We start from the raw sequence: 144179 nt of genomic DNA, 5'->3' as shown, positions 1-144179 counted from the left end.
ACGTCGGGAAGTTTCTCAGATTTAATCATGGCTGGTGAGATGGTTGAACTGGCCATAAAACAAGTAAATATTGAAGGAGGTGACTCTAGTAGAAAGCCTCCCATGAAGAACAAGGACCGCGAGATCAACAATGTCAACACCTATAACGCTAGAAAAGGTGTTACGGTCTCAAGTTCAAAAACAGCTGCAGTTGTACCATCTGGTACTTCTAACCAATCTCAGAGAGAACCAATGAGGGAAAGGGAAAGGGAGCAGTTCGATCTCATTCCCATGACATATAAAGAGTTATATCAACAACTCTTCGACACTCACGCAGTATCACCCTACCCAATGGATCCGATAAAGCCCCCATATCCAAAATGGTTTGACGAGAACGCCCACTGTGAATATCATGGAGGTGTGCAGGGGTATTCAATTGAAAACCGTCTCGCATTTAAGAGACTGGTACAACGAATGCGGAATAAAAATTGGATTCATTTCAACTCCGGAGCACCGAACGTCGCCCAGAATCCCTTGCCTAATCATCAGGAGACAGAAATCAACGCAATTACCACTAAGAATGACAAGAAAATCAAAACTCGTGTTTCGGAGGTTAAAACTCCTTTGGCTTGGGTGTGGAGCCAAATGGTAAAGGCGGGGCTTCTTACACCCCAATCGTGTGCAACAAGGATTGAAGATGGTAACCATTGTTGTTACCACAACGAAGGAGGACATGAGATGCAAGATTGCCCAGAATTCAGGTCATTAGTCCAGCTCATGATGGACCGGAAAGAACTGGAATTTTACGAAGAAAATCAAGATTCTTTGGAAGCAGATGTTTGTGCTACCGGAGAATCATCTGACAGAAATACGGCAGGGGTAGTCCTTTGATAATTACCCCTATACAAAGATGACAATAACAACACCAGCCAAGGTGGTGATCACGACACATCGGTCTTTTCAATACAAGGAGAATCGGCAAGTGTCATGGAAGTATGAATGCCAAGTGAGTACTTCTAAAGGATGTGATGGCAAAGTGGGGCAGAGACCACTTGAACCTTTCAAAGAGGATGTACTAGCTGTCAACCAACCTATAAAGGAGGAAGAAGCTAAAGAGTTCCTCAAGATCTTGAAGCACAGCGAGTACAACATTGTAGAACAACTCCACAACTTACCTACGCGTACTTCAATGCTAGCACTATTTTTAAACTCAGAAGCACACCGAAAAGCATTGTTGAAGGTCCTTAATCAAACGTTCGTGCCACAAGATATACCAGTTAGCAAAATGGATCGACTGATGAACAATATTCAAGCCGATAATCTTATCTGGTTTTCAGATGATGAGATTCCATCCGGAGGAAGAGGCCGAACTAAGGTATTACACATCACTACCTACTGCAAGGGGCATGCCTTACCGAGTGTGAGCGACAACGGCTCGGCCTTGAACGTGATGCTTTGGTGACATTGAAGAGACTGCCAATAGATTCCTCTCATATGAGAGCCTGTCAGAACGTGGTTCGAGTATTCGACGGGACCAACAGAGAGGTTATTGGCAAGATCGAGGTGCCATTGACCATTGGACCTGCCGCCTATGATGTCGAGTTCCTTGTGATGGATATCATATCGTCCTATAGCTGTCTTTTAGGAAGGCTATGGATTCATCAAGCAGGTGCAGTACCCTCTACGCTGCACCAAAAAGTTAAATTTGTTATAGACGGGGCCCTAGTAATTATCAATGCTGAAGAAGATATCGTGGCAAGTGTGACCACGGAGGCCCCAGACATCGAAGTAGATAAGGAAACGATGGAGTGCTCATTTTGCTCTTTAGAATTCTTGAATGCCACATTCGTGGAATAGGGAATAAGGATTTCTAAACCCCAACTCTCCAGTGCACCAAAATGGAAATCAAGCAAACCTTGGGAAGAGGCGCAAAGATCGAAAGAAGGTTTGAGAAATCGCTATAAAGAATGATCAATTCAGTCCTTCCTGTTTTGAAGTTAGATCATTTTGGGCTCGGTTTTCAGCCCAGTTACCACGAAAAAATGAAGGAAGTCCAGAAGAATCGAGAAAGAAGACTAGCCAGGTTAACTGGAGGTGAACTTCAACAGGAACCCATGGCATTTCCGCCTCTTTACCACACATTCAAGTCAGGTGGTTATGTGTTCGAGACCACCTCATCCGATTTAGAAGCGGCTCTGGAAGATTTGAACATTAATGTCGTAACCACAGAAGATGTTGACAATGAAGACAGATCCGGGATATGCCCCCTGTCACCTGGGTTCGTGCCTAGCAGTTGGTCGGTGGAAGAACTACCTGTGGTTTACAAGAACCTTTCAGAGTAATATTTGAACTATCCCTATTTGCCTATACCCGGGGCAATAGGTGATCTTTTGTAAGGGTGAATAAACATTTTGTCTAAATTCAATAAAAGATGCATTTTTTCCTATGTCAATGGCAAACAAATTTTCTTTTATTTTTGAATTCATTGTCTATTTTCTATATTTCAGCACTTCATTTCCATTTCTCTGTCAAATTTAATTCTTTGACCGTTTCATGTGGGATATTTCCTCTCACACACCCATACCTTCTTTGTTCCTTCAGGACCCTAGATAACGATAATGTAGGCACTGATGATCTTGATCCGAAAGTGGATTTTGAATCAGCCATTTGCCTCGGGGAATTTGATGAATGTGACACTGAAGAGGAGTATAACTTGGCTACCGAATTGTTGAGGATGGTAGAAAGAGAGGAGAAGCAAATTCTACCACATGAGGAAGCGATAGAAATCTTGAATTTGGGCACTGAAGATGACAGAAAATAGGTTAAAATCGGCATAACTCTCTCGGCTGAAGGAAGACAAAGCATGATAGTCTTACTTTAAGAGTATAGAGATGTGTTCGCCTGGTCATATCAAGACATGCCGGGACTAGGCACAGATATGGTAGTTCATAAACTGCCAATTAAGCCAGAGTGCAAACCCGTGCAACAGAAACTGAGAAGGATGCGGCCTGAGATGCTCCTTAAAATTAAAGAAGAAGTCAAAAAGCAATTCGATGCCAGTTTCCTTCAAGTGGCCAAGTACCCAGAATGGGTGGCCAACATAGTGCCAGTTTCGAAAAAAGACGGGAAGGTTCGTATGTGCGTCGATTACCGGGACCTTAACAAGGCGAGCCCTAAAGACAATTTTCCTCTGCCTCACATTGACACGTTAGTAGACAATACAGCCGGGAATGCTTTCTTTTCATTCATGGATGGATTTTCGGGATATAACCATATCAAGATGCATCCTGAAGACATGGAGAAAACCACGTTCGTCACAATCTGGGGAACCATATGCTACAAGGTGATGCCCTTCGGACTAAAGAATGCAGGGGCAATATATCAAAGAGCTATAGTGACCCTGTTCCACGACATGACGCACAAAGAGATAGAAGTTTATGTCGACGACATGATTGTCAAGGCACAAACCGAGAATGAACATGTCGAGAATTTGAGGAAGCTCTTCCAGAGGTTGAGGAAGTTCCAGCTACGACTGAACCCTAACAAGTGCACTTTCAGGGTAACATCGGGAAACTATTAGGCTTTGTAGTCAGTAGGAAAGACATCGAGGTTGATCTTGATAAAGTTAAGGCTATCCAAAATATGCCTCCTCCATGAACACAGAAGGAGGTTCAAGGTTTTATGGGCAGATTGAACTACATAGCACGTTCATATCCCAGTTAACTGACAAGTGTGACACAATCTTTCGTCTTCTCCGAAAGAACAATCTAGGAGTATGGGATGAAAAATGTCAGATTGCATTCAAGAAAGTAAAGAAGTATTTATCTCACTCTCCTGTCCTGATGTCCCCTATCCCGGGCAAACCTCTGTTCTTGTATCTCTCTATATTCGAGAACTTCATAGGGTGTGTCCTAGGTCAACATGATGAATCCGAAACGAAGTAAAGAGCCATCTACTATTTAAGCAAGAAGTTCACTGATTGCAAGGTCAGGTATCCTCCTATCGAGAAGGTCTGTTGTGCTTTAGTCTGGGCTACAAAAAGACTCTGACAATACATGTTGTACCACACTACTTGGCTGATTTCCAAGTTAGATCCCCTGAAGTACATGATGGGTGTACCTGCTCTATCTGGAAAGTTAGTCCGATGGCAGATGCTCTTGTCTGAATTTGATATCGAGTACGTGAGCCTGAAAGTAATCAAAGGAAGTGTTATATCAGAGTTCTTGGCTAGTAGAATCGATGAGAGTTACGAGCCTTTGGACTTCGACTTCCCAGACGAAGACTTGATGGCTATCTCCTTAGAAGAAGCAGGGACTTAAACGGACAGTTCCTGGAGAATGCATTTCGATAGTGCGTCAAATGCATTAGGACATGGCATCGGGGCAATCCTAATTTCTCCAGAGGGGAGTCACTACCCATTTACTAGCAGACTCAACTTTGATTGCACCAACAATAGGGCGGAGTATGAAGCATGTGTCTTGGGAATCCGAGCTGCACCGGGGCAAAGCATAAAGACCTTGCGGATATATGGAGATTCAGCATTAGTAATCTATCAGCTACGCGGAGAGTGGGAAACCAAGGATGTAAAGTTGTTAGAGTACCGAAAACTAGTACTGAATCTGCTCGAAGAGTTCGACGAAGTCACCTTCCACTATGTGCCTAGAGAAGAAAATCAAATGGCTGACGCTTTAGCTACCTTGGCAGCCACATTCAAGGCTGGCGGGGAATCTGAAATGATGCCAATTAACATGCAGTCGTATGAGTGCCCGGCTCATTGTTACCAAATTGAAGAAGTGAAAGACACTAAACCTTGGTACTACGACATTCTGCAGTGTATTAAGCATCGGAGTTATCCAGAAGAAGCCACCGAATCGATAAGAGAACCCTTAGAAGGATGGCAGCTAGATACGTCCTTGACGGAGAGGTCTTATACAAGAAAAGCCATAATCAAGTCCTGCTAAGATGCGTCGATGCTGAAGAGGCAAAAATGATAGTGAAAGAAGTACATGATAGAGTTTGTGGAGCACATGCAAATGGACATATGATGTCAAGACAAATAATGAGATGCGGATACTTTTGGTCCACACTCGAAAGTAATTGCATTAACTATGCCAGAAGATGTCATAAATGTCAGATTTACGGAGATAAAATTAACGTTCCACCTCATCCACTTCATGTAATGACGTCGCCCTGGCCTTTCTCAGTGTGGGGCATGGACGTTATCAGACAAATCCATCCGAAGGCTTCGAATGATCATCATTTCATTCTTGTAACGATTGACTATTTCATGAAATGGGTAGAGGCTGCATCATATGCCAGTGTCACTCAGTCCACTATTTGCAAGTTTCTAAAGAAAGAGATTATATGTCGGTATGGTCTACCTGAAAGGATCATTACCGATATTGCTACGAACTTGAACAACCAAAATGATGAATGCTGCTTGTGAACAGTTCAACATAAAACATCACAATTCCACTGCTTACAGACCAAAGATGAACGGCGCAGTAGAAGCAGCAAACAAAAACATTAAGAAGATAGTGGAAAAACGACTGAAACTTACAAAGACTGGCATGAGAAGTTGTCTTTCGATTTGTTCGCCTATCGAACCTCGGTACGAACCTCGACTGGGGCAACTCCATTTTCACTAGCTTATGGAATGGAAGCAGTGCTACCCATTGAAGTAGAGATTCCGTCACTCCGGGTCTTGACAGAAGTCAAACTGGATGATGCAGAGTGGGTACAATCCATATATGATCAGCTTAATCTGATAGATGAAAAGAGACTGAAAGACATTCATCATGGTCAAATCTATCAGAAACGAATGATCCGAGAACATGACAAAAAGGTGCGCCCGAGAATATTCCGCAAGGGAGATCTGGTGCTAAAAAGAATTTGGCCAGTCCAAAAAGATTTTCGAGGAAAATGGACACCAAATTGGGAAGGACCTTATGTCGTGAAAAAGGCCTTCTCCGGAGGGGCTCTTGTCCTGGTTGAAATGGACGGACCTAAACTGCCATATCCCATCAACTCTGATGCAGTCAAGAAGTACTTCTCTTAGGATGAAAACCCGAAAGGGTGTCTTAAGTCGAAGAAATGAAAATAAAGAAAAAACATAAAGGAAAACATTTAGGGTAAAAACCCGAAAGGGCGCCCTAATTGAAAAAAGAAAAGGAAAAGAGAAAAAAAGAAAGAACAAAAGAAAAAAGAAAAGAAAAAATAAGGTGGGTTCAAGATGAAAACCCGCAAAGGGCGTCTTGCAACCAATGATGGGTCCAAGTTGAAAACCCGAAAGGGCGATTTGGATATCAGTTCAAGAAATCCAGACAGTGGAAGCATCTCGGCATATGAATCTTCTACAAACTCAATAAATCAGAGGAATGTTGCACTCCCCTGAACGTTGTTGCATTTTCAAAGATCCTTTAACAAAGGTTGCATTCAAGGTCACCAAACGGCTTTTCAGTTCAAAAGTGCCCACATTATCGAGATCTAAGACATTCATTTACACCTCAATATGTATTCATTTTTTCAGAATGTTTGTCGTATATTATTTGTTCTTTTTTCTTCCTTATGAATAAAGACAATCTTTTTCTCTAGATCAATTCCTTTTCGAGCATCTTCATTGAACTTAAACTCAATGATTTACCCACTTATGCAAAAGATAATCGCATATTACTGTACAAAGATTCATTGAAAAATACAGGTACCCGGAAGCCGATCAAGGCTCAGGCATATACTTGAGATGGTCGAGAAGTATTTCCCGGATCAAGGATCAAAAAACAAAATATGCACATCAGATTTCAACATTTGAAGAATTCAGGACCAGGGATCAGAATTTCAAGATTCCATAATCAAGATTCCAGACAAGCAACCAGAGATCGAGATTTCTCTTCAGAGCCCCAATATAACATATGTTGCATATGCATTTTAGGCACACCTAAGAGCATTGCACTCATAGCATCACATATATGCATAACTTTTTCAGGTTTTAGCTAGAGTCAATTTCAACTTTGCAGCGGAGGATATTGAACTCGAAGCGACACAATTTGCTCGAGAGTAGATTTCAACTCCAAGACGAAGGATATCTAACTCGAAGCCAAACTTCACAATAAAAGGGTCATCCACGTTTTCAACTTCATGGCGAAGGGAATCGTGTCCACCCGCAACATACAATACTTGGATTTCAACTTCACAACGAAGGATATTCAATTCAAGGCTCAACTTCACGACGAAAGGGCCACCCGCGATTTCAACTCCACGACGGAGGATATCGTGCCATTTGAGGCTCAACTTCACAACGAAGGGGCTTCCCAATTTCAGAGCCAATTTCAACTTCACAATGAAGGATATTGGACTCAAGACAACACAAGCTCAACTTCACAGCGAAGGGGCGGCTGACTGTCAACTTCCCAATCTCAGAGTCAATTTCAACTTCACAACGAAGGATATTAGACTCAAGACAACACAAGCTCAACTTCACAACGAAGGGGCGGCTAACTGTTAACAAACAATTTCCCAGTTCCAGAACCAATTTCAACTTCACGGCAGAGGATATTGGACTCAGAACAATACAACTTACTTGGATTTCAAACTTCACGACGAAGGGCCATATACAATTCCAACTTCACTAACAGATTGACCCAACTTCACGACGAATGAGTCATCTGTAACACAGTAACACCAAAGTCTTTAGGTCAAGTTTCATCTTCGTGACAAAGTATCTTGGGCTAGAAGACAATTCATGAGCTACTTCCAGTACTCTGAGTTCAATTTCAACTTCACAGCGAAGGATTCGGGCTCAGAATTTTCCAGTTTTGACTCAACCTCACGACGAGAGGGTCATTTCATATTGACAAACCAGTTTCAATATCGGATTTCAACTCTACGACAGAGGACATTCGATATAGTCGAAATTGGTGTCTTTTTATCTTTGCTCTATTTTCGTTACACGATAATGAGCAAAGAGGGGCAGCTGAAGACACCTAATTTCATCCGATGCATATTATTGTATTATATAATATTATATAATATATTATATAATACATATATGTATTCACAGTTTACTTTTGGTACACATGCCCGTTTTACAAATAAAAAATACATTTGCAGGCCCAACAAATCGCTCGAGTGTAGCCCACCACGTAAAGGAATAGGGTTTTTGTAAACCCTAGCTCGCCTCCCTCTTGTCCCAGCCACCAAGCGCCTCGACCGTTGGATCTAGATGAGATCCAACGGTCTATAGCAGACCCTACTTTAGGGTTTTAACCTTCACTCGCTCCAGCGCCGCACTTCACCCGTTGAAGACCCCTCGTGTACCATGCCTCCTCACGCCACACGCAGCCAAAAATCTCGGCACCCTCTAACAACTCCGCATCCTCCGGCGCAAGGAACCCAACGTCAACAAGAGTCACAGTTCGATTAGAACTCAAAAAACCCGAACTAAAAATAACATATCATCTTTATTATAAATAGCGTATGTAAAATCGACACAAGGACACACAATATCACGTACGAGGATATCAGAGAGCATGCTACATAAAGTACAAGTCTTGTAATCGTTCGACAACAGAAGAAAATAAAAGGCACGCTTTCAAATCAATCTAAGGTAAGTAATTGAGATCGTATTTTTACCTTTTAATTTTAAATTATAATTTTCTTAATTTAAGGCAACTGGAAATTGCGTAGTATCGAAAGGGCAGTTCAAGAGTACTAACCCTTTCTTGACTGTAACTGACTCCCAAATCCGACACATCTTTGGTAAGACGCAGATCATGTAAGAAATAGGGTATCCGATAACCTATTTGTTTTAAAATAAATGATCGGTGGCGACTCCTAAATTCATTTTCCTAAGTCGAAGCCCAATTTCGGGCCCAACCGAAAGACGGTTCCGACAATATGTATATAACATTTTTGTTTTGTAAAAATATTGGAATTAAATAGAATTTTGGTTGAGCCCTAAGATCAAGCTTTGGTCACCTGTCCACACAGTTGGGCACTTGAAAGTCAAATATTAAAAATTAAAAGTCGTAGCGTGAATCACGGCACGGGGTGTAGTGACTTCCTCCCATAGAACCAACTTTGGTCTCTCGTCCACACAGTTGGGCACTTTAAAATCTAAATATTAAATGTCTCTATGGCTTTTTATTGTTCATTGTCCAATTTTCCTCTTAACCACTAGGTGGACCGAGTCCATACTAAACCTGCTCAATTTAAGTCTTCAAGATAAATTTTCTCGAGTTACCTTCATTTCCACATGCGACTCTTCTGGTCAATAATATTATATGTTTATATTAGAGGGGTATATGGGCTAAGGCCCGCGGGCTACCAGATTAATCCGCGATCCGTGTGAGTTTTGGACATTAAAAATTGAAACTCATTTAAATTACGAGTTTTTTAGCCCGGACTGTTAAATCCGTGGGTTTAATGGGTATAACCGCGGATAGTCCGCGAAGCCCGCTTAATTTAAAATTTATAAAATTTTAGAAAAAATAAACTTAAAAAATTTTATAGAAAAAGAAAATAAATTACCTATAAATATGATGTTACTTATAACCATTGTAGTTCTTAAATTTATTAGAGTATTTGTCATAATTCTACCGCTGCTTGATAGTTTTTTCATTTACAATGTATCAAATTATTCTTCATTTTAAAAAATAAAAATTAATAGATTTATATAGTATTTTAGTCTTATAAAATTTACATCATTATTACTTTAATATTTAAAGATTTTTTTTATTTAATGTTGACCTTTATTTTTTTTATAAAGTATGTTATCAATTTTGTTCTTTAATTATAAAAAGTCACGTGATATTCTAATAATATATCACATGACACGTAATATTTGTATTAAAAATAAGAAAGAAAAGTAAAAGAAAAAATTGAAAGCATACTTTTAAACTTTTAAAGGCTTTTACAAAAGAAAATTTGTTAGATTTGTATAATGTTTGACTTTGTTGAATTTTTCTGTTTGAATTTCTGCTTCTAAACACTTATGTGTCTTCATACTATAACATTGAATAATCGTGTTTTATAAAAGTATAATGTGGTTATTGTTTTATTTGTTTTTCAATTTGGTGATATAAGTGAATATTGTTTTTTTTAATTTGAGTTTAAGTAATTATAACGTTATATATATATATATATATATATATATATATATATATATATATATATATATATATTAATGATTAAAAAATTTAAAAATATTATTTTATAATTATTTCCGACTATTTAAAATAAAATTTAAATATTTTTTTTGACGGTGTTACATTCCTTTTCAAGTTACTGAATCATTTTTAAAGGTGTAGCAAGTTAGAACATTTTTTTATTGCATTTAAAACATTTAAAATTATTTTTATTTAACGGGCCGCAGGTAAGCCCATTTAACCCGCGAGTTAAATGGATGGGTCGCGGACCTTAGAATTCAAAACCGTTTATAATTACGGGTTTTTTAAACCGCTCCTTTTAAGTCCGTACCGTTAAAACCTGCTAGCTAAACGGACGGGTAACCCGTATATCCACCTCTACTCTATGACTTTGTATTGTTCATTGTCCAGTCTTCCTCTTAACCACTAGGTGGACCGAGTCTATATACTAAACCTGCTCAATTTAAGTCTTCAAGATAAATTTTCTCGAGTTACCTTCATTTCCACATGCGACTCTTCTGGTCAATAATATATTATATGTTTATATTAAGTTTTATACAGTATTGGAAGATTTTCATTATGATTACAAAAATAAAATAAAATTTTCGGTGAACTTAACGAGCAACGAGGCAAGCAATGAGCTTAACGAGTAACGAGTCTAGTCGAACAATAAAATTTTTTAACGAGCACGAGTCGAACACTACCCAACTATCAATTGACTCGCTCGATAATCAGTCCTACTTCTTCCATTATTATCAACTTTGGTCTCTCATCCACACAGTTGGGCACTTAAAAGTCTAAATGTTAAAAATTGAAAGTCACTCGCCTGTGTGTCTACGGTTTTTTATTGTTCATTTTCCAATTTTTCTCTTAACCATTGGTTGGACCGAGTCTATACTATACTTGCTCAATTTAAGTCTTAAATTTTCTTGAGTTACCTTCGTGCGACTCTTCTGGTTTAGGGTGGGTTAGTTTAACATTATGTTTTTTAAAAAAATATACAGTTTGGATTCGATCACCATAGTATGGTTTTGGGGGAATCAAGCTCAAGCATATGAGTTGAGGTGATAACACTTCGCCACTAGACTAAACCATGTACTTTATTATGATTTAATAATATTATATAATTAATGATGCATCAAGGATATGAAAATGTTGCATACCTGAATTTCCCAAAATACGGAGGGAGTACGTAAATAAAATTGTATTAGGTTTTTTTTTGGCCCAATAGGGCAGCCCAAAAAAAATTGTAAAATAGGTCACAGACACTTTTATTTTGAGATCTACAGTATTTTCTACAGTGCATGGAACTTGTCACCTTGAGGTGTCGAGTTTGAATAAAAAATATTTTTATTCAAAATTTTTATCTCGTTGTAATAAATTTTAATTAAAAAATATATTTTATTAGAACTCGTCGTCTTGAGATGACGATTTTCAATTACACCGTAGCATTTGTTGTATTCTTCAAAGTAAAAAATCGAGTGTCCTTATAGGTTAAATAAAAAAACCCGGATACCAAATGGGCAAAAAAAAAAAAATTGTTATGAGGTATGGGCTGAAGCAGATTATTGGACTTTGGTTGGACCATTATTATTTCATTTTTATTTCTGTAAATAAGCCCACTTTTCTTAGGGGTTTCAGTTCAGTTGCCATGTACATAATTCAAAATATGATCCGATAAGAAAATGGGCAATAAATAACAGCACTATCTACAAAAGGTTAATGAAAAGCATTGGTTTCCTATGTTGTGGCTGTGGTTTGAGATGCCGATGCAACCGCACTGGACTGTAAAGTGAGCAATGTAGCGCCTCCTCTTTCATGGTACATGTTTTATTCACAACCACGGACCAACCCAAGATTTTATGTTAGATATACAAATTTAAACTTATAAAATTTCAGGGATAAAAATAAAATTTTAATAAAAAATATATGCTAATTTTAAATTTTGAGGGGATAACTACACCTATCTACTACCCTTGGTCCATCCATGTTCACAACTTTTATATATATATAATCACGGAAACGTAGATGTTTAAAAATTAATTTAGGATCTAGATCATTTGCTGCAATATTTTTGAAATACATCATGTCTTGGTGACAAGTTTCCTAAAGTTGGTACTTGTGATACTCTCATGACGAGTTTCATACTATTTTCATCAAGTTCACATGACGAATTACATATTTTTAATATATTTTATAAAACTTATCATGAAGGCATGACGAGTTACACGTGTACTATATAACAAATAGCATAGATCTTAAAATAAATCTTCAACACCTATATTTATTTTCAAATTAGGTTCGCAATTTTTTTTAATAATACATTTAAAAAAAATCAAAGTTAAATATTTCCTTTTCGTATAACGTACCTTATAATGCAACAAAGTTATTCATAACATATAACGTACATTTCTTTTATCAAAATACCTGTATAAGAGTTGAGGTGCATGTTCAGATCTTTGATTGAAATAATTTCAGTTCAGAATTAAGATGTAATAATAGAATTTTTTATTTTTAAAAATAAAAAAAAAATATGCGGTATTATTTTATATTTTTACTATTTCTAAATTAGTAAAACAAGCTTTCGAAATAGTTGGAATTCAATTCAAATCAAATTTGAAAAAAAAAATATTGACCCGACCCGGCCCAGGAAAGCTACGCCTTTGGTTCGCTATTGCAACAGGCATTCCATGCGGTTTCCACACGCCTTTTTCTTCAGCTTCACATCAAAACATCAACATGATCGTGCAAAGGTCCCACTTTAGAAAACGAATTCATCAAAATTCATATTTAAAATTTTTATATATATACTTATATATTAGTATCGGATCCATAAATTTAAAAATATGGTCTAATATTTTAATATTCTTTTTTTAAATAATTGGTATGTAATTTTTTTATTTTTTCTTAATATATTAAACTAAATTTCATATTTTTTCTTATATAATGGGATGCACTTAACCCCTAGAAGGCTTAATGCATCCGCCCCGGTTATATATTAAATTAAAATTTATAATATCTAAACTATTTATAATCTTATTTAATAAAAAAAACTATTTATAACCTTATTCTTTAAATCAGAGACAATTATATTTAAGTATACTTAAACCACAAATTTTTAAATGTTACATTAGCAACGAGATTAACTAAACTAATGCTCAATCAAAAAGATTTTGATATATTTTCATTAACATATTTGATAAAAAAAATATAAATACTATATTATACAATATTTAATTGAGTTGGCGTCATTAGTTAATTAAGTCTTAATTTAGTGGTAAAAAATAAAAATACAGTTATTTTAAATGAATACTATTCTAATACTTCCTCCGTCCCATTATTTATGTCCCGATATTAAATAATGACTATGCAAATAGTTTTAGGAGATATATTTGATCAGTAGAAATGACAAAATGATCCCTAAAAAGTAATTTATAGATTTAACAGATTTATTTTGATATGTATCAAATAATGGGATATAAGGATAAAAAATAAAATGTAAGTTTTGTTGTTTGTTGACTTTTTTAATATGACATTTTGAATAAAATAATTTTAAAAATTAAAAGAGACACATTTAGTGGGGCGAAGCGAGTAATATTTTTTTCATAATTTTATATAAATTTTTACAAAGGTTAAATATATTTCGACTCCTGAAATTGTACCTCGTTATTACATTGGTACTTGGAGAAATTTTTTATTCAGTTTAGTCCTTAAGTTATTCAACCGTAATGCATGTTAATCTAACTCAACATTTTGTAAAAATGTCATGTGACACACTGATATAATAATATATAAACAAATATCGGCAACCTACGAACAACACCAAAACAGAGCCACCGTAGTCAAAATGTTTTGGATTATAAACTAATTATAAGGAAGTAGTTAAAAATTAGATATAATTACAGTTAAAACGACATTTAATATAAAATATAAAAATAATCCTAACCTGATCTAATACGAGATGGTCGTAGCTGGCTTGAATAGAGTATTTAATTTCATTTAATTTATGCCGATATAAGTTTCAACGCCTTACCACATTCGATGGTAAAGCTTACCACTTGAACAGAAGAGTACCGGCGGCAGCTACACAAGCTAATACAATTCACCTCTACGATGAATTACCCAACCCGAGAGGAGGAGTCTTTGAAAGAAGAACCGGACAAGGACCAAGACACCACCGAGGAATCCGAATCCAAACGCCTCCTAGCATCCCAACCTCCTTCCTCCCCGTCGTTCGATGATGAAAACGAGGTCACATTCGAATCCCGAGAGAAAATCGTCATAGTCGACTTGGAAACCCCGGAATCCATCGGAAACGTCGATTACGTCCCTCCTTTTTCCTGGAAGAAGCTATGGATGTTTACTGGACCGGGTTTTTTTTATGAGTATAGCGTTTTTAGATCCGAGGAATTTGGAAGGTGATCTACAGGCTGGCGCAATTGCGGGTTACTCTCTGCTTTGGTTGTTGATGTGAGCTACCGTCATGGGCCTTCTGATCCAGTTGTTATCGACTCGGCTCGGGGTGGTTACTGGCAGGCATCTAGCGGAACTCTGCCGGGAGGAGTATCCGACTTGGGCTCGTTTTGTGCTGTGGTTCGTGGCGGAATTGGCGCTTATCGAGGCTGACATTCAAGAGGTTATTGGGAGTGCTATAGCTATCCAAATTTTAAGTAAAGGAGCTTTGCCGCTATGGGCAGGTGTCTTAATTACCGCATCGGATTGGTAAAAGCCTTTATCTGGAGTAATATAAATTTAGTTTATTCTGAATCTGAAGTTTGGGTTTCTGGTACTTAACTGGGGAAGGTCAAGTCAAATTCTATTTAAACTTGTACTAATTTATTTCACCTCTAACAAGTTTTACACCCTCTCTGTCTACAGTTTTATATTTTTATTCATGGAGAATTATGGAGTCAGGAAACTAGAAGCTGTTTTTGCTGTTTTAATAGCAACTATGGCTTTATCATTTGCTTGGATGTTTGGTGATACAAAACCCAGTGGGAAAGAATTACTAATAGGTTTGGCTTCTTTTTAAAAATAAAAACAATAATTGGTCCGTATCAAGCTAATATTTTTTTTTCAAGTATCATTTTATTTTTGCCATTGTTGTAGGTATTTTGGTTCCTAGAATTGGCTCAAAAACAATTCGGCAAGCTGTGGGAGTTGTGGGTTGTTTTATAATGCCTCATAACGTATTCTTGCATTCTGCATTGGTACAATCAAGAAAGATTGATCCGAAGAAGAGAGGCCGAGTCCAAGAGGCACTGAACTACTACTCAATTGAGTCATCCATTGCTCTTATGGTTTCCTTCATGATCAATTTGTTTGTGACAACGATCTTTGCCAAGGGTTTCTATGGTACAAAACAAGCTAATAGCATAGGACTAGTTAACGCAGGGCAGTATCTTGAGGAGAAGTATGGTGGAGGACTCTTTCCAATTCTCTACATATGGGGTATCGGTTTGCTAGCAGCTGGACAAAGCAGTACAATAACTGGGACCTATGCTGGCCAATTTATAATGGGAGGTTTTCTCAATCTTCGTTTGAAGAAGTGGTTGAGGGCATTGATTACACGAAGCTTTGCAATTGTGCCGAAAATTATTGTAGCAATTGTCTTTAATACATCTGAAGCCTCTTTGGATACCTTGAATGAATGGCTTAATGTACTTCAGTCAATTCAGATTCCTTTTGCACTCATACCACTTCTAACCTTGGTCTCCAAGGAGCTGGTCATGGGGGTCTTTAGGGTTGGGCTTATTCTTGAGGTACGCCTTCTGTTTCACTTGTCTTCAATTTTATCTATACTATATGTTGCTTCACATTAGTGACTATTGTTGGTAGTTTAGTTTGGCCTGCTAGTTATAATAACTAGAAGTATCTGCAGTTATCATGTTTGAAAACCGAGTCATTTTTTATATGTTAGCATAAATATTCTTGACATTTTGATTGTGAATAGATCATCATAACAAACATGGTCAACTGCCAGTAGTTTATGTTCCCATCTCCATAGTTGCTTGCCTCACTTTTATTGCTCTTCATATCTACCAGTGTCTTTTAAACACAAGTAATTTTAATTGATTTTCTACCATGGAAACCTATAGTTTATCAAGTTTTGATACAAGTAATGCAAAACTTGCAACCAAAGGACCCATCTAATATTTCCTTTCACTGATATTCTGTATCCATTTACTCATCTGGAAGGTCGTTGCCCTCATTTTGTCATCACTGTTACTGGCTAGGGCCTAGGCCTACACAGTGGAAAGGAATAAAGCTGGCTGATATTTGGTATGCTTGCGTATATGTAGAAAGCATATGTGATGGAGTATTCTTGACATTTGTTGGAGGGTTATCCTAAATTACCTTATGACATACATGTTCATTGCTATTCTTTAGGCACTTCCATTTAGTTGTATATTCATTTGCAAAGTATATTTTGCGATCATCAAATCTTAGACAGCTTTCCGATTTCCATGTTTCGGAAATGGAAACTTGTAGCTAGTTTTTGATGTCTACAGTTTTGCATCTGCTTGTGCTGCTGCGATTGATGGTACTTAAGTGAATTAATAGATATCCAAAGAATGCTTGCATGTATCATTAGGAAAAAAAACAGCTAAATTTGATGATTTTTATGTTATTTTGCAGAGACTTGCCTGGACTGTGGCTGCCCTTGTAATAGTAATCAACGGGTATCTTTTGTTTGATTTCTTTGTTTCCAAAGTGAAGGGGCTGTTGTTTGGACTACTGATCTCTATATGGACCGCTGCATATTTGGCATTCATTGTTTACCTTGTTATACGTGGCAATGCTCTCCCTCCCACTGGGTTCAGGATAGAACTATCCAAGCGTTGTTCGGTCACTGGAAGTTAGAGAAAAATGCAGTCACCGCGACGAATAACAACAGATTCTCTAATACGATGATGGGAACTGATCAATATTCTAAAAAATGAAGCACTCTCTTGTGCACTATGAAGACTTGCATTTAACCCATATACAGAACAACGGTGGAGACGCTGTGTACTGGGAGACTACAATCAATTCATTTCTCGAGGACTACATACCTGTTGAAGGAATAATGATTGCTCACTCGGGTCGCTGCATGGTGACCCTTTTCCGATTTGGAGATGCTGCAATGAGCCACACTCGGACCAGGATGGAAGAAGCATGGGTAATCGAAGAAGTGGCATTCAATGTTCCAGGCCTGTCCGCGTACTGTTTCATACCTCCTGATGAAATAAGATTGGCATGTGAATTCTCTCAGGGTCCAACGGTAAAATCATCTGTGGCTACTGCACCGTATCGAGCCAAAGTTGGCAAACTAGATAAAAGATCATCATGACCCATTGTATGTAGAAGAGGGCATTTGGCAAAGTTGAACACAACTTTTGACTGGATGTAATAGTTTTAGTTGGTTAACTGGTTTGAAGGTAAAGTCGAAAAGTGTAGTGTGTCTGATATTGGATAATGTGGCTTTTAATTTGTAAATACAGCATAAATGACTTCCTAATTTTCGTAGGATGAAAATGTATCATATATTTTTCTTTTATTGTTCGAATCTAATTCACCGGAAAAAAAATCAGTCCGTATTGATTACAGAAAAAAAAATGAACAAGAAATCATGCAGCTTCTGAAGACTGGTTAATGCATCAAAATCAGGTTAACACCGTCGCTGATCCGGTTGTTTTCTTCATAAGATTCCCTACAATTGAGCTGAAGATAAAGCCATGAACGTCTCAAATTTCATTATCTGTAGAAAATAGCTTGTGGAAAACACTGAGACATCATACCTTAGTATAAAGGTGAATCAGAATCACTCAGCTGCAGCCTCGGAACCGGTTTTTTCATATAAGCGATAAATCAGTGTAGACTTCGACGTTTGGGGCTCTCTTTCCAGAACAGCAATCACATCCTTAACAGAAATGGCACGGGCCACACTCGTATAGGTTGATATACCTTGGTTCCGGCCAGATTTCCTACTCGACCCTGATGCAAGAAAGTAGAGTGAAAAACAAAACAAATAGAGCAGGCAAGACAGAAACCATCCTCCCCTTGGGGAGGAATCTAGATAACAACTCGGTAACATAAGAAATCAGCAGAAAGTAATACTCACGTGATGATACAGTTGGAACACATGGGGCAGGAATGATTTATTTAAAAAGAAGAAGACGACACTCTGTACTTTTATTCTAAGCCAAGAATATCATAATCATAATATAGAGACACCAGAATTATATCTAGGAATCAGCGCCATTTTATACGAGTACATTTGCATTACACAGTTCAAAGCTGATATTAACATATAAAAAGTTTGTTCAGATCACAAACCAAATTCCAGGTTACTCAGCATATCTTAGCATATGATTCCTATTGCTGTCGGGTTTGCTGCACACATGGTTTTTATAGTTCGAGACTCGAATCAATTTCATGTAAATCACATTACTTACTAACTACCAATCAATATGATTAAACATAATGGCACCTGATTTCAACTTGTTGGGTCGTACACAAGCATTCATTCATGGCAGTGCCATCTAATGCAATGGTATGCATGATAAACTTTACAACCATATTCACAGTAAACCAAAAGATCTAGCCCTGAACCAAGCTTACCAGATGCAGGAGGACTGAGTGGACCCCTTTTCTCCGATTCTTGGTTGTCCCTTGTATGCTTTCCAGATGCAGACAGAGACTTGCTGTTCACATCTTTACCTGTTGCTGAATCAGTTCCCCCCTCGCGTTTCTGGCGGGCTTGCTCAGCCATAAGTTGCCATTTTGACAGCATGTCATCCCCTCCAACTGCAGCCCGTGCAGCAACATTTGCAGCAGTGGCCCTCATCTTGTCATCCTCCTCCTTGTTTACCTGGACATTACCTACTTATTTGGATGATCAAAGAACAAAAAATACTTCGGAAAATTACCCCTCAATAATACCTTTACCACTTTTACTCGACCATCATCTTTCTCCTTGTCCCCGTCAACTATAGTCTCAGCATCAGGCTGCATCCACGAATATTTGACAAATACAATCTTAAGCATAAATATACTATACCACAATCTTATGTCTATTGGTGCATTCATTCACATTATTGATCTCTCAGTACATTTTTTAATGCCTTAAAGATATATCTCTAAATAGAAACAGCACCCACATCATTAAGTTTCCGCAGCTTCTCTGCCTCAGCTTGCTTTTTCTCCCATTCTTCCCTAGCATTCTGGTTCATCATCATAATTTGCTGTCGAACATCTGATGTGATAATTGTCCGGTGTCTAGGCTTCTCAACATCAACCTGCTATGAGAGATTCATTCCGAATTAGAAAGATATAAAAGAAAATATGTGTTAATTCAGAGGAATTGAAGCTGACCTGTTTTGATAGTCTAATTAAATTGCATAGCAGCCCATGCATTCTTTCCTCCACACACTACAGATTCGGATGCATAAGGACATATATTAATGAATTATAAAGAAAAAGGGGTAAGAAGCTAGCCTCTTACCAGGGACAAGCATCGCTCAACATCATTGCTTATATTCTTCAAACCACTTTTGGCCACTTCATGAGGACAAGCATAAAAAATATGAAATAGCAAGAAAGATACAACTTATAATGAAAAACAGACTGTAAAAAAGGACCACTAAACCAGGTAGGTGTAAAGAAAATTAACTAATTTCAGCCAATTTCTTCTGCAAAGGGATTTTCTGCAAAATAACTCTTTCTTCTTCCTCTTGAACAATCCTTCTTGATGCCTCTGAAACTCGACTCTCATCCTTGGGGCCGGAAAATAGTTGCTCCTCCTCTTCCTATTTGATAGCAGAACGCCAAAAGGATGTGACTTATATTTTGGGGCTTATGTTTCTTTACATAACTACTTATGAGTTAATTTTAGAAAGATATGACCATAAAGTATTGTACCCTGAGATTCACTCCGCTGACAACAGTTACATCATTCAGTTGTTCAATGCTCTGATCTGAAAAGCCTCCAGATACTTTTGGCTTCTTACTGTTGGAAATAAAAATTTAAACAATAGAAAGGAATCAACTGATTGTAAATTGACCTTGATAATCATTGCAGGCTATAATGCAGCAACATATTTAACCTTGAAAGTGGTGGTGATGAACCAAGAGCTTCAAGCAACTTTTTCTGGCCAACACAGGGATTGTTTTGAGGTGCTCTTGCATTGACCCCAGCCATCGCAGGCACAGGTGGATTTTGAGAATCCAACTGAATATAGAAAGAATGTGAAAATTTGACAAAAGAAGCAAGGAGTCATAAGCATGCACTTCACTAGGGAAAACAATATACGAAGAAAAAAAATTAAATATGTGAACACAAGAGAAAGTAAATAAAATAAAAGAATAATATCATATATATATATATGACTGCATGTTTCAACCACCCGGTTATGTAGGACAGATTCGGGATGTTTTCCTAACAAATAAGGAATTTAATCAAACAAGTTAGCAAGAATGCCTCGTTATTCATTAACATATATCAAGGTAACTTGCCCTGTAAAAAACAAAAGGATAAAATAAATGGGAAATAAATCCACCAAGACTATCCACAAACAACTCAATCCTGACATCATATCGGTTATCCCTAGCAATTCAATCACATGCGAACTTCATAATTAAACAAAGTATCATTCTTAGATGGAAGATATTTAATGAATAAATTTTCATGTAAACATTTAGACAGGTGGTTCTAATAGGAATCAGCAAAAGCATCCACAACCATAGTTCAATATATCACAACAATAAAACACGGACTAAGATGAATTACTGGGACATTAGAATCCATTTGTGTCGGGATGGAAGGAGAAACCACACTAGTAGGCGTTGAGAAGCCAATTCTAGAAGACTGCTTCTCTAAAAACTCATCCTTGGGAGTAGCCGTAACTGCATTTCCCTCTTCAAGAATCGAGGTAAATGATCCTGAAGCTGCAGAATAATACGGTCCATGCTGGTCCCCCGCGCCTTGATCAACAGATTCCTGCTTCACGTATGTCTCAGTTGACAAAGGGCCCAGATTCAGCTCCTTACTTGATGGTTGCCAAGAAACTGAACTGCTAGAAAAGTGAGACATAGATCCACCCTGCAATCTATTTGGGTCATTAGTCGAGTTTTGCCTCTCAAGCTTAGGCCCACTCATCATGTTCATTGCCTGGGTTGGTCCTCCTACAGAATTTGATCCCAGGCTTTGATTATGTGCTATTTGACTAATTTGTGAATCATGAGGTTGCCGCTTTAAACAAGAACCTGAATTACTAACGTTTGACCCAGTGTATGTGTGATAATTACTACTCCCGTACATAGCAAAAGAAGTTTGTGTGAAATTCAAATGTTGTTGTTGTTGAGGCTGCTGCTGCTGCATGTTAATTCCTTGTACTGGAATTGAAGCACAATCTCTTTCTTGATTCACAGAGGTTGAACTGGAGGAAGGATTTTGGCTTCCTAACACACCAAAGCGAGAATCGGATTGCCGATCCATCTCCTGAGATTTTTGAACCTTGTTTTCAATGGATATATAACTTGAATTAGTCTGCATGAGGACCGCAAGAGGGGGAGGATGAGATGAATTGGCAGGAGAATTAGGGCCTTTTTGGTGCAGCTGAGCCAATGAATGTGGACCACCAAACTGTGTGGCGCCACCAACTGATGGCATGCGTGGAGTATTTGGCTGTGCTGTAACCTGGGACTGTAGTGGGACTTGGTTGGAGCTCATCTGGAAGTATGGATATGAATTTTAGGTTGTTATCAAAATTAACATACGATTAACTAAAGCATAAGATTTTACTCTAATACATAACACATTTGTACTCACCTTCACTTGCAACTTATTAACTGCCAACCTCAACGTCTGGTCCCCTACAATATCTCTCATGTGCCTGACAAATCCATCTTTCGCAATTTCATTTTTCTAACAGTTAAACACAACCGAAAATTCAGAATAAGAGACAAGGCAAAATCCATCCTGGCTATTGCATCCATTACTCAAGAAACAGTATAATTGTAGCAAATGGATTGAGGTTAGAAATCTACCTTTAGTTTACCATAAAGAGTGTGAAGCTGCATTGCTCTGTCTTTATCAAGTTGGGGCAGTAAGGAAGGCAACAGAACAGCAAATGGAACCTGTTTTCCTCGATTCACTTGATTATTTGGCTGCTCCGTGCCACTGGCCTGTTGATTACTCATCTTCTGTAATTTTGCATATTGTGATTCACTGTCTTGAATAGTGGCTCTCTCCTGTTCACGTGGGATAGAACTTCGTTCAGTAGTCTGAATCCCAGTTATTTGAGGAACCTGAGCAGAAATTTGTTCAGCTACTAGTTGGCGATGATCTTGGGGTTGTTTTTGTTGAGGTGTTAGATGATTTACTCCTTGCAGAGCATCATTTGGCTGTTGTAGACTCCCCATAACAAGAGCTCCCTGTTGCTTTTGCTCCATTTCAGACGAGCGCAGCTGTTGTTGCTGTGCCTTTTGAACAGCTTGTTGATTTTGAAAGTTGGTGTTCCCCTCTTGACCCATTATTGGCCATTGTGCAAGTGACTGACTGGAAGCTGGATTGCTTCCTTGAGACAAAACTGTTGCACTTTAAAAATCATCCGGGAATTTCCCAGTAAAAGCGATTCAACAATTAGAACTAACATAAAAGGAAAGCCAAATGACATTCTCAATTAGGATCTTTACACTCGAGGCATGGACACTTCTGTTAGAGGAGTATCCAAGTATCAAGTATGGCTCAAACACGAAAGAAAAAGTATCGGACATGCGAGGACACACAAAAAATATGATTGGAAACCAAATTTCAGGAAAACAAAAATTTGAAAATATACATGATTACTAAATTTAATTCTATTGTTACTATTTCTGAAACCAGATTCAGGTTCAGATTCACTGCCTTTCAAATTGGAAACAAAATTACTGCAACAGAAAAATGAAAACCAAAAAAAATATGATACCGGCATTTGAATCGGGTGGCTGAGAAGTGGATGCATCGCCTTCAATATCTCGGTTCAAGGCGGCCTGGAACGCCTCAACGTCGGCTCCAGAATGCATAGACTCGTCCTATTATCAGTTAAAAAATGAAAAGAAAACAGAAAATGCATAATGAATAACCTGAAGTTATTGCGAATTACATAAATATTGCAGAGAAAGAAAACAAAAAGAAAGAGAGACCTCATCTTCTTCAAAGAACTTTACTATGGAAGGGTCCATTACGGTTAGTATTCCGGTGATCAGCTTACAATGAAAAAGAAATAAAAAGAGATTTAAAAGGAAAATATGAGAGAGTGATTTTTGACAGTTGATCGAGAAAACAGGGAAGTGGTTTCATAGACCGGAATAAACTAATTTTCGGATCAACTGTTGAACCGGTTCGTAATGGGTCAAAGCCCATTAATAACTATCGGTTGAGGGTTTTTGCCCCCATTATCGTGGGCCCCAAATTTATTTAGGGAAAAAGGATGTCAGCTAATTATTTTGGGATTGCGACATTTTCTACGGGAACTCGTCATCTCGATATGATTAGTTCAATAAGATAAGATTTTAATATATAAACTATTGGATTGGTTTTTTTTTTTGTACTTAAATTTTTATTTGTTTTAAAATTATACTTAACATTTATTTTTTATTTCATTTTGGTACCTCATTATTAAAATTAAATTTAAAAGTTAAAGTGATTAAATTAGGAGAAATTTGAAAGTTATTAAATTTAATTTTTTATTTTAATTATATATTAATAAATTAATAATAAAAATATGATGTCACAAAATTAAACTTCAATGGCCAAAATAGAAGTGAGAAAATAGTTGAGTGATAAATGATTACCCATAAAAATGTCACGATTGTTTCGCTCAACTTTTAACAGCGAGGTACCAAAATAAATAAAAAGTAAACATTAGGTACAATTTTAAAATAAATAAAAATTTAGGTACCAAACGAAAACAAGACTAGTAGTTTATATATTAAACATGTAGTTTACCCCATATAAAAATTGATACGTTTTGAAATGTGTTAGACATTTCAAATATAAAAAAAAAACAAGTCTAATATTTTACATCAATGGAACTCATCTTCGAGGTGACGAGCTCCATTTTTTTAAAAATTAAATTTATAGTAAAAATAGAAAAAATTTAAATGAAACTCAATGCCTTGAAGTGGGAGTTTCATAAGAAATATTAAAATAATTGAATTCAAATATAAAAATAATATCACATGAAAATCATTACCTCAATATGACGAGTTTTTCCTATATTATAAAAAATATTATAAATCTCAAAATAATTTACTGACACTCCTTTTTCGCTAAATAATTTTGGAGCCGATTTAAGCTCAAAATATATGGTTGGTCTATTAGGATAAAAATCTAGATCTTTTAAGTAAATTTAAGGTTCGAAATCTTAACATTTACGAATGAAGCAATTCAGATTAGGAAAATTGCTCACATATTGAACATCTATAGTATTCGATCCGAATTAGTTAATTAATAAATTATATATATAATTTTTATAAAAAAATAAAAGAAAGAGAAAAAAATGTATTGATGAATAGCTAGCTTAATTCAATTATTATATTACATTGATTATTGATGAAATGGGTACAAAATAAATTCCATTGAAGAAGAAAGTATCAAAAGGTACCTCTAATTCGGATAGTTATGTTGTACGACAGCCTAATATACGACTAAAGAAAGACGCTACCGGAAATGTTAATATTTTTTAAAAATTTCTGGTAAAACGCTATCTAAAACATTATTTTTTCTACCAGAAATATTAATTTCGCTACCTAATTTCCGGTATAAGAAATAACATTTTAGGTAGCGTCCAATATTAACATTTCCGGTATAAAAAAATGTTTTAGGTAGCACTTTACAGAAAATGTTAAAAAAATATTAACATTTTCTGTAACGTTTTTCTTTAGTCGTATATTAGACTGCTTTTCCTTAAACATCCCCTCTAATCCTAATCAATTTCCCACATGAAAAGGGCAGTAAAAAACAAACAAACAAACTAACTAACTAACTAATAGCCTTTTGCTGGTTTTTATCGTAAATATTTCAAAAGTTCCGACATTTCTGTTGTAAATTGTTAGAAATTATGAACTGTAAAAAAGATGATTTTTATACGCTCAACGAGTACGATGAGTACTATTAATTTAATTTATAAAATTTAAAATTTTAAAGGGTTCAACGTATTATAAATTAGTTAAAAAATTAAAGGTAAATTATTTAAAATAAAAGGTAAACTATATAAGTGACAAGTTTTTATTTTGACCACCAGTTTTAAAATTTTATCAATCGGGTCACTCAACTAGTTAAATACATTCAATTAAGCCACTTGTCTTTAACATTTAACGGAAAAGCTCATGTGACAGTTAAAATATTTGGTATAATTACACATTTGGTCATTGTTTCTTATATATTCTATCAATTTGGTCCTAATTTTAATAAATTAAAACAAAAAAGAATTGATTTTATTCTATCACATATAATAATGATATATACATAGAGTATTATTTAGTCATCAACCTTGTCTTTGTCGTTATCAATTCAAGCACTATATCTTTCAACATATAAATATTGATTCAACAACAACTTTTATATTTACTTTAATGTAATATGTTCATTCTGTACTTTATAAAATTATTAGAAATCATACTCTCACAAAACAATGGATTATGATAATGATAAAGAAAGGAAGTATATAACAATAAAAAAGTTGTCATTATAAATCATTTTATTTTCTGGATTCTGGGATGCAGTCAAATGGTTAAGAGTTATCTTAGAATATATATCATCTTGTACTAACTCCAAATTAATATGAATTTTAAAATCTTTTTTATCACAAGTAGAGAAAGTTTCTCAATAAAAAAAGATTAATTATGTATTTAATCACTTAACTATCACTTTGGTTATATTAGGTTATCTAATTATTTGTTTTTCAAAATCTTCACTAATGTTAGGTTTTGATTTTATTTTGATCATCTACTGTTAAAAATCAACAAAATTTACCCTATATTTTATTTGACTTGAATTTTCACTGCAATTCTTTTTGTAAATTATATCTTAAAATCAATTTTTTAATTTTTTATACTTTAATCAATAATTTATTCTCAAAATATTTTTATAATTTTTTTAAATATATCTAATAATTTTATATAATATTTAATTTTTAATAAATTAAAATTAGTACAAAACATGTGGTAGGACTCTGTGGGATATGACGACAAACTCTGCTATTAGGATGTCCTTAGGGGTGGTGTCTGTTTCCGAAAAATTGAGGGAGGGAAGACTACGGTGGTTTGGGCATGTCCTTAGGCGACTACCGTCGGATGCGGTCAGGAGGGTAGAGTCGATTACAGTCGACGGTGCCAGAAGGAAAGGACGACCAAGGAGGAAGTGGGAAGACTGCTTGAGATCTGATTTGATGGATTTAGGCCTTACCGAAGACATGACCTATGATAGGAAATTATGGAGGCTTAAGACTAGGGTAGTCGAGTAGTGTGGGTCACATCTATAGGGTGTATCATCTTTGTCTTCTTTTAAATGCATTTGTAGTAATTTCCATGACTTTTACTTTTTATACTTTTCTGTTATTGGTATTTATGAAAGATTAGAACTGGGCTTGCTATAATTGTCTTCTGTGTATCATTCTCGTCATGTTTCCTCTGTTAAATTTAGCCGGTCTTATGTTTCTGTCTATATGCAGAGATTTATTTCGCAGGGATTATTTTGCAGGGATTACTCCCCATTACAGAAGCACATATGATATTAATGACTGCATATGAATACTGTTTAGCTATGTATTTATGTAATTATTTATACATGCATTGCATTTTATCTATATTTTTAATTTTCTGACTGCCGGGTCTTTCACGGAAGCTATCCTCAACCTGGCGTTGGGGGCAGCCTACTACCCTACCTCCCCCTTACCCCATACATATGGGAATTGGGTTTTGTTGTTGTTGTTGTTGTTGAATGACGAAATCTGTAATTATATCAAATATTTACCACGTCCGTTTCTCCATTAAATATTAATGGCAAGTGGCTTAATTGAATGTATTTAAATAGTTGAGTGATCTGATTGACAAAATTTTAAAATTGGTGGTCAAAATGAAAAGGGATAATAGTGGTGGTCACTGATATAATTTACCCTTTATTTTAAATAATTTACCTTTGATTTTTTTACTAATTTATAATTATATATGAGTCCTTTAGAATTTAAATTTTATAAATTAAATTAATTGTGCTCATCGTTAATGATTTTCATCGATACTCGTCGAGCGTTGTAGTATTTTTCGTTGACAACCATATCAAATTTTATTATACAAATTACTTCAAACATCGAGAACTACAAAACATTACCTCACTTCTCATGGCCATTACCTTTAAGTTGTGGGGTTGAGGGAGGAAGTTAGAAAACACTTCCATACGAATACTCTTATTCAATGTTTATTATTGTACGTATTTAATATTCTCTTATTTTGTTCGTATTGTCTATGAGAAATTAAAGTTGAAACATGATATATGAATCATGAAGATATATATATATATATATATATATATATATATATATATATATATATATATATATATTTGTTTGAATTTGAATAGTATTTTTCATATATTACGATATATTGTGTCTCAACGCTTTAGTCCATATTTCTTAATGAATAAATTCAATGTTTATTCCAAGACTAAACTCTATTGACCTTTCTCGAAATAATCATATGAATGTGTGTATAAATAAAATACTAGAAATATCAAACTTAATAAAGTTTCATTATGATTTTTTCTTATAATAAAAATTCAGGTAAATTACGCGTTTAGTACCTAAGTTATTAGTTTTGGTCCGTTTTAATACTTGAACATCCAATTTTTTTCTTCAAAATCATACCTATCATTTAGTTTTTGTTTCATTTCAGTACACCTCCGTTAAAAACTTAACGCACTTAATACTTAAACTATCGGTTTTGGTCCATTTTATTACCTAAACTTTCAAAAAAAAATCAAAACTTAATGTTAAGTTTTTAATGGGGTACTAAAATGAAATAAAAACTAAACGTTAGGTATAATTTTGAAGAAAAAAATTAAATGTTTAGGTATTAAAACGGACCAAAACTGATAGTTTAGTTACTAAACGTATAATTTTCCCTAAAAATTTATAAGGTGAAAAATATTTTTATAGTTACAACGTGGTCCTTAAATTTATGTGGTGCCATGTCTTTACTCAATAGATCGGCTAACATCCGCTAAATATTGATATGTTGAATGATCACTTTCTTTCTTTTAACATGTTCCCTTTTGACTACATACTTAATGCCGATATATCTATTTCGACATCTAATTTGGTTGCTCTTAATCATAAAGTCAATAGTTGAATTGTCACAATATATTACTAATAGCTTAAAAGAGTAATCTATAAGTCTTAGCCCATAAGTGAAACTTTTCAAGAATTCTTCATGTGAGATGGCCTCAAAACACGAAACAAGCTCAGTTTTCATAGTGGAAGTTTCAGAGATGCGTGATCCGTGTTCTTTTTGATCGGATTCAAGATAATTAGGGGGGAAATATCTTAAAACAAAGATTAAAATGAGGATATGTAGGTTTCGATCACTAGAGGGTCTAAAGTAGAAATAAATTAGCAATTGAAGAAATAACATCAGATTTAGCCTTGAAAAAATAAATCACATGCTGAAAGAGCATACGGAAAAGTATAAAATGTTGTTATTCTTAAAGGTTAAAAGATAACAACCATCCCTTATTTCAAGAGTATAAGACTACAAGTATTATATTTTATTAAAATTATAATGTAATTAAAATATAAAAATGACACGATATAATATTATATGTTAGGATCGAAGTGGCTCAATTGAACAACCGAAAAGTGTGCAAGAGGGGTGAACTGGCAAAAAATTGTTTAGGGAGTAAGGAGAAATAAAAGATGGAGAGTTTTGCACAGCGATTTATAGCGGTTCGACTTCTCAACTAAGTCTACCTCCACTACCTTAGCTTCTCACTAAGGATTTTCTAACAATCTACTAATTTGTTCTTTCTTTTTCAAGGATCAAGAGTAACCTTTACAAACTCCCTAGTTTTTCACTTGGCTAAACTAGAACCAATCCCCTTTATAAAGGTAAAAAAAGTAAACAAATAAACCTGTAGGGTGTTTACAAATTAAGCTCATAAGAACAAAATATTTACAAGAGAAAGTAAAATAGGAATGAAAAACTCTACTCTTGTGTTTGATTGCTTGGATAGGTGTTCTAACTCTTCTTCAAGTGTCTTGAACTTGTATTTATATGTTGGAATGAAGTTGTGGTCGTTTCTAGCCGTTGGGAGTCTTTTAAAGTTGTTGGGGATTTTTCTCTGCAAAATAAATTGCCCAGTATAAGAGTATCGTACTCTTATATCGTACTACCTTTGTTAATTTTAAATAAAACTAGCCATTGGGCCTGATGGTATCGATACTACTATGTAAAGTATCGGTACCCCTTTGGGTATTGATATCATTTTTGCATTCTGGAATTTGAGCAAAGCTGGTAGTATCGATACTACCTAATGAGTATCGATACTTCCCTTACCTTTGGTATCAGTACATGAACAGTCGGTACTGCTTATCCAGAAAAAATATTTTGTGCTCAATTCCAAGTTAATAGACTTTGAATTATTTTTTGAAAACTTTGAATAAATTCAATTCAAGTCCAAAACATTTTTCCATAAATTGTTATATCAAAATATAGTTCAACATTATATAATAAATATTTTAAGAGTATAAGTATTATTTTTATAAAAAGTATTATGTAATTAATAGATAAATGTCGAATTCTTAATTCAATAGTTATTCAAGATTAATAGTTTTATATAAAAAAGTATATATAAAAAAACAATAATCAATTGTTTAAATAGTTTTTAGTTATCTAGGGTTTGCTCAATTTTCTATTTTATCGTACTCGTTATTAGTTTCTTTTCTTTTCATTTTTTCCATTGATAATAATATCAGTTTTGGTGCTGATCATCGACGACCGATATTTATTGTTTTTCCTTTGTTTTATTATAACGTACTTTTTTTTTTTTATTTTTTTATTTTTAATAATTATCTTTATGGTATGTCTTCTTGCCTTTATGACAAATTTCTCTCACTTTATGGCAGATTTTCGATCATTGACCGTTATTTTGTTTATTCTTTTTCAGGGTTGGATTTGACATCACCACGACTGATCAAGATGACACTTTATTTGTTATCATGCTGATCTTCCATGCTTTGGATCCTCGGATTGGATTTGGATACATGATTTACGTTTGTGAATAACATTTTCAAGTGGCTCAATTCTGTTTGGATTTATCAGTGGTCTTTCATAGATTTATCCCCTTTTATGTCGTTTGCCGACAGTCGGATCTGTTTGTGTTTACATTTTATTCGAATTTATTTGGTTGAGTTTTTCAACCTTTACTTGTATGAACTTTATGATCTTAAGTGGCTAGTTTTCTCGTATTTACGAAATATCTTTATTATGTGTTTAGTTTATAATTGTGGTTACCTTCATTAAATTTAAATATTTTCTATTTTTAATAAATTATTTACTTCTTTAAAAAATGCTTCTGAGTTCATGCAGAAGTGTTTCTGTTTTAAATTTTTTGAGGTCCCATTCTTCATTATATTCGATTTTTTTCATACTTCCCATGAAATTGAATATATTTATATAGTTAATAATAAAAAGTTGACATTTTGTTTGTTTATTATTTTTTAACTATAATTGTATATGCATCTAAAAATAAAATTCGAGCATTGACCAAGTAGTTCAGAAACGACAAGCTTACGAGTATAAACACCATATTGAAAACTATAAACACCATATTCCTTGATTTATTGGCATTTTAAAAATACATGTCATTAGATATTTTAAAATATAAACACCGTATTGAAAAGTAATAAGTGTCGAGACGTTTCTTTTAAAATCTAATAGTCTCGAGTAAAAAATTAGGATGTTGTAAAAATGTTCGCCTCGAATAATATTTCTATAATTCATACAACTAAAGAAATCAAAACTATTTATTAAAAATCAAGTTTAAAAAAAATTAATTTAGTTAACTATCCATTTCTATCATTTATCAATATATGTAATACTTAGAAGTAAATGAACCGAGTTTGAACAAATAAAATTATGTCGTGTTCATTTATTAGTTTATTTTAAATGTGTTTGTTCGACTCATGTTCGTTTAAGATTTGAATATATTATTTATTTATTTTTAAATATAATCATTTTATCCGTTTAATGTTGGTAAACATTTGAACAATATTTGAAAACAGCTCTCCCTTTTCATTTATTATGTTGAGGACGAAAGCATAGTTTTACCAACCACGACGGCCCACATTAACATGGCGTTTCAAAAGTGATAATATTAATTAATCTTTTCACATTCTATATTGGTTGGAGCACGTGCAACTAATTATCTTTTAATTAAATAGTTAGGTAAAAAAGCATCATAGGTCCTTGTACTTTTGAAAAAATCAACGTGACTCTTTGACAACGTTTTTGTCATTGATCGTTACGGTACTGACGTGATAATTCACTGTACTATACGTGATGGTCTACGGTACTGACGCGATAATCCATGATGGTTGATAACGTGACGGATGACATGACAAATGAGCTAAATTGGTAAGTCAAATATGACAGATGGACTGTCATTTCAATACTGTGAATTGTCACGTCAGTATTGTAACGGTCAATAGCGGAAAAACATTGGTTAAAGGGTCACAATGAGTTTATTTTCTCAGTTAAAGGGCCGTATTGAGAGAAAAAAATAATACGATGGTCACATTAATTTTTAAAAGTACAGAAACCTTTAATGTCTTTTTTCAATAATTATGACATATAAAAAAATCAGTTAGCATTGCTTGCATGTATTGTAGGACCGAGTTCGAATATAATGGAAGAGTAACTAATGAGTGGAATAAGAAAGAAATAAGTGAGCCAATATGATCATTTGTAGTTTTATTTTGACTGATACATAATATAGAGACTAATGACAGAATTTCCCCTTTGAAAACTGAAATGAAAAGGTGTGATTTCTCAATGGATGAATAGTATAGAACAGCTAATAAGTCTAATTCAATGAAGAATAAATCAGATTTTAAGAAGTTAAAGTCCATCATTTGATAGTGCTCCTGTTATTTAAAAAAGTTTAAATCAGGATATACCGAGAGATAAGGAGACAGTCGTTCCTTTGAAAAATTTTAAATTATATATATTTTAAATATATATGTATTATTAAAATTCAATTTTTTTTATTATTAAATTTTATAAATTCAAATTCATTTTCTTAAAATTTAAAAATTTAAATTCATCGTCTTAACATAAAATCCTAAGTAAGCATGTAAGTAATGGGCGGTACTGGTCCCAAGAACATCAAAGACCTTGTTTAAAATACCTCAGAAATGGTCCATCTGACACGTACCTCAGGTTCCAACGAGGGTTTTGGCGGAATCGTAGGAACCAAAAGGTACAATCATTTGGTACGCCTCGACTCCGTTCAACTATATGAACATAATTAAAGATGCTTTGCTCTGAGTAAGTGCCATGGATAATGGGATTGTTTTTCTTTTTCTCAAATGAACTAATGGGTAAGATGCATGCTCCAGAATAAGTGGCCATGGGGGAATATACTCGATTTGCATTTTTATTGTAACTATTACACGTTAAACCTGAGTTGTAAAGAGATGGCATAATTACCGATGCCAAGTTAATAGGGTTTGAAGGAACAACTGTTAGGTTCTTGCCAGTTGCAATTTAGGACATGGAACAGTTTGGCAGATACCGTGTCGGGATTTCAAGTTCATTGTTAAATAATACCACCAAAAAACTCATTCCCCACGATCTGGCCGTCCTTTTTGGCTTTTGTTAATCTACTTAACATTCCTCATGCGTATTTTTTTAATGGAAAACTCTCACGTTCTCTCATTTCTAAATTCTAACTCGAAAGAACCCTTAGAGTGGTCCAAATTATTAAGGGTATTATTCTTTTTAGATGATTCAAATTTAAATAGTGTAATCTGCACGATAAAAAAAATATAGCGAAGGGAGAGTAGGCCCGTTTCATCTCATGTTGCCTTAAAGAGATGAATAAAACTGGATTCAACTTGAAAAAATTCGACTTGATTTAACTCGATTCGTAATTTCATAAATTTAACTCGAAAAAATCAAATAAAATTTGAGTTATAAACAAGACACAAATACTTGAATAACCCAAAGGTTTTAGCAATTAGTAGATTAGTTTTTAAGTTTGAGTTGAGTCTCTCAACCCACATGATATATATATCACTTGTAACAAAAATATGAAGAAATATTTGTATATCGTATATAGTTATAGAAAGTCGTTAAATTATAAATATTAATATCATATCATTAAATATTTACAATTTGATTTAGATAGAATCAAACAACTTAATTCGACTCACTATATAATAGAAATATCAATTGAATTAACTCAAATTATTTTACTTGAAACTCCATTTAATAATCCTCCTATTGCCTAGGCTACGTTTCATGTCTTATATTTTCATAAAGTAGTGATTCAATGATTATTCATGACTCATGAGTCATTCTTAATGAAGTCAAAGGTTTGTATTTGTTTAATCTCTATCATTGCATGAACTTGGCCAACCTAATGAGTTGTAATTGCCTGGTTTGGCCCCACACTGGACTCGCGGATTACTAAAACATTCCCTTTAGGATGCGTTTTCACGGAATGTAAGATTATCAGTGGGAATAAAAGATTATCAGGGAATAGATTACTGGTAATGTATTTGTGTTTGGTTGGTTTAACAGGAATGTAAGATTACCGTTTGGTTAAAGGAATAAAATTATTGGAATGTATATTTAACCAAATTGTCCTTATTATATTTATTTTTCTAACAAGTTGGAAAATATTTATATATTAAAAAAAAATTCATAAAATTTATATTTTTTTACAAAATTGAAAATATAAAAGGTTTAATGAAAGGGTAAAATTTATTTTAACCCCTAACTTCATATAAAATTTTTATAGATTTTTTTTGTAAATCTAAAATGTTTAAGGATAAATTTGTAATTTAACATTCGTAGAATTTTTATTATTCAATGACAAATAAGGATATTTTTGAAAGAATTTTTAAAGGACATTTTAGTCCAAAACGTTGTAATCCAACAATACCTAAGGAAAGGGAGGTAATGACATTCCTGGTAATATACCCAAAAAATCACTATTGGTAATGTAAGATTGGGAATGACATTTCTGGCCAACCAAACGGGGGAATGTGGATTTCATTCCATGGGAATCTCACATTCCCCCAACCAAACACACCCTAAAAGGGGCCGTTTGATTCACGGCATACAATACTGGAGAATGAAATCATTATTCTCCGGTTTAATTGGCGATAATTTTTATTACAACAGTTGATTTTTGGGGTATATTATCGAGAATGTGATTACCCTCTTCCCTTAGGTATGTTGAATTACCGGCGTTTTGGACTAAATGTCCTTAAATTTTTTTTCTTTCAAAATTATCATTCTTCTGTCGTTGAATAATAAAAATTCTACGAAGGTTAAATTATAAATTTATCCTTAATTATTTTAGATTTACAAAAAATCCAATTATAATTTATATGAAGTTAAGGGGTTAAATAAAATTTTACCCTTTCATTAAACCTATTTATCTTTTCAATTTTATAAAAAAATTATTTAAATTTTATGAATTTAAAATTTTTAAAGAAAAAATATAAATTAATTATAGGAGAATTAACTTCTTAAAAAAAATGAATATAATGACATTTGGTAAAATATACATTCTAATAATATTTATTCCTTTAACCAAACGATAATCTTACATTTCTACTAAACCAACCAAACATAATATACAACATTCTCAATAATCCTATTCCCTGATAATCTTTTATTGCCACGGTAATCTTACGTTCCGTGAACAAAACACACCCTTATGGTTTGGCCTATATATATATTTCTCCAGTTTCTGCTCCTACCTCAAGCACCATTAAGAGCTTCAAACAAAATAACCTCTTAATCTATCTCCACAGGCTTGAGTGTATAGGATCAGATGGAGTTGCTTTCAGCCTTTTCCGATGAAGAGTTTAATGCCTTCAACAGAATGTCCGCCATTGATGAATTCAACTTCACTCAGCAACTTCATTCTTCTCGTTTCCTTTAGAGAACGATGGGTTCAGGTTTATAAACCCGTCCAGTTTTTGTCATTTTCCTGGCGCTGAAAACGGTGGGTTAAGCCATAGAATTGTCGACTGGTCTTCCCCAACATTCCCAACCACTGCAATGGGTTACAGTAGTGTTAATGTCGTTCAAGATTCATCTGAAAACGTGAAGAAAAGACCTCTGGTTTTGAAAGATGTAAGAAAACAATGAATCCCAAGCCATTAATCCACTAACCATTTGAATGTGATCTTTCGTTTATACTGGTTTCTGATTCGTGGTTTGAAAATGCAGGCTCAAAGGGTTCATAAGAGAGCGCAGAACTCAAAGAATAACCGGAAGATTAGTTTGACGGAATGGTGGAGGGAGCAACACTGATGGGTTGGATGGTCTGATCAGTTGCAGTTCAGGAGATGACAATTCGGATTCCAATGCTTCTCAAGCTCTTAACTTGAATGCAAAAACAATATCCAGTAGAGGGGCAGCCACTGATCCCCAAAGCTTCTATGCAAGGTACGCAATATCATACTCAACATTATTTTAACTATTAGGGAATTTATAAAATTTTAGAGAACAAAATATATTATTAATAGATGACCGACCTATCAGCTCTCGATTCATCCATGATCATACCATCTTAGGGTTTATATTAATGATTCATTTAGAGATTTCAGTATATATTCTAAATCTTTCCCCTTGATTACCGCAGAAAGAAGAGAGAGGATTAACGAGAGGTTGAGAATTTACACACCTTGTCCCCAATGGAACCAAGGTAAATTATTAACCAATAATTTAGCTCCATGGTTGAATTGGTTGAGAAACTCATACGGTGATTAATGAAAAATGCAGGTTGATATCAGTACAATGCTTGAAGAAGCTGTTCATTATGTAAGTTTTTGCAGCTCCAAATTAAGGTAAGAGAAAAAGCAATAAGAAAACTCAAACAAATCATTAAGTCAAAGGTCTAATACTATACTGTTCTTTTTCCGCCATTGTTGCAGCTTTTAAGCTCTGATGATCTATGGATGTATGCTCCTATTGCCTACAATGGCATCGAGATCGATCTTGACAAGATCTCCAAATTTGTATAATATGAAGCATGGGAAGAAGCTACCCCAATCAAGAGTTGTTAGATTAACAATTTACTGAGAATATAATGATGTTAAATTTGCTGATTAATGTAGTATTGAAATTCTGAATGCAAATGAATTTCTTCTATTTGTCTATTATGTTTCAGGCTTATGTTATATACACACGCAAAATTCTATGTTAGGGTAAACTTCTAAAATTTTAAACGATAAATATAAAATTCTAAAGGACGAAAATATTTTCAACAGAAAACCATTAAATATCTAAATATTTGATGATTTAAATTTTTAAAGGGTAACAGTCCCCTCAATCTCTCTATATATTGATAAATTGGTTTAATATTATATACGACTCGTATTAATAAATTATGTTATGTATAATTCTTATTATATAGTCGTATTAAAAGACTTTCCTTACATTAATTTCGTGTTAAAAGGACCTTTAAAGATCCCGAAGAATATCGAATATCTAAATCTTGAAAAGCCCGATTTATGATATATTATGATAGATCACGTGATTTATGAGAATCAATTCATCATCAATTGGTCATATTTATTTAAATTGTTAGTTTTATGGGTAGTCATCATATCCCTATACTTAATTCAAGACTCACCGTAAAATCTCTCGACTGAATAAAGAGAAAGAATACCCTTCGATTGAACCACTTTAGACTTTATTATTTCTCTACCTTCTTATGAAGACAAAAAACATTTATTGACTAACATCTTTTAGCAAATGTATTCTTCTTCTAAATCAAAAAAAGGATAAAATGTTAACCATCTATTCGATAAAAATTGTAAATTGAATATTCAATCAGACCCGGAACCTTGTCAGAACATTAGCAAACATAGCTGCTTTGATTTCTTCTCTGGTACCCTTCTCTTCAAATGATCCTTAGCAGAATTAGAGAAAGTGACTCCCAAAATCATTTTAAGCTTCCCAACATTAATCTCCGAAACCGAGCAATCACGCTCTCCAACATATTTACAAAGAAATTGTACATTCCTCTGAAATTTACTGCTGTGTCCAAAAGTTGCCATTGATCATTCAGAAGAGCACGAATCATTTGTCTATTACTTAACAACCACCATAGAGTGAAAAGATTTAAAACTTTTCTCTCTCCCTCAAATCCACTGAACCCTCGCCTTTTGCTGCTGAAAACTCTCCTCAGCATTGGATAGTAACTGAACTTCCAATCTCGCCTCCCTTTCCCAAACTCGCAAATTACTGTCAAGAGGACTGACAATTGAAGCTATGCTCCAACTCATTATGAGATTTAGTGATCCGGGATCAAATAATTATTAAAAAAGAATTTAATTGTAGAGCAAGAATAAATAATAATTTGTTTGTAAATTATTTTTATTACGTTTAATAAACTATCTAATAAACAAAGCCGTCTCAGACATTTTCGAGGCCTTGAGCGAAACTAAAATGTAGAACCTTTAAAACGAACATATATTCTAATACTTGGAATAATTAATTTAATATTACGTTAGTAAATCGTAAAAATGATTAATTAGGGCTTAAACTATAAAGTAAAAAGTATGATTGAAAAATTAGAGACCTCAATATAAAGGTAAAAAGTGAGATTAAAAAATTAGGGGCTTCAATTTAAAGGTAAAGTGAGGTTGAAAAAATTAGGGGCCTAGATTATATAAGTAAAAAAATGAGATTTAAAAATTAAGGGCCTCAATTATAAAGGTAAAAAGTGATTGAAAAAATCAGGAGCTCAATTATAAAAGTACAAAGGGATTGAAAAACTTAAGATCATCAATTATAAATGTGGAAAAATGGGATTGAAAAATTAAGGGCCTCAATTATAAAGATAAAAAGTAGGATTACAAAATTAAGAACCTCAATTACAAAGAAAAAAAGTAAATTAAAGAAAATTAAAGGGTTAAATTAAAAATAAACATAATAGAAAAATTAATGGCTCCATAAAAATGAGAGGAATGAATATTGCTCGGGGTTCACCCTAATAACCAAAAAATAGAAAAAATAATTTAAAATATCATATCAACGTTGTTGCTTTTTTAATGATAGATAACCAAAAATTAAATGCAACATTAAATATAATTTTGAAAATAAATAATAATTAAATAACCAAACAAAATAAAATAACAGATGGTGACTAACAATAATTTGTTATTTTTAATTATATGAATTCCACAATTTTAGGCCCCAAACAAGAGGGGCCTAGGCAAGTGCTCTTACCCATGCTCAAATACGAGCCTGCAACTTAGTCATTGTAACAACCTTAACATGCATTCATACTCGAATACAAGTTAAGAATGTCACATTATTTCTGTATGACCTTACTGTTCAAAAGCCACAAAATTTTGTTTCTTTTAAAATCTTCAAACTTAACATTTATTATCAGACTACTTAATCACATAAAATCATAATATACTATTTATTTTCCAATTCATATCTTTTAGCAGCTACTAGGCAATTTAATATTGATTCATATCACAATTAAAACGACCTAATTTAAAGCTCAACCGATTAATTTTATAGCATAATTTATTACCACGTTCATACATAACCATTTAGCATCTTAATATATTTCACTTCACTTTATACATTTTCTCATACATATTATTCACATTTTATTACTCTCAAAATATCTTTTATCTCATCATATTTGTAATGTCTATTGTCGATCATTAAATCAACTTTTTTATTGTTGTCTGCCACAACTACCGCTGACAACTTTTTTTATTATCCTCATACACAACTATACACATCATTCATATGTAATTCAAACCAATAACTTTTTATCTATAAACCATTCCGTGAAATTTATACTATGTTTATAAAATTTTACTCTAAAATATAATTAAACTTGCACCGTTCCTTACCTATACTTGCTCTTTTTCCTGTATTGTTATATTACTATGTTGTATCTTTTGTTGTACTATCTTTTACTGTAATGTTACTTTTACTTATTGCACACATAATGCCAGGAGTACACGAATGTATTAGATCGCAATTGTACTAATATAGGAGTGTGCGTTCGCACAAATATATGAGTGTACAATTGTACTATACAGGAGTGCGTATTCACACTAATATAGGAGTGCACGGTTGTACTATACAAGAGTGCATATTCGCACTAACATAATAAATTCATATTCATATAAATATATTCAAAATGTCATTAGCTTATATTCGATACTAATTTCTTTTACTAAATGAAAACTAACTTTAATTCTATTAAATAAATCTTCCAATTTCCTTAAATAATTATTTTTTCACAACAATTTCCCTAACTTTTCAACATTCCACATTTAGCCACCAATAAACCCTTTTTTCAATCATAATCGCAATTGTTTAAAATATTCCAAAATAGTTCCTTAATATTCAATTTGAATCCATATTAATTATTTTCACATAATATCCAATTTAATGCATTAATTATCAGTGCACCACAAACTTTCCTAAAACTTACAAGTTGACATGTATCTTATAATTCCCACATTGATTTAAATTCTAATTTAACTACACAAGTCCCTCTAATACTTATTTAAACTTTACACTTCATCTCATACTCAAATTCTACTTTAATCCATAATTTCTCCATTTACAATTTAGTCCTTTAATAGATACATTCTTTCAAATTCAATTCTAAATCCATAATGTCATATTTTAATCATAGGGTAGATTATTTTAGAATTCATCTCAAATTTTCTATTTTATTTAATAGTCCTTTTGCCATTTAATCATAAATTCAAGCATCATAAAACAAATATTCCAACAACATGTTCAATTTCTACTCATACTTATACCATATCCATTTCAAACCTACAACTTATATAATTTATAATTTAATCCTCAATTTAACAATTTTACAAATTTAACTTCAATTCAAGCTTTAATTAATATAACCAAATTTCTAGCATTTTATAAAAAAATACCTCAATAATTTCACAATTTTCACTTAAGTCCCTACTTTAACCATAATTTATGATTTAGTTCCCAAACTTTATCAAATTTCCAAATTAGTCCAGTTTCACATTCTAACTCAAATTAAACATTATAACTTTTAATTTCTAGCATATTGCATCATCTATTAAATAATTTCACTTCAGTCCCTAACTTTTTCCATAAATTTCAAATAGGTCATTATAATTCACAAATTTTTAAATTAATCCAATCACCATCTAAACATCAAATTTTGCACTCCAACTTTAATTTCAACATAATACATCAATTATTAAACAAGTGCACATAAATCTCCATATTTCTCAATTTATACTATTAAGCCCATATACTTCACAATTTCCAATGGTCCAAATCATTCTAAGCATGTAGAATCACTCATACTTCATTTCTATAATTTGTATAAGTTTTTTCCATAATTTTTCTTCATTTATTTCCCTTTGGCTGAATTGATTAAACTTTCCCCAACATAGTTTCTATTTGATTCAAGCATGAATTCATCCTCTAAATAACATTTCCATGAAATTATCACAATTCCATCATATGATAAATGTCATAATTATCATGCTAAGATAATAAAGTTGGCTCATTTAAACCAATTAAGATAGCATATAACAAATATCATAAATGCATAATTTACCTCAATTTCATATTCTGGCAGTTTGCACTACCCTCAAAATATTATTGTGTTAATCTAGACACTTAAAATTATTCTGTTTGTACCATTAGAAACTAGACTCGAACAAAAATATAACCATATAAGGCAATTCTTCTAGTTCAACTCGTAAAATTTATGACAAATTTTCTAATCAAGCTTACAGATTCTGTTTTGAGCAGAATCGCTGCCCAAGTTTCTGACTTATCATCGGTTAAAAATTCATATCCTTTTATATACACTTCTAAATTAGTAGCCGTTTTTTAAACAAAACTATACTAATTTAAAAATCCAAAGGTATAAAAATCATCTTCTAATTATTCTTGTGGAATTTATGGTGGTTTATAAACTAACTGTTCATATTACCAAATTAGACAGATTTCACTAATTTGCATTTATTATCTTATTCACTAATTCTATTAGCTTATCAAATGAACACATGAAAACATATACAGAAATTAAGTTCCTATCATCATTTCAATGCAATCTCAATCAATTCCATAAACCCTAACCTTTACCAAATTCATCTTTAAACATTTCCAATTGATTTTAATCATTATTCAAGCTTAGAAACAACTTTGTAATATCAACAACACAACAATATATACTTAATCATTAAAATCTAATTAATTCATCATTCACTCTAACAATCAAACCAATGATTCAAGCATAGAAACAATGAAATATCACCAAATGAAAGATAATTTAATATTGATCATTTTTCTATTTCATAACATAATCCAAAATCAAAAGGACTAAAATGAAGAAAAAAGAAAGAAAATATACCTTACTTCCTTGTATCCATGGTGCACGAAATTTATAGAGAGAATGAGGAGTTTTCTTGATTTTTCTACAAAAATATCGATGTACACTTGTTAAAATTTTTTATAGAAAGTCGCTAGTTTTATTAAAATAGAAATATCCAAATTACAATGAAAATTTACAAGCATAACCGTAAACCTAAAATATTATGACATTTTCCTATTACCATTGAAACAAAAACTAGTCACCTAGATCACATAAGGACCAAGAAGGAAAATGTTAAAAAACCAAACCAAAAACTCGAGTAAAAAGATACGAAAAAATTTGACTGCATCGATAACAAACCACAAAGGGGATGAAACTACTAAAAGACCACCGACAAATCATAAATCAGTGTCAAGCGACATAAGACAACTATCCACGAACGCAATACGCTTATCCAAATCAATCTGAGGGCCCAAAGCAGGGAAGATCATCATGATAACAATAAACACTATATTTTTTTGGATAAGTAAGCTTTTTATTATCCAAATGAAGATTCATACAAAAACTCAAAAAAGGAAAGTATCAATGTACAACAAAATCAGCCTATGTTCCAATTGTTACAAATAAGCCTATTAACATTGTCAAGCCTATTAAAGTCTCTATTCCTATTATGAGCACCAACAATATCTTTAATAGAATCAAGCAAGTCTTCAACAGTTCTTGATTTCCCTTGAAATATGTGTCTATTTCTCTCCTCCCATATTTTGTAAATGAAAACATTCCATGCAGTCTTCATAATGGAGGTTAAGAGATTTACCTTTCCAAGTTGAATAAGCCCAAGTAAGCTTATTTTCCCAAGACATATGAGGCAAAGACAGTAGAGAAGATGTAAATACCATTCCAAAGAGAATTTGCCATAATGCAATCAGTAAATAAGTGGTTTCTCATTTCAAGAGCAGTATTGCATAAAACATTGACCATTGATGGTGAGTCCCATTCGTAAGAGTCTCTCCCTAGTTGGGAGTCGATCAAGGATAGCTAACCAAGCAATGACACTGAATTGAGGGATGTGAAGAGGAACCAATAAGCTTTTGCCAAGGGACTTTATCATGTTTGATTCGAACTTCTTCCCAAATCCCTTTAGCATTCGTAATTCCAGCGTCTAAAATGGGGATGTCCTCGGTTTTCAGTTTCAAGTTTTTTGAAGATGTAACTAGAGGTTGCACTAGAGGTCATAAGGCGAAAATCATTGAATTTAATTACATAAGAATGAGTCCATGCATTCCATAAAGAACCATGGCTAGCAAGAAGGTTTCGAACAAGCATTATCATGCAAACCTTATTCCAAGATTTTAAGTCTTTTAAGCCTAACCCTCATTCAGATTTTGGTTTACACAAATTTCCCCAACTTACCCTTGCTCCAGAGGCAGAAGTGTCTAAGCCTCTCCATAAGTATCTTGAGCAAAGTTGATTAATTCTATTGATAACAGAATGGGGGATCAGAAATTGACGGCACCATAAATTTGCAATATTTGTAAGACAGTTTTTATGAGTTCTAACCTTCCAGCATAGCTTAAGTGTCTCCCAGACCAATGGTGGATTCTGGTTCTGATCTTATCAATAAGAGGAGAACAATCCTTAATAGAGAGTTTCCTAGAAACAAGTAAAACCCCCAACTATCTTACTGCAGAAGACCAATCTTGAACCCAGTAGATATCTTGATGATTTCGATATTCCTTTGAGAAATACCTGCTACAAAAATTTCTGATTTGGTCACATTTAGTTGAAGCCTATATATTTCGTAGAATTTGTGAAGAACAAAAAACTCCAACAATAGACTCTATATTTCCTTTACAAAAAATTAGAAGGTCATAAGCAAAAGTAAGATGAGTGAGCCCAATTTTTTTTCATTTTGGATGATAACTAAATAAACCTCTGGTAGGAGCAAGATTAGGAGCTTAGAAAGAATGTTCATAGCTAGAACAAAAAGAATGGGTGAAAGTGGATCACCCTGCCTAAGACCTCTTTCACCTTTGAAGTAACCAATCAAGAACCATTGAAAAGAAATTGAATATCTTGCTCCAGAATAACAAGTTTCAATCCAAGTAATGAATTGAGGGGGCAAATCAATAGCTTTGAGAATGGAAGAGAGGAAACCCCAGTCCAAAGAATCAAAAGCTTTTTGGAGATTAATCTTAATAGCACACCTTGGAGAAATGGATTTTCTTCCATAGCCCTTAACAAGATCTTGTGCTAGGAGGGTATTTTCAATTATATTTCTCCCCTTAACAAGTTGTTTGATTAAGAGTAATCAAGTCAGGAAGAATGTTCTTCAGCCTATGAACAAGAATCTTAATTATAGCCTTATAGACCATAGAGCAACAAGAGATGGGTCTATAGTCTTTGACCTTGCTAGGATTATGATCTTAGGAACCAAAGCAATTATAGTGGAATTAAAAGCTGGTAATAAAGAGGTCTGAAAAAAATGTTTAACAGCTTTAATCACATCTTCACAAACCACAGACCAAGTAGATTTAAGAAGAATGAGTGCAACCATCCGGGCCAGGTGCCTTATCATTACCTTGGCTAAAAATAGCGTCCTTAATCTCCTCTTCAGTGATATTTTTTCCAAATCTGCTAGAGCCTCGGGAGACAGATTGAGATGGAGCAGATTTTTCATAACATTATGATCATGCTTTTAATATTCGAATCAACATTCCCCAACTGATTTTTAAAAAATTTGATAACTTCAGATGCCATATCATCAAAGTCCTCTAGTCTACTGCCCTGATCATTCAGAAGGACTCGAATTATTTCTCTTTTATTCTTAGAATCAATTACAGAGTGAAATACTTAGAGCATTTATCACCCTCATTGAGCCATTGGATTTTAGCCTTCTGTTTTAAAAACAGATTTTCAGCATGCTCAAGAAAAAGTTCTCTCTGAATAATAAGCTCGGATTCAATAGAAGATGTTCTGTTTAGGGTAGAGAGCTAAATTTGTTCAAGTTCTGATTTCTTTTGTTTGACTCTATCTGAGTTTGCTAAAGCATTCCTTGTTTAACTTCCTCAACAAGTCTTAAGATTATTAAGCTTATGAAAGAGAGACAGCATTGGATTTCCTTTCATTGGTTGCCAAATTTTGAACTTCAGTAAGGTTAGGGTTCTTAGTCCAGAAGTTAAAGAATTTAAAAAGTTTGGGTCTATTAGCATGCGAATCTTTGTTGAGCCAACCAATAGCCATACAATGGTCTGAGGGGCCCTGGAGCAAGAAATTCCACAAAGAAATTTTGAAAGGTGCTGACCCAATGAGAATTAACAAGAACTCTATCTAGTTCCCTAGCAAGGTAGGAATCTTTTTGTTTATTGCTCCAAGTGAAAGTTGGTCCAAAGAAAGGGTGATCCTGTAGGAAGAAGTTATGGTAGTGTCTTGGAAATCCTTCATTTCATTAAGTAAAAGGACCCAAGATGTCATGGTCAGAGCTTTCGAATGAGTGGAGAAGTATATTAAAGTCACCCTCTAAGATCCAAGGAGAAGGGCTAATACTAGAGTCAAGGTCTTTTAAGTGATTCCAAAGATACTTCCTTTGAGTACAATCGTTGCTGCCATATATGGCAGAGATAAAAAAAAGGAATACCATATCTAAGAACTTTAGCAGTTATGCTCTGGGCAGTAGATTGATATAGAGTTAAGTCCAAGCCCTTTTTCCAGAGGAACCAAATCCTACCATTTGATATATAGTCATAGTTTGTGAAACAGTTCCAAGAGTTGAACTTGGAGTTAATAATATCTTCAAATTTTTCAGATTTAACCATGGTCTCTAATAAAAAGAACATCACATTATAAAGAGTGGCCCTATGAAGAACCTTTCTGTTTTTGAGGATTATTCAACCCTCTAACATTCCAAAAAAAAATCATTGAGAAGATGAGGTTAAATCACCCCCAAATACTTTATGAGAGACACTTTTAGACTTGTCAAGGTGTTTCTTTTTTTTCAATTTGAGATCTTTAATTAGCAGTGCAACTCCCAGAGCAGACCTGGGCTTTTTCTTTTGATTCTCTAAGGAAGGAGATGATTCTTCTACAGAATTCAAGACCTCAAATATGTTAGAGGATGCTTTTAAAATGGTATTGTTTTTGGATTTAATAGGTCGGCCCCTTCCTCTTTTAGGAATTTAGAAATTTTGGAAGCATTTTCACTAGGGGAGATAATCTGTTCTTCGGTAGAAATAATGTGTAGAGTAGAAGCTTTTGAGGTATTACCATCCTCATTAGAAACATGAAGATGAGTGAAATTTGAGGCAGTAGGGTTAAGGACAGTATTGACATTTTGAGACAATGAAAGTAAAGGAGAACTGCAATCTTCATTTGAAACGGGAGGAGAGATAAGCTTGTTAACTTTAGCATCAGAATCAGTTGGGGTCATTGATGAAGTTTTAATGATCTCGTTAGAGTTAAGAACAGATTCATCCTGAACAACATTGGCAGCAATATCATAATTGGTCATTGAAGTGGTTGATGTTTCTTTATTTGGTTCTTTTTCTTTTGGTGGAATCTCAATAGTTTCGAATGAACCAGTAGAATGAGGAGCTTGGGAACTAGATATAAATGAAGGATTGGTTTGTACAGCAGGAGTTTCCTTTTTCTTCCAGATTTGTAATTAGCAGGAGCTGAGTCTTTGGATAATATACAAGCTTTATCAGAATGACCAAACTTGTTACATTTTAGACAACTATGAGGAAGGCAAGGAACTTCGACAAAAACTGTTGTAGTCTGCCCATTAGTAAGAATTACTTCTATAGTTTTAGGGATTACATCCTTTACTCCAATCTTGACACAGATTTTGGCAAATTCTAACCTAGATTTCGAGGCAGTAATCGAGTCCATAGTTAAAGGGTTCCCTATGACACTAGCTATGTAGCTAAGACCCTCTCTCAAAAACATTCGAGAGGAACATTGAAGAGATGAACCCACAGAGGGATTTTAGAAAGATAAAATTGAAGTCGTTTGGAGTTAGGCTCCCATTTCCTTAAGATTAAAGGTTTGTTCAGTATATGCCAAGGGACCGTTATGCAACACCCAATCTCTCGCAAATCATTATTGAATGAAAAAATGTAAAGATTGTTACCTGCGAAACTTACTTGGACACGAACGCCTTTTGACTGGTTATTCCACAAGCTTTCCACCATTCTTTGCATAGTTGCAAAATTGGAGCAGCCCCCAGGAATGGCCCACCAAGGAAGAACTCCATTGAGCAATCTCAGCATCGAAAAATTGCTTGTGGAGGTGTGAACAATAGGGCTCGGGTCACTGGATTTGGGGGGAAAGTATTGCAGCACTTGTCCAGGTTGAGAACCAAATAGCTTCCTCCAGTCCATAAGATTGTAGAATATCGACACGAAGACAAGGGAAAGCAGAAAGGATCAAGAAAATCACCAGAGACACCCCGTTCTCAAATAAACAAAACAACGAAAACAATGACAAAAAACCTTAAGCTACCAAAAGAAAGAGAAAAACATGCCACAAAGGCAGAGATAAACGTGCCATAAAGGAAGAGAACATGTCACAAAGACATAATTATTCTTATTAAAAAACTAAAACAAAGGAAAAAAAAAGATAACTGGAGGGGAAACCAGTATTAAAACCAGTGCCGCCGTTGGTTAAACAAAATTAAAGAAGAAAAAATTGGGTTGATCAATAAAACTGAAACAAGTTTGTTGAAACATTTAATATTTCGATATAACAAATTAAGTTAAATGGATTTTAAGATTTTCCAAATGATTTTCTAAGTATATTCGATATAACTATTCGAATATCAAAACATTACTCCAAATATTTCAAAAATCATTTTTGATCCTTACTTAAGTGTAAAATTAAGTTTTAATCATAAAACAATTTCAAAATAATTTTACAAAGTATTTCGAACCAATTCAAAGCCAAAAATTCCAGATTACTCAGAGGGAACTGATTCCCCCCCATAGGAGGAACCGATTCCCCCCTGAATGGTTTGGCTCCGAGATTTCCAGAATGCTCGGAGGGAACCGATTCCCCCCAAGGGGGTACCGATTCCCCCCTGTTCAACGTCGAAATATTTGAATTTTACACTTAGGGAACCGATTCCCTATGAGGGGGAACCGATTCCCCCCACGCTCCAAGCTGTTTATTAAATGTTTTCACACTAAAACGGCTATAATATCTTCTCTAATCATCCCCAACGTTCAGAAGTGATCCAAGGTGTATTTAAGCAAGCTTAGAAGCCATTGATCAAAGACAAGAAATATCAAGCAACTAGAATCAGAGAGAATCAAAGAGAAAGCATCAAACCTCAAGTTGAGCATTTCAAGCCTATTTTCATTCAATATTTTGCTTTCAAGAACACTTTCTGTGCTCAATTGTATTCATCTTTGAGTGTTCTTTTCTTTGTTCTAGAATTGTGCAACATCTTACCTCGTGAGGTTTTCTTGTAAGTTTGCAAATTTGTAATCTTCTCTTTGAGAAAGAGTGTTCTCAAGAGTTGGGTATACTCTTGAGGGAATTGTAAGGTTATCTCTTTGGCCTCAAAAGAAAGAACAAATTAGTGAATTTGTTGGAAAATCCTTAGTGTGGATAGCTAAGGTAGTGGATGTAGACTTTGTTTGAGAAAGTCGAACCACTGTAAATCGCTGTGCAATTACTTTCAATTTTCTGCAAAAGCTTCCCAAAAATTTTTATTGCCAATTCACCCCCCTCTTGGCCAAGTTCGTCATTCGATTAACTCAACAAAGTTGTAAAGAAGATAAAAGAAAGGGAAAAGAAAGGAAGAGGAAGAAAGCGGTTAGGGTTTATTAATTGTTAAAATATTAATTAAATGAATATAAATTCATTTAATACATAATTACAATTTTCCTTTAAAATCATGATAATTACCATTCACTTTCACCTTTTCCTTTTGTAATTTTCATAAATTACAATTTAATCACTAAAATTTACAATTTCAACTTATCATGGAAAATCCATCTAAATTCCAAGGATCCATGTCAAATTTTGCCAGTATAAAATATATAAATAATATTTCTAAGCTCTTTCCATTATCCTTCAAATTTTTGTAAATTTCCTATTCGATTTGATTATCCGAATACTTACTAAACTCTATTGTTTCATAACTTTGCATACAAATTTCAGATCAAAATATAAATTTCATAGAAAATCCATTCTTAAGGATAAACTATTAATTTGTGGAACAAAATTCTTATGGGCAAAACTACTACTTTGGTCCTTAAACTTTTCCCAAATTTCTACTTTGGGCACCAAACTTTCAAAATTTGCATTTTAGTCACTAGTCAAATTTTAGGGTATTACAGTCTTTTTATGCTTAAACTGGAAAGAGAGCTGCTGATAAGATTCATATTAGACATATATTCTATGATATTTTCCTCATATTTGAATAACTAAAATTGCTTAAATCATGGATTTTGATTATATTTCGTATTTTGTGGATTACGTTGAAGATTTGGATTAAACAAGTTCAAATCCAATGAATGGCATGATCTTCATGAGATCCCCAAATTAAGGAGGAAAAATCGATATTCAAGAAGTTGGCAAGACAAGAAGAGGTTTTCGCATAAGGTTTGAGAACGACTTAATCATCCTAAGCTAGAAAAAAGAGTTTAATGAAAACTGGAAGACTCTTTTGAATCATCCTTATCGTTAGAAAAGGATGAGGGTATTTAAAAGCCCTATTTTTGTGGGATTTTCTTTGGGGGAAACTTCCTTTTCAAGAATAGGATAATCCTTATAAAAGGGGAGCTAGAGTTTTCATAGGAGGCATTAAGTTTTTTTTAGGTTTAAGTTTTTCTCTAAGATTATTTTCAACTTCATCTTTATTTCTTCTGGTGTTCTTTCAATTATGAGTAGTTAAATACTTTTGTTCCAACTGAATGATAATTGAAGTTTTGGTTCTTCAAGAATTGTGAGATCTATAATTTTCATTGTTCTTTTACTTCTCCGCTATTTATATATATTTTGTTTTTATTAAGAATTATTGTCTTGATTGATTGTACAAAGGGCCCGTTGTTCAATTATCAGGTTGATAATTTTCCATTAGAACTTTAAATCCGTAATTGTTTAAACATTCTAATATTAGTGGTAAAGTAACATAGTTAATTTTTGATTATGTTATGAAGGTATATATCTAGTAAATAAATCGAGCTTGTGTATTTGTTGGCTAGAATTGGTGGTCTCTCTAGTGGTTAATGATGTTGGATTAAATCTTAAATGCTTGTCTAGGGTTGTTCGTTAACAAGGGAAATAATCAAGAGCTTCTCTTGATAATCAAGGCTTCTCTTGATAATCAAAAGCATACAAAATTTGGAGAATCAAATAAGTCAATTGGCATCCTCCGTGAGTCAGTTAGAATCTCGAGGTAAGTTACCTTCTCAAACTATTGTTAATCCAAAAAATATAGTGTAATCACATTGAGAAGTGGGAAGGAGTTGAAGGAACCAAGTCCATTGGCACGTGGGAGAGCCTTAGAGAAAGAAACTGAAAAAGAAGTTGTTGCTCCCCAGAATCAGAAAGACCAACCCAAAGACTCAAAAGCGAACAACCGAAGGCATTGGTCATAAATCCTCCTTTTCCCGCTAGATTCGCTAAGTCCAAGAAAGAAGCAAAGAGAAATAAAATCTGAGACATTTCGCAAGATCGAGGTAATATTCCTTTACTTGATGCAATTAAACAAGTGCCCTCAATATGCTAAATTTCTTAAAGAATTATGCACCAACAGAGAAAGCTCAAGGGTAATGAAAAGGTAAGTATGGGGGAGAATGTTTCAGCTGTCCTCCAGAAAAAACTACCCCCAAGTGTTGAGACCCAGGTATGTTTACTATCCTTGTAAACTCGGTAACGTTAGGATTGAGAGAGCAATTTTAGATCTAAGAGCCTCAATAAATGTCATTCCTCTTTCTATTTACTCATCTTGAATGTTGGTCCTTTGAAAGAGGAGTGATTATTCAACTTGCTGATAGATCTAATGTATCCTGAGGAGTTTTAGAGGATGTTTTGGTGCAAGTTAATGAACTGGTTTTTCCAGCAGATTTGTATGTGCTTGATATGCAAGAAGATTGATGTAAATGATGGTACACTCACCATTAATTTTGTTAGAAATTTCATTTTTGAAAACAACTAGGACAAAAATTGATGTAAATGATGGTACGCTCACCATGGAATTTGATGTTGAAATTATTAAATTTAATATTTATGATGCCATGAGATATCCTAGTGATGTATCCTCTGTTTTTGTCATGGATGTTATTGACTCTATAGCGTAGGAAATTTTTTATTTAAATGATGATGATAAGTTGAAATTTGCACTCAACATGAATTTCACTTCTGAAGGATTGCAGCGAATCATGAAAAAGTTTGTGTGTGATCTTGATTTGCAAGATGCAATCCAAGAACTAGAATCACTCAAACCCCTGCGGTATAATTTATCTTATATGAGTTGCCTCTTTCTCACACCAAACTTCTTCATTCTCTTGTGCAGGCAACAAAATTGGAAATGAAGCCTTTTCCAAATGATCTAAAGTATGCATATTAGGAGAAGAGGAAACTCTCCCGGTGATCATTTCCAACAAACTATCGCTTAGAAGAAGAAAAGTTGATTCAAATGCTTAGAGAGTACAAGGAAGCTATTGGGTGGAGGAAAATTTTCTCTATTGTTGAAATACAAAGTTTGGATACAGGTCAAATATTTAAGGTCAATGATCATCATCTGAAACCTTTTTATGAAGCTTCTCAGGTGCATACTGTTGGTCAAATCATTTTGGAGTACCCAACTTAGGATGATTGAGAAGCTACGACGTCTAGCCAAGGACATTAAAGAAAGACTCTTAGGAGGCAACCCATTTTTTGTTTTCAACTTCTATTTTCATTCTTTTATTTTTTTTTTATTTTTATTTGATTTTTGATTTTTCGGAGTATAATTATCTTGTTTATTCTTTAGGCCAGAAGATGATTTTTGTAATCCATGGGCATACCTTATAAAAGTAGAAATATTCCTAAAGTCTCTCACTATCTAGAAGATGTTTTTGTATAAGTTGTGCCCACGTCTAAACTCAAACAACTTCTGGTTTAAGAAGAAAGATTCGAAGAAACTTTTTAAAATATAATATGCCTTATATTTTCTTTATTTTCTCTGCTCCTTCAGAAGAATGCACGCCACCAACTGTCTTCCCCGCTCCACCCGACCCACGCTTCCGCTCAGTCCGAAAACTAACCCAGCCGACGAACAACAGCTTCACCCCCAACTCGTGACATATATCATGGTTGATGCTCAACATTTTCAGGGAGTTCTACTTTTATTCTTTTATGGTTTTGAGCATATACTTTTGATACATTAAGGACAATATATGAACTAAGTGGGGGGGAGTATTTCATATATGATTTTGCTTTGAACATAATTTTGCTTCAATTTTGAAAAAAACAAGTATGCTTTAGTTCTTCTTTGTGATTTTTCTCTTCGAAATTCTAGATTCTTTCGATGTTTGTCCTTACATGATTTGGATTGTTTTGAATTATCGAATTAAGTTGAAGCATAATAGGGGATTAGCTTTAGTAGTTGAATTCTTATTTTCTACACACTGTTTGATTACTCTTGATGACTGATTAAATGAAAATGTGTGGGATTTGATACATGTTTACCCTTTTTGCGAGTTTTTGGGTCAATGAGCACTCATTTTCAGCATGCTCCATTTCTTGATTGAGTGATTGCCAAACATAGTTAATTTTTCTAGAACTTGTTTTTCTATACATGTCGAAGACCACATTCTAGAATTGGATGTATCAAGAACGATAAGGTATTTAGGTGAAACCACTTTTAGCTTTCGTAAAGAGCCTACCCTAATTATCATCCTTAGAAAGCCAACTTTCAGCCTGGACCATTTATTCGAAATTAACCATGGTACAAGCAAATATCAAATCATTTTTGTTAATTTTCCCTCTTTTGAACCTTGAATTGGAGGATTGTATGAGCTTCTTCACATGAGAATTCAAATTATCTTGAGAAGAAAGGAAGATGGAATAAAGTAATTTGAGTTGCATCTCTTTCATTTAAAGAAAAAAGAAAAAAATATGCAAAGGAAAGGAAGAAAGAGAGATTGTGCAATGAAAAAAAAAGTTATGTGGCTTAAATATAACATTTGAGATTGAGTTCCATGTGGATAAGTTGTATGACTCCTTCGATAAAACAACTCAAATTCATTTCCTACCAAACCTCACGTAAGCCCCATTACACCCTGTTTAAGACTCTGAGGTTTTATGCCATACAATTCATTGATTAGTGGTGGGGATGTGATAGGTTAGCAAGCTTATGGTAAAAATCTTTCTATGTTTTGGCTTGAGAGTTTATTGACACCCTAAACACTTCGAGCGTATTGAGTGAATCCAATGTGAGGGTATTAGATCCCACTGCATTTTGATTTCGAAAAGATTGATGGAGTGATTATTCATGTGTGTTGGTTTATGAGAATTTCTTCTATGAATTACTTGTGTCTAGATTTGAGTCTTTAAGGCATACCAATTTTGATTGTGGAAGGATGAGTAAAGGAAGAAGAATGATTGATGTTGAGAAGTTAGAATTTGAACTATTGTATGCTTGAGGACAAGCATTGGTTTAAGTGTGGGGGAATTTGATAAGATGCATATTAGACATATTCTATTATATTTTCCTCATATTTGAATACTAAAATTGCTTAAATCATAGATTTTGATTATATTTTGTATTTTGTGGATTAGGTTGAAGATTTAAAGTAAACAAGTTCAAAATCCAATGAATAGCATGATCTTCACGAGATCCTCAAATTAAGAAGGAAAAATTGGAATTCAATAAGTTGGCAAGACAAGAAGAGGTTTTCGCATAAGGCGTGGGCACGACTTATTTCTTGAGCTATCGCAGAAGAAGTCTTCAGTTAAGGCGTGAGCACACCTTACTAGTCTGTATAACCCTAAATTAGGGTTACAAATTTCAAAGGAAAAAGAGTTTAATGACGGATGAAAGACTCTTTGAATCATCCTTATCGTTAGAAAAGGATGAGGGTATTTAAAACCCCTATTTTTGTGGGATTTTCTGTGAGGGAAACTTCCTTATCTAGAATAGGACAATCCTTATAAAAGGGGAGCTAGGGTTTTCATAGGAGGCATTAGGTTTTTTAGGTTAAGTTTTCTCTAAGATTATTTTCATACTCCATTTGTTTTTTTTGGTGTTTTTCATTATGAGTAGCTAATACTTTTGTTCCAACTAAAGGATAATTGAAGTTTTGGTTCTTCAAGGATTGTGAGATCTATAATTTTCATTGTTCTTTTACTTCTCCGTTTATATATTTCTGTTTTATTAAGAATTATTGTCTTGATTGATTGTGCAAGGGCCCGTTGTTCAATTATCAGGTTGATAAATTGTCATTTAGAATTTTAAATCCGTAATTGTTTAAACGTTCTAATATTAGTGGTAAGTAACATAGTTGATTTTTGATTATGTTATGAAGGTATATAATCTAGTCTAAATGAATCAAGCTTGTGTATTTGTTGGCTAGAATTGGTGGTCTCTCTAGTGGTTAATGATGTTGGTGGATTAAATCTTAAGCTTGTCTAGGGTTGTTCGTTAACAAGGGAAATAATCAAAGAACTTCTCTTGATTATAAAGAAACTAAGGAGAGACAGGTTGTTAGAGCTTGTCAATAACCATAACCAATTTAGTGAAAAGTAGAAGATTTTATCATTGCATCTATGATCAATTCTCTGAACCAATTTTGAAATTATACCTTTAGTTGGTTATTTGCTTAATATTAATTTCTCTAAATTTTTGGTTGATTATAATTGTTTTTTCTTTTGATTTTTCTCAATTTCAAAACCCCTTTATTTGTTTTAATTTTCATTAAAATAAATCTACTCAATCCCTGTGGATTCGACCTTGCTTATCACTACTACAATTTATATTTCTTAAAGCATGTATTATTATTTGTTGGATTTGACACCCAACCAGCTGCTCATACTTGACTGTAATAAAATTCCTTAACATTGGTTTTAATCTTTTCAGCTTGAGAAATTGAACTCGCATAGGATCAACAGTCAGTAAAGGCTCCACCCAACTCTCTTCCATCATCTTAAGAAAATCTGAATCATTGGTCCAAATATTAAAGAACTGAAAAGGTTTAGTTAATTAATTATGCATACTATCCATTCTAATCAAAGCTAGGCAATGATCGGAAAGACTTGAAACAAGAAATTCAACTTGAGCCTGAGGCTTGGGAAAGCCTCCATCAAAGAAGTAGAAACCATCACCCTATCAAAATTTCGAGTTAAAAAAGTGTCATCCTGACAGTTATAGGTAGGACCTCTAAAAGTGTGGTCCAACAACCCAATAGAACTAGTACACATATTAAGCGCATCCATATCGTGAACCAAGAACTGCTAATTATTTTTGAATCTCCTCATGAGAAGCCACAATTTGAAAATCTCCGGTCGCCAGCCAAGGGCTATCCCCAATAAGTCTCTTGAGATCCACAAGCTGCTTCCAAAGCCTCAGTCTATCCGAACCCAAATTACAATCATACACTCCAGAGACATAAAACTTAACCCCGCTAGCCTAAACCAAACAAGGCATTGGTCAGAAATATTCACTTCCTCCACAATGAAAGCGTTTTCGTAAAAAAAATAATCAGATTCTTCCAAGCTCCGAGAAGGCGTAATTATGAAACCATTTCCAATCAGGAAAGAATTTCCTCCAAACAACCTATTTATTGTACTCCCTAACTTGGTTCCAGCAAGCAAACAAGATCAACGTCCAAACAGTTAATTTTCTCTAAAACACCTAACTGCTTCTGAGGGTTATTAACCCTCTAGTATTCCAGGATAATAACTTCATGAAAAAATAGGAGAGGAAGTGCCATTACGCTGCATTTACTCCTTACGAGCATTCTTTTTATTTTTCTTTAACCCCTGCATTAAAATAGCAACACCCTTCGTAGCCTCCCTAATATGCTTAGCCTCAGTGGGAGAAGCAACTATCAAAACATACTTCCCTTTACTAGGAATAAGATTATCCACAACTGTTATCGAATCACCTTTGGCAGGAACATCTATTATGGCACCAACCAAACCTGCTCCATTCGTATCCAAAGTAGCTGTTTGATCAACAACTGCCCCACATCAATTCATAGTTCGATCTTGATTTAAATCAATAGCACCAGCCTTATCTGCATCATCCAAGACAACCTCCTCAGTTACAACTACAGCATAATCCTTGCTAACATAAAAAACAACATCTAAAACTATTGTGTCATCAAACACACTGGTTGAGACCCTCCAGACGAATTCTTAGGCACCCAAATTTGTTGACTAGCTTTCCTATGCACAACTCCTTTCATTATGATCAAAAACATGATCGTGAAAGCAATGAGGGAGAATCCATGAGATGACCACCTTAATCCAAGTTGTGGTTCCATCACGCAACTGTACATTAATGACCTTTGGGGCGCTGAAATCAACCTTCATTGTAACATCCCAAAATCCGGGTGAGTTGAATCGGGCTTATAATCGGGTAATTTCGGTGATTTATGATAAAATATTATTTTTTAATTTTGAAGTGGGAAATATTTCTAAAATATTTCCGAATGATTTTTGAATATTAATTGTGATATTTAATAAGTTCAATTGAATTATTTAAGTGACTACATTTAGACTATTTTTAAAATAAGACAAATTAAATGACTAATCGAATAATTTCAAAATCTTAAAAATCTATAAAGCAATTTCACCAAGGTTGTGATTGTTCTCTTTTTCTCTCAATTCCACTGCGTTTTCTTTCATCCTTATCTATGAATTATTTTATTAATTAAAAGTTAGTTTTAACTTCCACCTTTTTATCACGTTTTGTGCAACCCAAAAATTCTCTCTCTATTTCTTTGATTTTTCTTCACATGCCTAAAACTTCCTCTTTCAAATGCCCATCTCATTCGCTGATTTTATTCTCTTTTGATCATCTCTTTCTAAATTTTTAATCTTTTCTTCTTTAATTCTCATTTTTGGCTGATTATTCCTAGGGGTCTCTTTGGCTTCTTCTTCAACTTCATATTCATCTTTTCCATCTTATCTCCTTCCATTTCTAGCAAGGTAAGCTTTTTTGGCTTTCTTGAAGCTTTGCTGATTAAAAGATTTTTTATATCAATGAGTATTTCATGATTTCGTAAGTGATTAGAAATATTTCATTTTGGGTTGATTTTCGGAATAAATAAAAGGGATATTTTCTTGATCTTATTTCTATTGATTATTTATGGATTTAAGATGTTTAAAGGTTGATTATAATGATAACAGAAAGGTTTTCAATTGGATTTAATTTCCATTTTGATTTGAGCAAGAAAAGATGATTTTAGTGATTTTCGGAAATTTAGGAATGTTTGTGTTAGCTGCTAGTTTTGGGAGATTTATTGGGTTCTAAATCAAGTTTACGATTGTTTAGAATAAGCTTAAGTGTGAGGAAGCAAATATTCTGAAGTTAGAATGTTTAGATCGCGTGGATGGTAAGGTTTCGGTTCTTTGTTCAATTTTCGTTCTATTTTAGAAGCATAATTTTATTTTCTATTTTGGAGGTTTTTGTGACATGTTGAATTGATTTTAAGGTACCTAATGTGTCTATGTTTGAGGAAAAATGGTGCATCAATAGTGGGTGGTCATTTAGTTAGCGTTTGGGGTCGGATCGTGTTATTTCGCCATTGAGGTGAGTGGTTGTCCATTCACTCGTGATGAATGTGTTTAATGTTGAATGAAGGTTTAGTATGTGTGAACTTTAAATCTAAGGTTGTAAACTTTTTTACTTCTTGTTTAAAATTAATGATGTGAATCCATGATGTTTGATTTAAGTAAGTGATTATAATGAGCATGTATTTTATGACATGATTTGTGGCATTGAAAGAATATGATTTATGTAAGCATGTGTAATGTAACACCCCTATCTGTACCCGACCCAGATACGAGTCCGAGAAGTCACATTGACTTTTCAAAACTCCTTTCTTTACAAATCCACCAAAATTTTAAATTCATCATTTGAGAGTACTTTTCATAAATAAGTATAATCAAATTGTTTTACAAACCAATCAGAGCTATTCAACTCAATCAATTCGTACATGCCAACTATATTCAAAATAACCAAATACATCAAAATCATCTCTTTTCTGATCTGAAACATTGTAAGGAAGATACTGACTTGTCTTGCTCCTCATAGCTTCTCTCCTCGTTCTGTAACTTACATGTGAAACAATCACACATTAAGTCTATGACTTAGTGAGGCATATAAACATATAATAGAAAAAAATCTAACTTATAATCATGCATGAACAAGTACTACTATCATATCATGCACCAACATATTTTCAACAGGACAAGGAAATAATAGGAGGTAGGAACGAAGTGAGAGAAGCTCCAGCTTCTCTCTAACCAGGCGTTTTCAAATTTCAAATTTCAGGCGATTTCAAACTTCAAATTTCCATTCCTTGTAAACCACATCCACACTCCCCGGCATCTTTCCTCTCAAACCCAGTGGTCGGCCACCACTTCGCTGCCGCGACAGTCACCGTCAATAGTCTCCAACCGTCGCTCGGCGGCATCGGAAAAGGAAGAAAAATACACCTTTTGAATCCTCTCTTCACCCCAAGCATAGATCGGACGTTGGTTTTTTTCAAAATCGAAATAAATCGGAGTAGATCTAGAAGAAAAAATTCGCGTTCAGACGAAATTCTCCCGTCAGACAGGAAATTAAAAAGGTTCGTGGAGTTCGTCAAATGATGATTTCTCAGTGGCGGTGCTTGCTTCCGAATTGGGTATAGATCCCGTCCTTTCTTTTTCAACCACGACACTGAAATCGAAGACCAAGACCACTGGCTCGACTGTCCCCAGGATTTTTCCGACCTCGTTCTCCTCCAGTTCTTTTGCCATCAGTGACGCGATAAATTCGGTAACTATATCATCCGTATCATCGGAAAGTATTTCCCGTTGAACACAGGGACTTCCTGTTTTGCTCGCTTCGAAGTCATCATCAGGATATACTTCCACAATGAACATAAGCTGACTGATTCTTCAATTTTGCCGCCCTTGTTGGCTCTACCGAGCATTCTCTGTATCTTTGAAGAAAGAAGGATTCCGATCAGTTTTCAAATTATGCTTTGCTTCAGATTTTTGTTATAATATGATTTAATTGCCTTCCGAGTTGAGAATTTGGTTCAATCGTCAACGCGTGTGCTTGTGTTATATCGGATTTGGCGTTAAATCCAAGCTTGAGATTTTCTTCGGGTCGTCTTATGATGGCAAGTAAGGTGACTAGTTCTGCTGGGAAAAATTGTTTTACGGTGATCATTTTCAACATTCCAGAGCGTCTTCATCATAAAGGGCTTTGGCTGGTATTCGATAAACATGGAGAGGTGGTCGATTCTTTCATCCCTAACAAAAGAAGCAAGGGAGGAAGTAGGTTTGGCTTGTTCGTTTCACCAGATTGGAGGACGCAAGGAAGGCTATCAACTGTGTTGACAGATCTAGGATTCGCGGCAATGAAGTTAGAGTTTTTTTGGCCAGATTTCAACCCCGGGAAGCTTTTTGGAGAAAGAAGTTTTCGGGTTTAAAACCAGCCGAGATCAAGAGTAAAAGGGAGGATGTTGGGCATTTAGAGGCTCCCATTGTGGGTTCTGTTGACGAGGACAAACTGCTAACTTGCAGAGGCAGCTTAATAGGGTGGTGCAGAAATTTTTTAAAGATGAATGAGTTGGCTGCCATAATGCATAAGGAAGGCATTTTAGGCCCGAAAATCATGAGGCTAAGCGGGTTAGCAGTTCTAATCATTTTTAAAGATGATGAGAGTAGGGATTTCACGCTGAATAATCAGATGGGGGCATTGAATAAATGTTTTGGCAAAGTAGAAGTGTGGTCGGAAAACTTTCATTGCAGCAGCCGTCGGGCGTGGCTTTCGTGCAAAGGGATCCCACCGTTTTTGTGGAATCCCTCCACCTTCAGAAGCATTGCAGACAAATGGGGAGAACTTATCTCCATTGACGAAGGATCTGTGAATCCAGGTTCTTTTGAAAGGGCTTTGTTTCAAATTATTACAAACCGTCAAACACGTGTGGAAGAATCCGTTGTTTGAAAGCCGGGGACTTGTTATTTACAGTTTGTATTTCTGAGTTTGAGCCTTGTTTCAGTCCCGACTCAGTCTGGGTAGACTCGTTCTTGATGGATGAGGCAGTTGCCTCCCCGTTATCTTTGGGGGGGAGCTCGTCGGTGTCTCGCCAGTTAATTCTACCGTGGTGGAGGTATGTCTTGAGGGAGCTGGCAGAAACGAGGACTCTTCGGTGGAGAAGATTTCTGAGAGTTGTTCTGTGGATGAAGAAAGTCTATTATGTTGTATGGGGGAAAGAGTTAGTGGCTGCTTCGTCGGGTGGGGAAGTAGTGGAAAGGAACATAGGGGAGGATTTTATTATGGGCTTAAAGAATTATGCTGCTGGTGTGGGGATAATTCCATCGGAATTCGAGGATGTGGTGGAGCACGAGAATGTGCTGGATCAAGGGGCTAGAGAATCAGTTTTTGAAAGCAGCGAAAGTTGTATGTCTGCACGTGATAGAGAGAGAATATTGGATTTTTTTGATTCATCCAACTTGGATGGTCGGTTAAAGGCAAAGGTGATGAAAAACGTGATTAACATTATTAAGAGGCGTGCTATTAGTAGTTCCAAGGGTGTGGAGGCCCATCAGGATGGGGATGCCCAACAGGTTGGGGCGTGGTTGACAGGATGGATGGCAGAGATATATCGGGGTTAGCAGAGAAAGTTTCGGGTCCCCAATTAATGGCCTGATACAGCCAAATCAAGCAGCAGTAGAAGGTTCAATGTGTGGGAGATTTGTATGTTCTAGGAGCCAGATTATGATTCCATTTTTCCAGCTTTGGAGCCAGAGTCTATAGTTTGGTTTTCTGCCCTCTTCGTGTGGATGGAAGCTCCTGGATGTCTGTGTTTTATTTTGGATACTATGGTTTGAGTCAGCAGTCATTTTTTCTCTCTTTTTAGGTGTTCTGTTTTCTGGTGCTCTCAGAGTCAAGAGTTAGACTTTTAGTTGGGTCAGTCCTTTAGAGGCTGTTGTGGTTGATATTAGGTTGAGCTACTGTTGCTGCTATGGGGGTGTTTTTGGTTGTTTTATGGTGTTTGTTTTATGTACGGGGTCGATATCTGGATGTATTTTGGTGTTCTTATGTTCAATGAAATCCTAAGGCACTCTTTTCCTCCTTCCGCTAATTAAGGAGCTTCTCTTTAAGTCTCTATAATCAAGAGGGAGGTTTTTAATGAAGCCTTCAATTCCTATAAAAAAAAAAACATATTTCTATTCATATATCAAATACAAACATGTACATATATCATATTTCTATTCATATATCAAATACAAACATGTACATATATGATTATATTCTTCTTATCATTATCCTATTATTATCATTACCTTTATCGTATAATTATATACTTATCATTTATACCCATCATATATCATTTTATAAAGAAATGCACTTAACATCATATAATTCATGTAATACAGTTCATATAACTAAAAGCATATAACCTTTCATATAATCAATACACACATATATATATACCATTATCAATATATCATGCACTAACCAAGCAATACTCCAATACATGAATCCTGTAATTTATTCTATATAACTAATCACACGTACATATCCCATTCAATATCTGTTTAATCTTTTTATTAGCCCATGTACACCTGTGAGAACTTAAGGTATGTGAGTACATTGAGGTTGTGCACTATTGCTGTCACCACAGCTCGTATAAGTCCCACTGAGTGGCATATGAAATTTGTCCCGAAAGACCTATGTATTTGTCCCGAAAGACCGCGTAGACCCTCGACTCTTAGCATGCCAACTACCTGTAGCTCTCGTATCATATAACATGGGCATCTTTCTTATGCTTCATATATATGTATTTACTTTCACATAGCTCATCACATAGACATGTATTCTCATATGTTCACATAATTTGGATCTCATATACATATAGTCACGTAGATCACTTTTTCATAACTTATATCAATTTTTCATGTCATTTCACTCTTCTTGTTACATTGTTTATATCTTATTCTTATATCTTCTCATATACATATATTCACATATACATGTTATTTCATTATCCTTATTATTCTTATCATAACCATTAACCCCTTTTCTTACCATATATATCATATACCATGAAACAAACATACCATCATGTAATTTCTATAACATATTTCATATGGCCTCATATATCACATCACATAGATACATACTCAAATACTCATAGTTACATAGTACTTAAATTATTCCTATTTACATCATTCATGGTCATATAACTTCCATCACAAATTCACTTATTTTATCCTTGTTCTTATATGCTCATATTTATCATATAACACATAACCTATGTCATATATAAACATATATCTTATACTATGTGCATATCATCATTTTATATTCAAATTTCTTAAGTGATATTATTATCAGATCATTCTATAATTCAATCTTATCTAGTTTTTTTCAATTCTCCATAAATCATAACTCTAATGCACTAATTCTCATTATTACTCATATTACTATGTATTTGTCTCGTTCATGTTTCTATTATTTATAACCTTTACGCATGTTTACCTAGTTCATTTTCACATAAGTTATTGGTATTTTACATAATTCGCGATCCTATAACTTATATCTCATGTTCATATAGCTCATATAACATTTTTCCTATAATACATAAATCATTGCAATATAACACTTATCATATAAATTCATACCACATAACATGTAATACGAACAAAGCATATTCATGTAATATCAAACATAATCATACTTTAATCATAATCATATATTCAACATATTGGAACAGACTTGTCACAAGTCCAATTTTCATATACAATACGTATATTCTAATAATACGCACTCACCTGGCCTCACTAGTCAATACTGATCTCTTATCTTTTCCCTTGATCGATCTTACTTGTCAATGGTTCCGGAACTCGTTAGGCTCTGTATCTACATAATTACACATTTTAAGATAATTATTAGATGCCTACACCTTTTAATTCGATAACAACTTAAACGAACTTAATAAACCAATATTCACTTTCTCCTTTAGGGGGGGTATCAGTACCCTCCTTAGGGTATCGGTACCCTCATTGCATTCTGGAATTTTTCGTTTGAGAGGGTATCGGTACTTGTTGAATGGGTACCGATACCCCTAGCCAAAAATCACATTTTAATTCCGAAAATTACTTCATTTCAGCTCAATCACTTCATATCATTCCCTTTTATATTCTTAACTTACATACACATGCTTAATCTTACTTATACTCCTTTATCACATCTTTAACCTCAAAATCATATCCTCCATATGTAATTCAAGAATTACACTCGATTTTCAACATGTTCCAAATTCAATTATATTGCTTCTAACTTTTTAATTAAACCTATGACAAGTCAATTCAACCTCAAAATCTATTAACTCCGTTAACTCAATAATTCACTTAAAAATTCCTCTTACATAATATCTCCTAACTCTGTCATCTTTTGATTTAAATTGACTTAAGCTTTCTTTAAGCTTAAGTATACTCTAATGATCATAACCAACTCAAAAATTTAACAAGAAATTAACTATTGAAAAACTCACCTTGTTTGGAGCTCACGGCCACGATGGAGAAGAAGAGAACCCACTCTCCAGACTCTTCTTTCCTTTTTCCTCGTTTCCCACGTTTATCATCCTATATAAAGAGAAAATAAAAATCTTTCTTATCAAATTATATTATCCCCTTCAAACTTTCATAATTACCATCTAATCTAATACTGAAATATTTATTTAAGTCATTAAACTTTTAACTTGTTTCGAAAATCGAGCACATAATTTTCAAAATTTACAATTTAGTCACTGACCCTGATTTTGGGATATTACAAATCTCCCCTCCTTTTAAGAAAATTTGTCCTCGAATTTTCATTGCACGCATTAATAAGAACATACCTTCTAATGTTCATGTTGCCTCCTTTACTTAATCTTCCATTCCTTTAGTTCTTCAACTACCTTTTTTCCTTTATATTCATCTACGGTCACTTATCATATAAACAATAATCAGTAACTTCAATCAATTTCTGTCTTTTCTCTACTTCTATTCTGCATTTTCCTTTGATTATTTCTAAAATTTCATATTGTCACTCATCACATAGACAGTAACATCCATTTTTATTACTCAACCTCATAAATCTATCTCTAATTACCTTATAACAATAACCAAACTTGTTTTCCATCATCATTTGACCAAGAACACAACCTTAAATCTTCTTTAAATATGATTAAACAACACTTTAAAGAATATTTTCACATCACCTTGCACACTTTTCTTATTTCTATATCGAAATTATCATCTACACTTCCATATAACATTTATAGTATCTGATCCTTTAACTCGATCCCTTTCATTTCTTTATTCCATTATTCTTTATTTATTCAAAATTGAAATCTCCTTATACACAAATCATATATTCTTTCATGTTCACATACTCTTGTCTTATCACCTATACTCATCTCTGTGATCAATCTTCATTGCATCGTCGCAACTTTGATAACCCAATTTACTTATACAAAACTTTATTCTTTACCATTTCTTATACTTGTATTTTCTTTCCTTAAGATTTCTTTAAGCTTAAGTATACTCTAATGATCATAACCAACTCAAAAATTTAACAAGAAATTAACTATCTGAAAACTCACCTTTGTTTGGAGCTCACGGCCACGATGGAGAAGAGAGAACCACTCTCCAGACTCTTCTTTCCTTTTTCCTCGTTTCCCATGTTTATCATCCTATATAAAGAGAAAATAAAAATCTTCTTATCAAATTATCATTATCCCTTCAAACTTTCCATAATTACCATCTAATCTAATACTGAAATATTCTTATTTAAGTCAAACTTTTAACTTGTTTCGAAATCGAGCACATAATTTTCAAATTTACAATTTAGTCACTGACCCTGATTTTGGGATATTACAAATCTCTCCTCCTTTTAAGAAAATTTGTCCTCGAATTTTCATTGCACGCATTAATAAGAACATACCTTCTAATGTTTTCATGTTGCCTCCTTTACTTAATCTTCCATTCCTTTAGTCTTCAACTACCTTTTTTCCCTTATATATTCATCTACGGTCACTTATATAGATAATAACCAGTAACTTCAATCAATTTCTGTCTTTTCTCTACTTCTATTCTGCATTTCCTTGATTATTTCTAAAATTTCTATATTGTCACTCATCACATAGACAGTAACATCCATTTTATTACTCAACCTCATAAATCTATCTCTAATTACCTTATAACAATAACCAAACTTGTTTTCCATTATCATTTGACCAAGAACACAACCTTAAATCTTCTTTAAATATGATTAAACAAACACTTTAAAGAATATTTTCACATCACCTTGCACACTTTTCTTACTTCTATATCGAAATTATCATCTACACTTCCATATAACATTTATAGTATCTGATCCTTTAACTCAATCCCTTTCATTTCTTTATTCCATTATTCTTTTATTTATTCAAAATTGAAATCTCCTTATACACAAATCATATATTTCCTTTCATGTTCACATACTCTTGTCTTATCACCTATACTCATCTCTGTGATCAATCTTCATTGCATCGTCGCAACTTTGATAACCCAATTTACTTATACAAAACTTTATTCTTTACCATTTCTTATACTTGTATTTCTTTCCTTAAGATTTCTTTAAGCTTAAGTATACTCTAATGATCATAACCAACTCAAAAATTTAACAAGAAATTAACTATCTGAAAAAACTCACCTTTGTTTGGAGCTCACGGCCACGATGGAGAAGAAGAACCCACTCTCCAGACTCTTCTTTCCTTTTTCCTCGTTTCCCACGTTTATCATCCTATATAAAGAAAATAAAATCTTTCTTATCAAATTATCATTATCCCCTTCAAACTTTCCATAATTACCATCTAATCTAATACTGAAATATTCTTATTTAAGTCATTAAACTTTTAACTTGTTTCGAAATCGAGCACATAATTTTCAAAATTTACAATTTAGTCTGACCCTGATTTTGGGATATTACAAATCCTCCTTTTAAGAAAATTTGTCCTCGAATTTTCATTGCACGCATTAATAAGAACATACCTTCTAATGTTTTCATGTTGCCTCCTTTACTTAATCTTCCATTCCTTTAGTTCTTCAACTACCTTTTTTCCCTTATATATTCATCTACGGTCACTTATCATATAAATAATAACCAGTAACTTCAATCAATTTCTGTCTTTTCTCTACTTCTATTCTGCATTTTCCTTTGATTATTTCTAAAATTTCATATATTGTCACTCATCACATAGACAGTAACATCCATTTTTATTACTCAACCTCATAAATCTATCTCTAATTACCTTATAACAATAACCAAACTTGTTTTCCATTATCATTTGACCAAGAACACAACCTTAAATCTTCTTTAAATATGATTAAACAAACACTTTAAAGAATATTTTCACATCACCTTGCACACTTTCTTACTTCTATATCGAAATTATCATCTACACTTCCATATAACATTTATAGTATCTGATCCTTTAACTCAATCCCTTTCATTTCTTTATTCCATTATTCTTTTATTTATTCAAAATTGAAATCTCCTTATACACAAATCATATATTTCCTTTCATGTTCACATACTCTTGTCTTATCACCTATACTCATCTCTGTGATCAATCTTCATTGCATCGTCGCAACTTTGATAACCCAATTTACTTATACAAAACTTTATTCTTTACCATTTCTTATACTTGTATTTTCTTTCCTTAAGATTTCTTTAAGCTCAAGTATACTCTAATGATCATAACCAACTCAAAAATTTAACAAGAAATTAACTATCTGAAAAACTCACCTTTGTTTGGAGCTCACGGCCACGATGGAGAAGAAGAGAACCCACTCTCCAGACTCTTCTTTCCTTTTTCCTCGTTTCCCACGTTATCATCCTATATAAAGAGAAAATAAAAATCTTTCTTATCAAATTATCATTATCCCCTTCAAACTTTCCATAATTACCATCTAATCTAATACTGAAATATTCTTATTTAAGTCATTAAACTTTTAACTTGTTTCAAAATCGAGCACATAATTTTCAAAATTTACAATTTAGTCACTGCCCTGATTTTGGGATATTACAAATCTCTCCTCCTTTTAAGAAAATTTGTCCTCGAATTTTCATTGCACGCATTAATAAGAACATACCTTCTAATGTTTTCATGTTGCCTCCTTTACTTAATCTTCCATTCCTTTAGTTCTTCAACTACCTTTTTTCCCTTATATATTCATCTACGGTCACTTATCATATAAATAATAACCAGTAACTTCAATCAATTTCTGTCTTTTCTCTACTTCTATTCTGCATTTTCCTTTGATTATTTCTAAAATTTCATATATTGTCACTCATTACATAGACAGTAACATCCATTTTTATTACTCAACCTCATAAATCTATCTCTAATTACCTTATAACAATAACCAAACTTGTTTTCCATCATCATTTGACCAAGAACACAACCTTAAATCTTCTTTAAATATGATTAAACAAACACTTTAAAGAATATTTTCACATCACCTTGCACACTTTTCTTACTTCTATATCGAAATTATCATCTACACTTCCATATAACATTTATAGTATCTGATCCTTTAACTCAATCCCTTTCATTTCTTTATTCCATTATTCTTTTATTTATTCAAAATTGAAATCTCCTTATACACAAATCATATATTTCCTTTCATGTTCACATACTCTTGTCTTATCACCTATACTCATCTCTGTGATCAATCTTCATTGCATCGTCGCAACTTGATAACCCAATTTACTTATACAAAACTTTATTCTTACCATTTCTTATACTTGTATTTTCTTTCCTTAAGATTTCTTTAAGCTTAAGTATACTCTAATGATCATAACCAACTCAAAAATTTAACAAGAAATTAACTATCTGAAAACTCACCTTTGTTTGGAGCTCACGGCCACGATGGAGAAGAAGAGAACCCACTCTCCAGACTCTTCTTTCCTTTTCTCGTTTCCCACGTTTATCATCCTATATAAAGAGAAAATAAAAATCTTTCTTATCAAATTATCATTATCCCCTTCAAACTTTCCATAATTACCATCTAATCTAATACTGAAATATTCTTATTTAAGTCATTAAACTTTTAACTTGTTTCGAAATCAAGCACATAATTTTCAAAATTTACAATTTAGTCACTGACCCTGATTTTGGGATATTACAAATCTCCCCTCCTTTTAAGAAAATTTGTCCTCGAATTTTCATTGCACGCATTAATAAGAACATACCTTCTAATGTTCTCATGTTGCCTCCTTTACTTAATCTTCCATTCCTTTAGTTCTTCAACTACCTTTTTTCCCTTATATATTCATCTACGGTCACTTATCATATAAACAATAACCAGTAACTTCAATCAATTTCTGTCTTTTCTCTACTTCTATTCTGCATTTTCCTTTGATTATTTCTAAAATTTCATATATTGTCACTCATCACATAGACAGTAACATCCATTTTTATTACTCAACCTCATAAATCTATCTCTAATTACCTTATAACAATAACCAAACTTGTTTTCCATCATCATTTGACCAAGAACACAACCTTAAATCTTCTTTAAATATGATTAAACAAACACTTTAAAGAATATTTTCACATCACCTTGCACACGTTTCTTACTTCTATATCGAAATTATCATCTACACTTCCATATAACATTTATAGTATCTGATCCTTTAACTCAATCCCTTTCATTTCTTATTCCATTATTCTTTATTTATTCAAAATTGAAATCTCCTTATACACAAATCATATATTTCCTTTCATGTTCACATACTCTTGTCTTATCACCTATACTCATCTCTGTGATCAATCTTCATTGCATCGTCGCAACTTTGATAACCCAATTTACTTATACAAAACTTTATTCTTTACCATTTCTATACTTGTATTTTCTTTCCTTAAGATTTCTTTAAGCTTAAGTATACTCTAATGATCATAACCAACTCAAAAATTTAACAAGAAATTAACTATCTGAAAAACTCACCTTTGTTTGGAGCTCACGGCCACGATGGAGAAGAAGAGAACCCACTCTCCAGACTCTTCTTTCCTTTTTCCTCGTTTCCCATGTTTATCATCCTATATAAAGAGAAAATAAAAATCTTTCTTATCAAATTATCATTATCCCCTTCAAACTTTCCATAATTACCATCTAATCTAATACTGAAATATTTTTATTTAAGTCATTAAACTTTTAACTTGTTTCGAAATCGAGCACATAATTTTCAAAATTTACAATTTAGTCACTGACCCTGATTTTGGGATATTACAAATCTCTCCTCCTTTTAAGAAAATTTGTCCTCGAATTTTCATTGCACGCATTAATAAGAACATACCTTCTAATGTTTTCATGTTGCCTCCTTTATTTAATCTTCCATTCCTTTAGTTCTTCAACTACCTTTTTTCCCTTATATATTCATCTACGGTCACTTATCATATAAATAATAACCAGTAACTTTAATCAATTTATGTCTTTTCTCTACTTCTATTCTGCATTTTTCTTTGATTATTTCTAAAATTTCATATATTGTCACTCATCACATAGACAGTAACATCCATTTTTATTACTCAACCTCATAAATCTATCTCTAATTACCTTATAACAATAACCAAACTTGTTTTCCATCATCATTTGACCAAGAACACAACCTTAAATCTTCTTTAAATATGATTAAACAAACACTTTAAAGAATATTTTCACATCACCTTGCACACTTTTCTTACTTCTATATCGAAATTATCATCTACACTTCCATATAACATTTATAGTATCTGATCCTTTAACTCAATCCCTTTCATTTCTTTATTCCATTATTCTTTTATTTATTCAAAATTGAAATCTCCTTATACACAAATCATATATTTCCTTTCATGTTCACATACTCTTGTCTTATCACTATACTCATCTCTGTGATCAATCTTCATTGCATCGTCGCAACTTTGATAACCCAATTTACTTATACAAAACTTTATTCTTTACCATTTCTTATACTTGTATTTTCTTTCCTTAAGATTTCTTTAAGCTTAAGTATACTCTAATGATCATAACCAACTCAAAAATTTAACAAGAAATTAACTATCTGAAAAACTCACCTTTGTTTGGAGCTCACGGCCACGATGGAGAAGAAAGAACCCACTCTCCAGACTTCTTTCCTTTTTCCTCGTTTCCCATGTTTATCATCCTATATAAAGAGAAAATAAAAATTTCTTATCAAATTATCATTATCCCCTTCAAACTTTCCATAATTACCATCTAATCTAATACTGAAATATTTTTATTTAAGTCATTAAACTTTTAACTTGTTTCGAAATCGAGCACATAATTTTCAAAATTTACAATTTAGTCACTGACCCTGATTTTGGGATATTACAAATCTCTCCTCCTTTTAAGAAAATTTGTCCTCGAATTTTCATTGCACGCATTAATAAGAACATACCTTCTAATGTTTTCATGTTGCCTCCTTTATTTAATCTTCCATTCCTTTAGTTCTTCAACTACCTTTTTTCCCTTATATATTTCATCTACGGTCACTTATCATATAAATAATAACCAGTAACTTTAATCAATTTATGTCTTTTCTCTACTTCTATTCTGCATTTTTCTTTGATTATTTCTAAAATTTCATATATTGTCACTCATCACATAGACAGTAACATCCATTTTTATTACTCAACCTCATAAATCTATCTTTAATTACCTTATAACAATAACCAAACTTGTTTTCCATCATCATTTGACCAAGAACACAACCTTAAATGTTCTTTAAATATGTTTAAACAAACACTTTAAAGAATATTTTCACATCACCTTGCACACGTTTCTTACTTCTATATCGAAATTATCATCTACACTTCCATATAACATTTATAGTATCTGATCCTTTAACTCAATCCCTTTCATTTCTTTATTCCATTATTCTTTTATTTATTCAAAATTGAAATCTCCTTATACACAAATCATATATTTCCTTTCATGTTCACATACTCTTGTCTTATCACCTATACTCATCTCTGTGATCAATCTTCATTGCATCGTCGCAACTTTGATAACCCAATTTACTTATACAAAACTTTATTCTTTACCATTTCTTATACTTGTATTTTCTTTCCTTAAGATTTCTTTAAGCTTAAGTATACTCTAATGATCATAACCAACTCAAAAATTTAACAAGAAATTAACTATCTGAAAAACTCACCTTTGTTTGGAGCTCACGGCCACGATGGAGAAGAAGAGAACCCACTCTCCAGACTCTTCTTTCCTTTTTCCTCGTTTCCCACGTTTATCATCCTATATAAAGAGAAAATAAAAATCTTTCTTATCAAATTATCATTATCCCTTCAAACTTTCCATAATTACCATCTAATCTAATACTGAAATATTCTTATTTAAGTCATTAAACTTTTAACTTGTTTCGAAATCGAGCACATAATTTTCAAAATTTACAATTTAGTCACTGACCCTGATTTTGGGATATTACAAATCTCCCCTCCTTTTAAGAAAATTTGTCCTCGAATTTTCATTGCACGCATTAATAAGAACATACCTTCTAATGTTTTCATGTTGCCTCCTTTACTTAATCTTCCATTCCTTTAGTTCTTCAACTACCTTTTTTCCCTTATATATTCATCTACGGTCACATCATATAAATAATAACCAGTAACTTCAATCAATTTCTGTCTTTCTCTACTTCTATTCTGCATTTTCCTTTGATTATTTCTAAAATTTCATATTGTCACTCATTACATAGACAGTAACATCCATTTTTATTACTCAACCTCATAAATCTATCTCTAATTACCTTATAACAATAACCAAACTTGTTTTCCATCTCATTTGACCAAGAACACAACCTTAAATCTTCTTTAAATATGATTAAACAAACACTTTAAAGAATATTTCACATCACCTTGCACACTTTTCTTACTTCTATATCGAAATTATCATCTACACTTCCATATAACATTTATAGTATCTGATCCTTTAACTCAATCCCTTTCATTTCTTTATTCCATTATTCTTTTATTTATTCAAAATTGAAATCTCCTTATACACAAATCATATATTTCCTTTCATGTTCACATACTCTTGTCTTATCACCTATACTCATCTCTGTGATCAATCTTCATTGCATCGTCGCAACTTTGATAACCCAATTTACTTATACAAAACTTTATTCTTTACCATTTCTTATACTTGTATTTTCTTTCCTTAAGATTTCTTTAAGCTTAGTATACTCTAATGATCATAACCAACTCAAAAATTTAACAAGAAATTAACTATCTGAAAAACTCACCTTTGTTTGGAGCTCACGGCCACGATGGAGAAGAAGAGAACCCACTCTCCAGACTCTTCTTTCCTTTTTCCTCGTTTCCCACGTTTATCATCCTATATAAAGAGAAAATAAAAATCTTTCTTATCAAATTATCATTATCCCCTTCAAACTTTCCATAATTACCATCTAATCTAATACTGAAATATTCTTATTTAAGTCATTAAACTTTTAACTTGTTTCGAAATCGAGCACATAATTTTCAAAATTTACAATTTAGTCACTGACCCTGATTTAGGATATTACAAATCTCCCCTCCTTTTAAGAAAATTTGTCCTCGAATTTTCATTGCACGCATTAATAAGAACATACCTTCTAATGTTCTCATGTTGCCTCCTTTACTTAATCTTCCATTCCTTTAGTTCTTCAACTGCCTTTTTCCTTATATTCATCTACGGTCACTTATCATATAAACAATAACCAGTAACTTCAATCAATTTCTGTCTTTTCTCTACTTCTATTCTGCATTTTCCTTTGATTATTTCTAAAATTTCATATATTGTCACTCATCACATAGACAGTAACATCCATTTTTATTACTCAACCTCATAAATCTATCTTTAATTACCTTATAACAATAACCAAACTTGTTTTCCATCATCATTTGACCAAGAACACAACCTTAAATGTTCTTTAAATATGTTTAAACAAACACTTTAAAGAATATTTTCACATCACCTTGCACACGTTTCTTACTTCTATATCGAAATTATCATCTACACTTCCATATAACATTTATAGTATCTGATCCTTTAACTCAATCCCTTTCATTTCTTTATTTCATTATTCTTTTATTTATTCAAAATTGAAATCTCCTTATACACAAATCATATATTTCCTTTCATGTTCACATACTCTTGTCTTATCACCTATACTCATCTCTGTGATCAATCTTCATTGCATCGTCGCAACTTTGATAACCCAATTTACTTATACAAAACTTTATTCTTTACCTTTTCTTATACTTGTATTTTCTTTCCTTAAGGCTCCATGCAAATACTTATCTCCTTATCTACATTATAGTTATCTGATCAAAATACACAACTATATTCAGATCCACTTCATATTAGTTTATCTTAACCTGACAATATCTTATAATCTTATACTTCCAGTACATTTCCATCACATACTCTTGTTAGCTAACGTTAACTTTTTCCATCTAGAATACAAATCCTTTTCATAACTAATATCACATCCACACTCTTGCTTATACACAATACTATTCCTTTGTTTCAAATTTATAAACTCTATCTCCATATATCTGATACACTTGTCATTGATGCACTTATTCTTGAACTCTTCTATAAGTACTCACCACGTAATTTGATCTTTTTAACGTTCTTATGGTGACACTTGTTCACCATATTCTATCTTATCCACGTACTAACAAAACTAATCTATATTGCTTTTCTGATTCAAAACAATGAAGATCTTCTATCACTATTCTAATATGATTTCAATCTTCTGAAATCAACTTTTAATCTTATAAAACACTTTCTGAGATTTCTGATCTTTATCCTGCCTGGCCAGGGCAGGTGAATTGCTATCACCATCATATTTGTCTGCTATCGATTCACTTCGACAATTTCTTGCTCATTAGTATGCATTTTTTTGTATTTTTCAGGAAAAAGATCAATCCCAGCTCCATTTTTAGCTTCTATTTTGCAAAGGATCGATCCCCATGAAAAGTGATCGATCCATTCATTTTGAACTTGATAAAAATATGTAAAATTACATTCATTAAATTCCTAAAGTGTTCCCTAAGTCAATGGATGGTCCCTAAACCTTAAAATGTATTCAATTTGGTCTAGAAACTTGATTTTACAATTAATGATTCATTTTAAGTCAAATTTGGTTGAAATTTGTTATGACTCTATAATATCACTATTTTCATAATGGTACTTTAAATTTCATGTTTTTTTCTTTATTTGCATATTTTGAAAAGTTTATGTTTTAGTCCCTAAATTGAGCATGTTTAATTAAGTCCTTAAATGATGTCCGATTAAGCTATAATTTTACATGTCATTAATTAAAGGTTAGAAATGCATATTGGTAAGTTTAAATTTCTCTTTGTCATGGATTTTATAATGACATGTGAAATGAGTATTTTACCCCTACATAGTTAATAGCATTTATCTTGTGATACATGATTGTATGATTGTCGCAAGCATGATTATGTTATATAACATTTTTGTGTATTTCATGATAATTGTTTATTTTTAATTTATTTTGCTTAGTACGCATGATTAGGGTTTTTGTTATGTCCAACAAGTTTGGAATCTAATGTTGATGGAGCAATGGTGAAGGGGTGGAATAAAGGTGGTATAGGAGGTCTGATTAGGGATAGTAGTGATGTGATGATTCACTGGTTTTCTGAAAAGGTTAGGGGTGGTCCTTTGATTTTGGCAGAACTTTTGGCGATAAAGAGGGGGCTGAGTATGCTTAATGATTCAGGTTTGGTTCTTAATCAGAGGATTATTTTAGAATCGGATTCAAGTGTCGCGGTGAAGTGGATCAAAAATCCAGAATTAAGCAACCCTATGTTCCAATCCTTGGTGAAGGAGATCGTCTCTTTAAAGGAATGGAAGGATATTTTGTTAAGGCTTATCTTGAGGGCTGCCAACTGGGAAGCGGATAGATTAGCTAAAGATGGTATAGGTTGATTTTTTGGCTTTGTTTGTGGGATGTTAGAGGGTGGATTCCCTTCGTTTCAGAAGGGATTTTGTTTCCAATCTTATGTAATTAGTGTTAAGGTTTTTCAGCAGAAGGTGGTTTTTAAGTCTTATGTTTTTGTAGGAAGGTATTATGTTTGTTAGGGGTGGCAGTGTATTATTCTTCAGATTAATAAAATTATAGGCACTCTTTTCCTCCTTCCAATGCCCTTCATGTTATTTTCGTAACATGGAGGGTAAGAAGGGGTTTTTTAATGAGGCCTAATCTTCTATCAAAAAAAAAAGTTTGGAATCTAATGTACGCTCAAGTACCCGGGTTATTCTTCGTAACCGGGTATGGGGTGTTACATTTGGTTGTATCAGAGCCAGGTTATTGTTTGTTTACTTGAGTGACAAGGTTCAATTCGAGAACAATATTGCCTCATAAAAGTTTTTATTTTTCAGGAACTTGCCTTTGATCACTCGGTGTCTCTCTCACTCTAGGTTTGGTTATATGTATGCTTTGATTATTAAATTTGGTATTTTGTACCTTGAATTCATTTTCCTTTGAATTTATTCTTTTTAATCTATTGAGTTATTAGATTCGCCAAATTCGAGATTATGATTGTGTATAACTTGTGATGCTATACGATTCGATGAACTCATATGGTATGATTGGATTGATTTGATATAGTTCAAAAGGTTCACATGATATGAAAGCGTTAATTGTTTGATTATGCAGTCTGGTTGAGTCCAGTGACATCACTATGGTCGTGTCAGTGTCTTGGTAGTAGTGTCTTGGTTGATAAGGTAAATAAGAGAAGTTCATAGGCATTCCTAATTATTCCAAATCAAGGCATTTTTCATAATTGTCTTTTCGAGGTTATGAAATTATTTATGTGTGAAACAGTAAGTATGTTTATTAAGTGCATCCGAATTTTGAATTAATCTGTGTGATTATGATGATTTTGGATCGATTTTAGTTTTGTGATTATCTATAGATTGTTCAAATTCTTTTTGTATGTTGATTTAGTGTTAGAGGTGAGCGAGTTATTGAATTGTGTAGATGAAGTAACTTGGTTGTTTAAATCGGTTGGTAATAAGTAACATGTGTAAGATATTCAGATCGATGAGTTCAATGGTTTTAGAAGGATTTTTGGGTTCTTATTGGACCGTAAAATTTAATTTTGCAGTGAGATTTGTTAATTAACTCTGGTGTATTGTGTTTTTCGTTAAGTGACATCGAAGGGATTAGAAGAATTGAAATTTGGTTTGTAAAATTCGTTGGATCATGGTTTCTTTGGACAAGTGTTTCTTGAATGGTGTATCCAAGAAGAAGGTTAGTGGTTAGTGCTTGGTTAGCGACATCTCTCGTGTTGATTATGAAGGAGGATTGTGTAAAGCGTAAGTGCGTTGACTATCATTAATGGAACAAGATTGTGATCTTGAATAGATACTGTCACCAAGGATTGATGTCTTGTTTGGTTAAGTTTTGAGGAGTTAAGATTTTGTCAAAGATTAATTTGTGATCGAGTTGTTAGCAATTAATGGTTTGTGAGTTTTATATGAAGGAAATTTCTTTTCGACACACTAAAGTTGTTATGAGTTATTGGTAATGTCGTTTAATTTGGCGAATATTCTTATTGTTTTGAGAGTTTGATGAGTTAAATGTTTCATCCGTAATTCGCCTAGTTCTTACCGTTGTGAAAGGTCATCTTGTATGCTTTTATACCAAAGAGGAGAGTGATCGTGTCTCTGAGATGTTATTCGGGTTCATGCCAAAAGTAGTTAGATATAGAGTTATGTATTGTGAGTTTTGGTTTTGAGGAATGGCTTTTATGGGTCGTGATGTTGTAGGTAAAGGTAACCATGTTATTTTGATTGAGGTTTAAGTTGTTGTGAATTGGAGTTCGTTGAGGAGTGCTAGTAAGGCTTACAGATGTTGTGTTTGGCTGGTTTCATCATTAAGTTGTTAAAGAGTTTTTTGTTATTGTTTCTTCTTTGTTGAATTTGCTTTGAATGATTTGCCTAGTTTGAGTGAACTGAAGTTCATTGTTGTTTCAGTTGAATTTGGAAGACTTTCGTGATTTTTTATGATATTCGATTGAGTTTTTGTTATATATTAATGTTAGATGGTAAGACAATTATATGTTTTTAAGACGGGTGAGGTTATACAAGTGTAATTATCCGATGTATATTATTAGGTTATTTGTTGTCGAGTTTTTGAAGGATTGTGAATGTTGGATTGCGTATCGTTTGGAAAATCTGTGATTATTGCTAATGTTATAAGTTAAAGTCAATGTAAGAGTTGAGTGCTTCATTGTTGGGTTGAGTATCCAGGTGGTGCTGTATGGTTCATTGATTTTTGGTTTGATTGAAATTGTAGCATTGTGTTTAGTGTTTGGAATAAGTTGTTTTGGATTTTGTTATTCAAGATATTTCTAGGGTTCGAGAGATTTTTTCAGAGTGGCATAGAGGAAGCATGGTAGTTTGAACTGAGTTATGCGTTGTCGAGATCGAGTATCTACATGGTGTTTCATTTTGACAGTTCTAGATTGTAATTTATGTTTGTGACAAGGTTCAGGTAATGGTTGTAAGAAGCTTTGGGTTTGATGAAATCCTTGATGTAGTTTATGTCTCATTGATTGATGGTTAGTTCAGACTCATATGGCTAGAGGTGATGTATTTCGTTGTTTTGGTGCAAGCGTTAGTGGATGAAGTGTTGTTGATGTAATTTGATTTGCAAGGTTGATATTAAGTGCAGTTGTTTCTCAGGCTAGTTAAGGTTGTGTTTGATTGTCGGTAATCGTATGTCAATTTGTAGAGTGGTGAGATTTCATGTTGGGTTAGTGGTTTTGTTCCAGAAGGTTTTGTTGTGGAAAATGGTTTTGAGATGGAATTTGTGGGATAAAATCTAGTTAGTGGTTTACTAATTTTATGAGATTTTTGTGTGTATTCGTCTTGTTGCTCAGTGTCTATGTCGGTATTTTGAGCTGGGTTATGTCTATGATATATCTCTGTGTTGATGATTAGGAAGATTTGTTTTTATTATTTGTGTGATTGTCATTGTTTTGGTCTTCGTATTTGTTTCCTTAAGTTAATTTCGAGGACGAAATTATTTTTAGGGGAGAGAGTTGTAACATCTCAAAATCCGGATTAGTTGATTCAGGCTTATAATCGAGTAATTTTCGTGATTTCCGATAAAAATATTATTTTCTAATTTTGAAGTGTGGAATATTTCTAAAATATTTCCAAATGATTTTTGAATATTAATAAGTTCAATTGAATTATTTAAGTGACTAAATTATACTATTTTTAAATAAGACAATTGGGTGACTAAATCGAATGGTTTCAAAATCTAAAAAATCTATAAAGCAATTTCACTAAGGTTGTGATTGTTCTCTTTTCATCCAATTTCACTGTTTTCTTTCATCCTTATCTATGAATTATTTTATTTTATTAATCAAAAGTTAGTTTTAAGTTCCACCTTTTATCATTCACGTTTTGTGCAACCCAAAAATTCTCTCTCTATTTCTTTGATTTTCCTTCTCATGCCTAAAATCTTCCTCTTTCGAATGCCCATCTCCTTCGCTGATTTTTATTCACTTTTGATCATCTCTTTCTAAATTTTAAAATCTTTCCATCTTCTTTAATCCTCATTTTTGGCCGATTCTTCCTAGAGATCTCTTAGACTTCTTCTTCAACTTCATATTTCATCTTTTTCATATTATCTCCTTCCATTTCTAGCAAGGTAAGCTTATTTCCTTTGTTTTCTTGAAGCTTTTCTGATTAAAAGATTTTTTATATCAATGGGTAGTACATGATTTCGTAAGTGATTAGTAATATTTCATTTGGGGTTGTTTTTCGGAATAAATAAAAGGGATATTTTCTTGATCTTATTTCTATCGACTCTTTATGGATTTAAGATGTTTAAAGGTTGATTATAATGATAACAAAACAGTTTTTCAATTGGATTTGATTTCCATTTTGATTTGAGCAAGAAAATATGATTTTAGTACTTTTTGGAAATCCGAGAATGTTTCTGTTAGCTGCTGTTTTTGGGAGATTTATTGGGTTCTAAATCAAGTTTAGGATCAACTTAGGTGTGAGGAAGCAAAGATTCTCAAGTTAGAATGTTTAGATCGTGTGGATGGTAAGGTTTTTTGGTTCTTTATTCGATTTTCGTTCGATTTTAGAAGCATAATTTTCTTTTCTGTTTTGGAGGATTTTTGTGACATTTTGAATTGATTTCTAAGGTGCCTAATGTGTTTATGTTTGAGGAAAAATGGTGCATCAATAGTTGGTGGTCATTTAGTTAGCGTTTGGGGTCGGATCGTATGATTTCGCCATTGAGGCTAGTGGCTGTCCATTTACTCGTGATGAATTTGCTTAATGTTGAATGAAGGTTTAATGTGTGAACTTTAAATCTAAGGTTCTAAACTTGTTTACTTGTTGTATATAATTAATGATTTGAATCCATGATGTTTGATTTAAGTAAGTGATTATAAAGAGCATGTATTTTATGACATGATTTGTGGCATTGAAAGAATATGATTTATGCAAGCATGTGTAATATGATAAGTTGATCACGAGTTGTTGTGTATTGGAATTAAGTGATCTTTGAAAGCATGTATATTTAAGCATGTTAATTGGGAGCTATGATGAATTGAAGGTGAGTGGTTATTGCAAGCATGTATATAGAAGCATGATTTATTATGAGTTATGAAGCATGAGATATAAGTGGTCATTGTGAATGTACATGTATCATGATGAGTTGGTTATGAATTATGATGCACAGAAATAATGTGATTTATGGAAGATGAATTGGATATGTGATATGATTTATGATATGTGAAATGTATAAGTTACATTCGATGCATAACTGATTTGGAAAAGTATGTTTCAAACCTATGTTTAGCTTAGGGAAGAGTAGAGACACTTTACTATCCATGGACGAGTGGAGACAGTTCGTTGTCCAAGAATGAGTGGAAATATTTCACTATTCTATTTGGGTTGTTCATGACAACCATCCTTAGTTTGCAAAACTACGTTTAAGAATATATACATATATATATATATATATATATATATATAATATATATATATATATATATATGTTATACATTGCTTGTTAACTACTTATGGTGATCTTGGATTGATTGACAATTTGTTCTTAATGGGACGTTTGGATATGAAAGGCATGTCTAGGAAAGAGTACTCTATGTTTTTGGTAAGTATATGTGTAAGGGTAACGAGGTTAGGTTGGTACTTTGAGCTTTGCTCCGAGAAGTTATACGAGGTAAGGTTGGTGCTTTGAGCTTTGCTCCGAAATTTGGAAGCTGGGACCAATGTGAGTCCAAAATAAAAGGAGTGATATGGAGTTCGTTTATCCAATGAGTAGTTGTGTTTTGAACAAATTCCATTGATCTTATATGGAAACAAATGTGTGTTGTGCGTGGACATTCCAAGCAAGGTAATTGTGCATGAGTGTATGTGATTGACAGCAGTGAATATGTTGTATTTAAGCATGTTTATATTTCGTAATTTGTGTGGAATTATGGTGCATTAGATGAACATTGAAGCATGACATTATAGTATGATCATTGGGGTAAAAACAAGTGAGGTTCCATGGTATATAGGTTGTTTTCCTTTAACCTTGACATGTGCATCATACTTGAATGTTTAGTCATTCACTGAGTTTTCCAGCTTACACTCATTGTTTAACATTTTTCAGATTATCGCTTGTTGATTTGAGATTGAGAGGCAAAGAGATCAAAGCAAGGAGGCATTTGTAAAGTTATTTTGAACCTTGATTTCATTTTCAGGCACATTTGGATATGTGTTGGCTTGTGCGTTCGCTACTTGTTAGTGTACAAGTGACCTTTAATGACCTATGTTGAACTTTGATCATTGAATATGTGATAAAATGATAAAAGATGATGTTGAATTACATGTTATGCAATATGTTTAAGTATGCCTTAGGAGACTAAATGATGTTATATGATTTAATTAAGTGTTTATATTATTTAGGCAAGTGAGAATAAGTGAATATAACATGTTAGGCCTTTAGGATGCATGAAATGACCAATGATGCACAAAATGGTTAGGTGACTTATGTTTAAGTTGACTTTCTATGCAAAATTTGATTTTGGATTGCTAAATACTTGTTTGTTATGCTAAATGATGTTATAGAGCAAGCAACATATGTACTATGACATGTTCTAAGTGGTTTAAGCGTCTCCATGTATGTTCGTAGACCCTAGGGTCGATTGCATGACCAATTGGATGCATGTTCCTGCTCATTAATATGCATTTTCTACATTTTTCAGAAAAAAAGATCGATCCCTTTTCTAAAGGATCGATCTCTAGCTCCATTTTTAGCTTCTATTTTGCAAAGGATCGATCCCTTCATTTCGATCTCGATAAAAATAGGTAAAATTTCCTTCATTAAAGTCCTAAAGTGTTCCCCAAGTCCATGGATGTCCCTAAACTTTAAAATATATTCAATTTGTCCAGAAACTTGATTTTACAGTTAATGATTCATTTTAAGTTGGATTTGGTTGAAATTTGTTCGACTCTATAATATCACTAATTTCATAATGGAACTTTCAATTTCATGTTTTTTGCTTTATTTTCATATTTGGAAAAGTTTACGTTTTAGTCTCTAAATTTGGCATGTTTAGTCAAGTCCCTAAACGATGTCCGATTAAGCTCAAATTTTACTTTGATTAATTAAAGGATAGAAATGCATTGTTAAGTTTAAATTTCTATTCGCCATGGATTTTATAATGACATGTGAAATGACTATTTTACCCCTGCATAATTAATATCATTTATCTTATGATGCATGTTATATGATTGTCGTAAGCATGATTATGTTATATAACATTGTCATGTATTGCATGACGAATGTTTATTTTTAATTTCTTTCGTTTAGTACGCATGATTAGGGCTTTTGTTCTGTCCAACAAGTTTGAAATCTAATGTACGCTCAGGTATCTCAAGTTAATCTTCGTAACCAGGTATGGGGTGTTACATTCATCTCCACACAGATCTTTGCAAATGATAATCTATTCTTCGGGTAGTGAGCTCGTGCATATACAGCGGAGTTCCAAGAACACTAGATATATAACTCATCCTTAAACTAGTGAACAACTCTAAAGGAATGCGATTAAGATGAACCCAGACAGGAATGATATCCATATTAAATTCCAAAGACTGCATATTAGGTTCTCATCTCCTCAAGATAATCAGTTTGTTAAAGATATGCCACGGTCCATTCGAAAGCACTCACGAGCAGTTGCCTCCAGTTCATCCGGCTTGAACTCGCTCCATTCTCCAAAATCATTCACGAAACAATAACAAGGAAATAGAAACAAAATCGACGAGAATGGTCAAAGAAACCAAAAACCTCCGGTGATCAAAAGATCCGCTATCGTGTACCGAGAGCTTTTTCCTAAACATGAGCCATTCTCAAAATTCATTTTGTCATTTCTTGAAATTTTATTTGTCATTTTTGTTTAAACACTCAATTCACCTCTCTTGAATCAGTATTAATTATTTTTATTTTATTTATAATTATATTTAAATGTAGGTGATGGGAACATAATTTGCATGCGTATTAGTTTCAAAATTTGGATTTTCATATGAGGGTATGTTTGTTTCCCGTAATTCGAATTACGGAATTGGTTTTCCCCGAATTCCAGTGTTTGTTTCACGTAATTCGTTTTCCGAAAATGTTTTCCCGTGTTTGTTCACGTAATTCGTTTTCCGGAAAACGTTTTCCCGTGTTTGTTTCACGTAATTCGTTTTCCGGAATGTAATTCATTTTCCTAGTAACAGGATTTCCTTGTGTTTTTGTAAATGACTTACGGATTCATTTTCGTAAGTCATTTTCTGAACTTTTCACTTCAAAGCAAAATACTCAAATAATTTTATTTATGAATTTATATATAAATATTTTAATATCATTTCATCAAAATATTAATTATTAAAATATTAAAATATAAAATAATCAATTATATTATAATTAAATATAAGAATATTTTATTTTATTTTATAATATAATAAATTTTTTATATATTAATAATGAATAATATTTATATATTTCAATAATATTTTAGTAAGATATTTAAAATATACTAATAATATTTTAAAATAAATATAGCATTATTACTTTAATAAATAATGTTTTAAATAATATTATTTATTATATTTAAATTTGTAATAAATAATTTTTAAAAACTCTTCAACTAGTGAAAAATGTTTAAATATCTTCCAAACATCATAAACGTTTTTCAGATGTTTTCCAGAAATGTAATTCATTTTCCAGAAATGTAATTCATTTTCCAGAATTCAAATTCTAGTAATTCATTTTCCAGTAATTCAAATTCCAGTAATTCAAACTCCAGTAATTCATTTTCCGGAAAACCAATTACAGCCAAACAAACAGACCCTAAATACATTTATATGTAGGTAATTGACGTATATTTACATGTCAATAATATCTATAAACAATATGTAAAGGAATATTGACAAAACAAAGTGGTAGTCTAAAATATACTGATAACAATACGTACTGATACTAGAGGAAAAAAATAATATGTTTGTTTTAATACTAATAAAAATTGAAATTGGTTATAAAGTATTGTTTTTTTATTAGCATGGTGTTATAAGGGAAAATCTATTTAAAAGACTCTCAACCATTTAACAACGAATGCTCAATACCTTTACAAATGTTCTATTCAAATTCTAAGATTTTTAGGAATAACAATCATTATTTTAATTACTGAACTTTTCTAATTATTTTAATTATTATTTTAATGTACTGTCTTAAATTTTCTAATGATTTTTTTTAATAATATTTACCTAAAAAAGGAAGGAAAATTTTACTCTCGAAGAATATTAAACCTATTTTGAAAATTTGTAATCATCTATTCTATAAATTGTCAATATTTTCTAATAATTTTTTGCACCTAATACAAATGGCTGTGAATATTGACACACAGATAATATATGAATATACAAATATTTCAAAATTTATTTAATACATGAATCATATATGTTCGTCATAGGGCGTAAATATAACACGAAAAATATGGCTACAAATATAATATGATACTAAATACGAAAAGGAAATACAAATTTATACGAACGATCACGTGACCGGTTGGGTCGGATTGAATTTTTTATTGACTCGACTTTGATTTGAATGTTATATTTTGATTTGACATTCAATCTGATTTGAATTTAAGGAAGTTACATCCAATCTAAAATCAGCTCGAGTTATGAGGCTAAAAATTTGCATTGTCAATTTAACACAAATATATACAAAATGCTTTTATTAAATAAAATAAGAATCTAATTAAAAAAATATAGAGAGGGGCGTTACAAGAATGATCCCTAAGTTCAAATTTGACTCAATTCGACCTCGTCATCTACAAAACTCAACTTGAATCAAACTAATTCAAAAAAAATGATCCTATAAGATCAAATTGGATCGAAACTCATCATATTTGAGCAGTGATGTATCAAAAAATAATTTATAAGGTGGGCACATATATGCTAACAACACAATTTTTGAATGAGATGAGCACAAATAAAATTTTATGGTAGACATTATCAATAAAATAAAGAACTAACCGAAGAAAAATCGAATTTTGGACATGTGTCGACCCTCAACTATATGGTGACTCTGGCGTTGAATTCGGGTAAAATCAACATCCCTTCAAATATATCATATATTATTATTTTAACAAAAGTTATATACATTCCTAAGAAAGAAAAAGTAATTTAGATATGAGTATAATTTAAAACAAAAACAAATATACGAATCGATTCCGGTATCGTTAGAATTTTTCTCTTGCGATTTTAGACATTGTAATCGTGCACAGTTGAATTCTTTAAAAATCTACTAAAAAAATATTGAGATAAATAATATTTGTGATCAAAGGAATTTGAGATATTTTAGGATTGTATTTTAAAGGAAGAAATCAGATTAAACATTGATTTGTATTATAATAATAATAAACCGTGTACTAGACGAATAACAGTTCTCATAAATTTAATATTTGTTTATAGTATTTAATTAAACATCTATTTGTATAAATAACCTATCCTCCTCGTCTCTAAAAATTCCTTTAGTTACCTGTTTTTCAAGAAATATCTCTTAGCTCCCTGTTCTAGAGAGAATCGGCCATGGATGAGAAATCCGCGATGTTTGCAGTTGAAGGCGAAGGATGTGAAGAAGATGTTCTGAAGTGGTACTACCATGGAGGTTCGGGTCGACCGAAGAACTCGGGTGAACTTACCTTGAAAGTAAGATCATATCTTTCGTCTAAGGGATGGGTTTTCCGGTATGCCCTCAAAGACGGTAAACAACTTCGATATCAATCGCCCCATGGACAAGTTTACAACTCATTGAGACTCGCTTGCAAAAGTTATATCGATCAAGGGTCGAGAGAGCCAAGGATGGGAAGCTTGGAGCCCAAGCAATCTAAGAAACGAAAGTGTTCGAGCCCGGAGAATCAGCCATTGCCGGAATCTGTTCAATCCGAGTTGCGGAAAAGAGGAAAAACACTGAAGATAAAAGAGGCTCCGATTGTAAAATCTAGTAAAAGAGTGCGGGAGGGTCCAGTTCCTAGGCGTAGCCCTCGAACTGTTCTGCCTTTGTTGATAGATAATAATGTTGTTCCGATGTTGGGAAAGGTGTATTATCGCACTAAGACAGGGGATCCGTTGATGAAAGGCCGGATCACTCGTGATGGGATTCGATGCGACTGTTGTTCAAAGGTTTTCTCTCTCACTGCCTTTGAAGATCATGCTGGAAGTACGAATCACAGGCCAGCGGCTAACATAATCTTGGACGATGGCACCGGCAGGTCACTTTCTGATTGTCAAAGACAAGTTTGTGATCCAAAGAAGAGCACAACTACCGCACCAAGAACTCGTCCTATTGTAGAGAGCCCTAAAACAGTGAAGGCCGCTGACGATTTATTTCGAAACGAGAACGATGAAGTTTGCTCTGCTTGCTACAATGGAGGAGATTTGATTTGCTGTGATTACTGCCCTTCAACTTTCCATATGAAATGCCTTGGCTTAAAGGAAGTCCCCAATGGCCCCTGGTTTTGCCCGTCTTGCTGCTGTGGAATATGTGGCATCGGATATTCAAGGGACAAAAATTTAGTTACTTGTCACCAATGTGAGCTTAAATTCCATGTTGATTGCTTGGAGTTGAAGAAACCAAGCGAGAAGAAGACAAAGGAGAACGTGGTATTACTATGTAGCCAGAACTGTGAAAAGATCTTCTATGGCCTGCAAAAACTTACAGGGAAGCCAATTCCAGTGGGGAACGATCTGTCTTGGACATTGCTGAAATCCGATTATCGAGCTCATGGGCATAGCATGAAGTCATCTCAGAGTAAGTTGAGAGGTGCAGTTGAAGTGATGCATGAATGTTTCGAGCCAAGCGAAGCTGTAGGGACGGGGAGAGACGTAGTTGAAGAAGTGATATTCGGCCGACCCTCTAAGCTGAAACGATTGAACTTCAGAGGATTCTATACAATGATTCTGGAGGACAATGATGATTTGGTTTCAGTGGCCACTCTGAGGGTACATGGTAACAAGGTGGCTGAAATGCCCCTTGTTGCCACCAGGTTCGGACACCGCCGCCGTGGAATGTGCCGAGTTTTGATGGATGAACTTGAGAAGAATCTGGTGAAATTAGGGGTGGAGATGCTGGTTTTACCTGCAGTGCCTACCACATTCGAGACGTGGACTAATAACTTCGGGTTTTCGCTCATGCCATGTGTCGAAAGAGCAAAGCTTCTTCCGTATAATTTACTAGACTTCCAGGGCACCATAATTTGCCAGAAACTCTTGAGATAGAATAGAAGCATTACTTGGTATTCACTAGAATGAATGTAACAGAAGGATTTTTCTCCAATTGTTTAAACAATGGTATTTGTTTTCAAAGTTGTCCACATTGCGTATGTATGTGTATGTATGTATGTATGTATGTATGTATGTATGTATGTATGCATGTTAAGGTTAAAGACCTGCATGACATCTTTAACGTTCTGGTCTTTCATTGTCCGGTATGCGAAGTCAAACATTCGGTTTCCTTCTTCAAGGACCGCTTTCAAAAGCCTTAATGATCTTAACTGAGCTATCTCTCGAAACATCCATGGAATTGATATGTTTTACCACTACCCACTTATGTGTAACACAAAAATATGTTAATTGCTTCATGAAATTATGCTGTTTTCTTTCATATATAGAAGCTAATATTATTTTACCCAAATCTGCTGCCGGCATGACCAGTAAGTTTGGAAGTGAGAAGTAAAATAGGAGACCATAATTATTTAGTAAACATTATAAAGTCATTGTTTGTCATTATAATCGTGAAGATTTGGAACGCCCTGGATCTCGGGTTAGTAGTTTGGGTTAACCCGAAGCTTAAAGTTGAGCATAATTGGACCTTATAAAATAGTTAGACCCAGTTTAGTATTTTGGGCTTGAGTTGGGCCTAAGAGTTAGTTGGTAAAAGTTGAATGTCTTATGAATTAGAAAATAAAGGGACTAAAAGTGTAATTTACCCAATTCTTAATTCAAAAGATGAAAACTCTCCTATTTTATGAGATATACGGGACAACTCCCCATTTTCCCCACCAAACACTCATCTTCTTCTTCCTCGTGAAGATTTGGAACGCCCTGGATCTCGGGTTAGTAGTTTGGGTTAACCCAAGCTTAAAGTTGTGAGCTTAATTGGACCTTATAAAATAGTTAGACCCAGTTTAGTATTTTGGGCTTGAGTTGGGCCTAAGAGTTAGTTGGTAAAAGTTGAATGTCTTATGAATTAGAAAATAAAGGGACTAAAAGTGTAATTTACCCAATTCTTAATCCAAAAGATGAAAACTCTCCTATTTTATGAGATATACGGGACAACTCCCCATTTTTCCCACCAAACACTCATCTTCTTCTTCCGTTTTTTCTCTTTTCTTCTCCTCATCTTCAAGTTTAAGGATTTAGGACTTCAAGTTTAGTTTGGGTCAAGCAAAGGTAAGATTATTAACCTTCAAGCTCCATTTCACTAGTTTTTATCCATAAAGAAAAAAAAAGTTTTTAGAGGGTTATGAGAATCTATAGATTCTAGCTATGTTTTGGATTATAAGGAGTTATTTAGAATGTATTCAACCTATGGATGGATTAGTAATCCATTTTCTTACCATGTTTAGTGAAGAAATTGGGAGAGAGATCCAAATCAAAAGGAAAAGAAAAGTTGAGCATTGGTTGAGTTGAGGAGAGTTATAGCCACCAAAGAAGCAAAGTAACACCTTTCCAACTCTTCTATACTCTTAGCGAGTCTTTAGAAGTTCAAAATAGTTTAAATGGCTGAGTTGAGCATGATAAACATTTTCACGGTGAAATTCTTGTTTTAGAGTTATAAATGTGTTTAAGGTCTCTATTATGACCCTTGTTGATTCAATAGAACTTTAAGCATGGTTGGGGACCTCACTAAGGTCTTTGGGTTTGAAATATAGTTTTTAAGGGAATTAGACTCGATGTACCCCCAACACTTCATTTTATCATCAAATAAGACTGCAAATGAGAATATTAATGATATTAATTACACTTAGAAACAATATTTATTAGGATGACATAAAAATAGCATTGGATAATACTCGAGAAACGATCAGGACAACTGAGTTCCTTTAGAAAATGCTAACATTATCGAAAGTATAGATTCAGTCCAGATATATCCTTAGGTAGGGTCAAGGCCCTTCTAACTATGTTTTTCGAGGCCTTAACACTCTTTAGAAGAAAGTGTGGGTTAGTCAGGGGTATGGTTTTTGATGCAGAGAATTTCGGGGCCATATACATGGTAGACTAGAAGGGTGTGTGAGCTCCGAGATGCAGAACCCTCAGCCACACCATGATGTCTACCATAGCGTAGAGAGTAATACTCACTAAAGTTGTTTTAAAATAGACTAGCTTGGGCGCAAGGTCCAAACTCAAGGAGTGGGCTAGTAGACCAGAAAAATTAGTAGAACATATAGCAGTGGACTTGATAGCTTGAGCATGTCATGAACACTTTAAGTATGGCTTAGTTGTTAGTGTGGCACTGGGCTAGTTAGCTCAGTGTTTGGAATTTATTTCCTTCTGTAGGTTAGACGAGGAGCAGTCCGAGGACTTTTTGGGACCAACAGTGATCCAGACCCAGTAGTGCAGAGTACTTATAGAGGGCATATATACATGTGAACCCCTTTGTATATTTTTGTTTGGGTCATTTTTTAGCGATGGTCTGTATGATTTCAAATAATATTTTTGGGAGCTCCTGATGTAATCATTTTATTTAAATTTTGGTTGATCCATTTTAGCGTGATTGATTACAATGGTCATTTTTAAAACGGAAAAATTTACAAGAAAATTTTGGTTAACCACTCCGGTGGTTTCATGTAGCATTTTGATCGGTCGACTGTGTGTCGTACTGGTTTAGGGAGTTACAAGATTCATTCTATTTGCATATAAATTCCATAAATGAGGAGGTTATCTAGTTGATGCATTGAGTGAGCTCTAAAACTAAGTTACTTAAGTTTAACGTCATATCTATTCTTATGAATATATTCAATAATTTAGTTATAATATCATAACGATTATCATCAAACAAAATAAAAACATGATCGAAAACAAAGAACACCAAAATTTATGTGAAAACCCCAAAAGGAAAAAACCACGGGCAGAGGAGAATGGTTTTAGTAATATGAAGGAAGAAAATATAAGAGTATTTTGGTGAAAGAAAAACTTTGATATCTAATCGTTTAACCTTTGTATCTATTTATGGGATAAATACTTGATTACAAAGGAAAACTAAATAAAGTATAAATATATTTTAGTAAAGTTATCTACTTTTAATCAAACTATGATTCTTACTTTCCCAAATTTAAATATTAATTAATTTGTGTCACTTTAAATTTATGTCAAACTCTAACAAATCTCCACCTTGACGTGAATTCTGAAAGTGCAAAGGTTTCAAGATAAAACACCAAAATTTGATGAGGCACCCAAACTCAACAAAAAAATCTTCACTTCAAAGAAAAAGTTCTCCACCTCTTCCACAACACCCCTCAAAGGGGTAATCTTCAGTAATGGATACTGACTGAATCCAAGCTTTTTCTAAGTTTAGATTTAGTCTTCAGATCGACATGGTTATCATAAGTGTCAATTTTGCTCACAAATGTTTCAACACGAGCAATATTAAGCACAACACAATCCCGATCATCAATGATAATTCTATCTTCAAATTCGTTATGCCCACGAAATTGAACTCTTTTCTGCTTCACATAACCATTCTACCCACGGTAATCTTGTTCAATAACAAATCTTGTTTTGCTTAATTTAGTCAAGATGTTTTTACCAGTAACATCGTTGTTTGACATGGGAGGAAACATCAGTTACATTATCTAAAACTGTTGAACATTGAAGAACATAAAACTTGACATTCTTTTTTTGCCTTTTCATCACAACAAGAGAGACTTTGAAAATTTTAATAGCTCCACCTTCACTGTAGAATTTGTACCCATTTGAATCTAATGTCTCTAAAGTAATTAGATTTCTACTCAAATCTGGAAGACGTCTCACATTTCCAAGTGTTTGAACAATCCCATCAAATATCCTAATCTTGATTGTGCCAATACATGTAACTTTACAAGAGACATTATTTCCCAAAAATATATCACTTGTAGATACAACTTTATATGTCGTAAACTAGTCACGATTAGGACTCATATAAAAACTGCTATTAGAGTCAAGTATTCACTCATCACTTGTTTATAGAGTTGTTAGTCGTAACTGGGAGTTCTTTGTCATCTCATTTCTCTGCTACACCGACCTCACCAAAATTTTCAAAAGTTTTGCTCTTCAGTTTATCTCTTAATTTTATTATGTAACTTGTAAAACTTCGATTTAACATGACCTTTCTTTTTACAAAAGTGGCAGGTTTTACCTAGATTGAAAGATTTTGATCTGCCCCTTCTTATACTACCAGAAGAACACTCACCTTTTCTTTCATGGTCTGAGCTAGTCGATCCATGCACCACGATACCTTATACATGGGACTTGAAACCAGATACAAGATGTTTCATCTTGTCAAATGAGTGTAGGCCATTGTACACTTCTTCAAGTGTAAGTATTTCACGACTGTACAGGATTGTATATCTAAAAGATGAGTAGGAAGGAGGCAGTGAACATAGGAGGATCAATCCTATGTCTTTATGGTCATACTTCACTTCTAAAGTCTCTTGATCAGAGACAGTTTCCTTGAATGTGGTTAGGTGCTATTAAAGAAACGAACTATCCACCAACTTGAGCGAATAAAGACGTCGCTTTAATTGCAACTTGTTGGTTAACACTTCTACATGCATAGTTGCTCCAATTTCGCCCACAAAGAAGCAACTGTTTTTTTCTTTCAACACATCCTGTAAAATTTGATTTGATAAGTGTAAACAAATCTGAGAAAGGGTTTTACAATGCTTACGTTTTTCCTTATTCGTCCATTGTGTTGATGGATTCTCATTAAATCCTTCTATTACATCTTCGAGATCTAATTGTGCAAAAACATCCCGAATCTTCACTTGCCACAACGAGAATCTGGTGTTATGATCTAACAGTGAAATATAATACTTTATTGTTGCCATAATATTGAATCAGAATTTCTGATACCAATTTGTTATAATATCGAACAATTATCCGCAAACAAATAAATATGATCGAAAATAAAGAACACCAAGACTTACATGGAAAAACCACGAGCAGAGAAGACGAATTTCGCTAATATGAAAAAGGAAAATATAAGAGGGTTTTGACAAAAGAAAATTTTGATATCTAACTCTTTACCCTTAATATCTATTTATAGAGATAAATAATTAATTACAAACGAAAAATAAATAAAATAGAAATATAATTTAATAAAGTTATATACTTTTAGTCAAACTATAACTATTACTTTCTCAAATTTAAATATTAATTAATTTTTGCCACTTTAAAATCGAATAAAACTAACAATTTTTTCATATTTGAGGATCATATCTTATGCACTTGTTTGGAATATATTCAACATGTCTAAAACACATTTTTTTACTATATTAAAATACATCTCCAAAGGTAAAACAGTCGATATCATCTCTAACATCTTAAAATCTCCCTCAACGTATTCGATTGTTTCTGGCTAATATTTACAGATCGAAACTTGCATGCACGATCACGACCTTTATAGGCAGTCGCAGTAACAAGACTAGCCCCATCTTACAATAAATACTACTACAATTATTGAGAACACTTTTCCAATAACAACAACAACAAAATGAAATAAATCATATTAGATCAATGATATTTAAATTTGAATATTTCACTTGTATTTCATATATTAGATCAATGAATACATCACCTATTTATACAAATAGTTTACTGCTAGGCTAAGGAAGTAACAAACTAACTACACGTAACTAACCCTTAACTACTGCCAACACTCCCCCTCAATTTGGTAGTTGAAAAACATTTTTTTAACCCCAACTTGGAAATTAGTACTCATGTTGATGAACTCCCAATGCTTTTGTCATCAGATCTGCTAATTGTTCTCCTGTTCGTACATGCTCTAATTGTATCACCCCTTCTTGAATTTTTCTCTCACAAAGTGACAATCAATTTCTCTGTGTTTTGTTCTCTCATGGAAAACAAGGTTCGCTGCTATTTTGCAAAGTTGTCTTTCTGTCGCACAACATTTGTGTAGTGCCTTCCATATTAATCTTTAGCTTTTTCAACAAACCTTGCAATCATACTACTACTGCTGCTGTAACCTCCATACTCCTGTACTCAGCCTCTGCTGATGAACGTGCCACCGTACTTTGTTTCTTTGATTTCCAGGATATCAAAGAATCCCCTAACTTGATGCAAAAACCAGTTACGGACTTTCTCGAAAAATGGCATGATGCCTAGTTCGAATCACAAGAAGCCATCAACTGACATTTACTCTTGGAACTCAAGAAAATTCCTTTTCCTGGACTTCCCTTGATGCATCTTACAACCCTCAAAGCAGCATCTAGATGCGATCGTTTTGGCTACTGCATAAATTGACAGTGTGTAGACAGCAAATGTGATATCCGGCCTTGTATTAGTTAAGTAAATCAACCTTCCTATGAGTCTTTGGTATGCCGTCTTGTCTTCCAACAACTCATCAGCCTCATTTGTGCTTCCATCAAACTCCACCGGAGTCAACTTCTTGTTTACTTCTAAGGGAGTCACTGCTGACTTAGTTCCCCCTATCCCCGTATCTTCAATTAATTCCAAAGCGTATTTTCATTGATTTAAGACTATACCTTCTGCTGTTCGTAATACTTCTAGGCCCAAGAAATACCTCAATTCACCTAAATCCTTCATTCTGAAATTTTTGTGCAGTCTTCTTCATTCTTCAATCATATGTCTATCATTGCCTGTTATTAAATCAACATGATGACCACCTTGTTTCCTTGTTACTTAGCAAACAACGAATAATCAAACTTGCTTTGTTGATAGCCTTTGGACAACAAGGCTTCGGTCAACTTCAAATTCCACTGTCGCGAAGCTTGCTTTAGCCCATAAAGCGACTTTTGCAGCCTACATACCCGAGTCTCCCCCTGGCTGAAAAACCCTTAGGCAAGGTCGTCATATAAATTTCTTCAGCCAAATCACCTTGCAAGAAAGAATTGTAGACATCTAGCTGGTAAAGTGGCCAACTGAAAATGGAAACGAAAGCAAGAATGAGAGGAACCGTGCCAATCTTGGCAACCAGGGAGAAAGTATCACCATAACCGACCCCTTCCTTTTGAGTGTACCCTTTTGCGACAAAACAAGCCTTAAAATGCTCCACATCACCATTAGCTTTATACTTAATCTTGTACACCCATTTACACCCAATCGGTGTCTTCCACGGAGGTAATGGAACGACCGACCATGTGCTGTTTGATTCCAAAGCAGAGATTTCCTCATTCATGGCTCGGATCCAAGAAGGGTCTTTAATGGCATCATGAAAAGTCTTAGGTTCAACCAAATTAGAGGTTAAAGAAAGAAAATTTTGAGTTCGAGAAGGCAAATGAAAATAAGAAATATGAGAAGAAATATGATATTTACTTGGAAGGGAAGAAGATTGGCAAGAGTGAACATAATCATTGAGCCAAGGGGGTGGTTTAATCGACCTAGATGATTTTCGTGGAAGAGGATGAATAATGGAGGATGACTCGGCAACAGGAATTTCTTGATTTCCAGAAATAGGCAGGGATGTCTTAGGAGACTCGTGTGAAAAAGAATGTATAGGAGAAGACCCAACAACAGGAGAATGACTTGATGAATTCTATGGTGCAATAAACGGTTCTGAAGAATCAATAGAAGGAATGGCAGCAACGGGATGAGCAGGGGAAAATCAAGTTGCAAAAAATCTGAATAAGAAGGTTGAGAAGATTGTGGGAAAAAAAACAGAGGATTTCGATAGATGAAAACGAAATGGAAAGATATTCTCTTTAAAGACCACATCACTATTCACCAAAAAATAATGTGTCGCAAGATTGACTAGGATATATCCTTTTTGGATGGACGAATAACCCATAAAAACAGAAGGGATCGCCTGAGGAGAAAATTTGACAACAGGATTGGTCTGCATAGCATAACAAAGACAGCCAAAAATTCGCATATGAGACAAATTAGGAGCCTTCTTAAAGAACACTTCATAAGGACATTTCCATGCTAAAATAGATGTAGGAAGCCTATTTATTATGTAACAAGCAGTAGAAACACACTCACCCCAAAATTTTATTGGCAATTTTGAATGAAAACGAAGAGCTTGAGCAATTTCTAACAAATGCCTATGCTTTCGCTCAGCTACCCATTCTGCTGAGGAGTCCTAACACAAGGAGACTGATGAATAATCCCAAGGGAAGTAAAGAACTCTGAACACTCACCAATAAAAAATTCAGAACCGTTATCGCTGCGAATAGTCTTAATGTTGGTAGAATGTTGGTTTTGAACAAAGGAATGGAATTTTTTGAGAAAAAAAGTAGCACCACTTTTAGAATTCATCAAGTAAACCCATGTCATCTCATCAACAACAGTAAAAAAAGAATCAATGTGCGAAATGGGCGGAAAAACGATAAGGACCCCAGAAATCAATGTGCACAAGCTCAAAAGGAACACTAGATCGAGAAGTACTAATCGGAAAGGGTAATCTAGTTTGTTTAGCCAACAGCCAAACATGACAATTAGTAACATTCTCAAGATGCAAATTAATGTTATGCAAGAAGGAAGACTTATGAAGTGTAGCAATAGGGGCATGACCCAAACAGGCATGCCAAACTGAATTTTTATTAACAGAAGGTTTGGACAACGAATTGGTACAAACAGAAGTAAAAACTGGAAAAGTGGTATTAGAAGAAGGAGAACTACAAGGGTTACCATATGACACAGCAGGCGCAAGACTTGAAGAATTAAAGAGATACAAGCCTCAAGACTCATTACCAATCCCCTTCATCCTTCCACTGTAAAGATCATATAAAACACAAAAATCGAGATAGAAATTAATTTAATACTACAATTGAGGTCACGAGTGAGTTTAGAAACTGAAAGTAAGTTGTGAGTAAAATGAGGGACATGAAGAACATTTGTAAGTTTGCTAGTGGAACCAAATGAACAAGACCCAACATGGGTGATAGGTATTGTTTACCATTTAGAATATGGACAAGGTGAGAATCCGGAGCACATGAAGTGGGAAAATCTAAGCTATGCCAGTCAGACACCATATGATCGGTAGCACCACTCTCCAAAATCCAATTAATAGATTCACAAGAAGTCATACCTTGCTGAATCATACCTGCACAAATAGCAGCAGACTCAACAGATGAGGATTTATTCAGCAACCCAAGAATCTGGTTGTACTGGTCACGACGAGTGAAGACCGGAGCATGAACAACATTATCAAAAGAAAGACCCAAATCACTCTCATGAGGCAAGGATTCAGACATAGCAGCCATGACAGCAGAGGTACCCTTCTTTTTGGTGAATTTAAAATCTAGAGGAAAACCATGAAGACGGTAACAGTTCTCCTTCTTATGTCCACGAATCTTGCAATGATCGCAAGTACCATTAAAACGCCACCGTTCAGAAGAGCCAGAGGCCGATGAAAACATCACAGTAGCCTCAGAGAGAAGGGAAATGGAAGACAAGTGAGAACGCTGCAATTCTTCCTGAACAATCATTGAATAAGCCTGATTCACGGTCGGAATAGGTTTCATTAACAGAATTTGACTCCGAATTGCCATGTATGACTCATTCAAACCCATTAAGAACTGGAATAAGCGTTGTTGAGCAATATGGCGAAGAGTTTGCTGAGAACCCTCACAATCCACGATTTTGTTTTTCGCAAGAAGTGCGATAAGCATGGAGCGACTCCAAACGTTGTAATTGTCAACACCAACAAAACGATTAGACACCAATAAACCTCCCGGTGTATCGGACGGATGAAGAAAGAGGGGGTGATTGAAATCAATGACCAACTCATCCGTGGCCGGAGACATATTTTGGGAGAAAATGAAGAAATGAAGCCCTAAGGGAAAGAAAAATAACCGTCACCAAAAAGAAACCCAAACACACAAGGCCCAAGTAAAAAAGACCCAAATTGCTGATACCCTGTTAAGAAAGAATATTTCACTTGTATTTCATATATTAGATCAATGAATACATCACCTATTTATACAAATAGTTTGTTTACTGCTAGGCTAAGGAAGTAACAAACTACCCGTAATTAACCCTTAACTACTGCCAAAAACAGAGAAAAGAAAAGAAAAAGAGATGTATATTTCTTTCCTTTAATTCCCGAAAAATTTACATAAAATCAGTAAGAATCAAAAGCAACGCTACTCCTCTTGGTGACAGCGTAGGTTTTACTTCTGGTAAACAATGAATCTTGTTTCTTATTATTATTTTCAACACGATGGACTTGATTATTTTCTTCGAATTCAAAAGGTTTATCTTCATCGATTCTTCCCATCCCGACACTGGAACTCTTGGGCAACTCTTTAGCTGCTCTCATCTGCTTCAATTGTTCTTGCAAGAACATCTCCACTTCGTTCTTATGACCCAAGCTCCTAGCCGACGCAGCCCTGATGAGATCCCTGAGATCTTCGTCGTCACGGCTGGATGCCGCCGAGCTCGCACTGAAGCTCCTCGGCAAGCCCGGGTATTGTCCCGCGTAATCACCGCCGCCTTGGCTGAAGCTGACGCTTGCGGCGCAACTCGTCAAGCTCTTAACGTAAAGATCCTTTGCTTTGCCCAGGGCTCTGAAGGGAATCATGATGAACCTCAGGAACTTGTTCTGTGAATGCACTTTGCGGCTCATTCTTGATAATGGAGATTTCAATGATTGGGAAAAATAAAATCTGGGTTTTGATGAGAAAGGTTGAAAAACAAAGAATTATTATGGAGGACAGAGAGTTGGGTATGGGGAGGTAGAGTTGAATGAAGGTAATTGGTGTAGTTCAGTAGTTGGAAGGGTTTTATAAGGTACTTGAGGATAAACTACATTAATGGGAGAAATCCGATGCTTTGTTGGATTTTGACTATTTCACAAGCACTCAGATTACACAAAACCATCAGATAAGACCCAGCATACGTGGAATGTGTCCTTAGAATTTTTTAAATATATATATATATATTCGTATTTAATTTATTGATTAATTAATTTAAATTAATATTATAAAGATATATTATGAGGTTACTCTCTTAATCTAACTTATTTTATTTATAATATTTAAATTCAAAACATTGCTTAAACGGGTTAATATCTCATCTTGTATTCTTGTCATACTTATTTTCTATCTATATAAAATTCAAAAGGATGATAATTTAGGTCTAATTACAAATTTCATCCATTTACTTTACAAAAGTTCAGAAATTAGTTCTACGTACCTCTTTAATTTATTGTAATTTGACCTTTGTATTTAGAAAGAACTTAATCTAATTTAATGATACTATTAAGTCTTTTTGTAATTTGTTGACCTAAAATCTGTATGTGATAAGAATTGGCAAGCCAAGAATCATCAATTCAATTATTTATATATAACTAATTAGCAAAATCTAATAGTTTAAGTTTAATGTTTATCAATAATTAAACTATTTTTTTTTTAATTTTCACAAAGTAGAAGGACTAGATCGTGAGAAATAAAGTGAATGGGTTAATATCTCAACTTTTTGTAAAGTAGATGGATGAAATTTTGAATTAAACCTGATAGCTTATACTATATAAATTTAGAGATATTTATATTTTTACTAATAACTTTTGCCCGTGTTAATTTAATATGATGCGTCTAAAAGAACAACGGCAGCCGTTGTTTGAAGAAGTTTGTTAGACTGCCGAATACCTTTTGACAGCTTCACTTCCTGTTTCCCCTTCCTTGTCATTTCCCAGTTCTCATCTCTTTGCCTAATTTTCAAACCGGCTTTACATGCCCCCTTTATTGAACACTTGTTTATTCCATTCATACCTTTGAACCTAAATATTTATTTTCTTAGAAGTGTCTTGTTTAAATAATTATGTTATAGTGTTTGTACATTATCAATACGATTTTTTTGTAAATGTTTTTCTAAATTAGTTTTTCCAACTTAAAAACGTTGTTTTTCAGCATTTTGGTGCAAATCAATAATCACGTTTTAATAGTGAATTTTTTATTGAAAATGAATTATTTAAAAATACTTCTATGTTTCGGACAGAATTTGGATCAAAATCACTTCTATAAAATACTCCTTTCTACTCAAATGAGACTGTTCAATAAAATACTCCTTTCTACTCATAAATTTAAAAATAATCATGTATGAAAAACTAAAAAACCAAAACTTGAATTCATTTCTAATTATGTGTTTAAGCACATTTAAATTAACGTTCTTATATCTCTCTTTCCTTTTAGTTTTTCTTCTTTATAATTTGTGTTAATTTTGTTGATCAATCCAACTTTTTCTTCTTTAATTTTGTTTAAACAAAGGCGACAGGGGTTTGATTCTGGTTTTCGCTCATCGGTTATCTTTTTTCTTTTTTTAATTTTTTAATAATAATAATTATGTCATTGTGACATGTTTTCTGTCTTTATTCTATGTTTATCTCTGTCTTTGTGGCACGTTTTCTATCTGCCTTTTGGTAGCTTACGATTTTATGTTGTTGTTTTCGTTTATCTTTTTTCATCAGTGTTTGATTTGACATCACCACGACTGATCAAGATGATACTTATTTATTATCATGATGATCTTCCCTGCTTTGGACTCTCGGATTGATTTCGATACGCATTTTACGTTCGCGGATAGTTTCTCACGTCGCTTGACTCTGATTTACGATTTGTCGGTGACCTTCAGTAGCTTCATCCCCTTTTATGGTTCGTTTACCGATACGGTCAGATTTGTTTCTATCATTATTTTGTTTAAGCATTGGTTGAATTTTTTAATCTTTTTTTTTTTCCTTGTGTGATCTATGTGGCTAGTTTTGGTGTCAATGGTTATATAAAAATGTTCCAATTATAATTTTGTTTACGTTTACATTATACTTATAAGTTTTCATTGTAATTCTGAATATTTTCTGTTTTTAATAAAACAAGTGGCTTTTTATTAAAAAATTAACGTTGTTATATATGTTACAAAAATAGCAATATTCGTTAAGGTGAGATTAGATCAATTTAAAATTTTGGGATTAATTTATATAATTAAACTGTTGACGGATTTCAATTAAAAAATTTAGTGATAAAAGTAAAATATTTATAATTTAACGACCAAAATGAAATAGAGTGTAAAAGTTTAATATTTAGCTATTTAGTTTATCCATGTATTATTGTATATGTTTGTTGGGTAACGTGAAGATACTTAAAATGAGGTTAGAAATGTTTCTTATTGTTTGGATTTTGTAAACTTTAGGTAACCTTGCCCAAGTTTCACATGACATCTTTTGTAAATTACTCAAATTTTTAAATTCTTAATCAATTTTTAATTACTAAATATTAAAGTAATTAAATAAAAGAGAATTTATTTGTATATTTGTTTTTAAAATATGTGATACTTGATAACGACGATATTTGACTGTCATTATAGTAAACCCTAAAAAAGGGACATTAATTTAGAAAATTAGACTTAAAACACCCAACGGTATAATAAATATGAACAACATTTAGGCCGCCGCTTCATTTTCAACGCCTGTTAAGCTTGGTTCCTTTTTTTTTTCTTCGTTTTGCTTAGGTGTTTAAACTTACATATTTGATAATAATCATTAAAAAATAATTGTTCATTATCACGTGGATTCCACGTTTCAAATATTATATCTGAATTTAAGTACTTTCTAGTTTCTCCCATACTAAAATGTAGTATATATATATATTGGTATAATCATCCGTATCTCTGATTTATTGATCGATTAATTTGGATCGGGTACTGCAGAAGCAAGGGAGACCCTTCTAATCCAGTTTGTTCCATTTGTAATCTTCAGGATTCGAACGTCTGACCTTGCTTAAGGGATATAATGTCTCATCTCACTATACCAACTAATTGTTGGTAAAATGTAGTAACATAATTGTATAATCACACGGAAAATTTTAGTTACAACATTAATAATTATATAATAATGGAAATGTCAAGAATTCTAATAAACTCAAGTGATTATAAAGTAGTATATGTTCTAAATACTCTCAACCATTTGACAATGAACACTCAATCACCCTACTACAATCATTAGTGCTCGAACCCGTAACCTCTAGGAACAATAACAATTCATTTAACCACTGAGGTAAATTGGTGTGTGCAATATAATTGGATCTTAATTCATATTATATTTGGTTATATATATATATATAATTGTATAAATTTAAACTTTAAATAATATTTATTATTATAAAAACCTAACCTTAAATTCTAAGAATATTTTACAAAAATTTAATTATTCGATTGTAAAAATTACTAATGATAATATTTATTTACAACACTTTTTTAAAATCCCGATAAATTTATCATTATTAGTGATTTTATGTTGAATATTCACTTAAGATATGAACAAAATAATAACAACACAACAATAATAATTTTAAACATACTATTACTACAACTAATAATAATGATAACATTCTAATGTGTGAATTAATAAGAATATCCTTAAGAAGTGAATATCTTAATTACATTAATTTTCACATTTTCTCTTAAGAATTGGGTGTGATTGGAATTATCTAACTATACACTATTCAATATGATCTAAATCATGATGATTGTTAAAAGCATGTTACAATTATATAATTATACTCCAAATTCAATTATAAAATGACGTTTATTCGAATTTTCATAAAATTATTCATGTAACTTTATTAATATATTCGAAAATTGAATTCTTAAAAATTCAATTATAAAGAACCCATTGAGTGGTCTCATTGGTTAAAGGGAGTATTGTTTTTCCTTGATATCTTGGTTTTTAGCGGCTACATTTTTAGGGAGTGTATTGTCAATAATTAAAAAATTATGAATATACATTACGTTACAATCATCTTATACTATTAAAAAGTTCAATTATAAAGATAATTATGACACCATAAAAGAGTTCATAATTGGAAGCATAGATGGATATTTTTTTTTTGTATTTTTAATGAAAAGGTCAAAAATATTCTGTTAACCCTGATCTCATAAAATAAAGGAAGAAAAGTGGTATTTTTCCATGAAAATAATCCCTATAGATAATTAATTAAACTACTTAAAATAGTGACGTGTATGTACGACCAGACTATTTTCGAGGAAAATCAAACAACCAATGTCGTGTACAATTATTTTTCAACAGCAAAGGATAGTCCAAGCATACTTATCATATAAATAAGACAATTTCAAAATATTGTTTGACTAATACTTGTAATAAGAGAGGGATACAATTTGTTTAAGGTAAGAGGAATGGAATTGTCAAAATATTAACATTATCCTCAAAAGTTGAATTGAATTTGAATCAGAAAATTCAACTTTTTTGCATTTATATTTTCTAATAATTTAATTTTATAATATGTTATTTTAATATAATATAAGTATAGATATATATATATATATATATATATATATATATATATCATATTTGAACATTTCATATAATTTGATTACCATTCTCTTATATTTATATTTACATTTAAATATGTATTCGACACAAATATTAAATACGAAAACGATAAAAAAAATTGAGTGACATAATACGCAAGTACCATCTTTAATCTTGAATCTGTTAGTATTTATATAAATATATAAAAACTTTAAACACTTAAAAACAATAAGCCCTTTTGGGTGGTTAACTAAGGGTCAATGTTATTATTGACTTGACATGACAATTTGAGGGCCCAATTGAAAAAAATAAAACTTTGAGGGCTTCTTCAATAATACATGTTTTTACTGTTAATTTATAATTTTCCTTTGAATGTGAGCCTATTTTAATAATTATTTTTATATAAAATATAATTAAAATAAAAATTAAACTAAAATAAGTAAGAAATTATAAATAAGGAAACTATTAATCATATATCACATGTTTTTCTTGTTTTTTGGGGGATAAAATATGCACACTTTTCTCTTAGTTTTTTTTCTTCAATTTGATCCTCCGAGACACCCTTCTGATTCTCCGACGCACCCTTCTAATATTACGTAGGGGTAAAAGAATATTCTATCAAACATGCTTTTTAAAAGATTCGATTGATGTGACAAATCTTTGAAATGTTTATATGACACTTTTGTTTATGTGACATTTAAAGGGTGTTATTTCAATAAATAAAAATATGTTATTTTATTGTTTAATCTCAAAAATGATATACTAAGATAAATTAAAAGATGGAAACGTCGACGAACTAAGCTTATAATAAATGTACAAAGATTTAAAGTTGAAATGAGAATAGAAGCGTTTAGATCAAGTTTATTTAAATTGTCTAGTCGTTCTTAGAAATTAAAATATACCCCATGAGCTAATGAGTGTTAGTACAAGTGGTTGAATCTCACCGTCACTCTTGGTGGGATTCAGAAATTAAGTCTTAAGAATTTACAAATTGTCCACTAAAAATGACGTTAGTAGGATTAAAACTTAGCGTTACAAGTTCAAATTTCTAAATTTCAACTATTTATGCCAAAACTAGTGTTTTCTCTAAATTTTTTATGTCAAGAGTCATGAGATTAAATTCTCATATTTGTTTCTACATGATATTTGTAAATTTTAGAGTTGAAAGAGTTTTGTGGTCTGTATATATTTTTTTTATTAAGTGAAGAGATATTATATTCTTAAAATAAATATTAAAATTTAAATTCATATTTTAAAATATTTATGATCATTCGATAAATTAATAAATATCTATTGAATACTCTCTTTGAATATATAAGAAGATGCATTGTGTCACGGGGCTAGACTGCTGCTAGCAAGCTCGTGAGGCCTTAGACGTTTTCAAGGTCGAAAATCGGCTAAGTGACCCGAACCTTCACTAAGCTAGAATGCTTAGAACGTTGGAAAACCCAAAGGAAATGGGGAAACAAAGAGATGGGTGCACAAAGGAAGAAGAGAGATTTGAGAGTGAATACTAGTTTGTATTTCTCAACTTGAAGTGTGTAAATGAAGGGGGGTGAGCCTCCTTTTATAGTTGGAGTCCCCTACAATGAACGGTTGTGATTAAAATACATCAATGGCTAAGCTGAGAGCTCTACACTATTTACAACAAGTGGGCAATGAGTTGGCATCATTATCTTCTAAGATAATGCTAAACAATTATCATGTCTCCAAGGTGGATTGGGTCAGCTCACTTGGGTCTTCTAGAAGGCCCAAAACGTGGTAAAGATAGTCCTTGGCAGCCTTGATTGCATTGAGTTCGGTCATGGGCTGGCGGTCTGGGACATTCTCCCCCACTAGTTCTAGCGACGCCCTCGTCGCGCGGCTAGAGTGAAACTGATCAATCTTATCTCGGAATTGCCATAAGTCTTTGGAAGGCTCCCAACTTCCTTCACTCTCGGGAAGTCCCTTCCACTGAACAAGGTATTCATGCCTTGGTCGATGTCCCACTCGATGAACGGCTCTCTCCGCATGGATGGCTTCTACTTCCTTCTCGTAAGAGACTTTTACCCCGACTGGCGCTCGGTGTGACTTGCCTCGATCTAGCTCCTCCTTGTCCTGATGGTATGGCTTCAACAAACTCACATGGAACACAGGATGAGCTTTGATGGTTGGAGGCAACTCCAATCTGTAGGCCATGGTGCCTACTCGCTTTAGAACCTTGAAAGGCCCCTCGTATCTTCGCACAAGCCCTTTGTGATATGGGTTGCACAAGATGCCACTTAATTTGCCAAGGACTAGGTCACCAACCTCAAAATTGACATCCCGACGCTTTCGATCCGCCCACTTCTTGGTTCGCTTCCCGGCCTTGTGCAAACAAGCTCGGGCTAGTTCATGTTGCTCTTGCCACTCCTTGGCAAATTGGTATGTTGTTGGATTCGGCCCCTTGTATCCGGTCGCGATTGCATTTGGGGTGAGCGGTTATTGCCCGGTAACTATCTCAAATAGACTTTGATTGGTCGCTTCACTCCTCTACAAATTGTAGGAAAATTGGGATGTATCCAACAATTTTGGCCAGTCACGTTGCGTGGCACTCACATAGTGCCTTAAGTAAGTCTCCACGAGCGCATTCACTCTCTCGGTCTGCCCATCCGTCTGTGGATGAACACTCGTTGAGAAGTTCAAGCTTGATCCCATCAACTTGAACAACTCCTTCCAGAACCTCCCAGTGAACCTTGTGTCCCGATCACTGATAATCGTTTTCGGTACGCCCCAGTACTTTACCACGTGCTTTAGAAAAAGTCGAGCGGCGTCCTCGGCTGGGCATACTTTGGATGCTGGGATAAAAGTTTTATACTTGGAAAATCTATTGATCACTACCATGATGCTAGAAAATCCATCGGTAACTGGCAGACCGACAATAAAATCCATGGAAAGGCTTTCCCATGGTCTCTCAGGGATTGGCAAAGGTTGCAACAATCCAGCTGGTTTCTTCAGCTCAATCTTGTCTTGCTGGCACACAAGACATGTCTTCACATAGGCCTCAACATCATTGCCCATGTGCGGCCAGTAATAGTGTTCGGCTATTAAGGCCAAAGTCCGGTGGATCCCCGAATGTCCTTCCCACTTAGAATCGTGACATTCCTTCATGAGCTCCTTTCGCAATCCTTCAAATTACGGCACATAGAGGCAGTGTCCTCGAGCATACAATAAGCCTCCCTCGAGCCAAAACTTTCGAGTCTTACCCTCAGTGGCAAGCTCAATCAACGAAGCAGCTATTGGATCATGTGACAACCCCTCTTTGATGCGTTCCCGCATCTGTCCCATCGGCATACTGACAAACTCCATGTCGTACCTTCGGCTTAAGGCATCGGCTACGAAATTTACTTTCCTAGATTTGTGCTCGAAGGACAAATAAAACTCGGCAAGAAACTCTTGCCATCGAGCCTGCTTCGGTGATAACTTCTTCTGGGTTAGGAAGTAACTGTTGGCAACATTGTCAGTAAACACTATGAACTTGGACCCAAGTAAATAATGTCGCCATGTGCGCAAGCAGTGCACAACCGCTGTCATCTCTTTCTCGTGGACCGTGTATCGCCTTTCGGTCTCATTTAGCTTCCGGCTTTCGTAAGCAACCGGATGTCCTTCTTGTATCAAGATCCCACCAATAGCAACGTCGGATGCATCGGTGAACACTTCAAAGGACTTGTTGTATCAGGCAGCACCAAGACTGGCTCGCTTATCATAGCAAGCTTGAGTTCGTCAAAGGCACTTTGACACTTCGGGCTCCAATCCCACCTCTTGTCTTTCTTCAATAACTCGGTCAAGGGGACAGCGATTTTAGAGTATCCTTTGACAAAATACCGGTAATAGTTGGCCAACCCCAAGAATGACCTCAGCTCCGTCACCTTGGTTGGCACCTTCCATTCTTCAATGGCTCGAATCTTGTCCCGATCCATCTAGATCTTGCCACCTCCAACAATGTGGCCAAGGAAAGGAACCTCCGTCTGGGCAAATGAGCACTTCTCCTCTTTAACATAGAGCTCATTGTCTCGCAATACCAAGAACACTTGCCTCAAGTGTTCGACATGCTCCTCCAACGTCTTGCTATAGATGACGATGTCGTCGAGGTAGACTACAACGAATCGATCTAAAAAGGGCTGCAACACCTTGTTCATCAAGGTGCAGAAAGTGGCTGGAGCATTCGTGAGGCCAAAGGGCATCACAAGGTATTCATAAGAACCGTACCTGGTCACGCAGGCTGTCTTCGGTTCATCTCCCTCGGCTATCCTCACTTGGTAATAGCCAGATCGCAAGTCCAACTTTGTGAACCACCTTACACCACCAAGTTGATCGAACAAGTCCGCAATGAGAGGAATCAGATACTTGTTCTTCACCGTGAGCTTATTCAAAGCCCGGTAATTGATGCACATCTCAAGGAACCATCGTGCTTCTTTTGAAATAACACCAGAGCTCCATATGGGGACTTTGATGGTCGGATGTAACCAGCATCGAGGAGATCCTTCAACTGTCTGCGCATCTCCTCTAGCTCGGGCGGAGCCATTCGGTAAGGGGCTCGAGCGGGTGGCTCTGCATTCGGCACAAGTTCAATCTTGTGATCAACCTCCCTCTTTGGAGGTAACTTCTTAGGCAATTCGACAGACATCACGTCTTTGAATTATGCCAAAACGTGGCTTACCACGTCGGGAACATCCTTGGTTGTGGCTGGCTCGTCACACACCAAGACAGCTAGGAAGGTTGGTTCCTCCTTGCGTACCGCCTTCGAGAATTGAATCGCAGATAAAACTTTGGCCCCGACTCCTGACCCTCGGTTTACTGGAACTATGCATTGTTGCTTTTGATCTAGGATGCACAAGCAATCGGCAAAGGGTACCGGGAAAACATTGATCCTGTCCAAGAAACTTAAGCCAAGAACAAAATCGAAATCATCAAGAGGAATTACCTTAATGGTTTCTCTTCCGGACTATCCCCCAACGGTTAGCTCGATTCCTTTTGCGACCCCCGCAATCGGAACTTCCTCGGCATTCACGGTCTAAATGGAATCATTCGCCTTCTCTACATGAAGGCCAAGTTTCTTGGCAATGCCAAGTTTCTTGGCAATTGGTTCGGACATGAACAATTCTAAGGCACCAGTTTCCACTAATGCACTCAATTTTTGGCCAGCAACGTTGACGTCCATGAACTTCAACCCCTTCTTCTTTCGACCCTTCTTGACCTCCATGGTGCTAAGGATGGAGCCAAGCTTAAGAGTCTCACTCTCTTCCCCATCTTTCTCCTTGATGGCTGAGAGTTTGTTCTTCTGCGGACAGTTCCTTGCCAAGTGTCCTTGGCCCTTGCAGTTGTAACATTGGATAATCGGCTTATCTTTTTTATCCAAGTGCTTGCTATTCGATGGCCTTCCACTGCCACTCGAATCCCTATCGGATCTGGACGCCCTGTCCCTATCGCCACTGCTGCCTCGGAAATTTGGCTTTGGTTTGGAGTCCACACTCTTGATGCCAAGCTCAATGACTGACTCGACTGTCGTCAAGGCAGTCGAGAGATCCTTGACCCCTCGTTGCCTTAGCTCGTTCTTTGCCCATGGTTTTAGCCCATCCATGAAGGTGAAGAACCCGTCCTCTTCACTTAAACTCGGGACTTGGAGACTTACTTCGACAAACTTTCAAACATGCTCCCTCAATGACCCTTCTTGCTTGAGACGCCTCAACTTTGACCGCGCCTCATCTTCGGCATACTTTGGGTAGAATTGTTCCTTGAACTCTGCTTGGAACTCTTCCCATGTTGCGATGGGAGCGGTACCACGCTTCACATCGTTGCATCTATGTCGCCACCACATGAGGGCAACCTCAGATAAGTAAACACTAGCGATGCTTACTTTCTTGGCATCCTCCGTGATGCCCATGGCTGCAAAGTACTGGTCCAGGCCCCAAAGGAAATTCTCGACATCCTGGGCTGACCTGTACCCTTTGAACTTTTTCGGCTTAGGGATGTCGCCCAAGGCTTTGGGTGCAACCGTGGCAACGCCACTTCCGAATGCAGCTTTGCACACCAATAGCTCGGTCTTGAGCAGCTCGACCTCCCTCTTTAACGTTGCCACCTCAGAATTAGAACCCTCGCTCTTGAGTTCCTCAACTTCCTTCCTTAAAGCTACTATCATGGCTTCCAAGGAATTACCTCGATCTGTTGTCTTCACATCCAACCCATTGAGTGAATCCTGAACATCATCCTTAATAGAATCCAAGGATTCTAGCTTGTCGAGATCCAATGATCCCAACCTTTCAAGGTCTACGGACTCTAGTTTGTCCAGCACTCTTTGGGCATCCGCCATGGATCCTTCGAGTCTGGTAACCTTCTCTTGGAGGGATGTGAGAATATCTCTCGATGGTGCTATCTTCTTTCCAGCATTCCGGGATTCATTTCCATCGGAACCTCCCACATCACCATGTTGTGGGGCCATCTCAGTTAGCAAAATAAATTGAACAAGTTGTGAGTAAACAGAACTTACCCAATTTCGTACCTTCCACCAAACTCGGTCGAAATAATCATTGTTTGCCCACAACGACACGCTCTGATACCACTTTTCACGGGGCTAGACTGCTGCTAGCAAGCTCGTGCGGCCTTAGACGTTTTCAAGGTCGAAAATCGGCTAAGTGACCCGAACCTTCACTAAGCTAGAATGCTTAGAACGTTGGAAAACCCAAAGGAAATAGGGAAACAAAGAGATGGGCGCACAAAGGAATAAGAGAGATTTGAGAGTGAATACTAGTTTGTATTTCTCAAATTGAGGTGTGTAAATGAAGGGGGGGTGAGCCTCCTTTTATAGTTGGAGTCCCCTACAATGAACGGTTGGGATTAAAATACATCAATGGGTAAGATGAGAACTCTATACTATTTACAACAAGTGGGCAATGAGTTGGCATCATTATCTTCTAAGATAATGCTAAACAATTATCATGTCTCCAATGTGGATTGGGTCAGCTCACTTGGGTCTTCTAGAAGGCCCAAAACGTGGTAAAGATAGTCCTTGGCAGCCTTGATTGCATTGAGTTCGGTCATGGGCTGGTGGTCTGTGATAATTGCATGGTTTTAGGACAAAATGCTGAAATTGGAAGTGAAATTGAATAGATGATTATCAGTAATGGTCTCTTGGGTGAAGCCCACTACAACCTTTAATAACATATATGCTAGCCAACTCAAAATTGGTTTTTTTTTTCTTTAGCTCAATAGCGCAGAACCAAAAAAAAAAGTCTAATAGGTAATGTGAAAGTTTATTTAGAGACTTCGGATTTGTTACCGTGACTTAAAATTCGTTACATCGAGGTAACAAGTATTATTAAAAATATTTTTTATTCAAATTTTTTATCTCAATATGATAAAAATTAATTAAAAAATTATATTTTATTAGAACTTGTCACATCAACGTGATTAATTTGAATAAAAAATATTTTTTATTTAAACCCATCATCTCAACGTGACAAATTTCATAAACACTATAGAAAATATCGTAGATCTCAAAATAAACTTTTACTTGTTCTATTTTTCAAAATATTTTATTTAATTGCCCTAATGGGGCAAAACAAAACTCCTCAAAAACAGAAATTACAAATTCGGTTGGACCCTAACAGAGATAACAACTTGATTTCAAACACAGAAATTGCAACCGACTCGATTAGAATATTGACTGTTTAACCAAATGACTATATTGAAATGATATTAACAGTTTAAATACTAAATTATAACTAAGAATCTAGACAAGCTTGGAATGTTTGATTTTATCAAATCTAATTATAATATACTGCTTATTTAATTTGGTAGTATAATCTTTGAGAATTATAAATAAAAATTTAATATAATATATAAAAAAATAAACTGGGCATCGGGTATCCGATTAAACAACATTTTTTATATTAAATTGAAATTAGGACCTAATTAAAAATTAAGAATTAAAGTTAATTTTGGTGATCAAATTGATTAATTATAAAATCTAGGGGATTTAATCTTCAAATTTAATACATTACTAGAATAAAAGATTTTAAAGTTAATGCTCAAATTAAGGCATTAGACAGCACAATCAGGATCAAATTGGATTAAATGAAAATTCAAGGAAATAAATCATATACAAGTAGTGACCAAAATAAAAAAAAAAGCAGGATGTCAGCACCGCAAGTACGTAACTTTACAAGGACCTTTACCTAATTATATTAATTTTTTTAACTGTCACGTAAATAATTTCGTTAAATATTAAAGTCATATGATTATATTAAATTTATTTAAATATTTTAATAATATATTTGTCATAATTTAAAAAATGATAGTCATTTCGCGACATTAATCATTTATGTAGTTTACCTTTAAATAAAAATTATCTTATCTCCATCTACTTTGAAACGAAACCCTAGATATCTCGAGCTGGGAAACCTTATCAAAAAAACCAAAAATTCTGAGGGTCAATATTTATTTTGCATTTTGTATTTGAAAAGCTCTTGCTTCCAATTCTTGTAATTCTAGTGTTTGGTTTTTGTTAATGGATTTGCAATCGGTGAACAAGGCTTTGACTCTTTCGCGCCGGAAGAAACAATGGCTTATACTGTTAGCTGTATGTGGCGTCTCTGTTTATGGAGCCTACAAGGTCTATAATTTACCCTCTGTTGTGAAGAAAAGGAAGACGTTTTCCAAGCTCTTCGGAGCCTTGGTTTCGTTAGCTGAGTTGGTCTCGGAATCCGCCGACGCGGTCAATGTTGTCTCCAAGGAGTTGAAGGAGTTTTTGCAATCTAATTCCGATCAAGTTCCAAAGAGTTTGAAGCAACTTTCAAAGATTTTGAGGTCAGATGAGTTTTCCCAATCTTTAATTAGGATTACAGAGGCTTCAACAGTTGGGGTTTTAAGAGGCTATAAGTTAGAATCAATGAATGTGAATGAATTCAAAACGAGTTCGGAGAATCCCAGTTTTACCGATAAGGTGTTGGATAGGGTTTTCTCTAATGCTGGGTCTGGTTTTGTATCAGTTGTAGTTGGTAGCTTTGCTAGGAATCTGGTTCTGGGGTTTTACTCGGCCGGTGGCGAAATGGAGCGGTTGAATGGGAACGATGGGTCATCTAATAATGTGCCCGAATGGGTTAATTTGATGCTATATGATGACAAATGTAAAGAGCTGATTGCTGATTGCATTCAAAGATTAGTAAGCACGGCTGTTGCGGTTTATCTCGACAAGACAATGGACATTAATACTTATGATGAATTTTTTGCTGGGATGACTAATCCTAAACATGAAAAACATGTCAGAGACGCTTTGGTTTCTATTTGTAATGGTGCTGTGGCAACTCTGGTGAGAACGTCTCATCAAGTGTTGACAAGTTCGGACTTGAAGTCGGGTTCTACTTGTTTGTTTCTTGATCGGAGCTTGGATGCTGGTGGAATGAGAGATGGTTTCAAGAAGGAATTGTCTTTAAACGGAATGGAAAGGGGGAGCTCATTTGATGGGAATCAGAATAATGGGTGGGTCAATAAGGTCTCTTCTTCATGGGCAGTTCCCGCCAACTGGAAGTTTGTGCTTGATGTGACTGGGAGGGTGACTTTTGAAACATTAAGGTATTTGGTGGTGTTTGTACTATGGAAGCTTTCAGAGGGTTTGAAGAGAAGTATTCATATTGTTCGTGAGGAGGTTGTGGAAAGGGGACTGGATGTTATCAGATATGTTGGTGCTAAGTCTTCCATTATAGTCACAGTTTGTGTTGCTCTGTATTTACATATCCTGGGTGGTAGTAGGGTTGTGATGCCTGCTTGAATGAGCATTTGCTCTGACTTTTTACCGAAATACAACAAAATCTTACTGAAGCTGCTTATATCAGACTGTCTTGTACCGTTGTATGTATATTTCTCTCATGCAAACTGTATATAGCATTAGCAATACCCAACTTCCTTCAAATTATTTTCCATATACAAATCTATACTAAAAAATATCAGTTCTCTGCTGCTGTATACCAGAACTAGTGCCATTTTGTTGTTCCAGGAAATCTAATTCTTATTAGTGATGGATCGACAGTGTTTTAGAAATGAAATTGGCTTTGGGATTAAGAATTCCAATTCTCGTGTCATTTTTTTTGCCGTTCTTGTTGATGATAGCTTTTAGCATCACGTTATATGCTTTTTGAAAAATGATTTACCTTGATAGGAGAGAATTACCATAGGAGCATCAGCTCTGTTAAGGAAGATTTTACTGATCTCGCAATTTGATTCTACATGACTGGATTATGATAGGGATAGTAATCAATCTTTCTGGAAAAGATCAAGAGATTGGTCAATCTTAATCACAGAATGCTAAAATAAAAGCAATCACAAAATGATTGGACTTACGAACTATCCTTCAGCCTAGTTTATTTTTTGGTCTGTATTTTTTTCTTGTTGATAATACAAATCTGTGCATACAGATTGAGCTTGTTTTCAGTGGAAATCTGCTTGAGCACGAGGAATTCATGCTTCTTTTTCAACTAAACCTACTGTATTGTAGATGATAATTTACTCCTACATGATTTGTTTTTGGCTTATATGATCTAATGTTAATGGTACTAGCAAGTAGTAATATTATTTTTCTCAAGTTGATAGGGGATGAACCTGAAAATTATGTGATTGGCAATCATGACATATTTCTGCTTATGAGAAGCAACTGCATTATCAAAAAGTATGGACTACGCAGTTTGGATACAGAATCCTTCTGTTGAGAACAAAATGAGTATGTATTGTTTTGTGTATTCTGTCCATTCAAATTTCAGATGCTTAAACTTATGAGAATAAAATGAGTATGGACTGTGCAGTTTGGATACAGAATCCTCCTATTGAGAAATTTAACAGCTTGGCTTAAATTGTGTGCAGAGATTTCTGAGGTCAACCAATGCCATTATCTTTGTTTTTGAAACTTCGTGGGTGGATATGTGCTTTCATCTTTAGTCTCGCATTCATCTCCAGTTAAAATGTAAAGCAAATTATTCCCAGCAAATGATCTCTGTATAAACTTAAGAACCGGCTAAGTTTAGTTATTAATCAGTATCACGCCGCATGGCTAGAGAATGAGCGGTTAAGATCCGAATCCGATGCTCTTTGGGCGAAACTATTGGATCTATACAGGACTTGAGCCATCACGCAATGCAATCACGGCATTCTTATCAAGTTTTAACTTCAGCTGAACCCGCCAATTAAGCTCAAATTAAATGCACTAAACAATGAAGATGAACAATAAGGAATTGGAGCTCTCTCTCTCTCTCTCTCTCTCTCTCTCTCTCTCTCTCTCTCTCTCCTTGTTATGCATGTATAAATGTCAAAAAAGATGATGGCTTTTATAAACCCCACGTTTGTTGTCTTGTGGAAAAGGTGGTTTCCGATTTTATTTTAGCCGCTAGCTTTTGCATGTTTCTAGCTGGTTAGGGTTAAAGAGAAAGGAATTTTGTCCATGCGTCAGGTAATTTGTGTAGTTGTTTTCGTACTGCATGTGTAGTTTTGTCATGTTAGAATTGTGGTTACGATCCTTTATATCAAATAATTATTATGTTAATATTTTGGTCGCAGAATACTTTTTAGTTTATTAATATTATAAAAATTTATTATTTTTCTCGCATTTCATTAAACCGTTAACAATATTGCTGATATTACATTTTGTTAACACTTATATATTTTATTAAATTAGTTATAATTATAAATGATTTATTAAATTAGTTATAATTTGGGGTGAGCATTCAACCGAGTCGAGTCACAAAATTGAGTTATTCGAGTTGACAAATTCTATTTTACAACTCGGACTTTATTTGAAATTTTTTCGAGTCGAGTCGAGTTGATTTTTCGAGTTTATATTTAAATTTAATTATAAATATTTATAATATTATAATATTATTTAATTCTAACTTTTCTATAACCATATATACAATACAAATGTATTTCTTTATATTTTTTTCATAAGTGATATACATATATCATACAAAGTCAATGACTCGACTCAAACTTAAAAATAAATCCACTAATAAGTACAAATTTTGAGTTATTCGAGTTGCATTTTACAACTCGATTTGAACATGAATTTTTTTTGAGTCGAGCCGATTTTATGAAATTGCAACTCGAAGTCAATTCAAATAGAAAAATTTAATTTCTCTACTCGATTTTTGTTCACCCTAAAAAGAACACTTGTAATTTATTCGTGTGGTTTGGCTCGGCTTTAAATTAGGTTATCCTATAAAATTTGAAGTGGCTCAATGGAGCTATAGTTTAATTGTGCCAAAATTAATGAGCTTTTTTTACCCCAATCACACCCTGCTACAAATTATTTATAGAATTAATGAGCTATTACCTGAGTTGATTCAGTATGGTGATCAACAGAGGAGTATTTCAAAAACAACTAAAGCTTTTCTCTCCTCCAAGTTTGCAACGACAACGACGAAACTAAAGGCAATGATACTAATCGACTCGAAACAAGATAAGAAACACGCTGATATTAAACCCAAAAGTGGGATTATTTTAATTTTTTTTAACAATGAAAATTGAATTTCATTAATAAAAATGAAGTAATCAAAATTACAAGAAAATTGGAGACAATAGTCATAAAAAACTCATACATAAAATAAAAATATAAAACTTAAAGTTATGAAGAGATTGAAACCTTCCAAATATCAAAACAATCCATTAATCTTCTTAAAATTTAGGATAAAGTATAGTAATGGTCACTGAACTTTTTTAAAGCTTTCATTTAGGTCCCCTAACTTTTAAAACTTGCAATACAGTCCCTCAACATTTAATCCGTTTGTAATATGGTCCCCGACATAACCGTTCGTTTGCAGTATGGTTCCCGATATAACCGACCGTTTGACTCCGTTACACTACCGTTAGTACGTTTGCAATATGGTCACTGAACTTTTAGACGCTTGCATTTAGGTCCCCCAACTTTTTAAACTTGCAACACAATACTTAATTTCATTCTAAACCCCAAATTCCTTTTCGATCTCAAATTTCCTTTTTCGCTTCTCTTCTCATTTACAGCGTAACTTTTTAGTCGGAGATGCATGGGAAATTCTAATCTAACTTTGAATTATGTGGAGGTGTTGATTAGAATAAGGGTTCATTGAGATAAGACTCGACCAAGGGACTATAGGGACCATCAACGATTCAAGGTATAATGTTAGATACATGTCATCTCAGGTGAAGCATAGATGTTTGATGACATGCTTGTGAGAAAAAAATAGGGTTAGAAATCATCAAAATAGATTATATTTGATAATCTATTGGAAAATCTTTAACCACAAGGATTAAATTAAGAAATTATTATTTGCCATTTATACAAAATAATTTCAGCTTTGTTGGTGACTTTCAACAATGATACTTAGTTCATCTTAGTAGTATTTGTCAACTCTGTATTTCTAACCCCATTTTTTCTCACAAGCATTTCATCGAACATTTATGTTTCACATAAGATTACTTGTATCTAACATTACACCTTGAATCGTTGATGATCCCGATAGTCCCTTGGTCGGGTCTTCTCTCAATGAACCCTTATTCAAGTCAACACCTCCACATAATTCAAAGTTAGATTAGAATTTCCCATGCATCCCCGACTGAAAAGTTAAGATGGAAATGAGAAGAGAAAAAGGAAAAAGGAAATTCGAGATCGAAAAGGAATTTGGGATTTAGAATGAAATTAAGGATTGTATTGCAAGTTTAAAAAGTTGGGGGACCTAAATGCAAGAGCCTGAAAAAGTTCAGTGACCATATTGCAAACATACTAATGACAGTGTAATGGCGTCAAACTGCCGGTTACGTCGGGGACCATATTGCAAACGGACTAAATGTTGGGGGATTGTATTGTAAGTTTTAAAAGTTGGGGGACCTAAATAAAAACTTTAGAAAAGTTCAGTAACCATTACTATACTTTACCCTAAAATTTATTGTCTCTGTCGAATGAGACGTTTTACGATGTGATAAAGGAGTGTTAGCGAACCAAACAATTTGGCAGACTGTTTTGCTACACAATTCTGATTATATCGGCGAACGACCATTTACAAAAGAGGGGATCTGGCAATACTTAACTACCGACAAGCCAATCAGAAAACAAATGCGGTGAGGATATTTGTGGAAGCACCAACACGACCACAGAATTATACGAAAAACTTATCAAAAATCATAAAGAACTTGTCACTAGAGCATAGAAAGACGTGTCACAAATACAAAAATTCTTATTTAAAAGTGAAAACAAAAACATAATATGAAAAAGAAAAATAATAATCACCGACGATCGGCAACTACTATTAAGATTGGTGTCGTCATAGGTTAAAAAACAAAAGAAAAGAAGAAGACCACACTTTTAATTTTAATTTAACAGTAAAAATTTAACCCTTGAATTAAAATTAGAGTATGACAGGGCCACCAAATTAGTCTGTCCCCAGACAGTGGAAAGATTTAGTATATTGTAATGCCAAATTTAGCACAAATTTGAATCAATAAAATTTCAGATAAAATATCTTTGCGTTTTTCCCAAAAAATCATCTTTTTAATTTAATATTCTCGATCAGGCACCAGTCAGACTATATTTCCGGATCTAACACCCTTTGCAGTATGGCGCGCCCACTGCAGCGCGCTATACGCTAATTTGGCGCCACATGGGGGTAAGGCGCGCCCCCTGCGGCGCGCCTTATGCTGACATGGATACACGTGTGTATGGCGCGGGGTAGGGGCCGCGCCATATGCCACGTAGGGGCAAGGGCCGCGCTATTCAATTATCTCAATTATCAAATAATGCAAGGCGCGATGCAAGGACTGCACCTTGCATTATTTTCCCAAACTTCTCGACTTTAAGGCATCCTCTCTCGGCTATAAATAGCCGTCTCCCGTAAACTCTCTCACCAACAATCCTTTGAATCAGTAAATAACATCCGACAATCATCTTATTTGATTCAGAAGTTTGCTCGATCTTTCGTTATAAGGTAATTTTGTTATAATATTTATTTTATAGTTATATATGATTATTTGAAAAAAATATTATACTAATTGTTTTCAATTAATTTCTGTGTTTGTAGAATTAGAAAGTGAGAACATACGTCGAAATATTTTTGCGGTGCAGGTAATAATATAAAATTATATTATTTAAATTATTTACGTTTATGTGTAAAAAATTTATTCTGTTATATTTTGGTAATATTATTTATTTAATCAGGTTTGTTTCAGTTGTTTTTTTGCAGATATAATATTGTTGCACTTTTAAACTCTAAGAATGACGCGACTTTCAGCTATTGTTTATTATGATGGAGAAATTCGAGAAGATGAATCCAGCGTTGTTTTCGTATCAAATGAGCGTGTTAAAATATCATTCAAGAGAAACATAACTCTTGAGGAGCTGATAACGAAGATTTCGAGGAAGGTTCATGTTGGAAGTAGTAGAAGAATGTCGTCGTTGCAGTACATATTTCCAACATCATTGTTTCCATTAATTTATACAGCGTTCGAACTATCGAACAATGATGATGTTGAAATGTTGGCTGATTCTTAAAGTAATTATTCAGACGGCGATATTGAGATGTATGCAAAGTTTGTTCAAGTGCGTGCTGTTCGGGTCAGCCATTAAGCTCACACTATTGTCAGGCTGAACAAGTTGATCAAGTTGACAGCCCGACTACAGTAATGTGTAATGATTTTAATGCCATAATGGGAAGTCCACATCATGGTGCCGACACATCAACTTCAATGGGGAGACATTCATCCTCAACTCCTTACGATATGTACCGAGGTAGGTCCACGAACAATTCGTATGGTAACATCGCGTCCAGTTCGAGGGGAAGGCATTCATCTGCAAATTTCTTTGACCTTAATATGGAGATGCCATCGATACAACAATCTGTGCAGTTTCCATTTGACACGATGGCTTCAAGCTCTAGGGGGAGGCATTCGACTTCGAGCTTTTTCGATCTCAATCCTGATATGCCTTCTAGTTCAAGGGGAAGGCGTGCCAGTAGTAGGTTCTTCGACCTAAATGTGGAGAGCATGGAGGAACCATCATCTCTACCAGAAGAACCGCTTCGTGAGCCTAGTGCGGATGGTGCTGAGACTGGACTATTCATTCACCCAGAATCACCGCAATTCAACTCCGATGGTAATGATGATGTAGATGAAGTTCCAGAAAATGTGGCACAAACTGACCCTCCAGCACACATGTATGAAGCTGATTATGATGCAATGTAAGGGCCAGAATTTGCGGATATGCCTCATCTCGGTGACTATGAATATTACTCATCAATAAATAATGGTGAGTTATCTTTAGGCATGGAGTTTTCAAGCAAAGAAGAAGCAATGATGGCTATCAAAAATTACAATATCCGTAATTCTGTTCAGTCCAGAGTCGACCGCTTCACGACCGAAAAATATGTATGCTACTGTGCCCGACGCGAAAACGGATGCAATTGGATGGTTCGCGTATCGAAGAGAAAGAGGAAAAACAACAGATGAGAACTAACAATATAAAACGATCCTCACACATGTTGTGCTGGAGGGGTCAACCAAGATCATCCCAACTTGGACTCTGAAGTGATATACCAAGCCATCATGCCCGTGGTAAAAGTAAGCTCTCATATAGATGTTGCAGTGTTGATTTCAGCTATACAATCACAATATGAGTACAATGTCTCATATAAAAACGCTTGGTTGGCAAAACAAAATGCCATTGTCAAACTTCATGGTGAATGGGATACATCTTACAACGAACTTCTAGGTTGGTTTAGGCTGGTGCGGACGTTGAATCATGGGACAATTGTGGACTTTGAAACCTACTATGCATACCATAATGATCGAGTTCTACGCGATCGATGCCAATTCTACTGGGTTTTTGGACTTACCCATAGTGTGTTAATGCTGTCAAATACTGTAAGCATGTGGTCCATATCAACGGGACTTTCTTGTATGGAAAATACAAACAAGTTTTATTATTGGCAGTTGTCCAAGATGGCAATCACAACATTCTTCCAGTTGCTTTTGCTCTTGTCCAATGAGAAGATACATATTCTTGGGATAAGTTGAGAGGATTTGGTGTGATGAAAGGGATTGAGAATGAGGGTATTTATAGGGAGAGATGGGTATGAACGGCCGGGGGTAGGTTGGTAATTAAGGGTATAGCGCGCGACAGGGGCCTCGCCTTTCTGACGCGTGTCAGAATCACAGGTAAGGCGCGGCCCCTGCCGCGCGCTATACCCTTAATTACCAACCTACCTCGCGCCATACACACGTGTATCCATGTCAACATAAGGCGCGCCGCAGAGGGCACGCCTTACCCCACGTGACGCCAAATCAGCGTATAGCGCACTGCAAGAGGCGCACCTTACTGCAAAGGGTGTTAGATCGGGAAATATAATATGACCGGTGCCTGATCGAGAATATTAAATTAAAAAGATGATTTTTCGGGAAAAACGTCAAATTTCTCTTCACCAGCATGCGTGCAAAGGCAGGACTTCCACCGGGGTCCTTGCCCAAAAGCAAAAGTCACCCTTTCCAAAAACAAATCATGGCTATTTCTCATTTTAAAAAAATTAATAAAACATTAGTATATATTTACATTTTATAAAGTTTGAAATATTTTATTACATCAGTATTAAATTTTAAAAAATTCAGAACTATCAAATTTTCAAACTTTAAACCAACGAATGGAAGGCAAAGAAAGCCTTTCTTCCTTTTTTTTTTTTTACTGTATCTTCCTTTTTGTTAGTGAAATTTTTATATGGATGATGATGATAATACGACTAAACTTCATTTTATACTATCATTATTTAAAAACGTGCATATCCCTACACGTTCATGGTTAGACCACGTAAAAGAATTATTAGGTTTTATTTAAAACATATAATTAAAAATAAAAAATATAATTGAAGATCATTTTTTTACATTTAGTTTAACAAGATTTATGCATTAACTAACTTACCTTAGTGGTTGAAGGAATTGTTGTTATTTCTAGAGATCATGGGTTCGAGCATTAGTTACTGTAGTATGGTGATTGATTGTTCATTATTGAATGGTTGAGACTTTTTAGAATATATATTATTTTGTAATCACCTTACCTTAATAAAACAAATTAACAAGATCGATAAAGTATGATAATTATTTGGATAAAGTATGCATTTAGTACATAAACTACTAGTTTTGGTCCGTTTTAGTATCTAAATAAATTTATAAATTACTTGGGTAAACTACGCATTTAGTACATCACCGTTAAACTTAATGGGTGATTTGGAAGTGGCACCCTTTTATGGGTAAATTATATTATTCATCACTCAACTATCTTATCATTCCTATTTTGGTCACTAAAGTTTAAATTTTTTAATTTAATTATTTAACTTTCAAATTACTCCTAATTCAATCACTCTAACTTTCAAATTTAATTTAATTTATTTTTAATTATAGATTCATAAAATAATAATAAAAATTTCATATCATAAAAATTATTAATAAAATAAATTAGAGTGGTTAAAATAGGAGCAATTTGAAAGTTGAGTAGTTAAATTGAATTTTTTTAAAATTTAGTACCAAAATAGGAGTTAGAAGATAGTTGAGTAATGAATGATGTAATTTACTCATAAAAAATACATTACCATTAAGTTTTTATTGACGAGGTACTAAAATAAAATAAAAAATAAATTTTAGGTATGTTTTGAAAAATTAAAAGTTTAGATACAAAAATGGGCTAAAACTAATAGTTTAGATACTAGACATGTAATTTACCCTAATTATTTAGACACATTATAATCTGATAATTATATTTTATTATATCCAATCCAATACATAACGTTGAATCATAAAACTAGTCCAGTGAATTTTCTCAGGAGATTTGATTATTCAACCACTAACGGTGCTTAATGAGTTAAACAGCTCGTGAGTAGTTCGAACTCAATTCGGTCAGAATTTGATAAAGTCTCTACTTGGGTTGATTTAACTCGAACTCGAGTTCGACTAGAGATCTTAACGAATTGAGTCGAGCAAAGTCCAACTCGACTCGATAAGTTTATAAGCAGCTCGTTAATTTTTTATATAATTTTTTAGTAGTTATCTTAAAAAAATTATTTCATACACTTAAATTCAAACCTTATTTATTATTTTAATATATTTTTGGATTGCTACTTTATAGTTTAAACTTTTAAAATTACTTCATACACTATTTTGATAATTTTTTTGGTTAAATTTATTTATTTATGTTTATATTAAGTTATATATAGTATTAGTAGATTTTACCTATAGTTAAGAAAATAAGATAAAAATTTTGGTGAGTTTAACGAATAACAATGCAAGCAATGAGCATTGAGTTTAACGAGCAACGAGTTTTCTTAACGAGCATGAGTCGAGCAAAATTTTAACGAATTAACGAGCATGAGTCGAGCAAAATTTTAACGAATTAACGAGCAACGAGTCGAGTCGAGTCGAGCGATAAAATTTTTTAGTGAGCACGAGTCGAACACTGTCCAACCAACTCGCGATCGACTCGCTCGATAAACACCTCTATCAACCACCATAACAAATAATAAAAAAAACAAGCAATTAAACCCATAAAAATGACCAAATGATACGTGAGATCTTTTTTTTGACCCAAAAAGCATAAGAAAAAATCGATATTTAATTTGAAAATGTCGAATAAGATGATACTATCGAATTTGATGATAAGACGCTTTATAAAATTAAATCTTGAAAACGAGATAATTATAAACATAGATCATAAAACAAACATAAAAACAAATACTAAAAATAATATTTTGATATTATAACTGGATTTATCCATATACTGGGCTAGGGTTTGAACTTAAATTCCATTCAATTTAACCCCGGTTAAAGAACAATGTGCCAACCTTGATTCCAATTTTGGTAAATAGTAAAAAAGATGAAAAGTATCAACAATCAGTTGGTCTAGTGAGATAAGGTACTAGATTCTTTAAACAAGATCAAGAATTTGACGTTTGTGAATGGAGTAAATTTGGTTGATAGAGTCACTATCGTCTCTACATTACTCGTCATAGATTAATAGATCAAATACATGCGATTATACACGAAAAACCACTAAGTCCGGTTAAAATGTCAAACTCGGCGAAAACACCCGCTCCAATGGGTCTTAATAAATAACAACACCCCCAACCCCCTCTCAAAATAAATAACCAAAATGACAATGATTCCAACATGACATTGTTCTAATCATTGGAGAAAATAATAGGTGTTATGCTGGTAAGGGATACATATTGGTATGCTGTACTAAAATTATTTATGAATTATATATTAGTCTCTGAACTTTTTTAATAAGTGCAATTCATATCCAAATTATTTTTAGTTTACTTTGAAATGTATTTTACAATATGATTACATAGCTAATTGCATATTACTATTGACATTTTTCTATTTGGATTGATTTGAGATTTTCTTAGTTATTCAATTAAGTCCTTAAAATTATCCATTTTGGTTAATTGATGAATTTTCAAGTACAAAAAAGTGTGTGTATATATATATATATAACAAAAAAAGACACCCAATTGACCTCACATTTTAAAAAAATATTTAATAATAAAAGTTTTAAAACTCAATCTTACCGCTTAAAAATTCTTCACATAATTTCTAAACGGGTAAATTATATGATTGATTATTTTCGTTTAAGTTTTGTATATTTTTTTCATTGAATTTAGAAAATATAATATTTAGTCACGTTCATTTTTGTTTAATTAAGATTTGATCACTTTCGTTTTTATTTAATTAAGATTTTGTCACTTTCATTTTTATTTAATTAAGATGTGATCACTGAGGCCTAAGGGTTAACAGTCATTAAGCCTTTAACAGATTGTTGATGTGGCAAAATGAATTTATAATATTAAAAAGGGTAAACTACACAAATAGTCAATAATTTTGAGTAAGTTCTAATTTTCCTCACTAAAGTTCCAAAAGTAACAATTTGGTCAATAAAATATCAATTAGATCCTTGACCAATGATTTTATATCTAACTTATTCCAAAATCTTTCTAATTTTTTGTTTATAATTCAAAATATTCAATTGCTTCATGTCCAGAAAAAGCTTATTTTTAAGTTTTATTTTTAAAATTTAAAAAGTATATATATGCATTGGAAATTTTGGGAAAATTAGAATATTTTTACGGTAAATTAGATATAAAATAATTGTTCAATGACCTATTTGATGTTTTATTGACCAATTTGTTACTTTTGAAAGTTTAGTAGAGAAAACAAAACTTGCTCAAACATTAGTGACCATTTGTGTAGTTTACCATTTTTATTTTTATAAATTTAGTGTGGTACGTCACCAATCCGTTAAAGTTCTAACGACAGTTAATTATCAGTGACCACATCTTAATTAAATAAAAATAAAAGTAATGCACGAATCAACTTACCCTCAATGGTTAAAAGAATCGTTGTTTTTTATAGAGGTCACAAGGTCGAGCACCAACGACTATAGTAGGGTGATTGAACATTTATCGTCAAATAATTGAGAGTATTTATAACAAATACTACTTTGTAATCACCTTAGCTTTATAAAAATAATTAAATATTATGTTTTTTTAAATTAAATGAAAAAATTTACAAAGCTTAAATAAAAGTGAATAATCCTGAAATTTACCATTTCTAAATTCGACACCTCAAATCAAATTTTCTAGTTCCGCCCTGATCCAGACACGTATATGGGTTTGTGCAAGAAGGACACCTGCCCAGGTCCCCTATCAAAGGTTAAAATTAATTTTCTTTTTCCCTTCCGAGGCCCCAATCAAATGTTAAAATTAATTTCTATTTTCCCTGCCTGGGACCAATCAAAAAAAAATTAACACTAATTTTCACCTACTGCATTATTCTGGCATTTTTGCCCAAATTAATAAAACGACACAAAAGCCAAAAGTTATAATCGTAAAAATAATCCAAAAGCAAAATTTTAAAAATGAATATTAATTTCATTTTTGTTTTATTTAAGAGAGTCATTATTAATGATTATTCTCTTAGTTTTCCTATGCTCCTTTTGATGCAACCAATAAACCATATTTATGTTCAACGATTGTTTTCTCTTTTGTTTATGTAATGAGCAGTATGTTAAAAGAAATTTATTATTTTGTTTGAATTTATATATTTTCTAAAACCGGTAATTCTCTTTTAATATTTTCTTATATTAGAATTTGAATGTTGTCAATTATATTTTTTTAATTGTTTTCTTTTGTTAATTATGAAATATAAGTGAAGGTGTATTACATCGTCGATTAATTTATCTAAAAATGAGGTAAAACTTCAACGACGGAGACTCAAATACTATCATCCTATATTTTTTGTTTCATATTTTTATAGTATAAACTATCGTGAAAACATGTTTTCGGTAGAAAAAAAAGAAGAAAACAAACACAAAAATTAGTACAACCATAAAAGGGAGTTTTAGATATACTCTTAAAATTTATTTTTTAATATTTGTTATCAAAAGTCATATTTTTAAATTCGTCTTAAACTACTAAGATCTCATAAACGGGTCTGCCTGAACTTGTTAATGCTGAAAACAGACATGAAAAACACGGTGTCCATTGTTGTCATTTTGAAACAACAAAAAGCACAAGAAACACAAAAAGGTAATAAATCTTCCCATTGGAGACGATCAATAAAAGAACAGATAATATAAGCAAAAAGTAGAAGGAGATGCTTAAGCCGAAAGATGAAAAAAGTTGCCTCTTCATTATTGTGATTGAAAGTAGACAAAGCGTCCCTCCAATGATGGTTTCTTCTCAAATCCCACGTATTGTATTAGTATTAGCCTAAGGCCAAACCATGAAACCAACCTACTCTTTTCCTCCAGGTTTATATGGTTTCATCTTGACTAATTTGGACCGACTCAGGTCGCATATTTAATTTTGGTGGATGAGTTTTCCAATGAAAATTTTCTGTATATACAAAGACTCGAACTAGAGACATACTTAAATGATATCAATCTGTTTACCACCTGAGTCAACCCGTTGTAAACCAACCTACTTTCTAATCTTACAATAATAATTATATTAATTAAATTTATCCGGCATGTTTTTATCATAAATATGTTGTTTTTAAAAATGTTTTTTTAATATTGTTACGTAAATGATATTTTTTAAAATAAAATTACCATATCATTAATTTTAAAATTCTTTAAAATTTAAAATATAATCGAATTAAAGAAGTGGGGGACAAGGCATCTCACGCCATCAATTTAGTCATGTCCTTATAAAAAATAAATATTTCAATTTAATTTATTGTTTAAATATGACATCGATTAGATTGCAAAATTCATAATGTGACATTTTTCAAATTTTCATACTGTAAATTTAAAATTTAACTTCAAATAATCACTCTTAAAATTTAAATTTTTTTTTGATGAAAACACTGGAACAGAAGACGAAAGTAGAGTAAAAAGCCTTGAGTTTTATCTTTCTCCCACATCTCCCTAAAACCTTGCTTTGTGTTTCTGGTATTGATCAGTCCTAAACTGACAGGTATGTCTTGTCTTCCTTCAACTTTAAAACCCATAATTCAGACCATTGAGCTCAACAACACTGTTCTAATGGCGACTCAATCATCCAAGCCAGCAGCAATGCAACTCGGTGAACTCCTCAAACAACAACAAGAACCTTTCGTCTTAGAGATTGACCAATCGGAAAGAGGGTGTTTGAAGAAGAAGAAGTTATCACCGGGATCACCCAAGTTTGGCTGCCATGGAAGTTCAGGCAAGTTTTTGAAGATGAACAACAAGGGAATTCCGAATTTCCCGAAAGCACTTAAACTTGTGATGTGTAACAAGCTCTTTGCAATCAAAGGGTTGAAGACCAACAATTCCAATGATGAAAATGGAAAGGTTAGTGCCACTGCAGAGCCTGATAGATTTTCCACCGCTAGCAGCACAACCGTGTATAATTCAAGCACAGATATTGACACAGATGAACCATCGATGATTAACCAGGTAAAAGAAAATGATTTATAGTTTTATCTTTTATGTTTTACATAGAGCAGCAGATTCGAAATTTTGCTACTTATAAAGCTAACATGCTGCTGCAGATTCCAAGTTTCAATGGAGTTCAAGGCAGAAAAGCTTGTTCTTGAGTGAGCTGATAATGGAGGACACGATACTGTTACTTCTTCAAGCCACACCGGACAAACCAAGTTGTGTAAGAGAATTACAGGAGGCTGGTGGGTCTAATTCTTTGCTATTTTCGACATCGAAAAGGGTTTAGCAGAATTCGAAGAAGCTCGAGGAAGACCAAAGGAAAGAGTGTTTAGGGTGTTCAACCCAGGAATGGAACGATTATGAACACCAGAAAGAAGTAGGGCTTGTACTTGGAAACGCCATTGAAGATGAGATTGTAGCTGAAGTTGTAATGGGACACGATGTTCATGTTTCATGGCTAAGATGTAATTTGTTTTTCAATCATACATGTCGATTGTTCCTGTCTTAAGTTCAGATTGATTTCCGTGATAGTAAAGTAGCTAGAAGTGTCTTGGGGGTGGAGGGATGGAAAGAAAATTAATGGTCTCTTTGACTTTAGCTGGGTATGGAGTACACGGGGAAAACGACCCAAATAATGCAAATGGAAAACTTTAATTCCCAAGATAATGTTATCAGGTTATTATTTCCCCTAATAGAGTGAGTGATTGCTATAGGAAACATGCAAAGCTTGGCGTCTCTCGGCGTCTTCATGTTTAGGGAGCATATTACTCGACGCCTTCAGCTTTGATGAATCTCTCGGCGTCTTCAACTTGGATCTCTAGGCGTCTTCATTTTCTATCTTGGATATCTAGACGTCTTCATTGTTATGTTTGATATCTAGGCGTCTTTAGGTGTATTCCATGCAATTTGAACATAGTTTGGAAGCCATGGAATTTGCAGCAAAATCAGGAAACCATGGGAAGATAAAACAAACAAAGTGAATCAATAATGCACGTGGGGACAGGATGAGATTTAAAACAAAGCAAAAGCTAAAGAAAGGGATGATATTTAAAACAAAGCAAATTTTTATCAAACAAAAGTGAATCAATAATTCACGATAATGGGCATAAAACAATACTTATTTGATTTAAAACAAATCAAAAGCAAAAGAAATGGGATTGAAAACAAAGCAAAAGTAAAAGAAAGGGTGCGAGAATCTCTCCATGCATGCATATATTACGTTTAGAAAAGTGAATCAATAATGCACCGAGAAAATTTTGCATGGGGGTCGGATCTCTTCATTGTAAAGCAATTATCAATCAATGGTGGCATTGTGAAGCAACAATGCACTGAAAATGATTTATAAATAGGAGGATAAGTGAGTTCAGGGAGAAGTTAGAAAAGAAGAGAAGAGAAGCTTGCATGTTCGAGAGTTATTTCGGGAAAAAAGGAGAAAAAAGTTTAAATAAAGGAAAAAATAAATTGAATATTGGATAAGTTTTATGTAATTTTTATAATTGTTACATTATTATAATTTTAAATAGAAATTAATTAGATTAATTTTTTGATTTTTAGGAATGAACTATATTTTAGATTTTGTTATTGAGTAATATAAATTATGAGACTAGTTATTATGATTTAACAGATTTAACAAATTGTAAAGAATATTTTACGTGTAGAGAAAATGCACAACAAATTTTTCATGATTGTCCATTACAATGGACATATGATGGAAAATGAGACCGGCGTTATTTTCAGTCTGAAACACTTATAAATATGATGTATAAAAGGGACATCACTTTTGTAGAGATGAAGGAGAGGATAAAAAGAAAAAACTGTGCTAAAGTTGATGGTTTGAGGTACAGATTTATTGTAGGTCCCAATCCGGTCAGGTATGTTGCAGTACCACTAGAAGACGATGATGATATTATAAGTATGGTTGAATTACATGACTCAACAAATATTCCAATTATTGAGTTATTTGTTGAGTTGTGTAATATATCTAATGTGCCTGGGTCATTAAGAAATGCGGTTGGAACTTCATCTCAAATGGGTTTTGAGAGTTATTTTGACAGTTTTGTGGCGATGTTGGAAAGTGCAAATGAAGTTGGTGGGAAGAAATACTTGAAGATTCCAGTGAAGATGAAGAAACTGAGGAACCTCCTTTGGCTGAGGATGATGCCATGTTCGATGGTGATGAAGTTGATTTCAATATTGCTGAATATTCATCGTATCAACCCACCCGTCACATGTAGGAGATTGATTATGAAGTAATGAGGGCACCTAAATTCCCGGAGATGCCACATTTAACTTCAGGCTACATGAGTGAATCGTCCGATAACTCTGGTGAATTATCAGTTGGGAACCAATACAGAGGAAAAAAAGAAGCTACACTAGCGATTAAAGAGTATTGCATAAGAGGCCATGTAGATTGCAAGGTTGTAGAGTCCAACCAGAAAACTTTGTACGCGAAGTGTGTTAAATATGAGCCTGAGTGTAAGTGGCTGATCAGAGTGTCCAAAAAACAGAGGCAAGATGCTTGGGTCATCACAAGGTACAATGGTCCACACACATGTTTGCAAAACTCTATCGAACAAGACCACCGACTACTGGACTCCGATGTAATTTGTCAATATGTGAAGGTTTTGGTTGAACAAAATCCAAGGATCCCTTGCTCGATGTTGGCTGCATCTATTCGATACAGTTCAGATACAATGTAAATACAAACCCGTTTGGCATGCGAATGAGAAGGCAAGGAGGTTGATATATGGTGATTGGGATACATCATACAATGAGTGGAACATGTTTGCAAAACTCTATCGAACAAGACCACCGACCATTCCTCACCGACCCTACCCCGCCCATCTAATCGATGGAGAACATCATGATTTTCTGGAATGACTGGAATAGGTTGGTGGAAGCCGAACTGCCTCAACACTCTATCGGCAAATTGGAACTCAACAAATGTGAAATGGATCAATGGTGTAACAGCACATTGATATTGACAACCCTCCCAAACATGTTGTGGCACACACGCCATAATTTCTCCATCAGCGTACGGTCTCCAAATTAACTATAAAACAAAATTATATAATTACTATTTAATTAAATCATTATAATAATCAACTAAATAATTAAAGAATAATATTGTAATATAAACATAATAACAAATAAATTCGCTAATTAATTTTATATATACCTCAACTTTGCATTTGATGTCAATCTTAAACCTAAACTCTTTCACGTTATTGTGCGCCAACCCCGTTCTTTCTATTTTATGCCTCCATCTGTATACCAATCAAAATAAAATTATGTAATTATTTATCATTTACAAAATATTCTTTATTTAATTTAAGATAAAATATTTTAAATCAATAAAATTACCTTCCGACAAGAGGAAAGTCAACTGCAGTTCGGCTAATAGGTGTTAACCATGGAATTCTATACCACGCTCACGATTATAATAACATCGTGCATCCACCGATTTTAGTCGTATACGCATCATTTACAAGTAATGACGCCTTGCACATCTCGCGATACAAGAATGTTAATATTGCCGATCCCCAGCTATATTGACGGGTCATAAAGAAGTTCTCCAAAAACGAAAGATATTGTATATGGACAAGATTACTGGATTTATTTGGCATCAAGATTCCGCCGATCAACCGTAATATATATGCTCGAGTTGCATATATAATGTCTTGCTCACTACAATGTGGATCGAGCTTAAACTCATTTGTCAACTAGGATAATCTCAGTCGTGACCCTTTTGCTATATCTTTGTCTGGTACCTTCCCAAGGTAACGCTCACATATTGCAAACACGTCAAGATCGGTATTTCCCACCACTGCCATTCCATTTGTAGGAACCCCTAGTTGTAAAGCCACATCCTCCAAAGTGATCGTACATTCGCCACATGGAAGATGAAAAGTATGAGTTTCTGGTCTCCACCGTTCAATTAATGCACTTATCAAACCGGGGACCAACTGAAATTCTCTTACAAAAGCAACATCATAAAAACCAACTATATTCAAATTATCAACAATACGTTGATCTAGCATCTCACAGTTGATAAGTCGAGGACGAATGACTCATTGTTCTTCATCTTGCAATTTGTTAATCAATGTAATTAGAATTAATTCACCGTTCTCAAATCAAAAAATTAAGTCGATAATATTACCAGTTCTCCCAAATGACTCGAAATGTGTCTACCATCTAGTCTCAAAAGAACATTTTAACAAATCTATACAAAAAATTTAAATATTACACTTAAATATTACATTGTTTTATTCAAATAATCAATTACATGTTATCTACTTTCATAAAATAAAAATAAAAATAAAAATAAAATATAAAATGATCCCTAATTACTATTTGGTTCTCAACATTTTCAAACTTTGTAATTTAATCCCTAAATTTATAAATTCTTTCAAATTAAACCAATTAAGCATACTAATACTAAATTCCAGTATAGTATACCAACTTTTAATAATTTACTCTTATACCTAAAATTCCTAAAATTTTACAAAATGATCCCTAAAACTTTACAATGTTCCAAAATGGTCCAAAGCTTATTTCAAATTATGTAACAACATATAAATCATTATTTCAGTGTGTAACAACATATAATCACAAAATTAATAAACTTATGAAACTAAAATTATGAGATCAATATGAAACCCTAAACCTTTAAAACAAGAATAAAATGAGATCTAGGGCTTGAGTTTAAATTACCTCAATTTTTTGACAAAGATGATGGCTATGCTCTGTGATCTCTTTGCTTCTGCTGATCGATATCTCCCTCTCACTGCTTCTGTAATTGAAAGCTCACAATGAATTGCCTAAGCCCCGAGTACTATTATAAACACATTCGGAACCCATCCCGTGCATGCATTATTCGACTTATATGTGAAGAAGACACCGAGATTTCCACATCCCATGAAGAAGACGCCGAGAAATACTTACCCTAAAGTGAAGAAGACGCCGATAAATCCTCTAATAAATCCAACAATTACATGCATGATACAGACGTGCAGGCCCCCCCACATGCATCTTTCTGTGCTCACCTTGGGACATGCAACAGTATCTCCCTGCTCAACCTGTGCTTTCTGTGCTCACCCTGGGACATGGAGTAACATCTCCATGCTCAACCCGTGATTTCCCATGTCCAGTTCCACATGCACAACTCCCACACCACTGAAGACGCCGAGAGTTCCTATAATGAAGCCAACACCACTGAAGACGCCGGTAGATCACATGTCACCTGTAGAAAACACCCCATTTGGGGAAATAATCGGCTGAGTGGATTATTTTAGGAATTAAACATTCTAAGCAACATTATCTCGGTAGTTTTCTTGGAGTACACGACTTAAAAAATAAGGTAAATTATAAACTTCCTCACTAAATTTTCCTATCTCTTATTTCACTTTTAATTTTTCAAATTTCTTTACTTAACTTTTGAATTATTCTTGTTTTGCTCATTTTGAATTATTTTATTATTATTTTCATTGTAACACCCTAATCCGATCCGACAAAAAAGCGATGGACTATGATGTCACACGGAGTTACCTAAGTGACCAACCCTTTTTATTAAAACATTTGATCAAAAACAAAATAATAAATCATCCAAATACGATATGCGGAAAAAATAATAGTAGTTTAAATACGGAGAGCTCCCGGCATAAGTCTACAAATACGAATATAAACAAAATACAGAGTTACAACTCAAATACACATAAGGGTCTATGACAGTACATGTCCACTAAATACTCGAGACGTACTCTGAAGGGATCAAGTCTGGAAGCTCTGAATCGGTGACTTACTCCTCGATCTGGCACTTAAGGATATGCGCACGGAAACACATTCCACACAATGTGCTCCCAAGCTCAGTCCCACAAAAATAACCCTACTATACTACATGCATTCAACATATGAGCATGATATAGTATAGTTATGAACGATTGTAAAGCACTCAATCAAACAAGTAAGTATCATGGTGTAGTTCGGGGTCACTTAGCCTGACGGAACTCACACCCCTTTTTACTTACTACAACACTTAAGGAAGACATGGGTCACATAACATCAATGTCCCCCTAAGCATCGAGTCAAGTTCGGGTCACCAAGCGTCGGTACTTTACCCGACTAGTCTACTCCTCTAGAGTACTTGGGGCGTGTCTGGGTCACATAACATCGACACAACATCCAACTAGAAATTAGAGTGCCTAAGTACTTATTTAGAATTATCTGGATACTTCTTACACATTCATACTAACATCATTAAGTAACTCGGGTGTCCTCATCGTTTTCCTGAGCATCAAACAAAGGCATAAGACTTATAGAATCTTACCTCATTAAGTTCTTATGTTATCACACATTTTTTTCTTTTGTAATCTTATGCAAAGGTAACACTTGGTTTCCCTTGGGTCCCTCAAGTCAATTTCCATAAAATTTTAGTCTCATCTTACCCAAATCTGACTGTTGGTATTGATATTGCTCCTTCAGTATTAATACTCATGATCCGGTGTCGATACCTTATGCAAGTCTCAAAACCGAAAATGGCTACTAGAATCTGGGTCTCGAGATACCAAGCTAGTCAGTCTCGAGATCGTGTCCCCGATATCGATACCACTGAACGAGTATCGATACCGCTGCCCATAAAATAAAAAATATACCCAAAAATCGAAGAATAGTCTCGATACTACTCTTCTAGTATTGAGATCGAACCTGTAGAACACTTTGTTTTATCAATAAAAAGCCTAACTTTCTATCCCAAAACCCCTAAAGGGGTTCTCAACTAATATTTAAGGATTATTCAATCCACAAGGGGTATAAAAGAACTACTACTCTACACAATAACACAATAAAACCCATTTACATGCTTTGAATCCCCACCCAAGTGCATACAAAGGTTCTTATACACAACATGCATCAAAATTTCACATTTTGAATTACAAACAGTAGATGAAGGTTAGAAATGTGTTATATTTCACTTAAGAGTTGTAAAAGCAACCATAAGCTCACCCTAGAGTCTCATTTCCTTTGCCTTGACCCTTAGAGCTTTCACCCACTTCCCTTACTAAAATAAGTAAATGCAAGGGGGTTATTAGCACTCTTAAAGGTTTAGAACGTTAGAAGTAAGGATTTTAAGGTTTAGAAATGTTCTAGAGTTCTCCCTAAGCTCTAGAACTCAAAACCCTCCTTAAACCCAACTTTGGCCACCATGGCCAAACCCCAAGGTTGAGAGCTCATTTTGAAGCTCTTGAGAAGATGATTCTAAATCTTACCTTCTTAATTTTAGAATATGGATGAGCACCAACAAGTTCCCACCTTTGTGTTCTTACTACTCAAGAAGAAAATAATAAAAAAAGGAAGAATAAGACAAGAGAATGGTGAAGAAAAAGATAGGTGCAAGAGCTTTTCCAAAATGGTGATATGTTTATGGCGTGACTTCCCTAAGCAATTAAAAGAATTCAGTCTTTTTACCAAGCTAGGGAAAATTACACTCATAGTCCTCCAGGTTTGATGCACACTTTAAAATACCCCTTTTTAAACCTTATTGGGCTCAAGCCCAAATCAAAACAATTATACCTTAGTCCAAAACTCATAAATGGTTTCTTTAGACCATTTAGAACCCATTCGAGTTTACCCAAAACTACTAACCCGAAAATTGGGGCGTTACATTCGTATCACATGACATTTATTATTTTTTAAAATATAAAAATAATTTAAAATTTAAAATAAAAACAAGTGGTGACTGTCCACTATTCGCATGGGTTGGATCATTGTCGACCACTGTAGATGGTGGTTGTGTAACACCCATAATCCGTATAGGTGTACCAATACGAATTAAAGATGTCACATTAACTATTTAAACCATTTCTTTACTCAAACTAGGTAAATTTTGTTTCTTTCAATATTTCTAGATTATAACTGTTAATATAAAATATTTCATTATAGAAAATCAAAATATAACATTTTAAAACATAATTTGATATAAAAACGTTCGTTCATACTGTTAATACTAAATAGTACCAACCATAGTAAAGTATAACAAGGCATTTCATTTAACTATTACAAACCAATTCTAAAGATAGTTTAATAGAGCGACTAGGACACTTATAAGGTACATGTCACTAAACAAGTCAAAATCACATCGAAAGATGTCTTATTGATACTGTAAATATACTCCTCGATGCTTGGTGTTGCTCAGTACTCCTTATTCCTCTCTTGCTTTTTACCTACGCGTGAAAAGCATCACACGCTAAGTATATACTTAATGAAGCAATTAAAATAATAAACAGTGCAATACATCACATGCATGTAATTTAAATACCATTATTCCATGCAACTTGATCACTATACATGTATATCCATCATGTTGCCAATAATAACCATGATATAAAACATATATATAAAAGACTTTATTTCCAATAAACCATAGCCCAAAATATAAACCTACGAGGACCTTGGGTACACAAGTCAAACATGCACTGAAGTGCTTACACATAAGGTCGTGCCCACCATATGCACCAAAGTGCTTACACATAAGGTCGTGCCCACCATATGCACCGAAGTGCTTACACATAAAGTCGTGCCCATCATATGCACTAGGTTTCATTTAATGCTAAAATGATATGCAACTGCTACTAGACTCTATGATATGCCAATTATACCCTATCCCTTAATGACTTACTTAAGCATATAGTCTATATATTTAATTCATCCTTGACAATGTATATCAATATTACTTAACATTAGGCATTTCATACCCGAAATACATTCATCTCATAACATCATATATATTAGTGATCAATGCATTATATTTTCAACTCTTGACATAATCAGAACATGTCAAATATATGATAAATGACATAAATATCATGCCAATATAAACAAGGTATACTCATCGCAAGTCTTCTTAATGATGTATAAAACATCCATGTATAATGTCATGCATGCATTGTACTCACCTAGACACTTTATATATCAAAATATTACTCTCACTAAGCTTCAAACTTGCTCCTCGTTCTCGATTCACTTTGATCAAGAAATCAGCCACGATCTATACAAAGTCACAAATGCATATTGAAAGCATATGTTAGTATTGTACTAACATAAGTACAATACACTAATAACAATCCATAAAATATATTCGAAACTTATTCGAAACAATTTATTTCGACATTTATGAATTATTTTAGAATTCATACCAACTTTTATAATTTATGTAAAATGGTCATTCACCATTTTACCCAATCAAATTTCAATATTAAATTTCCATCATTGAAATAACTACCAAACTAGTCCACATAAAATTTCAAAATCATCTTTAAAGCCCCTTAATTATTCAAATTTTCCATATTAGTCACCTAACTTACCAAGCTTCCAAAATGACCCAATTTCAAATTCTAACTTCAATTTCAATACTCAAACAATAATTTCCAGCATAGTACAACAACTACTGAATAATCACACAACAACCTCATAACTTTTCAAAATTACCAAAAAAGTCTCTCAACTATCACAAAATTACAAAATGGTCTCAAAATTTTTATAAGGCTTGTAGAATACTTCCCACATTATTTCCAACCCTTACATAATTTTTCCATAATTTTTCTCATTTTCTAAAGCTTGGGACGAAAGTTAGGGGATATGTTCTATGATTTTCACTTGATTTCAATTTGATTCAAGCACGAAATCAACCTCTATTCAACATTTCAAAACCTATACAATCAAACACCTAACTCAATTTCCCTTAAATATATGGTTTAGGCCGAAACTCCTATAAGTTTATCTAGGTGATTTTAATCATCAATCAAGCTTGAAATTTTTTCTACAACCTAAATAACCTCAAAATCCATCATCAATTCATGAAACTCTAATATGAACATAAAACCTAGAATTTGTGAACTTAACATTCAAGCAAGATTAACATGCAATAAGGGTCTGAGATGATAGTTTTTTTTTCCCGAATAGAACAATTTTCTATTTCATAGCTCGATCCAAAATCCAAAGGAAATTTCTCAAAAATGAAAAATAAAATTTTCTTACCTTGGTTAGGGACTCAAGGCTACAAGGGGTTGAAGATGAACAAGTTTCATTAAATTTTAGCTTAATTTCATGTTAATTTGTCATTTATTTAGCTTAAATGAAATTTGATAATTACCATTAATGAAACTTGATAATTACCATTAATGAAACTTGATAATTACATTCATACCAAGTCAGATAACTCTTATCATCTTCTCAAATTCAAATATGAACAAAATATTATACCCTTTACCATTTTATCCATGCAACTTTCCAAAATTTTCAATCTTGCCATTTTAATCCAACGGTCCATGTTGAACATGGAAATAAATTCTCAAATTCAATGATTCATATTATTTTTCATCATTTTAAAATGTGGAAATAATATTTTTAAGCTTAATTTATTATCCTTCAAATTTTCTCAGAATTTCTATTCAATTCGATTTTACCGAATTTTTACCAGACTTTAACACTTTCTAGCTTTATAACAAATACCGGATCAACAATCTAATTCCCACCAAAATGCTCTCTTGGGGGTAAACTATTCATTTATGAAATATAATTTTTTTTGTAAAATTACCATTTTGGTCCCTAAACTCTTCCCAATTTTATACTTTGGCCACTAAACTTTCAAATTTTACATTTTGGTCACTAACCAAAATTTGGGGTATTACAGGTTGTTCGTCCTAGATTTATTGGTTCACTTTGCCTCGGTGTTATGAGTCTGAATTTGGTGGTTTCCTCACTTTTGATCTCTAATCATAGACTTCGAAGTATATTCCAACAAAATGTAGGTTGAATTCGGACTCAAGGGTTAGAGACAAAGTGACTCATGAAATTTAGGACTGAAACGACCCCCATCTACGGTAGTCGACGATGATGTCCAATTCCAACAAATAATGGATGGCCACATGTTGATTTTTATTTTATATTTTTAATTATTTTTATATCAAATAATAATGCCACATCGTACTATAATAAAAAATAATTTATAGTGAGAAAAACAGGAACAATATGAGTTCAGTAAAATTGAAATAATTGAAAGTTGAAAATTAGAGAGTATGAGTTCGTTTGGTTCTAGAAAATATTTTTTTATTTTCTGTTTTTATTTTTAGAAAATAGATTTCATTTTTAGTTTTTGAAATTAGGAAATATTTGGTTAATATAAATGAAAATTAAATTCAAATAAAATTGTGAAATAGATTTGGTATATATCTAATTTTTCAAAATAGAGATGAATAATAGTTATAAATAATTAAATTAAAATATATTATTAAAAAATTCATTACATAATTTAACATGTGAGTTATGCCAAAACAATAAATTGAAAAGAAATTTTATACGTAAAAATCTATTTAATATTTTGACTAACTCAATCAAACCATCAAGACGATTACATGACATTCACAAAGTTTACATGACAATCTGCAATGTTGATGGACAGTTATGTTGTTGTGGCAGTACATGATAGATAATGATGTGGTAAATGGTCTATGGGTTTTACTAGTTGAGGGCCTAATTAATTTTAAAGTTTAAGGACTTATAAATTTAAAAATTAAGGTTTTTTAAATTTAAATTTTAAATAATTATTAAGATATTTAATACATAATATAAAAATTCTAAAATATTAAATTATTTTTAAAGATCACATTAAGTGTAAAAAAGTTTAGAGACCATATTGATTTTTTTTCAAAATTTTGAGAGTTTTAGATGCCATTAATCAAAAATTTATTGTTAGAAGGATTTGAACATGCATAAGTTAAGTTAAAATCTAGATTTTTTTTTTTCTATTTTTCAAATTTTCAAACAATTTTAATGAAAACATCTTTTTTTATGTTTTTATTTTTCATTATTTTTTTTGTCATTTTCTAGAAATTATTTTCTAATTTTACCACCAAACATTTTTTTAAAATATTTTCTATTTAAAAAAAAAAATGAAAATAACTATTTTTTCAAATGGACCCTAAATTCAATAAGAAATGTTTTTACCCTAAAAAGAAAATTGAAATAAATAGGGTAGGTGTTGAGGTTTTATAGGAAATTTATGAGAATATTTTTATTAAACAAAGATGATTATAAATTATATATTATCATCCAAACACATCAATTCAAATAATATTTTAATTACGTAGGATGAGAGCACATCCAATCAATCATACTTTTCAATGATGTTTTTATTGACAACACTTTATCGACGTACCATAGTATTCTTTGATTAACTTAAGGTGGGATTCTTAACTTACCTCCTACTTCAAATTTATTTGTGATTTTTTTTTTATATTTTATAACCAGTTTAATATTTTAATTAATTTATATTATTTAAATTATTAAATAATTTAATTAGTTGATATTAGTTTAATTGAATATATTATATTTAGCGTTATTTTTTTGAATGAACTTGTTTATTTTATAATTTAATTCATTTAAATAATTTTGTTATAAATCTTTATATATATATATTTACGGTGGTCAGGACGTGGTGTAGGCCTAGTTCGGCAAAGTGAAGAGACCTTGTGATGGCTCGGCAAAGTGGGGTGGTGTGCTTCAGAATTTCGATGGTCGGTGGTTACTCGGGTTTCAGAAGTTAATTGGGTTGCTCGTATTGAAGCGGAGCTATGGGGAATTATGTGGGGCTTGATGTTTGGCTTGGGATCGTGGCTTTCCCATGGTGGTGGTTGAATCGGATGTTTGCAGGCTATTCATTTGTTGCAAGAGCATAGACTTGACAGTTGTTTATTACCAATGAGCACCATATTCATGATTTCTCACGCGTAGATGGTCGGTGAGGTTCTCACATATTTCTCGGCATGCAAACCTTGTGTTGATTGCCTGGTTAAGGCAGCTCGTTCTGTGAATTTATGACTCACGTTTTGGACAGTCTGTCGATTGCAGTTATGGATCTATGAGGGAGGATGTGATCGATTCTCATTTGCGTGTTTAGTCTCCTTGGGACTCTTGTTTCGCTTAAGGCTTGTTTTAATCGTTTATTTTAGGAGTTAGGTATGTAATCTTTTCCTTCATTTAGGATTAGGGAGGTTCTTGCAAATTTTGTTCTCTTATACATAATCTCCTTTAATCATACCGACTTTACCAATATATATATATTTAATAAACACTTAAAAATATATTATATATAAAATGAAAATGCGATTATAAAAATAAACACATAGACCTTTAAAAATAATAAAAATTAATAACAAGATGAAAATAAATGCAGGTTACATGGAAAATTTAAGTATTTACTTAAACAATTCTCAAAGGCCCAATAAGAGCAGATTCATTGCCCTTAATGAGACCCAATTCTTAGCCCAAATTTGTTTTTTAAAAAAAAAAACCAATTTCCCAACTTCCTTTTTTTAACCCTGTTTTCTTCGAAAGAAATTTCACGCTTTTTCACCCGTTTCAGTACTCGAACAAGCTTTGCTGTTTTAGGGTTTTTATGATTCTCGTGTAAATTGGGGGTTTCAGGTTAATAGCTTCCGATTAGGGTTTATTTGGTTCCACTCCAATGGGAATTTCAGTTCTTCTGTATTTGAGTTTTAGGTTGCACCCTCTTTATTTTTCAGTGTTCGTTTTATTTCTTTTGGGTTGGGTTAGGGTGCTACTGTTCTCTCTGCAATAAGTTTTTTTCCCTTTGCGAAAGTAATGTAATTCGTGTTTGTTGTAATTGGAATTTTTTATATGTTTTTGTTTCAGTAGCTAGGGATTGGGACTGGGGTTTTAGCCGAGCATGGAATCTGATAAAGGCAAGCTATTCGTGGGAGGGATATCTCGGAGACAACTGATGCTATCCTCATGATTTCAGCAAATACGGCACCGTATTGACTCAGTTGTAGCTAAAGACAGGAACACCAAAAGCCCTCGAGGTTTCGCCTTGTTTGTTCTCTGAATCTTCATCAGCTGATAAAGCTCTTCAAGACACCCTATTATTCTCGGTAGAACGGTCAGTTCAAAGCTCTTTTGCGGCAGTCATTTTATACTCTATTTTATTACTGTTAGAAATGATGAATTATACTTGGAATGAAGTTAAGGTTTTAAATTTTTTTGGGAAATGATTGATTGCTGGTATTTTGGTTGTTTAATATATGGTTTATGAATGGGTTTTCTAGGTAGAAGTGAAAAAGCCATACCCCGAAGCGAACAGCAGCAGCAGCAACTACACCACTATCCGAATCAACAACAGAATAGTGGGTTCAGTACGAATGGTAGTGATGCTGCTGACAGTAACAATAGCTTTAGGACTAAGAAACTTTCGTAGGGGTTTATCTGCTACTCTAACTGAGGAAGAGTTCAAGAAATACTTTGAAAGATTTGGTAGAATAACAGACGTTGTTGTGATGACAGCATGACCAACCGACCTAGGGGATTTGGGTTGTTACTTTCGACTCGAGGAGTCGGTGGAGAATGTTATGCAGAAGAATTTCCACGAGTTGAATGATAGGCTTGTGGAAGTTAAGCGTGCAGTGCCCAAAGAGGGAAGTAATGGTCATTACAGTAATCAAAACATGAAGCCTGGTGCTGTAAGGGGGTCTTCTTATAATGGCTTTCAGGCTGTTGAGTTCACTTCTAATGGTTCTGGATACGGATGGTTCCTGGCTATGCTCCTCTTCATGCGCATAATCCTGTTGGGGATTATTATATGGAACAGGTGTTTATGGCTCTGGGTACCCTATGGTAGGGTATGGTAGGATCGACTATGGTGTCACTACACCTACTCCTCGAGTCCTTCATATGCTGCCCCTGTAATGCTTGGGCCTAGATTTACCCGCTTCCTTACGGCAGTCCTCCATCTACCTGCTTATATGAACGCCGGGGTTGGTTTCATGGGTGCAGCTGCAGGTGGTTCAATGGGATTATTGGAAATGTAATTGATGGGAAATGGAATCAGGTTCCAGGTAATGGTGATCTGCCTGCGAACGACATTCAACCTCATATTGAAGCAGCAAACAACGGTACTGACAGTTCTGGTTTAAAAGAGCTTAGTGGTAGTGCTTCTGCTGAACAGGATCAGAAAAGTGTTGCTGGGGAACTTAAGCCTTCACACGTAGATGTTTCTAGATGATTCATTGACTCTGTTTAGGCTTCGAAGGGTTAGTAAATTCTTTAACTGACCAACTTAGGGAAATTTAACCATCAATGTTCAGTGTCCCTTTTAAGCATAATCTGTCATAAACATGCTGCATGTATCTTATTTTAGTGTTATCATTTGGGGGTACAGAATTCAGCATTATGTACATATTTGCATCCGGTTTCCACTTCCATTGTCCATTTCACGTCTCTGTCTGGTAATGTTAATAAAAACATGGCTTTATGTGATTGTGGGGTTTCTATCGGTATTGCTGAAGTTGTTTATGCAGAGAAAATCCTGTAGTTACACTATGTTAAAGACTTCTAGATTTTGCTGAAAGGTCGATTTCGCTGAGAAGTTACGCAATGATCTTTGATTATATTTGAATGCGTGATTTGGTCTGCTATATTTTAATTTGACGGTTTTATGCATTTAGTTGTTCTTTGGCTTTAAATTCGATCACTCATATCACACAGGAGGGATTTGGTCGGTTCGATCTTTATGTTAAAACCATCTTTGTGGAAAGAAGAGGATGAACTACTTTTTGTCACCCAAATTTCTTAGTTTCACTCGCTGTTATCACCAAGGCTGTCATGGATGGAGAACCGTACCATTTAGCCCAAACGGTTGGTTAGTGGATATAATGGTGATGAGATTTTTCTAATTGTAACTTAAATCATTAAAAAATAGTTAATCGCTAATGGCTAATCGTTATTAATGGTTCAGCTACGAGTTAATCTATGATTAACCTATTACATATATTTTTCAAAAAGAAAAAAACAACGTGAATGTTTTTTAAAGTTTCATAATTCATGCTCCTAAAAAATGTAACATTTAATATAAACTTATATCAGTGTGAGTGAAATAAAAAGGTGTAATATTTAATACATATTTATACTAGTGTAAGTACGTACATCTTCTAATATCTTGGAATCTAACAATAAACACATGATCAAGGACCTAACAATAAACATATGATTATGTTGGTGTAAATATGTTTATGTATTTTCAAAGAAATAAAAAATTTAAAATAATAAAAAATATATACCAAGTTATTTGTGTAGAAACTTTATTAAAAATATATAATCAGAAGTAATAGAAAATTATATTAAGTTATTTGTGTAAAATTATAATAAATTATAAATATATTTATAAATTTAATTTATTAATGATTAATCATTTTTTGAAAATTGTAATCGTAACTTTAACATTTAACAATCATTTCTAACGATTCGATTAATCGAAACAGTTTAACATTAACGGTTCGATTAATTAATCTGTTAAATAGAACGGTTATATCGGTTAAATGTTGCACATTTCTTTGAACACATCTATTTATCACTCAATAAGTGTCTTGACGGTAACCTTTTATTCCTAATTTTTTTTTGGAATTTAAACATTCTCTTTGGAATCCTTCAATTCCGTCGTTATGCTGTTGTTGGTCAACATTTGTGGAGTATATGATACTAAAGCGTTTTTCTTTTTCATCTCTTATTGCTCGATTTGTGTGTGTTTCCCTTTTTTTTCTTTTTCCTTTTTGGAAATTCCCTTGAAAAAAGGGAGTTTGGAAATTTGGGGTTGGAAGGAAAATTTTAAGGGTTTTTGTGTGTGTGAATTTATATAAAAAAATGAATAATGTAAGACAGTTAATGGTAAAATCTTTATAGATTTCCTTGTGGTTAGGTATATGGGTATGTTCTTTTCTGCAAGCCCCTAATGTGTGTGGTGTACAAACACTTTTTTAGACCATAAGTGGTAAATTAAGCCTAAAAAGAAAAGTTTAAATAAAAAAAATCGAATTTCAATATTAAAATGAATAAAAATTAAACAAGTTAAAGTACTAAAATGCATATAAATCTTTTTAGATTGTAGTTTTCATAAAAGTAATGAAAAAAGAGGGAGTATTATGACTTAAAAATTATTTTTTAGCCATTCTAACCGCAACTTAGAATATGTATTTTCTTGCTATCAGAGTTGATTACAAATAGGGATGAACGAATGATTTTATGTTAATTGACAAATTTCTAAAATTTTAGAGGAAATAAGGAGACAAAAATATATTATTAATAAAAAATATAAAAAGAATATCTAACATGTGTAATAATTGAAAGTTTTAAGGAGACTATTGCCTCCGACCGTCCACTCGTTCCAACCCAAAATACAAGATTCATTTGTTGTTGGATATGGTTTGTAAAACAACCTTGAAAAGCTTCTATCATTGTTGCAAATCTTTCAGCTGATAAGATTTGGTAGTATGGTTGAGGGAGGAGCTATTGTCCCAAACTATAACTGGGTGAGCCACCCCCACCTCTGCTGATGGGATACGTCCCCACGACTGCTCTCCAGTTAGACACCCCCATGTGCTTTCCGGCAGATACCTATGGGAGTTATTTTAGTAGTAATCAGTATTAAGGGTGGGCAAAATTCGACTCAATTTTTTTTCCAACTTGAATTATAAATTCAATTTTCGAGTTCAAGTTGAGTTGAATTTTTGAAATTTCGAGTTATTCGAAAAATAAAAAAATTGACTAAGTATTTTGATATTTTTACAATTTAGTCAATAATTTCATTATTCTTTCAATCCCTCTTCATTTTAAGTCTATTTTTTTTTTCAAATTTTAACCGCATGCTCTTAAAACATCGTAAAATACATATGGGAGTTATTTTAGTAGTAATCAATATTAAGGGTGAGCAAAACTCGACTCTAAAAATCATTTTTTTAATTTCGAGTTATTCAAGTCAACTCGAATTATCATTTCAATTTTCGAGTTCGAGTTGAGTTGAAATTTTGAGTTACTCGAAAAACTGAAATTTTGACCAAGTATTTTGATAGTTTTACAATTTAGTCTATGATTTCATTATTCTTTCAATCCCTTCTTCATTTTAAGTCTATTTGTTTTTACCAAATTTTAACCGCATGCTCTTAAAACATCATAAAATACATATGTATTTCAATTCCTCTTTTTGATAATAAATTTTTATTTTTCAATTTAGTCCCTCAATTTTTAATAACTTCCTTATTTCTTCAATTCTTCCTTTATTTAAGTATTTTTTATCAAATTTGAACCACGTACTCATATACCACAATAAAATATCCATGTAACTTCAATTTCTACATTTTTATTAAAAATGTA

General features: G+C 33.7%; 4 protein-coding genes, 1 long non-coding RNA gene and 3 pseudogenes across 6 annotated transcripts; 6 read left to right on the top strand and 2 right to left on the bottom strand.

Moving 5' to 3' along the window:
• Positions 1-14163: 14163 nt before the first annotated feature.
• Positions 14164-17008, top strand: LOC120126409 (annotated as a pseudogene).
• An 811-nt stretch (positions 17009-17819) lies between these two features.
• Positions 17820-23364, bottom strand: LOC120126418 (transcription initiation factor TFIID subunit 4b-like). The gene is made up of 14 exons (XM_039144623.1): positions 23289-23364; positions 23072-23177; positions 22152-22693; positions 21934-22029; positions 20894-21834; positions 20210-20323; positions 20025-20112; positions 19777-19912; positions 19609-19664; positions 19479-19535; positions 19265-19405; positions 19047-19112; positions 18726-18975; positions 17820-18098 (listed from the first exon to the last, which is right to left on the bottom strand). Exons 1-14 carry the CDS (start codon positions 23325-23327, stop codon positions 17926-17928), a joined length of 2805 nt encoding a protein of 934 aa, XP_039000554.1. The 5' UTR covers positions 23328-23364; the 3' UTR covers positions 17820-17925.
• Positions 23365-35435: 12071 nt separating this feature from the next.
• On the top strand, positions 35436-36403 carry LOC120126445 (annotated as a pseudogene).
• Positions 36404-56662: 20259 nt separating this feature from the next.
• LOC120126392 lies at positions 56663-80925 on the top strand. Of its 2 annotated transcripts, XR_005516458.1 has the most exons (4): positions 56663-56886; positions 57233-57293; positions 57393-57490; positions 80669-80925. It is a non-coding gene; the product is annotated as an uncharacterized LOC120126392 (long non-coding RNA). The 2 variants fall into 2 exon arrangements; XR_005516457.1 differs by lacking the exon at positions 57233-57293.
• A 4206-nt stretch (positions 80926-85131) lies between these two features.
• LOC120126443 (increased DNA methylation 1-like) lies at positions 85132-86820 on the top strand. Its single transcript, XM_039144644.1, has one exon. It carries the CDS (start codon positions 85132-85134, stop codon positions 86818-86820), a length of 1689 nt encoding a protein of 562 aa, XP_039000575.1.
• Positions 86821-96844: 10024 nt separating this feature from the next.
• On the bottom strand, positions 96845-97348 carry LOC120126442. The gene has a single exon (XM_039144643.1). It carries the CDS (start codon positions 97346-97348, stop codon positions 96845-96847), a length of 504 nt encoding a protein of 167 aa, XP_039000574.1.
• A 13113-nt stretch (positions 97349-110461) lies between these two features.
• Positions 110462-112145, top strand: LOC120126403 (protein PHLOEM PROTEIN 2-LIKE A10-like). The gene has a single exon (XM_039144609.1). It carries the CDS (start codon positions 110565-110567, stop codon positions 111822-111824), a length of 1260 nt encoding a protein of 419 aa, XP_039000540.1. The 5' UTR covers positions 110462-110564; the 3' UTR covers positions 111825-112145.
• A 27385-nt stretch (positions 112146-139530) lies between these two features.
• LOC120126375 lies at positions 139531-141295 on the top strand (annotated as a pseudogene).
• Positions 141296-144179: the final 2884 nt, after the last annotated feature.

This window comes from Hibiscus syriacus, unplaced genomic scaffold (genome assembly GCF_006381635.1).
Source record: "Hibiscus syriacus cultivar Baekdansim isolate YM2019G1 unplaced genomic scaffold, ASM638163v2 tig00110458_pilon, whole genome shotgun sequence".
In the NCBI taxonomy this organism is placed as follows: Eukaryota; Viridiplantae; Streptophyta; class Magnoliopsida; order Malvales; family Malvaceae; genus Hibiscus; species Hibiscus syriacus.
The sequence above is the reverse complement of the archived record's forward strand: the minus strand, read 5'-3'. Positions and strand labels throughout refer to the sequence as shown.

What these genes read in the sequence shown, in the direction of transcription:
- LOC120126418 (XM_039144623.1), bottom strand. Translation starts at nt 23,327, where the DNA reads ATGGACCCTTCCATAGTAAAGTTCTTTGAAGAAGATGAG. An exon ending in AGTTCTTTGAAGAAGATGAG is followed by an intron (nt 23,178 to 23,288) that starts GTCTCTCTTTCT and finishes AACTGATAATAG; the next exon opens with GACGAGTCTATGCATTCTGG. An exon ending in TTAATAAGTTGCAAGTGAAG is followed by an intron (nt 21,835 to 21,933) that starts GTGAGTACAAAT and finishes CCATACTTCCAG; the next exon opens with ATGAGCTCCAACCAAGTCCC.
- LOC120126443 (XM_039144644.1), top strand. Translation starts at nt 85,132, where the DNA reads ATGGATGAGAAATCCGCGATGTTTGCAGTTGAAGGCGAAGGATGTGAA.
- LOC120126442 (XM_039144643.1), bottom strand. Translation starts at nt 97,348, where the DNA reads ATGAGCCGCAAAGTGCATTCACAGAACAAGTTCCTGAGGTTCATCATG.
- LOC120126403 (XM_039144609.1), top strand. Translation starts at nt 110,565, where the DNA reads ATGGATTTGCAATCGGTGAACAAGGCTTTGACTCTTTCGCGCCGGAAG.